The sequence below is a fragment of the Notolabrus celidotus genome, chromosome 19 (genome assembly GCF_009762535.1).
Source record: "Notolabrus celidotus isolate fNotCel1 chromosome 19, fNotCel1.pri, whole genome shotgun sequence".
NCBI classification, from domain to species: Eukaryota; Metazoa; Chordata; class Actinopteri; order Labriformes; family Labridae; genus Notolabrus; species Notolabrus celidotus.
The window spans coordinates 11,112,012-11,256,190 of NC_048290.1; the positions used below are offsets into that span (position 1 = coordinate 11,112,012).

General features: G+C 40.1%; 5 protein-coding genes across 17 annotated transcripts; 2 read left to right on the forward strand and 3 right to left on the reverse strand.

Annotated features, from left to right (window-relative positions):
• Window positions 1–5,880: 5,880 nt before the first annotated feature.
• On the forward strand, window positions 5,881–55,831 carry sema4d (sema domain, immunoglobulin domain (Ig), transmembrane domain (TM) and short cytoplasmic domain, (semaphorin) 4D). 4 transcript variants are annotated; one of them, XM_034709221.1, is made up of 17 exons: window positions 5,882–6,056; window positions 19,151–19,266; window positions 27,858–27,916; window positions 43,207–43,340; window positions 45,464–45,609; window positions 45,703–45,765; window positions 45,884–45,982; window positions 46,079–46,172; window positions 46,302–46,418; window positions 46,556–46,707; window positions 49,072–49,247; window positions 49,334–49,490; window positions 49,639–49,861; window positions 50,987–51,099; window positions 51,780–51,952; window positions 52,173–52,219; window positions 52,879–55,831. In XM_034709221.1, the coding sequence occupies exons 4-17, from the start codon at window positions 43,244–43,246 to the stop codon at window positions 53,886–53,888; spliced, it is 2,667 nt and encodes an 888-aa protein (XP_034565112.1). In that variant the 5' UTR covers window positions 5,882–6,056; window positions 19,151–19,266; window positions 27,858–27,916; window positions 43,207–43,243; the 3' UTR covers window positions 53,889–55,831. The 4 variants fall into 4 exon arrangements, with proteins under 4 accessions (XP_034565110.1, XP_034565112.1, XP_034565111.1 ...); XM_034709222.1 differs by lacking the exon at window positions 5,882–6,056 and adding an exon at window positions 17,433–17,613; XM_034709219.1 differs by lacking the exon at window positions 27,858–27,916 and having other exon boundaries at window positions 5,881–6,056.
• Window positions 55,832–60,958: 5,127 nt separating this feature from the next.
• Window positions 60,959–98,944, forward strand: shc3 (SHC (Src homology 2 domain containing) transforming protein 3). Of its 3 annotated transcripts, none has more exons than XM_034709229.1 (14): window positions 60,959–61,226; window positions 72,307–72,481; window positions 72,678–75,029; window positions 79,668–79,738; window positions 84,075–84,138; window positions 92,958–93,077; window positions 93,419–93,472; window positions 93,696–93,747; window positions 93,836–93,965; window positions 94,077–94,230; window positions 94,338–94,431; window positions 94,532–94,723; window positions 96,523–96,848; window positions 96,942–98,944. In XM_034709229.1, the coding sequence occupies exons 3-14, from the start codon at window positions 74,406–74,408 to the stop codon at window positions 97,068–97,070; spliced, it is 2,010 nt and encodes a 669-aa protein (XP_034565120.1). In that variant the 5' UTR covers window positions 60,959–61,226; window positions 72,307–72,481; window positions 72,678–74,405; the 3' UTR covers window positions 97,071–98,944. The 3 variants fall into 3 exon arrangements, with proteins under 3 accessions (XP_034565120.1, XP_034565121.1, XP_034565122.1); XM_034709230.1 differs by lacking the exon at window positions 60,959–61,226 and adding an exon at window positions 64,045–64,191 and having other exon boundaries at window positions 73,933–75,029; XM_034709231.1 differs by lacking the exon at window positions 60,959–61,226 and adding an exon at window positions 64,045–64,191 and having other exon boundaries at window positions 74,291–75,029.
• On the reverse strand, window positions 85,368–90,833 carry LOC117830889 (transposon Ty3-G Gag-Pol polyprotein). Of its 6 annotated transcripts, none has more exons than XM_034709213.1 (3): window positions 89,827–90,833; window positions 89,470–89,567; window positions 85,368–89,395 (listed from the first exon to the last, which is right to left on the reverse strand). In XM_034709213.1, the coding sequence occupies exons 1-3, from the start codon at window positions 90,251–90,253 to the stop codon at window positions 85,757–85,759; spliced, it is 4,164 nt and encodes a 1,387-aa protein (XP_034565104.1). In that variant the 5' UTR covers window positions 90,254–90,833; the 3' UTR covers window positions 85,368–85,756. The 6 variants fall into 6 exon arrangements, 5 of the variants coding, with proteins under 5 accessions (XP_034565104.1, XP_034565109.1, XP_034565107.1 ...); XM_034709218.1 differs by lacking the exon at window positions 89,827–90,833 and having other exon boundaries at window positions 85,368–88,465; window positions 89,230–89,395; window positions 89,470–89,523; XR_004634859.1 differs by having other exon boundaries at window positions 86,059–86,141; window positions 86,212–86,312; window positions 86,429–90,833.
• An 840-nt stretch (window positions 98,945–99,784) lies between the features above and the next one.
• LOC117830894 (sphingosine 1-phosphate receptor 3) lies at window positions 99,785–103,545 on the reverse strand. Its single transcript, XM_034709232.1, has 2 exons — window positions 103,065–103,545; window positions 99,785–102,343 (listed from the first exon to the last, which is right to left on the reverse strand). Exon 2 carries the CDS (start codon window positions 102,277–102,279, stop codon window positions 101,152–101,154), a length of 1,128 nt encoding a protein of 375 aa, XP_034565123.1. The 5' UTR covers window positions 102,280–102,343; window positions 103,065–103,545; the 3' UTR covers window positions 99,785–101,151.
• Window positions 103,546–122,203: 18,658 nt separating this feature from the next.
• LOC117830892 (zinc finger and BTB domain-containing protein 7C) lies at window positions 122,204–143,478 on the reverse strand. 3 transcript variants are annotated; one of them, XM_034709228.1, is made up of 4 exons: window positions 143,342–143,478; window positions 125,758–126,508; window positions 124,609–125,282; window positions 122,204–124,141 (listed from the first exon to the last, which is right to left on the reverse strand). In XM_034709228.1, exons 2-4 carry the CDS (start codon window positions 126,487–126,489, stop codon window positions 123,520–123,522), a joined length of 2,028 nt encoding a protein of 675 aa, XP_034565119.1. In that variant the 5' UTR covers window positions 126,490–126,508; window positions 143,342–143,478; the 3' UTR covers window positions 122,204–123,519. The 3 variants fall into 3 exon arrangements, with proteins under 3 accessions (XP_034565119.1, XP_034565116.1, XP_034565118.1); XM_034709225.1 differs by lacking the exon at window positions 143,342–143,478 and adding an exon at window positions 132,616–133,037; XM_034709227.1 differs by lacking the exon at window positions 143,342–143,478 and adding an exon at window positions 127,902–128,147.
• Window positions 143,479–144,179: the final 701 nt, after the last annotated feature.

The following is a 144,179-nucleotide window of genomic DNA, read 5'->3' on the forward strand; positions in this document are numbered from 1 at the left end:
TTCACTCAATAAAATATTTTTGCACTAATACATTTCATTTCAACTTCTTCATTTGAGATATATTCACCTTAATTTGAGTTGTATTATAGCGGCACTTCTCTAGATTTAAGACCATCTTTGGTTTGGAACGTACAAATTGTATTTTTCACGAGTCATGTCCTGTTGGTGCACTAATAGCTGAAAAACCTGAAAAGAACACTGAAAAAAAATACAGCTTCAAAAGCAAGAAAACACTTATTTCAAGGTACTTTTACCTTAGGATAAGCCAGCTATGCTCAAAACTAGGTGTTTCATTGTGTGCATGTAGTTTGAGGATGTATATTCTTATTTAATTTAGAAGAAACAGAAAACTGTAACCCACCCTTAAAAACAACTTCTTTCTTTCTTTTTTCTTTCTTTCTTTCTTTCTTTCTTTTATCAATGGAGCTGTTTTCTAATAGATTCTCCAATAAAATGCATTTACTTAAATCAAGTAAAGGGTTTGTCTTAAATCAAGATTATCTGTCTTTTACAAATAAGATCTCAGCTTGAAAAATGTATGAAATGTAAAATAAACCTTGTATCTTTGAAATTACAACTCAAAACAAGATAATTTCAAGATTGTTTGACTAAACAATATATTTAAGATGCATTGTCTTAAACCAAGTCCCTCTATCTTGCTCAAATGTTACTTGTTAAGTAAATTTATCTTAAATCAAGTGGGATAAGACATTTGACTAAAAATGAGACAATATCACTTGGTAAGATTTTGAGTTTTTGCAGTGAAACTAAAGAATAACTTGTGAAAACACTTAATTCTACATACACACAGCAATGTCCATGTTAGCTGCTTCTTTTAACCCAAATGCTATGACAATGGGAACATTGCATCCTGGTTAGCTTTTCAACTACTACAAACTAATTTTCACATAGTGATAGTCTTCCCGAGCTGTTTTGGAGGTTTAGAACTGTGGCTGTGCTGAGTTTCACACCACAAATCAACATCTTTGTTTTTCCATTCATTGGAAAATGGTGCCAAGAAATTTCAACTCTTTACTTTTGGTCCAGTGCGTCACAAGGCTACCATGTGTTGAATTTAATATAATATTCTTTTATAACTGTAAGATCAGATTGTAGCATTAAAGGAGGACAGGATTACACATCATAATCTCTGAGTATTGGATCTTGTGCAGATCAAAATTTGTTTTTGTATATCTTATGTAACTGAATACAGTTTAACCTCCATGTAACCTCTGCAGCCAAATTCCATGGGAATACATGTTGCAATGGTGCAGTTATTTTGCTATAGATGTCCTCAGGTATAGTCAATGTAAGGTCATTTGTTTTAAAATCATCCTGATTCCATTTAAACTGAATGATATCACATGATCGTTGCCTTATGGCGAAGTGAAAACACTGCACAGTGATCTTCATAACTGTACTAAATGTGACTGACCACCAGGGGGCGCACTTAGTTTATCTAGGAGTTAGAAAGTTAGGATCCTGGGTGTAAACGACCCAATTTCCCTTAAAGGACATCTTCAACATATACCAACACTCATTTCTGGTGACAAGAGATTTCGTAAAAGTAGAAACACTGTCTATTAAAAACTGAAGAAGAAACATTGGGAAAAGAGACACAGTTGGAATCTGTGCAAATGCAAGACACAGCCATAGGCCAGCAGAAGGAAAAGGTTGATTTAACAAGAGGATGACATGTTCAATATCTGCCTCTAGATGGTACTGTTTTGTCACAAATTTGATTTCCCAGCAGTCATATAAAGCTGAACAAAGTTTATTCAGCCAACTCAACAATATTGGCTCAGGGAAGTGTATAGTCTAATAGTTAAGCTGTAGGTAAGAAATACGTCATGTTGTCTTTGCTATCAAACAACAAGCAAAGAAGGAGAGGAAACTTAAAAAAGGATGATATAACTGACAAAATGACTGTTGTACCACCTCTGTTAGGTTTGTGAACAAATTTGGTTTGAATGACATAGATGAGTGGCCTCAGTATAACAAAAACTGCTCTTAAGGATTCAAAATGGCTGCTCTAAAACAGCAGTAGCATGTGTTGAGATATAACTAAGCTAACAGAAAGTAAGCACATAGTCCATCTCTCTTAGCTCTTTGTAGCATAAGTGCTTGTTTGATTTTATCGAATTCTTTTTCATTGAATTTTTATTTTATTTTGACCGTTTTACAAAATATATTTTAAAATAATTGTATTCCATTACAGTTCTTTTAGGGGAATTTTATGTCTTTTAAAATATGTTTTATTTATTTATCTTGACTTGTGTGATTTTATAAACTGTCTGTTTTATTTTGCTAACCATGTAAAGCACTTTGTTCCTTGGTTTTTGAAAAGTGCTCTACAAATAAAAATGTTACTATTATTATTGTTTTATTTAACTTCAAGGAAACAGAGAAGACACTTTTGTGAGAATATGATTGTTTGGATATTGCTGACATTTTTGTTGGCATCTCTTAACTTCTTTAGGCCCACTTCTTTATAAATGTCCTTTCAATAGGAGCCGTAACTTTCCAAACTGTAAAGACTTTTATATCTGATGCTACGAACAGGCAATTTTTCTTTTTTAAACTCTGGGGTTAACTTGTTTCATGAGTGGCCCTGACCTCTGACTCTTGTGCTGTAAATCCTGCCCTTGTACCAGCCAACACACTCATGCATACACAATCTCCTCTTGACTGATCTCAGACCAGCGCTGGCCCTTCCAGTGTTGTGAATAATTGTGGTCTGCCTTGTAGCATGGATACACACAGCAAGGGACTCTAAATATATCTGACTGCTGTGTCTGAAGAGCTCAGGCTTGAAGATCACACCTAACTATATTACTTTTTCATCCATTGTGTGTGTGACTCTGTTCCTGTTACATTTACATTTGGCTGTGTATCTGATATTTTTATCTTGAGCAGTATTCAAACAAGCTCCCCTGAGTTTAGTCTTTGTGCCTGTCTGTCTTTCCTCATATTAGGCATTAAAATGTCATGTTCATGCAGATTGTCTTTACGACAAAGAGACCAAATAAGAAAAATGGACACGGATGACAAGAAATGGGTAGAAGGGGACATATATATCATAAAGACATCAGTTCAGTACATTAAATACATCTTCTTAAATGCAGATCTGCCTAAGTGGCTACAAATCATTTGAGCTCCAGTATTACGTTTGGGTTTCAGTGCACATTCCTCAGTCACCTGTTTTCTCTTAGCAGCACATGTCAAAGAGTGAGTGAAGATAAACCCAGCTGCTTTTCGTATTCATTTCAGGCAGCACTTAGCGTCCCCTTTTAACTCCAGCCAGCCTTCAACTCTAAGCTCTCAGATCACCAGAGGCCGAAATGAAAATAAACAATTTGTAGTATAGCCGATGATGCCTGGAAGTATTGGGATATTTAAGAATGCCACATAAATCTTCCCTAACGGAGTAAAGGGAAATTATAGACTTATTACAGCTCAAGTGGGCAGGTAATTTCTCAACAGTTGTTATTCGGGAATCCCACAAAGCAGCCACAGAGGTAAACTGCAGCACTATTCTATTTTCCAGCAGCAGCAATCTGTCTTTCGCTCAAAGATGGTATTGTATTCATCCAGCAGTACCGTGGAAAGCCCCTCTCCCTCCTCCTCTGGCCGGCACAATGAGACAAGGGTCAGCCTGTCTTTTTCTCACTGTGTTTTTGATTCACTTCTGCTTAAGGAAAATGTTGTGTAAACTTTGACCCCCTGCAGTGACCTTTTAAACCCTGTGGCACCATCTACATGACATCTCTCAGCCAGTGTTGGAGGCAAGTTATTCTTCAACAGGACTGTAGCTAGCCACCAGACAGCTCCTTGAGGTGAAACCCTTGGTAGTATGTCTATAAATCAAGGGTTGACAAGTCGATTGAACAAATGCTGCTAAAGGGTTGGAATTGTGGCTGTTATTGCACTTAAAAATGACATTAAATGAGTTGGATTTGAGATTTTAAGCAATAAATGAATGTAAAGTGTGTACTGAAGTCACAATTTAGTACTTGTCCAACATGGTTTCTTTGGTTCAGTGGTGTTTTTTTTCTTGGGTGGAAGAAGTTCCTTTTCTATAAATGTAGCATTGCCACAATGCAAAAATACTTCATAACAACACAAAGAGCAGCATTCAGAATCTAAGATAGTATTCAAGAGCCTAGCATGTGACTCGTCTGTTTCCACACATGTATTCACATTGCTTTAATGATGTAAAGAAGTAGAGATGATTTCAACAACTTTTCTTGTGTTTGAAGATTTCTATTCAATGTATTATGCTTTAAAGGGAGATCACTAGTTTCAGTTTTCATTGTAAATCAGCACCAAAACCATCAACTTAAAATACAGAGATGCAAAAGGCCCTAATTCCGCCAAATATCTTCTAGGTTATTGATTCCATTCCTGCTTTATACTCCTATAGATTTATCCATAGTTATACATCACAAATTCTTTATTTGTATTTGTGTTTGTTTGAGTTACGAACATCTGCATCAAGTAAAAAGTATTTTTAGTTTGTTATATTTAATTCTGAAATGCTGTGGAGTGTAAGGATTATCAAAGCTTGTCTAAATTGATAATCAAGGAATTTTAAAAGTACAGTACTTGGTCACTGTAGGTCATTCTGCACCCATGGCTTTACAGAGCAAATGCATATGATTCACTGCAGTTTGAAGCCGCATTGAGACTTTATGAAATAGATTTTAGTCTCATAAGGGGTGACAAGTAATTACTGTAGTGCTTTAGTTGAGATTAAGTTTGAGGTACCACACCAGTGCTTCAAATTGTCTACTCCATTATCTTTAGGACTTATATAGTTTGCTAACTTTAGAGATAGCTGTTCATTTTTGAAAAACCCATGTCCAAGGGGAAAGAGATTGTTATTAATTATCGGTTGAAGGGATGATGAGACATTCTTAGGGCCGATCAGTTTGGAAATATCGTGCCAAGTTTTAATTGTGTTGAATGCAATTACATTTTTTAAAACATCTGTCAAGAGCGGAACATTACTAGATAAGAGACACTAGTGAATGTGGATGATAGCACCAAGAGTCGATATGAGGTGTTTTGGCTTCCAGGAAGTTTATGTATCCAGCTGTAAATTGTTTAAGCGTGGCAAGCCCAGTTGTAATACAGAAGGTTTGGCATGGCTATTCCCCCCATGTCTATGGGTAGTTGTAATGTTTTAATTTTTACTCAGTTGCCTTCCTCCCATGCCACAATATCACCAATGGTGTTTTTTGTAATTCTGAGAGGGAGCATTTGCATTGGATAAAGAAGCCTTGGTAGTAGTAGTTCATAATTCTACAAATGGAAAAAGAAAGATTTATGGCGTTTATAATTGAGATAACACTTTTATTTTTTTCATACTTTATTGTGTCAATGTTATATATACATGATATACATTTCTTACCTTTTTGACACACTTTTTTCTTTTTTTTTGACATTGTGACCCTCCACCCATACAAAATTGGAAAGTAAATTATATAGAAATGTAAAATAAATAGAAAAGGAAAAGAAAGAAAAAAGATAATAATAATAATCATTAAAAAATAAAAAAAATAATAGAGATAACACTTTAAAAAAATGTTTTAATAACCTCCACCTTTCCTTACGAAATTAAAGAGATTAAATAATCAAATGTATCTTATTCTAAAATGTTCTCTTGTTATTTTGCACAATTGTTAGCTCAACTACTGCCAAAAATAAAATTGTTTGCTAGTGTCATACAATTTGAATATATGGTAAAATTTTAAGTGCATTATTATTTTTCCCATTTTAATATTCGTAGGTAACTTTGAGTGAAGTAAACGCTCTGTAGTCCTTCCACCTCTTGGTCTATCACCACCACCACCACCACCGCCTCCCCCTGCAGGCTGCTCCCTCCCCCTGTCTGTTGATATCACAGCCCGGAGAGGTTTGAATCCAGTCTCTGGCCCCAGCCGCCATGCTGAGTTGAGAGAGAGCCTCTAACTAAACTTTGTCACGCTGCCGCTCCTGCAACAACGCCCGCACATCTCCGTACACACCGGGACGAGGAGGAAAGCGTATCTACGGTGAGTGAAGCACACGAGGAGTTAGATCTGGTGCATGGTTAAGTTGGGACTGGCTTGCTTTTTTGGACGGAGGGACTTTCTTGTGAAGTTGTTTCAGCCTGCGTGTCCCTGCTGGTCGTATTCATGCGTGCTGTCGCGGACTTGAAGCTCAGCTGCACTTGTTGCACTGTTGCCTCAACCCCTACTGTGACACGAAAGGGGGCAAAAACTCCTCAGAATTTTATTGTATGCGCATGGAACATTTCTCGATATTACGCGCGTCTTGGTGGCGCGTGTAACTTATCAAAAACTCGTCGATTCGAACTCCGGAGAAAAAAATAAGATAGGCTATTATGCGAACGACTGTTCCCATGAGAGTCCAGGCAGTCCCTGTCTGTCCTTGAAGCGCTAAATAACTCCTGAATGTAATATTACTCGTCACCAGCCGTGCTCACACCAATCTTTTTAAAGATTAAACTCCCCTTGCACTTTCAAAATGCCATTCTATCACCCAGGGGTCATTCAGGGGTTTCTACCCTTGGCATGCATAAATCAAGGGTGCTCTTTCACTGCAACAACAAAGGCTTTTTATTGACACGTAACCACAGTTTATATGAAGGCTGGTTTGGAGCATCCAGACCTGCAGCCTGCACTGTTATATCTCTCAGGGTGTGTTTTTGCAGTTCTTCAGCCTGGAGAGCAACGTGTACCAAGACAGGATGGCATTGCAGTGCAGCTGGGGCTCATCAGAGGATGCTCATAAACCTTTCACCTGCCTCTGTGTCTAGTCTTAGTTTGTCTTGTGTGGACCAGAGGGAGTAATAAGGAGTTATGGAGCCGCTTTCTGTCTCAACGTTTGCCCTCTGGCCGGGCTAACTGAACTCCTGTCTCTGTGTGTGACTCTCTTGGCTCTGTGAAGTATAATTCAAACCACACTATTGTCACTGAGGTTCTTCGCTTGGTCTTCTTCTGACTTGTGAGAGTCAGGTGTCTTCAGAGAGACATAGTTAGTTTGTGTATTGCTTCAGAATAGATCAGGAGTTTATCATTGATTAGATAGATGATGAGCAGAGTTTGCGGGCTCTTATTTTGATCATCAGTTTAATGCTAAAATGCTGGATGTTAACAACATTGATGTTTTTAAAGTATTTTTTAAACAAAGTGTTAATCATTTGATGTTTGAATGAAACTTTTTACCATTTTCTAATTGTATCAGAAACTATGGTAAAATGACACTTCTGGGAATCCCAATGATTCCAACTTTAAGTAGTCTAATTTTTCTAACCCCAGGACTCAACCCCTAACATTTTTCAGTAGATTTCCACATTGCACCTGTTTAGCACTTTTACATAATAGCAAACGGAGTACTTTCAGTGGTGTGTCAATAAAAACACAGCAGAAAGTAGCTTGATGACATTCCTTAAGAAACATTTTTGTGATTTATCTGAGAATTACAGCTTTCTATTTTCCCACCTGCTCTTGAACATGTCATAGGTTGGTAAACTCATGGATCAATGAAAGAGTAAACACCCTAGTGTTACCTTGGTTTACATTGCATGAGCGCTGTGGAATCTGAACATGCCAACCGTTTGGTTTGTTCATAAACACAGCTGTTGTGTTTTCTAAATCTGTTTTCCACAGTTTCGTTAGCAACATTAACTGCCCCACCTCGGCCCGCCTCTCCCTTCGCTTCACTCAGTGCTCCACTGAAACGCCTGGGCTGGGACATCCCTTCCCTGGCTGCCCCAATAAGTCATTCTTCTGCCTCATCGAGTTTGATTCCACAGGTCCTTGGCTGGGTCACACTAAGTGCGGGGGGGGCGGCCACTCTGGTCATGTCAATATGATGGGCTGGCTGGCTGGAGCTTCAGTGTCACCCGGGCAGGCCAGAATCATGTCAGTCAGACCCTCAGGGGGGCCTGGAGAACTGGCCTGAACAGGATATTGCTGTGTGATCATTCACCAGCTGCAGACAAATCATTAAACCACAGGCTGCGTGCCGCTGAGCCCTTGACTTTCCCTCAGGTTAGAGGTTGTGTTTGCATTGTTAAGTGGTCATTTCTTCTGGTTGGTTCTGGAGTCACTGTTGAAAATATGTTTCAATATTGAAGATGTATTTTCTTTCTTTTTAAATAGATGAATGGGTAACTCCTTCTCCTTTGTAATGCTTGTGAATTATTTTTTCCCCTTGCTCTTTTTTAACTGGAGTGAAACCTGTGAACACATGAAGCTTTTCAGGGGCTTTCCATTTTAGGAAGCCTAATTAATCTATTTTTAGCACGTGTGACTGTATTTGATTTGTTTTCGATGTTATCAGCAGGGAAACTGGACTACCTTTGAGTCATCTTTGTTTTTTCCACAGTCATTGGAAGCACAGGATTCACATGAGGTAAATAAAATTGGACAGACTGTCCTGCTTGTTAAAGATAACCACACTGAAGCACGCAGTCTTGTCTTTAGAGTCCCTTTTTTCCTCATCAATAATCAATTTGAAATTTGAAGGAAATGAGAACCCAGTCTGGAGCTGCTTGTCTGAAAGGGGGCTTTGTGTTCAAGTTGAACTTTGTGCAGAAATGGCACTTGTTCTGGATGTCAGGGGTTATTTACTTGGATGCCTTGTTTGGGTTTCAGAACAAGCCTGGGCTGTTTGTCAAATTTGTCGCTTGTAAAAAGTTAGAGCGTTGAAATTGGTCCTTGCTGGAAGGTAGCCAGTGTTGCATATAGCCTGGGTTTTAAAATCCGAACGCAATTATTCACCCGCCTTAAAGTAGACCCCATTTTAAAGGACTTCACGTCTCTTTACATGCCTACAGTGAGCGACTGTCGGGTAATTGAATGAACTCTTAATTCATTCGAGGGTGACCATTCATGAGCCATCAGTGGCTCTCCTCACATTGCCCCTCTGCTGAGTTTGGTCGTCAGCTTGGTTTGGGGTAAAGACAGCTGAATTACCTGCAAATTGTCGGGGCCGGGGTGCTCCACCTCCCGCTGTGAGGTCACTGTAAAGGGTGCTACTTCTTCCACATGGACACAACGCCTCCTCATTGTTTTCTGCTGCTCATTAGCAAATCGAATCATGGGGAATCTCCTTGCAGTGGAGTCAGCAAATAAGACTTCCTCACTTTAATTTAGAATCAAACCCAACAACAGGGGAAAAAAATCCCTCACTCTGCATTGACTGTGTCTTATGTGAAGGTGCCCCCTGCGTACTTTGGCTAGCCGGCAAAGACAGAAACATGCCTTTAAAGCTGCAGTGTGTAAGGAGGAAGCTGCAACAATGTAACACAGAAATAAGATTTTGTAAGCACACCAACAGAAAAAAAGAACATAGACAACAAAACGCAAAGATAGCAGAAGACAGAATAAGAAGGAGGGACGATGCAAGGCCTTTTTTGAAATCTTTGTTAGGTAATTTAATAGTCTTACCAGAGAACAGGCATATAGAGGTGCATTTCGACCAAGAGTTCCGGGGTCTTTTAGCCCCCAGAACTACTTTCCCTGGAACTAAAAGGTTCCTGTGCCCCAATTGTTGTCTGCGTTTCGACCGCGGGCTGAAGTCCCAGGTAGATTGTGAAAGGGCCAGTGATGTATGGAGAAAAAAATGATATTAAATAATATTTTGAAATCTTAAAAAAAAACTAAATTAGTATGCATTCCCAGGAACTCCCTCTGTGTTTCAACAACTGTGTAAACTCCACAAACACTGTTATGTTCAACTGAAAGTCCTAGGACCTTTTGAAGAGTACTACCCCCCAAGCAGGGGCTTTTCAGGGGGGAGATTATCTACCCCTGAACTAAATTTAGACCCTGGTTCCTCCGGTCGAAACGCACTTAGTTCAGGGATGTAAAGTCCCTAGTTCAGGGGTAAAGTTCCTGTGGTCGAAAAACACCTTAGATGTTAGTCTGCAAGGAGGACTGAAGGCTGATGGTGCTAGCTCTACTTATGTTAGCCACACTCTGCAAACCAATTTCACATAATTCACCTGCAGATTTTGTGATCCAGTGCTAAGTTGTGCTTAATAAATTGTGCTCAATTTTGCCCGTTTACTGGGTGTTTTCTTACCTTCTGACTAGTCTGTTTGTTGGAATTTAAATGTACGTTTAAACAACAAGGTATCAGTCACTTCAGAACATCCCTACTCTAAGCTCCAGGAAATTTCCAGACTTTATGGAAATCCTTGTTGGCGGCAGGTCTGAATGCAAACGATCAAGTATTTCACTTTTGACTTAATCTGGTCTTTATCCTCTAAATTAGAAAATATTGCTGCAGGCAGTCTTGCTAGTGTTGAACAATGCTAATATTCCTGAAAATACATTTTTCCATCCTAAATGACAGCATATCAAATCTAAAACTGTGACTGCTGGTATTAAATATTCTGTTTTGATGTATTGAATAATGCATTTTAATGTTGCTTCTGACATAGATATCAGTCATGCTCTGGATAGCATAGCATGAACCAAGGTGCAGAGAATAGGACAATGAAAAATGCCCAATCATCTGACATGTTAATATCATGTGTTGTTAGCTAGTCACCATTTATTTTGGTCAGTTGTATTGCGCTTGGCAGCATATTGTAACACTGATAATATTGATTTCTACTTTCCTTGAGTGGGTGTTTTTTTTTAAATGATTGATGCGTTCTGTCTCTATGGGATGTCATGGTTTTAGGAAACAAGGTAGGCAAGTGTGACGTATGACTTGCAGCCGCTGCATTGTTTTGGTCCTGCATGAGTCAAAGGGTATAGGTCAGAGGTCTGTCTGTGGTGCTCTGATGTTTAGGTGTGCAGTGCAGGCTATAAGAAACGGACATCTGGGGCCACATCCCCCCACCTCCGTTTCTAACACACAACACAAACCTCCCCCTGCCACACCCCAGGAGTACCCCAACACCCTCAGGCTGGAATAATTTCCTATTGGCAAAGAGAGGAGTAGCATCTGGCCGTGTATAAACCGCAGACAGTGGCATGTGTCGGCACTTTATGCGTTACTGGCCATGCATAATGCATCGCCGCATTCCAGAGATGTCTCAGCAAAACTGTCTCATGATTGAATGGTGGTTTGAAATCGGTACACACTGGATGTTAAGCTTGGTTTCCTGTTTTCTTTGCTTCATGTGTTGTGTAACAATAAAGGTGAAGAAAAGTCCGCGCCCTGTTTGACTTTATTGCTTTTTTTCTCTTTCAAGCTGCGGTAGAAGCATGTGTTTTGTTTTGAAGTGCTGGCAATAATCGCTTTTATGAAAACTGTACAGGAAATCCATCAAGATTCCCAAGATGCTGCACCCGTTTCTATTCTTTGCTGAGAGTGCAGGAAGCTTACTGATGCTCCACTGCAGTGCTGATATTGACAGCTTACTTGATGTTTTGAAAAGGTTCCCAGTGTTGTGCGGCTGAGAGCAGGGAGCTGGAAGGGAATGGAGCGTGGAGTCAGACTACATACAGTACATTCTGTTACTGTGCAGGGATATCACTGTGTGACACAGCTGAACAGAGAAGGTGCTCTCTGTATTTTGTCACTTTTATCTTTAATGGAGTGTGTCAGTGATCACGTGTTACTGTGTGAAAGTTTTGAATAACAGGAACTTCATAAGCCATCAGAAGATTTAATCAGTTTTCTGCCATTTGCTTACTGTTAGATTTGTTTAGTGTTTGCATAGGGAGAAATAAGACCCAACACTGTGATCTATTGCCTGAGGGTGTAAACTGTCGCTGTGTTTAAGTGTCTGTGAATATGTGTTTGTTGCTTGTGTAGAAGGCACAGCTGTATAAATTTAACAAATTGTACTTTCATGAAGGTTTAAATAACAGAAGTTCTGGAGCAACAAATTTCCAAATTAAATCCTGACTAGCCGGCTAGTCTACAGGCAAGAAAGCACCCAGATTCACAAAAGGAATGCCCCCCTTTCTATGCAAATGAGCCTAGGTGCAAAAAACATGACCTAAAATCCGTACACATGGCCTGATAATATATCTACGACGTTGCCGTGGCTCAACCCCCTTACATGCGGTCAGTGCCATTACGCAAGACTGAGTTTTTCAATTTACTTCAATTATTTTGAATCTGCACAAAGTGCCCTTTTGCTAAATCAAGGAAGTATGCTGGATATAAACGACAAAATTTGTATCACATCTGTCACAATGAACCGATAAGGACTTTTCCTCCTTATATAGACTGTTGATAAAATGTAATGCCAATAGAATGATGAGCGCAGTGAGTGGGGAAATGCTAACAGCTCATCTCAGTCCAAAGAAAACACAAAACAAGAGCAAACATAGCTGCAGAACTTTATTGGCTTTTTTGCACTTGAATTTCATAAATGCGATTTGCTTTGTGAATTAGACCTTGAGATGGAGCAGGTAGTGGGAGCAATTGATGCGCAATTCTTGGTGCAATTATCGGCTGCAATCCATTCGTAGTGACACCCCCACCCCACACACCTTCAGGAAACAGTCAATATTTAACAGTTTTTTCAACAAGGCTCATCACAGGGTCCACGGTTAACACTTCCAATGACATTGCTAACATAAACAGAGCCAGCACCTCTAGCCTGCAGTCTTCCTTGCAGGCTAACATTCTCATCATGCCTGTGCTGGTTATGCATTGCTGCAGACAAGTGGTTATATGCAAGTTTAACCACAGCATACACACAACTTCCTATTTTCTAGATTCAAATAATGCTAAGGTGCGAGACGCTTGGTGTCATCTGTTTACATCAGAGTAGTAGAGCATTACAGTGCTATGGCGGTACAATATCATACAGATTAAGTATAATTGAAGCCCCATTGCATTTTCCTTGTTACTTTTTTCCGGAAAGCAACCTACTGGTTATCTTTTTGCAAAATAATTTCTCTTCTTAATCTACATAGAGAAGATCTAGTTTCATTCTTGGTGAATTTGTCAATTTATTGAACACAAGACAGATGGATAAAGTAATATACAACAACCAATGAAAAAGGATAATAATAATATTAAATAAAAGTAAAATAATTATTATTATTTTTCAAATTACATTGAAATCAGAATTACATTGCATTTTGATTGACTTCTTGTACTTGTAAAATATGGGAATTTATTACCATTATTAGTTTGAGTGACATCCAAGGGGGCTTAATTCATTTAGTTAATTCAGCGAGTCAATACATATTTGAAAGTAGACAAAGTGTTTACATGTGTACAATTTTGTGTGTATATTAAGCGTTGAAAAGAGGAGAGAAGCAAGGGTCAAAGATACAAAAATAAATAGAGCAGTTAATAAAATTAAGAACATGTACTACTGCCTACTTACTTCTCAATTATAACCGATGAACCATTTGAAGCATTGCTACTTGTGTATCTCTCCCATTTCTCCCATCTTTTTTTAAAAACAAAGAGCTGATACTGAACATTTTCCTATCTATATCGGTACTGGTCTCAAAGATCTATGTCAGTATGGCTATGATAGTGATTTACAACACCATGAACTACTTACTCTGGAATAACTATATATCTAAACAATGCAAAAAATCAATAAAAAATCATGAAGTCAAGATTTATTGCATTACTTTAATAAAAACAATGTATGCCTCATAAACTTGTGTATACACCACAGAGTGGTAAATACAGTGCTAAGCAGCTGGACCTGCAGCCCTCTATTCATTCTCCTAAAGAGGTTAAAAAACGACCCCTCCACAATAGACACACTCCCACAGACCCACATACACACTACCCCAACCTTAGCCCCCTTCCCCCCCACCTCACCCGTCACCCCAAAATTCCCCCTCCCCCTCTTCAGTAATTGTGTGCATTGACGCTTTCCAGAGGCGCAATCTCTGCGCTGTCGCTCTCCACCAGCTCTCCGGCAAGCGGCATTGACTGCTTTGGCAGAGAGGGAAAGGCAATCTTGTGTCTGTTTTGTTCTAACCTCAGTGAGAGACTGTCATGCATTAAAGTAACCCAGACCTCCAATGCAAGCACTCCCTCTCCAACGTTTGCAGGCTCTCGTGCTCGTATTTTGAGCGTTTATCGAGCAAGAGAGGAGAGAGAGAGAGAGAGAGAGAGAGAGAGAGAGAGAGAGAGAAAGAGACGCAGACAGAGAGAGGAACCAAAGGAGGGAGTGTGTGAGAGAGAGAGAAGGAGCATGACCGGGAGAGCAAAGAGGGAGGAGATGACAGACTAGTCGCGCTGGATGATCAAATTCTATTTTCTTTTTTCATCTGTCATGCAAACCAGTGGTGAGTCTCCCAGTAGCAACAACAGTGACTGAGGCAGATTCTTCTCTCCCAACCTGCAGGATCGTCCCTCTCAGATTATGGTAAGGTTCACGTCGCAGACAGCCTGTGTGTGGACAGTGTGTTGACTGCTGGCATCCCACAATGTCAACACCTTTTTCCCCCTGGCGTAGCGATCAGATGTGTCTTGATGTTTACCCAGTGCAGTAGATACAGTCTCCAGTGTTGTGCATGCTATTTTTACCGAATCTCAACTGGGAGGTGAATAATTCAGTGTTTTCTTGATGCAGTGAGTGGGACTCTGCTGTTCTTTCTTTTGAGTTTAAACCCACACAGTTCACTTGGATACAGTTTAGCTTCGTGGGCTTAGATCTGTTTTGTATAAAGGGCAGTATTTCTATTGTTTTCTGTGTAATCTGCTCTTTTGTTTACAGTGACCTATGCTGATGTGGCTCACATTCAGGCATCTTCCAAACCTGGCAACCTCTGCCAATTTTGAATCTGCTTGATTATTGCCAAATTAATTCCTGTATCGAGAGCCATGATATCTTATCTGTTCCCCCGGTATGTGTTTTCCTAATGACAGATTCTATTTCTAGTATATCAGAAAATGGTTTCCTGTTGTGTTGTTTGTTGATTCAATTTTGCTCAAGACAAAAGATTAATTCCAGCTTGATTTTGCGACTTAGTTTGATAACCCACTCTTTGTTCTTTCTGTTCATATCTGCATCAAGGGACCCTCTCCTTCTCTTATTCTCTTACTATCAACATCAAAGATGCAGCCTGTTTGTTTTGATAAACTTTATCGAAATTCCCACCAGTGGTGCTTGTAACCTAAAGTTCTGGCGTCGCAGGCAGGACAGGTTTAAAATGTGCAGTGTGATTTAACACCACATAGAAGATCTTGAGAGCAGCACAGTGTCTGCTGGGCCTTAGATGTGGAAAGAGTTTGTCCTCCCTTGGCTGGCTGTTGTCAGGAGTTCATAAATCTCTCTTGAGAGGGGAAGGAGTGGCGTTGCCCTCCCTGCTTGGACATTGTCAGATTTTCCTTTAGTATGCCACAAGTTTCCCTCCTTAAAGTGGGATCTGAAATGCTTCTTTGCTGGTTTAAATGCTTTCGAGTGTTGATTTCAGGTTGGTCAAAGCTTGCAGATGTAAAGCTGGGCGATTGATTGAAAATGAACATTCAGAACCTTGAACTGATTTTATCTTACCCGTTTTTTAGGATCTGTTGTTTATTTTTCAAATTCTTTCAATACTTAACCAACTGTGTGTGTTCCTGTACTATCCCTTGAAAAAAACATACTACCACCACGTGTGTAGTCACATTATTCCAACTTGTCCAGTCTGCAACATAGCAGAGATCTCAAACACCAAGCCAACTGAGCTGCTCGACGAGCTTGTACCATGGGAAAATGCAGTGTCTGTTGTTTTGGTACTTAGTATCTCTAGTCAAGATGTCAACAAACCCAAAGTATTACAATGCAAACACTGCATGGGCCACACCTTGCTAAAACCCTTGACAAAAGATACAATGTGCCATCACAAAAATATTTACCCCAGACTGTGGTGCCCAACATGTACGAAACATGTAGGAAGGCAGCTGAAAATCTGTTCAGCACTCAGCAGTAGTTCATCACTGTTGTTCCTATTAGGGAAAACACAAAGAAATCATTCATCACTGAGGTAAAATGTTCAATTAATCCTGATATTGATTTGAGGCCATATCACCCAGCCCTATGCTGATGTTCTTTTCAAGTGCTACTGTTTCACTGTAAAGAGCACTGTTGTTCTGGCTCTGAGTGGGTCTCTATCTGCACTGTGCTCTGGTGGGAAACACTCTGTTACAAGTAGCTTCTCTGCAAGTGCACAGTATTATTGTTTGCTGGAGGCGGCAGGAGTTACTTGATGGCCTCGGGGTGAAAAACTACATGCATCATCCCGACAGGAGACACGTTTTCTCGGTTGATTTCCCTCAAGTTGTCATACTTAGGTGGATTGCCGCATAATCTTACATTCTCAACACAGAAAACCTTGAAGGATTACCCTGCTCCTGCTGTAGCCCATAATGCACTACATACAATTAAAGTTTCTCTGACGTCGCAGTGTTGTTTTTCCTCCTTCGAAATAATTTCCCACAAACACAGAGACTGAGGAACCAGAGGAAATGGAACTAAAATGATTACCGGAGATTACTTGGGTGTATACAGCTAATGCATGTTTCTGTGCTTTAGACAGACGCATGGACAAGCTCAGTTAGCCGCTATTAGGCAGGAAATGAATGAAACAGGTGAGGCTTAGAGCTAGAGCGACAGAAAGAATGATACATCAGGGTTAATGGATGGAAAAGGTGAAGGAAAGAGAGGAAAAGCAGACACATCAGGAGACAGACTGTCGCTCTCTGTGCCTCCCAGGCTGGTGGCTGGCTGTCTGTCTGCGTTTGATGCTGATGGGATCGGGTAGAGTTGATAGCCTTCCCTCACCCCTCTGGTTCCCTTCAGTCGTGGCTGACAGCTATAAAACCATTAAGTCTTCTTTAGTTAATCAGTTCTGGATTATCAACTTCCGTAGACATGATTTAGAGGTAAAACATAGGATTTGAATTGCTTTCCTTCCCTGCTTCAGGTCCATTATGTGGACTTGACATTGCGTGAAATTCCGTCTAACTGTTATCTGCTTTAAGAACCTAAATCCCACTCTTGAAAGTCACATCTGTGTTGCCAGTGTGTTAACACATTAGAGGGTATAATCTAGGAAAGTAATGTGCTGCCATCGTAATCGTTTAAAGGCAGATAATCTGAAGGCTTTTGGAGATTGGTGGTCACCCAGCAGGACGCAGGATGTCTCAGCTCCTCATTAAAATTGAAAAAATCAGGATGCTGACAGTGAACATCTGCTGATTTATGTACATCCCCAAAACATGCACTGTTATCAGGGGAATGCTGATCAATTCCTGTGGATGATTTCTTTTGTTAAATTTGTTATCTTTGCTGCATGATGAGCAGCTGCACCGATCCAAAACTGTCACCACTGCTCCTTAACCACAAACAACACATTCTTAATCTGTGCTTTGGATTCACACTGTCTCCTCACCACCCAGAGGATTTCTTAGTGCACTTCTATTTATGCTAGCTGGCTGGCTGGTTGTGCTGCCTTGGTTACTATGGTAACAGTATCCCCCAGAAAGTTGAAGGAGACCTGGCCCTTGCTTGGCTAATTGTGAGCAAGTGAAGCATGTCAGTAAAAGTTCACTGTGGTCCCAGTCTGGACGAGGGCCTGCACACTGGACCTTTTTTTGGGTTCTCGCTGATGCGCAGCTTGCGTCACAATAGAAGTGATTAGCTCTCATCTTTTGTTTCTCATCAGAACAGTGAGTTGTCTAGTTGTCTGACCTACATACAAGCAAAACAAAAGAATGTGCTTATAATTGTAGTAGTGCTTACACTTGGGATTCAATCTCAAGATCTGTTAAATTATAAAGGGCACATTCAATAGCACATGCATTATCAGTGTTAATCAGTGTTGTTTAAAGCTCCTGTGAGGAGCTTTTAACTGGTAATGAAACAGACTCAAATTGATGCTCATGCCTCTTTATGAATCACAAAAGCAAACCAGACCATCAGTGACTAGACTGGTTATTTTTGTACTTTTTTTAAACACTTCCAGTTGCCACCTTGTAGGTTTCAGACAAAGCAGTGCAGATTAGAGGTGCTATTGTTCAAATATTTTGATTTTAGAGTGTTTGACATAATAATAATCCCAAAAAGAACAATAGATAATATTTGCTGCCTTAGATTATTCAAGTTGGAGTCAACCTTTTGTATGGTCCAAGTCCAGATATAGCACTCTATTTATTGCGCTGAATAGCACTTTAACACGCTTATTTGCACTATTGTGTATATCTGATGCTATTATGATGTATTGTATTTTCATTGTCATACTCTCATGATGTATTGTTTCTATCTGTCGTTATTTATCTCTATCTTTTGTTATAATTATGCCATGACCTGCTGGGGACTACAGATGAAAATTTGCCTTATGGCTAACTCTGGCATACTTACATGGATGCTACACTGAAATGTGTATTAGTATGCAATGTCCCTTTAAACAAATAGATAAGGGATAACATATAGGGAACAGCTGGTTATGTGAAAACAAATCTCCAGAGAATGAGCAAGATCCTGAACAGACCAGCCACTCTCATCCTTAAGGGATTCTAATTTGCATAACCACACATTCACTATAAATCATCTGGCTTTTTACCCAGCTACCAATCAAAGGCATGCACAAGTTCACACAATATGTTGATCTAAAGATGACTTTATTGATTACAAAATGATTTATACTGTGAAAAATGTCAATTGATTACATGGTCAGTGAGCCTTCTGTGGCAATGGGTTCTCGTCAACCAACTTGCTGGATGAGATAACAGTAAGCAGTAAGCTCCACATTTCAGTGTTCTTCTTAGAGATGCTCTGATGTTGTTGCTGGGATTGCAGGACAGGGTGTCGCTCCACTTTTCCCCTATCTGAGATATCTTGGGGCCAGCAGCACCTCAGGCTGCATCTGTACCCTCTGACTGTCATTATTTCCCGACTCACAACACCACTCTGAGATGAGACCAATGTTTTTGCCACAGGGTCAACAGGCGGTGACGAAATGAACCCTAGCGAAATGGACTCCTTTCCATGGTTTGATTTGATATGATGTGTGCGATCAGGTTATATCTTGCACAGCTTTTGCTGTTGTAAATCAATCACTGTTGTTGTAGGGTTTTGACCAATCAGAATCACAGATTTCACACAGCTCGGTAATAGACTACTTTCAAGTTAAAGCAATCTTCCAGGTGAGGTGTGTATCATCTTGTCTAAGACCGAATGATTTACTGTGATTCCTTTTCTTTACAGACTGGTGTTGTGACTCTTACCTTGGGCCACTCCTTCAACCATTTCTATCTGTGTGGCGAAAAGTGAAAAGCAGTTTTAATGAATCAGTATTCGCTAGCCGACGCCATGACAGACAAGTAAGTGATAGATCTTTTTACAATTGTGTGTGTGTGTGTGTTTGAGTGTTAGTGCAAAGAACCCACTGTACTCCAGCCTTTTGTTTAGTGTGAAACAAGAAGATGATGTGATTACACTTCTGTCGCTCCTGGAAGTGTTTGAGTGCAGGATCGGAGGAGCGTTGTTAGGGGTTCTCTGATTGCACAGAGAGAAGTGTGTTGTGTTGGGGGGCGGGCTGGCGGGCGGGGTTGGTATAAAGACAGTCTGTTTTGCCCCCTGAAGACGTATGACATTTGCATCAGGGCTGATTTGCATTCTCGCTCACTGTGCTGGTATGTTGCTGCTGCTGTTAGCTGCTCTTTATTTCCCTGACAAAACACAGTCATGTAAAGGGTTTTCAGCCTCTGCAACACAACCTCTCCCTCTGCTCCTCCTCGGTGTTCTCCCCCCTTTTTTTATTTAGGTTCCCTCTGTATTTTCTTACCCTTCCCCCTTTTCATTTCTCCATGCACCCTATCTCTTTTTGTTTCTTTTGTCAACTCCTCATTGTCTCTTGGTGTTTCTTTTGAGTTGTATCTATAGAGGATGGAGAATTTGGGTGCAGTAGGCAAAATAATCGGCTGTCAGCAGTCATAATAAGCGGAATAAGTGGTGCAAGCCAGTCAGCTGAAAGGGATAGGTGCAAAAGCGGTCAAGTCCAAGCCTTTTATGAGCTTTCAAAAAAAGTTTGGCCCGGAACAAAACAAAAGAAAGTGGTTGTTTTCAGACTTCTGTGCTGAATCATAGGTGATCATGAATGCTCGTGCAGGACTTGGTAATGGTTTCTGCGCGTTTGGTAAAGGCTCTGAGGAAATGAGGTGGATGTGATTCAGTGTTTGAATGCACTTAGTCAACCTCCGTCATCTCCCCTCTTATTGCTAATGCACCTGTCCACCATTGTGAGAGCCAGAGAAAGGGGGGAAAAAAGGACCAGATGAGTCACTCAGACTTTCTATGAATCAGGCCTCAGGGTAGCTCTTCTAGCTAACATTAGCACTCCATAATGTCAGCATAAAATACCGTGCATGTAGTTGGTAAGCAGGGCCGTATAATGCTATATTTGCCCAGAGGGGAATTTCTCTTGCAAATTAGAAGGTTGTACCACTTCAGCCGTTTCCTTAAGCATGCGTTGCAATTCTTGCAGCGCCAGACGTTAAATCTTGGAAGTTTTTTGGATGCAGCTTGAAAGGAAATAAAAAAAAAGAAGTTCTTTAATTTGAGGACAAGATGCAGCAGTATTTTTTAATAAGCCTCTGCTGCACCAAATCAAAGTGAGCTTAAAGAGAAAGTTTCTAAGTAAGTGATGATGTTGTTGACAAGCTGTCCCATTGGATGAAAGGTCTCCCAGCAACCAAAGAGAGGGGCCAAAGGGGGGGAGGGCGGTACTTTATTGTGCCGCTGATGCTAGTCCATGTTGTAGGATGATTGTTCGCTGGGGAAGAATGATAAATGTTACGCCAAAGGGGAAGTGAGGGGAAAAGTTGGAGGACGTGCCCCCCGATGGTGACAGTGAACAAAGCCTCCCTCAACATGGGACTACTTAAGATTCATACAAAGCCAGAAGAAGACAGCCACTTATTTTCTCTCCAACCATACACACACTCACTCACACACAAATGCCCCCCTTATTTTCTCTAGCTTGGTCATGAGCAAACATTTACACATAGCAGGATATCAGTGGACATTCCTGTAGATTCATGCATTCCGATCACTTTTCCCAGAAACTTGCTTGTCTGCAGAAACATCCAGAACAAGAGGATCCCTTTGATTGCCCATTTACTAACAAAATACATGTGACGGCCTGACCAAAAATCCTCACATTTGTTTCTTGAAATAGTTCTGCGCCCGTGTTGTTCATGCAGATGTTGCTTTTGATTCAGGAACTGATAATCCCTCTGTACCAGGATGCTCTGAGGAAAGTTTCTAAAGCCAGATTTGCTCCATCGTGCTTGTAGTTGGGGATTCTTTTTGTTCAAACTCAAGCCTGCATAATCCTTTTGAATACACTTCTTTATGTGTATGTGTGTGTATGTGTGTGTGTAAAGCACGGGGTCCATGCACCCTCCATATAGGATTTAAATGAGCAGGAATTTCACCTAGTTCTGTTTACACCATGCCTGACTGTATTGCATCAGTGGAAATGTAGGACAAAGATACAAGGCTCTGAATGCACACAGACGGTGTTATGGAATGAAAATGTGAGCCCAAGAAATGAAACGAATGCCAAAAACGTTTTTGTGGAAAACATTGAAAAGCCCAAAAGCAAAAAGTGTGGGACCCTGTGCGTCTCAGCACATTGGGGGTAGGCTTCCAAAAACAAAAGCAAAAGCAAAATGCAAAATCTGCTGCTCCATGAGCCCTCAAACCATACATCTATGATTCTGTACGCAGCCATAAGGAGAATCCTCCTCCCACTCCTTCCTCCTCGTTCTTCTTTTGTCCTCTACTCTCTCTTCAAGCACTGTATGAATTTGCACGCTCGAATATCCTCTCTCATAGCAAACCCTCTGTTTTCCTTCGCTTCTTCTGTCCCTCTCATTTTTCCTTCCCTCCCCCACCTGTGGTGGTGCACACTGACAGGCCTGTCAGAGACTTGGGACGTTTGTAGATGGACAGTGAGGGTGGCTGAACGGATGAGAGTGTGTGTGTGTGTGTGTGTGTCTGTGAGTGTGTGTGTGTGTGTGTGATGGGGTTGGGGGGCTTTTACTGGAACGACCACACTGTCATAGAGATGAGCGGCCTCTTCCCAGCCCTCAGTATATCAGTTTGCTTTGTGTGTGTGCATCAGTCAAGGTCCCTCGGGTCTGTGTTCATGTTGGTCTCAGGGGAGCGAGGATTACTAACCATTATAAGAAGCTGGTTAAGAGCTTTTGTATTGTCACTTACAGGAAGCTGCATGTATGACAGAGATGTGCTTAACCCCCAAATGATTTGTCAGACAGTTGACTCTACAGATTGCTTTGTTCGTGATGAGTTTAACAGATTACTTTTCCTTATCCAGTCCAATCTGAGGTGTAATAGGGTGTAAGTAATGACTTGTTCCTGTCCTTACTCTAAACCACTGTTAAATGTATTAATTGGTTTTGATTTTAACTGCATCAACAACCTCCTGTGTTGCAAAGTAATGCCAGTCTGGAAGTGCAGGAAAATGCAGTTCCTTAAGTGTCCACTTGAGGCTTGCTCCAAAAGCATTGGAACCCCCATTAGGATGCATGTTAAAGTGCCTGTTTTAAAATGTTAATAGTCTGGTGCAAAAAAATTGGTTTTGTGTGTACAGCCCATTTCTTAGTTTTGTCACATGGGGTAAAAACAAGGAGGAGGAAGACCAAGTGCAGAAAATAAAGATTAAATTAACAAAATTGCAAAAGGTTCAACAAAAATGTACTGTAAATGTCCAGGACAGTCAATCCAAAATGACCAAAAGAAAACATAAGGGATCCACAGGGAGCAGGAGAAGGTAACTACACAGGGAACAAGAGATAACGTAATGAACCAACACAGAAGGGAGGAAACGCAGAGACTCAACACTGACGGGGGCAATCAGACACAGGTGTGACAACGAGACACAGGTGCAACTAATCATCACGCAATCACAAGGGCGGAAAACTAGACAAAGACCAGACACGCCTGGAGCAAAAACTACAAAACATGGAACGGGGAACTCATCACACACAAGGCATACTGAAACACACTGGTAAAATATGATATTATGGCATGAGAAATAATTACTGAAAAACAACTCAGGGAGGCCAAATAAGGATGCTAATACAAAGAGATAGAAAACAAGACATGAAGCACAGTGCAAAAAAACACAAGGTTAGATTGCCATCTGTGCTTGATTTCATCCAGGTAGAAGATCATTTTTTTTCATAATTTTCTCATTAAAGGGGAAGAGCTCACCGGCACTCATTGTGGCTAGCAGGAGCAATAGTGTAATGTAACTCATACGACCCCACTTCAAAAAAACTGAAACATCCCTTTAACAAACGATTTTAGTGATTGTTGTGCTGACTCGCAAGGGGGATGACATTTATTTTAATCTTAATTGTAACATTTCAGTCTTGTTGACTGAATGTGCCCCTCCCTTATTAGCATGCTACCAAGTTAGATGATGAATTTCTCAACATTAGCATGTTAGCAATGTTATTGTGGAAATGTAGGAACGCCCAGGCAGCAATTTCCCACAAAGACTGCTGTGCCTCAGAGAGCCGCTAATATAGATTTAGAATACTTGGCTTAGGTACTGTGTAGACATGGACCCATGCAGCCGGATATGGATCTGTGTATGCCTTCCTCTTTGTTAAAATTCCACTATAATAAGACAATTCTAGATAGTATGTCTGGTTTAATGTCAGCTTATACTTTATTGAGCTCTCTTCTCTCGACCTTGACATGAAGAGAACAAAGGTTTTATTGATCGGTTTGACTATCCATCATGAAACTTCCTGATGTTTAGGATTTGGTTCCAAAGAGGTGATATAAAGTATAGGGTACTGGTATGAAACATGGAGTTGTAAGATACTGGTGTAAGCTCAAGCTCAGATCTATTCACCAGCTCAGGGTAAAATCAGGTGTCACAGTGGAGTGAGCTCAATAGCCAGCCTGTCGGTATGTTTACCAAAGGCTGCCTTTCTGAAGTAGGTCTATTAATAAATTTGTTCTGGCTTGAAGAGTCTTCAAAAGACCAGATTTGCCCAGTCCACATTCAAGTCCACTCATCAGTTAAAAAAACCCCAGACCCGTGACATCTCCACTTCCTCTCTGTCCCCTTTCCAGACCACGGTGTCAACTGAGGGCGTAGTTTGGGGGCACGGCTGGCCTCGACACCCACTCAGGACGTCCTGAATTGAGACATGTAAAGGCGTGGTGTCACTGGTGTCACTGGGATTCGTGGGTGCATAGTAAAAAGTCTGTATCAGCTGTCAGTGGGTTTTTGTGGGAGCAGAAGGAAGCCAAGTCAAAGTGTTTCCTAAGGATGTCGAGGGGGATGCACCCTTTGACCTCCGTCTCATCAATCTTAGGCGACTGTCATCTTCTCCCAACGGTCCATTGATGCTGTCAGAGGAGGGCAGGAGGCAGAACTTGGGTCGTGTATTTGTGCTTGCTTGCATACATGATTTTTTCGTTCGGTGTCTGAGTGAGGAAGTGTAGCAGGATAGAAAAAGCAATCTCAATATAGATGAAATATATCATGAGACTATGGTCCCATTGGTCCCATTTTAATAAAAGTGACACCACAGCAAAGACAGGAGCGCAGAGTAAATGTTCGTGCCCATCCAAAGCTTTTTGGTCTTAAGATCATCTGTTGTATGTGAACTGCCCGTGTTTCTAGTCTGTCTAGTATCATCTCTGCTTAACATAATCTGATTATTCTTTTATACAGGAGAGCAGGGGGCCTGCATTACAGTAGCTTACCCTACCAAAGCAAATGCTAATGAATCTGGATATTTGGGTTGATTTGGGTGACCTCAATGCGGTGTCTAAAAGATTTTCCTCCTTATCCTGGGACAGTATTTGATGGTTTTTTAAGCATTATGTAGTCCATAATTAGGAGTTTTAGTGACCTTTTAGTTTGTATCCAAGTTTGTTGAAGGATAATAAATGAGCCTTTTGGATGCGTACATAAATAAGTTGATTACCTGCTAAGTTATTGTAGAAACTGACCTTGATTCTGAACTACAGGGAAGGCACAGTAAATATGTAAGCCCAAGTTTTCCACTCAAACAGAGCTGGATTGTGGAGGAATGTGGGAATAGAGCTTGTGTACTTGTGCAGGGAGAATGTATTCAGCCTGGTTGTAAAGGGAGGCAGTCTAAGGGAACAGACTGGAAAGTGTTGTGAATGGAGGCCCAACCATCTGTCACGATGGCAATAAGAAGATTTCTACTTTCCTTTAGACTTACGTTCTCTGGTTTCCATGAACCGAAAAGAAAGCTGAAGACTTTTTTTTCCAGCTGGCTGTTCTGGAGCTGCTGTTGCAGATTATTCCAGAAAGTCTTTGTTCTCGCTTTGATTCATTAGTGATGCATAAGTTGAGTGCTGACACCACAAAAAAATTTAAAGGCCCTGAAACCATGTTTTTGTTTGAAATCTGCACGGTCCTCCACGGTGTTAGGGGTTCTCTGTCTTTTCTGCCCTTAAAATGAAATTGTTAATCAATTGAAATCAAAGCAGCTCTGATAAAAGTCCTCATCTGAGCTTTTTGTTAATAAATAAAACCTTTGGTTGTTTTCCTGTGCTAGTTTTCTGGCTCTTGTGATGTTGATTTCGTTCTATAAGCTGGTTACATTTGGTGATCCTCTGATGTTTCATGTAGCTCTACCAACAGATTAAAGTTCCTGCTTATCCACTGAAACATCCCAACATCTACTACATGGCTTGGCACAACTTTTGGTAAAGACATTAATGGTTCCAAACAAAATAAATCCTAATGATTTTCATCATCCCCTGATTTTTCCTGTAGCATCACCACAAGCTTAATATTTGTGGTTTGGGGTGAGGTGTCAGGCCAGTTAAGTGGTTCAATTGTTACACATGTCCATGTTCCCCTTAGGGCGTGTTGTTGCACCTTTAAAGATATCTTGTGACTACATCAGGCCAAGATTTTAGGAGCAGATAAGGGGGGGGGGGGGGGGGGGGGGGGGAATTAGCTGCAACCGTTGCTGTAATAACTGCAAATGGGCTGCAAATGCAACAATGCAAAATCAAGAAACGAACAAACCCAGAAAAACAATTGCAAAAGGAAGACAACAAGTACATATCCGGTCCCTGGTGCTGAATTTGGATACTTAAGGGGCTTCAAACAACTTCCCCTTCCGATTTGGCTGGTGGTGCTAATGACATTGATCCCACACTTTTACACTTTACCTGTTTTCTTCAGTGAATCATGAATTAGCATTACATGACTGTGCTGTTATTCATCAATCATCATTGAATCGCTGTATTGTGATGTAAACAAGTCCCATTTTAGATAGTGTACTATATCGCAAGTTACCCTGCAATTCCAAACCCGACTTCCAAACATCTGTTGGTTATTGCAAGGGCCAATTTTAGGTGTTTCTTTATCATACATGAAGGCAAACTGAATATAATATGTATATAATAGAATTTCCTCCTTTCCTTCTTCTTGCTTTTGACATTTTGTACAAAACCCCCAAATTCAATGGGTATAGATATAGCAATTGTGAAAATCAGGGCCAACACTGATGTTAAAAATAACAATATTGCATATGGGTGATTCCCATCATGATCATTTTTCCCTTACTTACATCTGTTTTTCAAATGTGCTATGAGATTTGATGTATTCAAATTGTTGCTGGTGGTCCCTCCTTCAAGGCCCTTTTGAAATGTCAATGTAAGATGTTGTAAAAACTTCATGTTGCTTATCTATCTCAGGGTTGGTGTGACTCCTCCCACATTGTAGATATATTCTTTCATGTTTAATCATGATAAGACATTTTTGGTTTCCAACAAATTGATGCAATAGAGATCAAATGTGATAAGATTCAGGTAAACATCATCTCCTGACATTGGTGCATGGTGCATTATTTGCTAATTTGCCAATGTCAGCAAATATTGAGCAAATAGCAGGGCAATATGTATCTACTGATAAAGTGAAGAGAAACAGTAAATGCAGACCTAATGGAAATACTTCACATTCTTTGAGTTTGCAGTCATAATTTCTTTTAGATGACAATTAGTTTCACCCCGATGGAAAATCATGAGTTACACCTGTATGAGAAACATAAAAAAGCTCATTCTGCAAAATCAGACAACTGTTTATATTAAGTAGAATTAAGAAATTGCACATTTTTGGACTATGTTCCTCAGAATCTCTGTGTCAAATTAATCATTTTCTAAACTGTCCAACTTCTTGAAATCAAAGTTGGGCAGATTTAAGGATTGGCTGTGGCCGACCCCTCTGGGGATTAACCCACATAGAGCAGGCGTAATTCAACAGGGCAGAAAGGAGAGTGCTTTCTCTGTATTTACATCTGGTTGATCCTCAGACATAGCGGCTCACGGTATAACATTTGCGTCCTCTTATGTCTCAGACAGGCCGGTAATACAGGCAGACCTCTGTAGTAGCATGCGTGGTGGAAGAGGAAATGAATACAGCGACACAGCCCTCGGGTTTCTCACACAAGATAATGTTTATCATTTGGCTGCTCTCCATTCATGTGTCCTTGGTTCTAAAGGTCAGCGCAGTATCCTGACAGACATCATATGATACCATGGCTTTAGTTGACAGAGGGTAGTCAAGCCACTACATAATTATTTTGTCTTCCCAGAATGCATTTGAACTCATTTGAACTCATTTGAACGTGTGTGGATGGATGGATAAAAGGATGGTACTTATGTTTGTGTGTATTCTTTAACAGCTGATTTATTGTGCAACATATGTTTTCACTGATTCATCATTCTATCTGTATAACCCTGGTCTAGACTACTAACCACACACACACACACACATTACACACACACTGCCTCCTCCCCCTTGCAGGCACACACACACACACACACACATTACTGTCTTGTCTGATCTTTCTGTCTTCTTCCCCCCCCTCCCTAGCTTGAGGATTTTATAATTCTCTCCGGAGGAAGAGCGTCGCATCTTGTAAGGAGCCACAGGTCAGAAACTCTACTCCTCTCCCTCCCTCCCCCTCCTTATTTTTGCTGTGCAGACCGATACTGAGCTGCTCAATGGCGCTGCATGCTTCAACACGAATGCTGCATGCTTCTACAACCCTCCCTGTAACCCCCTCAAGGCTTTGATGCTTTGTTTGACTCCCCCCCTGCATGACCACACCTGGGCAACACAACTTTTTTCGATTCTGCTTGGCTTTGGTGCTTTTGGTGCAAATTTGATTTTTTTTCCCCCCTCCAATGAAACTCTCCTGTTTTTTTTTACCCAATCAACTCATCAAGATTTATTCTTTTCCCCTGTCTCTTCAAGTTTTTTCTTACTTGGAACCAATCTGACGGTCAATAATGTCTTATTTACATTTAAAGATGCAGTACACATGCTCAGCTGCTTACCTCCTGTGGCCTTTCGGACACCCAACTTTGCTTTGTGCCTTTTCTCTGCAGTTGAATGTTTTTTAAATCTCCCTTTATTGTCCAATCGTAGCCAGGCAACTGTAACAAAGTACAACAGCAGCTTGTCCAAATGTCTCCCAGTCTGAAGCAGTGTGATAGCTCTAACCTCAGACGTTTTACAGGTGTTTCTTTGTAAGGCCTACTTATAAAACAAACACACCAGAGTAGAAGTCAAAGTAATGGATTGGATGTGTTTTTTCCCCTATTATTTCAGCTAGTTCACTTTGATTGACTCCTACTGAAATGCAATACAATAGCAATGCATTCCATTAGCTTTGTAATGCATCATAATCTAAATGGACTGACAACTTTTTTCGATAAAGCCAGAGGTTTGAATTTCTGCCAACATGGTACCATTTTCACTGGTAAGCTAGCGTTACTTCCATTGCCAAGAAGTGTACAGGGATGTGATTGTTCGGGATTAATCTGGAATTCCGGATTTTCTAACCTAAAAAGTCGACCAAGGAGACTTTAAATATCAGGGAGGATGTTATTTTTCAGTTCAAACTCAGCCAGCTGAAAAGGAAAGCAGTGAGCCGTCTTGGCTGTTTTGGGTTTATTTACTGTAATCCAAAGTAAAGCGCCAGTTAGATGTGTTGTATTAGTAAAAGTAAGAGAACATACTGTATGGTGGGTTTCGGGTTTTGTGTTGTTTGAGTTGCAAAGGTGGCTACCAGTTGTGATCCGCACTTTGGCTATAATTTCCTTATTAGAAATAGCAGTATATGATGTCACATTTAGGACTTTTTTTTTTAAATTACATTTCTGCACTTGATGATTGGTGTATACACAGTTGGCAGCAAAAGTGCATCTGTCTCTCTGTCCTTGCATACTGCTTGTAGACTAGCAACAGTGGGTGACTATGGTAACCACCAGACATTCTACCACTGTAACTTTATTTTGGCACTCTGAAGCTTTAGTCTAACTTTTCAATTTACTGCTGTAGACTATCATTCAAATAAGTACACAAAGCTATGGGATAGGCTCCAGTTGAACACAAATAAAAGTAATATAATGCTAGATATTGTTGTATTGTTAAAAGCTAGTCAGACTATCTGAATCAAATTGTGCTTAAAAATGTCCCAGTAATTAATTAAAGAATTGAGTTGAATTAACGTCTTGTTGATGTCAAATGGAGCCAAACACACAAATGAAGAGGTGAGCTTTAAAAACAAAATACACACAAAGGACAAAAAGAGTAAATAAACATCAGAAAATGATGCAGAAAATTCCCAAATTGTTGCAAATGGCAGGAAATAGTCTTTAATGGGGATGTTCAGAACTGGCCAATTTGTTTGTCATTGAAATGGAAATTTAAATTTAGAAATAAAGGTATGAAAAAAACTCAGGAAAAACAGCCAGAATTGAGCACAATGTATTGAAAGAGCTAATCACAGAGTCTGCTGGTAAACGATGTAAGACAGTTTGCTCAGTGTGGCTACCACCAGCAGAGCTAGCACCACCAGGCTTTGGTCCTCCCTGCAGGTTAAGGCTGACAAAAAATTTAATACATTTATTTAACCAGTTAATAATTGTAGCGTTGACTAGCAAGAGGGACTATGTTTGGTTGTGTTGTCGACTAAAGCACACATCTCTTGTTTCTTATATTTAGAAGTATATGGGGAAGGTCCTCTTGACTCTTGCTTATGTTCTGATGGCGTACAAATAATAACTTGATCCAATAAACCTTTCTCCATCAGCTTTAAATTAAGAGCCAGCTTCAGTCAAATTTTGGAGTCAGTCATTCATAAATTACTTTGGACTTTAAATGTTTAATCTTCCTCTGTTATTGTAAATTACGTATGTGCCGTGCAAGAATGCTTGGCATGCATAGGAACTGTAACTAAGGAAGAAAGGGCTTAGCAAGTGGTCAGCTGAAGCCAACACCTGTTTCCCAGAGTCCATGAAGCTCTTCATAAGCTCTACCCTATGTCTTCAATAACCACTTTTATAATGGCTCTATTTTCTGAGATATTTTGCTTATTCAGCGTGTTGAGTTTTATCCTATTTTCCCAAACGCCTTTTTTTATCACCACAAGGACGGAAGTGTGCCCTAAATCTGTCGGCCACATCACAAGATATCCATGTGATAACTGTTTAAAGTTTAAGACGAGCCTTTGTGTTGTTTACCCCTCTCTGTGCGCTGAAGGAAACGGTGAAATTAGTGTTTTATGTCCTGGTATGCCAAGTTCAGGAGGACACACTGTTGGTGTTGTGGCAGCCTGTGGGTGATGGGCTGAGTTTTCACACAGCACTCCAAAGGAGGTTTTTGTCTCTGCCGGACCAAAATTACCACCATGAAATCAGTGCCTGCTGAAGACTGTGCTGAGAGAAAAGAAGAAGAGAAAGGAGTCCTTCTTAAAGGCAGAAAGGAGAGAGGAAATATAGCAGTATTTTAGTGATGTTTATGGCCTCTTCAAATGTGCCATGACTGGTGGGAGAGCCTAGTTACTGTTACTTAAAAGACTGTTTTGTTTCTTTTTATTACCCCAGCCCAAAAATCTGTAGAATGTATGAGGGAAATCCTACTTCTGCTCCCTCTTGGTTGATTCAAACCCCAAACTTAAAGATCCACCCCCCTCTGGGAGCTGATTCACCTGTGCTTAGCTGTATTGCTGTTTTTAAAAGCTACTACCAATGGGACTACCATTCACCGACTTGTGACCGCGAGGCCTTCAGCTGGGAACCACAAGACCTTCGGCTGGGCTTTGGCAGCTTCCAAAAATAGTCCCACATTATACGCCCCAAGGCCCCGCTGGCATCGCTGCAGCCCGTAGGAAGCTGCATGAAGTGAAAGGTTTATTACTTTGCTGTGAGTGGTGGTTTTTATTTGACCCAGACCAAGTGATCCACAAATATTCACCCTCAAGATAATTGATAAAAGGAGGGCTTTTAAACGCTTCATTAGAGCAGTGTGCACTATCCTCACAGAGGATCATCTGACGGCTGGCCCCAATGAAAGATTTTTAAACTCTACATAGATGTTGAAATCCTGAGAGACCCCACACATGATGAAAAATATGAAGGTTTAACAGTTTAGTTAGATAGTGTATGGAGTGTAGCAATATGATCAACACAGCACATCACACTCTACCAGACTCCATTCACCAACAACCAGACTCCTGACTGGCAAAACTGGAAATCTCTTGAAATCTCTCAGGATTAAATGCAACTTTAGAGTAAACAAACATGGCAGATGAAAGGGGAGGAAGCTATGATAGCCATGAAACTTAATGTTGCTATCTACTTAGCTACCTGGTACATCCGTTGCAGTAGCTATTCCTGTCTAGCTGCTCTCTTTGTTAGTTAGGTTGTGGCATGTTTCACGTGGTAGAAACACTCATATTGCTGTCACAAATCAACAAGTTTCTCCTTCATTTCTGACGTCCATCTAACTGTATTCTTTGCGTTTACTATTGTTGTCATGGCTGTGTTTGTTGTGCATCCTTCTTCAGTCAGCTTGCATCCCAATTGGCTATCATTCCTTTCCTCGAGACAAGAGTGTGCACGGCTGTCCCCAGGGTTTCCCTCCACACACCAGGAAATCTGATCCTTAATATCGAACATGTTTAAAGATTTAAAACCGCTGAGGCCCTGATTGATTCCACTTGCTCTGATCTATTCAGAAGACGTTCTTTAAAGGTCTCAGACCACAGGAAAATCTGGCAAGATAACCTTTAGAGTCATCAAAGAGCCTGGATTTGCTTACTCTTGTCAGAACAGGGGAATCAGGGCAAAAATCAGCCCTATTATCTTGTAGTGTTCACCTCACTTTGGTTTGGGAAGTTTGAGTTTTCTCCATTTGCAGATTTTTTATTCAAAAAGGAGGAAAAAAAAGAAGAACTGGACAGAAAATGTAAATCAATACATATCATTTCCAGAGTGAGTGTTACCTAACTTCAGAAGAAGACAGATGTTGCTGCCAGCTATTGGTTTTGACTGCTCAAAACATGACAACTCAAATAAAAAACACTCAATGTCACATCCTAACAGCCAAATGTGAAAAATATAAAGTTTTACTTTTCAGAAAGAGTCCACTTTTTCAACTTTTTTTTTTCTGTTCCACACCAAAGATCTCCATCTTCCTACTTTAGAAAATCCCTCACACTGAAGACTCACTCAATTATTCAAATTTTTCCTTCAACTACATGTGCATTATACTTGACAAAGGCCTTCACATACAGGTGTAATGGCTGTTATAGAACAGCAAACTGCTTAAACTGCTGCCTGACAGTTGTACACTTTTAAGGATGACAACAGAGGCGTGTGCATTAGAACCCACTTTCGTTGGAGATCCTCAAAACTTAGGCTCCTGCATTGTTATTTCAGCTTTTGCAGATGTTCACAGTAAAACTCTTCCATTTATTTTCTCCTTTAAATTAAAATAAAAAGCGCCTGGTGATTATGTTTTCATGTTAAACTACAGAGGCATATTTAGCAGGAAGACGGGGGAACACCACACAGCACTCCTTGTTCCTCTAGTTAGCGTACTTCACTGGTCCGTGTGTTTATGGGCAAGTTTTTTCAGATCCTCCAGAGCCATGTGACTCAGGGAAAAGGGCGTGTTGTTTTTAAAAAGCTTGCCATCGACAGACTAAATATACCCTTTACTGGACCTGACCCTTCATTTGCCTTTGCTGTGGCCACTTTAGGTCGACATGCTAGCTCAGCAGGGGCCCTACAACCAATAATTATATAGGAGGGTTTCCATTTAACATCCCGTGTGTAGTGTTGCCTTCACACAAGCTCCTTTCCTCAATTTAGACATTTGGTTTGTCACAGATGGATTACGTACGTTAAATTCTACCTAACTGATTTTCTCCAGCCTGTTAAACATCCAAAATAATCACTCACTGCATGTTATAATTAATCCTTAAATGTCTGTTTTTGAATTAGTGTCCTGAATGTAGCAGATCACACAGTTAATCCGGATCTGGCTTTTATGAAGTTCAACTTTCCCTCCCATCTGTCACCCACGCGAGCTGACCCAGGATAATGTACGCTGACTGCTGCATCATCTGTTGCAGTGATTTTTTTTTTAGACATGATTCTCTGCATATGACCATCAGTCAGCTGTGCGGTGGAGGTCGTGCAGCTGTTCTCTGGATCTCGGTTGTCTTGATGTTAACATGATTTGGCTTTGACACGGTGGCTTTGCACTTCACGGCTGAAGCCTGATGTCTGTTTCCACTAAATTCCACAGGGGATGAGAACACTTCTGGGCTGTTTCATCCGGACAATTTCAGATATGGACTAACTGGTCGTGAAAGTAAGGGGAGCTCACTTTTACTCATTAATACTTGGTGGTAGGTCGTGTGGAAAACAGGGCTGCATATTAGGAGTGGACTCTTTTTGCATGTCAGTGTTTGTTCAATATGTAAATGCTTTTAAATGTAACTAGATGAACGGGAATATTTATGCTGACATTTCTGTCCTCGTTCTGCTCTCCTTCTAGTGTTGACACACCTTTAAACATAGATTGGGCAAATGTCACAACATTTTCAAATTGTTGCATCTTAGAGATGCTTTCACCAGGTCCGCCGCTGTAGCCTGGATTGCAGGACAGGATCTTGCTCAACTTTTCCCTATAAGAGATGTTTGGAGTCGAGTTGCTCCTCCCATCTGTGCCCTGCAACTGTAATTATTTCCCACATCTCAAGACCAGCTTGCGACAGACAGACATTTTTGCCACAGTGTCAACAGGCAGAGGTGAAATGTGTCTTTTTTTCTCAAATTCATTTGCTAAGATGTGTGTGTGATCAGAATGCCCCTATAGTGTTGCTTTTACTATTAAGAATTACCATTTTTATTAAGTTTGACCAATCAGAATTAAGTATTTAACACAACTGGATAATAAGCAGTATCGGTATCCTGCTGTTGTTCTGCCACCATAAAAAATGTGGTAGAAAGTGGCATCTTCCACTATTGATGACATTTGTCGAGCTGCACTACAAGCTACTGAAGCAATGAACATCTGTTAAACAGGAGAAGATGTATCAACAAAGTGGGGTGAAATTTCGGGCCTATCTGCAAAGTGTTGACATGGTAGTATGACTTCAGACTCAAAGTCGGTGCATATTACAAAGGGGTCATAATGATCACTGGCATGTTCATTCAAGCCTGTAATTTGACATCTGCTGTCTTAAACAGCTCTGATGGCCCACATACTACAGGTAGCATAGCATGCTATGTTAGTTAGATACCACCCCAATGAGGGGTGATAAATTTGGGGGGCGTGGCCTGGCTCCAGGAATGTCGTATTCTGTAACAGGAAGTTACCTGTCTCAGTTTGACTTTGTTTTTCGGCTACACGAAGCTTGCATTACATATCCAAATCTCTTACTGAAGAAAAACCTTGCTGGAGTTGCATTATGGGAAATGTTGGCACCAAGTTTTGACAAGGAATAACACATAGAACATAGAAAATACAAAGTCATTGTTTTTGATTTTATTTAAACTGTTCATGGCATGTTGACAGTTCTGAGTGCACAGCCAAAAAGGGGTGGTTCAGTTTTAAGATGTCACCCATAACTGGCACAAAACTGGAGACAGTCTGTAACCCTGATCATGAGATGGAAATGTAATCGTCAGCTACAGTCCCAGCCAATACTGAGAGACAGTAAAGCCTCGGTTGTCCACACTTGAACCGTCAAAAACAGTCGATCAGCCTGTGGGGAAACGCAACCCAAAACTCTGATGCAGCTGACAGTCTTTTAAGTTGAGCTCTCGCTCTCTGTCAATCCTTATAAGAGAGATTTGATGCCCACAGTTGGCATGATCGTGTACACATGTGAGCGTGCTCCAGTCTCTGCCACATCTAACACCAAACTGCATTAATCTGCTAATGACATTGGAGCTGACATCTGTCCCCATCAGTGTGTCATCCTCTGTGGTCTCAGTATTTTGTTTCAAGCAAAAGGCTCTCTCACTCGAGCGACTTCTCAGGCAGGCCTGGCTCCGAATAACACAGAGAAATACCCCAGGAGAATACACGCACAAGGCCTGGTGCTCCTGGAGAAAAAGGCATAAAAAGAGTGTGTTTTAAGCTTTGTTTTTTTAATAATGCATAACAAACCTCATGATGCACTTTTGTAAAAAGTTTTCACATGATTGCTGTCAAACTAGAACATTGAAACACTGATTTATATTTCATGAATACAAATCTGCCTTATGTTTAAAGTTGGAGACCACAAATATGTTGTGTATGCTAGAGTGTCAGCAGATGGTGACATGATAAAACATGTTGTGATATTGGACAGACTTAAACAAAAGCTGATGGACTGAGGAAAAAAAAATCAGACTTAAAGCTCCTGTGTGGAGGCCCATTTCATCTCAACTTTGGCATCCCCTGAAGACAAAGCAGTACAATTTTCTCTTTAATCTTGTCCAGTACAGTTATTATGCTGCTTTCTTATAAAAGTCCAATATGTCCTTTAAATTAATCTTTGTCTTGGAAATAGTAGGAAAACAAAGTCCTTTTCACAGTGGGCTGTCAGTCGCATCTTCTGACACCTACCCCGCAGCAGTGGCTTCAGACAGCAGTGGCTGCTGCAACAAGCAGCCACTAGAGCGGCGCTTAGCAACAGAAAAAGTTTAATATAAGGGGTCCACCTTCATTGTGCTTTAAATTGCCTCATTTGACACCTATGCCATTATAGTAAATCGTTATAAGATAGAAATCATCATTCTTTTTGCTGGCGATCTTGTTTGTTTTTGTAAGCCACAAAGAGGCATCACTGTTAATCTCAGTCTATCATATAACTAGTTAAAACTCCTTACTGGAGCTCTAATTAACTTATTTTCTTAAGTCATTAAGAGAATGCATGTTTTTTAAATACCACATTATATCATGAGTCACATGATTTTTACATCATGACTACCAGTTATGAAGTCATACTGTGATGAAGTTTTGTCAGAAATCCTTGCCCGCAGCACCCTCATTAGTAAACTGTCAGTTCTGTGTAATCGTCACTTCCACAGCTGGGTGGGTGCTGCTCTACAGATGGTGTGCTTGATTAAGGGAGCAATCACACAACCAAGAAAATGGCTCGTATTAACAGAGTTGCCAGTTCACTGAATGGAAAAAAGAATGAAGCCTAATTCTATTTGTTCTACAGTAATGATATTTACTGGAGGAAGTGTTAAAACTTATAATTATTTGGAGGACATAGCTTGCAGTTATGTTGAACTGTATCATATTGCACACCAAAGAAACACCAACCATTAGGAAAAGCTTTGCACCAAGAAAAAGCTGAGCTAATGTTGATGACTGCAGCAGTTTTAGTAAGTTTCATCTAATAAAAAAACAGCAGCATGGTGTATTTTTATGTTGAGAAAAAGTTGATGAACACTTGAAGCAAAGTTAGTTTGCAGCCAGCTTTAAAATGTCATACTGAACTGCTGGAAGAGGCATCCTTTCCACTAAATGAACCACTAAAAGCACATTTCCCATTGCACAGTTTGTTTGTGTGTGGTTAGGCCCATTGGTAAAATAGCAACAGACGGAGGAGGGGGAAAAAAATGAGAAGCAGTCTCTTGGCGTGCCTCTGCAAAAAGAAGAAGAGCATCTCTGTGCATTGATGCTGATGATGAGTGAGTACATGGAAAAAGAGAACCAGCGAGGGGAGAGGAGTGAGGGGTTGGAGCTGTTGGCAGGCACTGAATGTCCAAATCCCTCACATCACCCTTCATCACCCTCTGTATCCTCACCATCCTCGCTGCTCGCAGGATGTGGAGCTTCTTTTTCTGCACTCTCTGCATTTAAAATGAAGTGGCAAGTGCTGAAGCGACTATGGGGTCTTATGTGATAAGTCACCCCACCAATTCATTAGGGAGGGAAATGATCCGAGTCAGGAACTGTTGGTTTAGTTATTTCAGATCAGTCCACTCAGGCTATATTTCATAGTCAGCTACTTTTTGTCTAAATTAAATGTTTTTATGTCCTAGTAAGACCAACAGTAGCTCTATTTTCATTAGAATAAAGCTGAACAAACAGCCCGTTCTGACCAAATACAGTTGTAGCAGTGCAATATTTGTTGTTGTTGAAACTGTAGGAGTGGGACACCTGTTTTATTCTTTACTCAGGCTCTGCTCTGCCAGTACAATCAAGTTATCCAGTGATTTATTATGATGGCTGCCTCAATCAATGTTTATCCATGCCCCTAATGACTTATTAGTGTAGCATAAGCACAAAAAAGCCCTTCCTGGATAAAGCAGATTTCTTCCCCTCTCTGATTTTAACTAACAGGTTCAGAGTACTCATGCAAAGATAGGCCAAGCTCCAGTTTCCCCCCTCTCTGCCCCTTGCCCTCAATGGGCAGCTTGCCAATGTCTGTGCCCTGTTACCAGCACAGTGATGGGAACCCCAAGGCCCCGAGCAGGTGTCAACCACCCTGCTCAGCCAACGGAGCTGAGAGAGGAACACAAAGGTTTCAAAGAGACCTGCCAGCATGGTAACCGTCTTAAATATCCCTGGCCACTATGGCCACTCCTCTAAATCTCTCAGCAGCATAGGGTAGCTGCCAGTCTGCCCTTTCTGCTACTGTAGCACCGAGTCAAAGGGGTTTGAAGCTTTTTTTTTAAGCTTTGTTTGCCCTAAATGGGACGGAGTGGTTATAGTGATAGAGGGCGTCAGGAGTGCAGGGATAGAGGGATAAGTCTAGTTTGAGGGTTTTATTTATGCAGCGTGCCACTAGAGGATTTTTCAGGCAGAATTTTTGTCTGTCTGGGCTTTTCATCCCGGATTTAGTTTTGTTATCTCATCCATTCACACTGCGCCGACGTCACTCCCTTTCTTTCCCTCAGTCTGTGCCTTACAGAAACAATTTCTGCTGCTGTCATCAGACATTTTATTGCCCATATTAGCATGGTGGCTATTTTCCTCTGATGTCATGCTCAAGATGGAAAGCTTAAATGTTGGTTTATTGTCATAATGCTGTGATTCAGGTTGTAAGTCTCATACATTTTCTGTCATTTTCAAAATCAAATGGAAAATCTGGCCATAATGTAATATTAAACAACATATTTTACAATGATGAGCTTACTTTGGAAAATAGCTAAGGTTAGTATTTAGACCAGGGGTTCCCAAAGTGTGGGTTGGGACCCCCTGGGGGAAGTGGGTACAAGTGCAAAGTCCCTTTGATAGAGTAAAATGCTACATATGGCACAAATGCCTTGCTAACTTAATGTTAGCCTGCTTTTAATGTTAGCCTAGCTAACATGTATCATAGGCAGTGGCTACATGCTAGTATTGCAGTGGATTGTGTTACACACCACATTAGAAAAGGCACGCGTGACTTGCTAACTTCCTTGAAAATGTTATGTTAGCAATGATGTGGTTGAATGCAAGCATTAGCTTTTAGCGTATGGTAGCTTATTAAATACAAAATGTGTTGTTTGAACTTGAATACAGCCTGAGCTAACTCCAGGGTTTCACTAACCATTATCTTCAGTTGCAAATTTGTTTAAAATAAGTGAAATAATAACAACATATGTCGAGCTAACAATGCTATCATTTAGTTTAATTTTTATTTTACTACTTTTACTTACTTGAACGTAGCTAATAGGTTATCAAAATCCCTGTTTTAACTTTAAAAATGGCCAAACTGTCTTTTGATTTCAACTGCACATTTGTTTTTTGTTGATAACAAGGAAGCAGTTCAATTGTATTAGTTGTCCATAACCCTATATTCATATGATTTATACAATTGAACACAGAGGCATAACATCATAACAGTGTTTTATCCTTCATCTCGAGCATGAGTTAAAGGGCTACGGTCATGAATAAGGCAAATTGAGCATCCTTACTCAATGCTTCCACATCCAGGTCTCACGAGTTTGTGAGATCTGTGAAAACACTGGCTTAAACTCCGGGTTAAGCTGTCCTGGCATTTAGATTGGCAAGACTGTAAAAGAACTGGATGAGAAGGAGATTCCTTTTTTCCCTCCTATTCCTCTGTCCTCCCTCCTTTCTCCCTTCTTTCTCTCTCTCTGTTCATTGTTGAGCACTCTGCAGTGATGATGTGGATGTGATGGGGGTGGAGTGGAGGCTACCCTCATCTTCAGTAAACAATAGGTCCTTGTGTGTTTGACCCCCTCTTTAGCAGAGTGCAGTCCATGGCTTGGGCTGAAGCCGGGATGGAATTCCATCTTTGCCAGATTTGGTCCGTGGAAACCCTCCCATGAAGGAAAACACAAGCTAGTATTAACACAGGTCATTCCTCTGGGGCAATTTGCTCTGACTTACAACCGCATCAATAATCAATTATCAGTCTCTCCCTTTTTCTCTGGTTGTGGTGGCCCTCATTGATTCTTTGGACATGCTGTGCCACATGATATATCTCCCCCCCGACCGGGTAACTGATTACTAACCTATATTTGAGTGAGCTGAGCCACAATGGTGCTACTAGGTCATTACGAAGTGGTTGAAGATGATTTATTTCTGCCTTTGGGCTGTAATTTAAGTTGTTTGATGTAAAATTAAGACAAATCGCCCAATAATAAAGAAGTTAAATTGTATTATTTTTTCTGAATCTTTAATGCAAATCAAATCCCTGTCATTTCAACATCGTGGGACTGTTTGGTGCTTTCCTGTGCGAGAGAACTACCTAATCTCAATCCTCGTCTTACAAGTCATCCGATAACCTCTCTACCCTCTTCTTTGTGTGACCGACCCACCCCTTTTTAACAGAGGTGTGCTGCGGGTACTTCACCTTCTTTTGAGCCCGTTGAGGAAAAACCAGAAGAACCTGCTTTTGAGCTAGATCACATTACCTCAGAAGTCACCTGACCTGCCCGACCCACGCTGGCATTCGGTGAACACTCGTGCAGCGCTCCATCAGCAACCCAGAGTCGTCTCTAATATTGTAAAAAGCTGACTTCATCTGTGTTCAAGGAGAGGAAAGCCAAGAGTACAAAGCCGGAGTTGTGCTGACACCGACCGCACTGCTCCTCTCACATGATTGGATCAAGAAAAGGAAGCACTTTAGCCTTATTATTGAATTATGTCAGTTAATCACTCTGTGAGTTAATACCATTTCAGTGTTGATAATATTTACGGAGTTATGCTATTTATAGAGTAACAGCAGGTAACCAATCCTCCACCCATGTCTGAATGGATTTGGTGGACAGTCATGAAAATATTTGACCTGAAGATTATTCTGCATGTGCAACGTGTTGCAGTTTATTTGGCAACAAATACTGCATGTATTACACGCGGGATTGAGAACAGATTTAGAGATTTATTCTAATATTTGACTTAAGCTTTAAAGCATGAGCTACTCCCCTACTTTTGTGCTGACCTAAAACAGGCAACTTGGAGTATGCCTTATTACTATAGATTACCATTTTTGACACAAATAAGCATCATCAAAATTGACTTTTATATTTCAGACCTAATCTATGTTAAATAAAACACCCTGAGTTTCACTATAAACCATGTACTAGTCCAAAATTTCTCTTAAGAACCTTTTCATTGTTTCTCTTTGTCACATACAGTTTTCAACTGGAGCTATAATGCAGGATAGGCATGACTTGCACTTTATATCTGAGTGCCAAAAACAAAAAACAGGTAGGGATGAGAATTAGAGGTTTTATTAAATACGACGGCACCAGCCTCCTGAGGCGGGTCTGGATACACGTACACAAACGGCACAGAGCAGCCTAATGGAGGCCTTATCAGGCACACCCTGCACCAGCAGAGAGCTGTGAATACGCTGAAAGATCACCATGCAACACAAATTGGCAGACAGAGAACAGCACCGATATCTGATAAGAACTGATAGATACCAGCAGTGCTGCCGTCATCATCATCATAATCACCGTCATTGTCGTCATCGTGTGAGGCAAACAGATACACACAATACTGTCTTAATAACAATACAGGGTAGAGTAGTAAGTTTCAATTTAAGGAGGATTTACTTAAGCCAGCAGCATTGCATAATGCACATACTGACAGTACGCTGAGGTGTTACACAGCGGTCATAAGACGCAACACACTAACACATTCATTTACATACCTCAAAGTCAGACTTAATGTGCGAGTGTGTGACTTTTGTGCTCATTACAAACAAATTCAGGTTTCTTTTCTTCCACTGTGACTCATTCTCCTTCACAACCTCTTGATGTGCTGCTCCCCTCTCTCCCTTTTTTTTCTTCCACTCTGATGCCTGATTCAGATGGAACCATACATCCATCTGTTTTCCTAATTTGTCGGTGAACCCCACATTTTTGAAATCCAGGTCAATGGTCAATTTACAAGCTGGGGGTCAGATCGTCCCGAGAACGAATGTGTGCCAATCGTCAAATGTCAGAGTTATTTCTGGAAAATATACTGTAGAGAGTTTACTTCCTTTTTTTTGTATGAAACAATATGACCATTGATATCAGAACAAGAAGTAAAAGAGGACATGAGATGCATTAGTTTCCTGGCTTATATGATGCATCTATCTCACTTCTGTGTAAACCTAAACACATACAAATGAGACGCATGAATTCAGAAAACAATATAACATCACAAAGATATGTTCACATTTCATGGTATAAAAATGCTTGCAATATAGACACTGGAGTTTTTATATTAAAGAAAACTTCAGCCAAGTCTACTAAAGCAAGTAACATTTTATGTCTATGTTGCAGATTATGTTCTCCATTCACTGGTTTAATTATTTAGTCTGAATCAGTATGTATGATAGATGACTGTCACAATTTTCCAGTGCAAAATGAGACTTCTTCAAGTTGCCTGATTTATCTTAACAATACCAAAACCCTAAGATATTAAATTAAAGCTCCAGTGAGAAGTTTTTCAACTGGTTGTGAAACTGACTTAAGATAATAGGGATGTCTGTTTATGACCTAAAAAAGCAAACAAGAACATCAGCAACACGATTAATCATTTCTATATGGTATTCTGTAATTCCTTTGAATGCCGCAGGGGGTAGGTGTCGAATGAGAAAATTGCCAGCAACATACTTCTTTTTTTTACATATCCACAGCAATTACCCACAATGTGTCATACATTTAGTTTACATATAGTTGAAGAAAAGCTTGATTTCTTTTTTCCAGAAGTGAATACTTTATTGTCCACAGGGGGCGCCAAATCTGCACAACCCCAAAGTTCCCCACTGTAGCTTTAAGTCTCTTATATTTAACAGGAAAGCTTTAACCAGGAAATGGTTCGCAGTTGTCTTTTAAGAAATTCAGGAAACATAACTACACAATTTTGTCATTCAAAACCTTATTTACACTCTGTCAGGGCTGTTTTTCACTGATTTCATTGATTTTTGTAACACTATATAATACACAGAGTGATGGGTGAGTTGGAGACTGGAAGGGAAAATAGAGACAGATTTATTATGAGCTGTCAGTTTATATTAAATGTTTCTTATAATAAATAAAACATAGGATTAAAAAACAAAGAAACACTTGAGCATTTTACTTATTTCTATGGATTGACCAATCAACTATTGTGTCATGTGGTCAGGCCTTTTTTTATTGCTCAACATGTTTGCACAATAGAAATATCTGCAGTACATCTGTAACAACATAATCTCCACGTTTTTGAAAGAGAGGTGTCTTTCATTGATTTCATTCAAATGCATGTGACGTACGACACTGACCTCCTAAGCGATACTAAAGAGGATGAATCAGCTCTGCCAGCTCTCAGTATGAGGGAAGTGGATTTGATGCCTGTCCCATTTTAGCGTCTGTGCTGCTGCTTGATAAGATCAGCCCGTGAGGAACTCGTTCATCACCACATGCTTGTTAAATAGTTTTTTGCTTCATCGGGTTTGAGTGTTTGTCTCTCCTCTCTCTCCGTCTCGCAGAGGAAACTTCACAGTGCCGAAGTTACCGGAGTCAAACATGGGGTTTGGTGTGCTGGGAGTGTTTCTGGGGCTGCTGCTGGAGGTCTCCACCCACGGACCCCACGCTGTGCCTCGAACATCCTGGAGACACCAAGGTAAGACTTAATATACAAAAAAAAATTTAAAGTCAAACTTTTAAGTGATTAAATATTATTTTGACTTCGTCTGATGGGATTGATTGAATATCTGTTTAAAGTTGTGATAACTTCTTATCATTGCTGTTTATGTTGAATGATGAATGCTGCCCAATTTAATTTAAATATTTAAATGCTAATGAAGTCGCTATTTGTCTTCAAATTCTATACTTCATTTTTACTTGTAGAATTTTTTTCTTTTAAGACTTTTTTTGTTTGTGCTAAATTTAGCTTTTTACGGTGTTTTGGTAAATCCCATCCTGATGAAACTGAACCATTTCTCATAAATGTTCTTTCAAAACCTCTACTGATATAAAGTGAAACTGTGCTGAAGTTAAGAGCAGATGCTCAGTTTGGGAAGTCGTACTTGTTGGTGAAAGTTGATATCCATGAACCGTGACGTAATCATGAAATATGAATGAAAGCTGTTAATGTAAAGTTCATTTGCCGTCCTATCGGTGCATAAAGACCCAAACTGTCTTACTGTTCAGATAAATCTGTATCATATATAATTCAAAGTTCGCAATTGCTCAGTGAAAGCTGTTTCTTTTACTGTATTTCAAAGAACTGCCTCGGTCTGACCACAGGGTCTCAAGTTAGAGCACTTCCTGTCAGGCGGATGTTCTGTTCACATACTGCCGTTTACATAAATAGCTTCAGTAACTGAGAACCAGTACAGCTCACCCTTTAACAAAGTCATGTTTCTCCACTCACTGCGGCACCGTCACCGTTTCAGTCAGTCAGTCAGTCAGTCAGTGAGGGTGTTTGCTTTCATCATTGTGGTGTTAACGTCCAGGCACCTGCAACCCGAACCCCCCTTGCACCTGGCACAGCCGAGGCCAGCCAGGCACTAACTCAGTGCCAGGTTTGCCATCAATCACACGACACATGGTTCAGTTAAATCTTTTTTTTTAATGAGAGAGAAGTAATAAAACATTTGCACTCAGTTTTGAATTAAAAATAAATACATAAATAAGAAATTTAGATAAAAAGAGGGTAACGACCAAAAGGCCCACAACTATCCTCCAGGGATAAGGATGCGTTGAGTTTTTTTGACGTCACTCAAAAAGAGGGTTATCATTGTTGCACACTTATCAGTTATACTTTACATCATCATGCGTCATCATCATGTACTTAAGAACAGAATACCAAGTCTTGCTTAAGTGTCCAAGCCGAATTCTCTCAAAGTGAAAGTTTTGTGATTTCCTCCAGCCATTATTTAACAGAGGAGGGTTCTGCTTGTAATCATGAGATCAGTTGTTTCTGGCATTTATTAAGCTGGGAAAACTGGTCAGGGTTTCCAAACAGCACCAGGTAGAAGTCATGCTTCAAAATTGTTTACAAAATGACTGCGCAAAGTTCAAGGAGAGATTAACTCAACACAAGGGGTGGGACAAAAAATCAAATCCGCAGTACATGGTCCTTCTGAGTGCACTACAATGATTGTATCACAGGCTCGAAATATCCACATTCTAATTCTAAAATAATACAGCGCTGTGAACGGTTTGTCCTTTCAATTTGTCACACTGCTTCACAACTTTATGACTCATTGCATTAGTGCTAATGATATTAATCTTGTGTATAACCTTTTTGGGCACTTTGTATTCTTCACTTAATCAGAAATCATACTGTATGATTTATTTAGCAATGTATTAATTATCCCAGAGTCATTGTGTCATGTTGTTGTTGTTGTGGGCAATGTATAGTGTAATATATCTTGACCCTGCAATCTGTTTCTCCAGCATGTACAGTATGTTTGCATAGCTGTTCAGTCTAGTCAAAGTTGATTTTGAAGATTCTGCCAATATTCTGCTGATATTAGCCAGCTGTTTTTTGGCCTAGCTGGCACATATCTAAATATCAGTATTGGGTTATATTATTTCATACTAACACTGATGGTATACATTATATTTGCAAAATATTTGATACAATAAAAAAACAATAACATAGAATTGTTCAAAATTCAATCTTCTATTATCTCCAATTTGGTCCCCACCAGCTCCTGAGCAGAATGATTCCACCATGTTAACCAAATGTAACCGTTTGCACACTAAATTAACGTAATGCAATCGTTTTGTGTTTAGATTTGGATCTGATGGAGTTTTCTGAACCCGGGATCTTCAACTACTCCACGTTGCTGCTGAGTGAGAAAAAGGATGCGCTGTATGTTGGAGCCAGGGAGGCCATCTTTGAGCTCAGCAAGAAGAATGTGACAGTCAGAAACAACAAGGTACCAAAACAATGACGTTGAGATTTGTTACAGCAGGAGAAATTGTTACAAAATTGTATTGGTTATTATTTTTTGCCTTTTTTTTTTTTAAAGGCTCAGTGGAAGGTTGCAGAAAACCCTATGATGATGTGCACGCTTAAAGGGAAATCAAAAGAGGTTAGTTAAACCATTCAAATGTTGCTCCAATGTTTTCAAAGTCCCTCTTGTTATTTATTTCCAGTGTGCAGTCAAATGTCAGTGTTTTTTAAATGTATAATGGTATTTTCCTCTCCAGCGGGATTGCCTAAACTACATCAGAGTGCTTCAGGTGGTAGACGATGAGCGGCTGTATGTCTGCGGCACTCACGCCTTTCAACCTCAGTGTGACTACTTGGTAGGTTTATGCAACTCATTACACAGATTAACACTCACGTGTGAGACCTATCATCTCAAAATGTCACTGAAATTTAATCTTGAACTCCTGTTTCAGAAACTGGCGGACTTTTCATTGGACGGCCGACCTGAAGACGGCAGGGGAAAGTGCTCTTTTGACCCCTCACAGAGCTTCACTACTGTGATGGTTGGTGAGTTGTGGCCAGTTTTTATTTGAATAGCTTTTTTGGTGGCGAGCCCTGCGGTAAAATGCACAATAATCCCCAATAATCTCTGGTTTTTGGGAGGCAATAAATTGCTTTTTTCTGCTTTTCTGTCAGATGGAGAGCTGTACTCAGGGACAGCTTACAACTTCTTAGGCAGTGAACCGATTATTTCCAGATACTCTCCATCCCAGACCCTGCTTAGGACCGAGTACTCCACGTCATGGCTTAATGGTGGGTTCTGACATTCTATAAAAGTGAACATATTGTTCTAATTTAAAGATTGTCATGACTGAAGGATTTCAGTCTGTAATACAATACAAAAAGGCTTTACAATAGCAGGTCAATCATCTTTCCTCTTTCCCCTGCAGAGCCCAGTTTTGTTTTCGCTGACGTCATCAGAGAAGACAGGAACAGAGTGGACGGCGAGGACGATAAAATCTACTACTTCTTCACTGAGGTGTCGGTCGAGTACGAATTCTTTGGCAAGCTGCTCATCCCCAGGGTGGCGCGCGTCTGTAAGGTCAGTACACGTCATGCACCATCTGCACATCCCAGCACTCTCCCTCTTTAGCCTGAATGCTCCTGTCGTCCCTGTGTGCATGCGTTTTTAAGTGGAGATCCCTCTGTCCATCTTCATGTGTCTCTTTATTGACCTAACCTGAGCTTTGTATCATGGTATCAACAAATAACAGTAACATGGTAGTCATGTGACATGAAGTTACATGTTTCCAACCCACACTGACTTATTACTCAGCAAAATAGAGGGTAGCAGGGACACATTTTTCAGGCAAAGAACTTGTGTGATTTATGTGTTGAGTTCATAGATTAAATATGCCACAAAACTGAATTTTGCATCCAAATTTCCCAGTTAAAGGTCTCAGGGAAGCTTTGGTAGTTTTGTTTAAAAAATGACTGATGTTGGAAGATTCCAATTGCACATTAACGCCTTCACATGTGACATGCATACTCTTAAGGCTGGTTTATACTTCTGCGTCGCCCTTACGCAGCAGTGGTCGACGCGGACATGAGCATCACATGCTTCTGTGTCGAGGCCGTTTAGGGCAGTGTGGTCTCTCTGATAGTCGGTCGCCTGTTTCCGTCCCTGTTACGATCGCTGTTTACTTTTCCACTGCCATTCAGAACGTGTTATGTTAATCTACAGCTGATATATGTTGATGGTTATCATACAGCATTGATTACAGGGAAGAATAGAGGGGAGGAGATAAAACACACAGCCGACGAGCGGGGATCACGGATGTGCTGTAAATGCGGGAAATACAATGCTGCCGAGCGGATCAATCACAGGGCTTGCGGTCCGCATGGATTCAACGCCTAGTTACATTTTGGAGGAGGTGCATGTCAGCTAGGCGCATAGGGCTCTGCTTAAGGGGTAAGGTGGTAAGGGGGCTACGCAGACCTCCGGCGTAGGCTACAGCTTTAGTTCGATGCAGAAGTATAAATCAGGCTTTAGAAGTTTTCAAATTGTTTATGTTTATGTTTATTTATTTGCACAATGAAAAGAAAATACACACAAAAATATAGCAAAGATAAACAATATAATTTGCAGGAAGAGGCAGAAAACTCAGAGAGCTTATTTGAAGCCTCCACCCAAATAGTGATCTTATTTTACGAAATGAATTAAAAACTACTAAATTGACACATAAAGACAATAGTTGATACTAAACATAATATAGCATAAGAATATACAAAAAAATTAACAGTTAAGATAAATACGGTTATACAATTGATATACTATTTTTACTGTCTTATTAGTTACTTGTCTTTATCTACTTTTTTATGCATCTTTTTTGCATTGATAAGGGTCTGCATTTAAATTTCATTGAACAATGACAATACAGATATATTCTTGATATTCTTCTGTTTTTAAAAAAGCCAGAAGCATACTTCTCAACAGGAACCAAGATTTTATTTTGTTTCATAAGCTGACAAAATTTCTCTTAAACTTTGAGAGAAATGATTGAAAAGCTATGCAAGCGCTGTACTGTCAACGCATCAGTCGTACCTGAAATTAATTTTACTCTCTTATCTTTTACATTATAATGTAGAGATGTTTCAAAGCGATCAATTTCCTAGTTGTCTAAATGGGAAAATGTCATTCTAAGAAAATACTCTAAAAATGGAACACAGCATCCCAGAGTCTGCAGGTAAACCATGCCAAATTGGTTTGCTAAGAGTGGTACCAATAGCATAGCTAGCACCAACAGCCTTCATTCCTCCTTGCATTTTAACATCTGCATGCCTGTGTTGGTTACACATCGCTCCGGTTGGTTGGTTACAAGCCAGTTCAACCTGACACAGCATACATACAACTTTAGTTCCATTTGAAGATCAACACATCCCTGGCACATCCAAATTATGCAACTAGCATCTTTGAAAAAGGGTTTCACCTGTGAAAATAAATCTAAAAAAACATTTGAGTGTACATTTATTTTACACTGTATACAGCCTCAGTGACACACATCAATAATAAGGAGGAGCTGGTTGTTTGCATCCTGAGAGGCAAACAGTGAATAAACACAGTCTAGCAGGCAGTGTAGCTCCTCTTGCTGCTTCCTGTTGAGCTTATTGCTTTGGGAGACTGATAATAACTAGAGGCGTCTCAGAGGAGTAAATCAGCTGTTTTTTATTAACAGTCCCCTCCTTTTATTCAAACTTTAATATGTAGACAGTAACCAAACAGTGTTCAGACAGACTATATCAGAGAAATTACCCTGTAATAATAAAACATGATCCGTTCCTCTTCATCCCCAGTGGAAAATCTGCACATGTTCCTACTTTTCAGTTATCTCGTCTGTCTTCATTTCTTCTTCTTCCTGCCTCTCCCTTCATTGCTCAATATGCTGATATATCTAATCTTCCACAGGGTGACCTCGGGGGTCAGCGCACTCTGCAGAAGAAATGGACGTCCTTCCTAAAAGCTAAGCTGGTGTGCTCCATGCCCGAGCTCAACTTCGTCTTCAATGTGGTACATGATGTCTTCATCCTGAAAGGGGCGGACTGGAGGGACACAGTCATTTACGGGGTCTTCACCTCCCAGTGGTCAGTGATGTGATTCAGTCATCAGACAGAAAATTAAGCATTCCTCTTCCTTCTCTCCTGACTCCGTTTTCATCTCTGTCCACCAGGGGTAATGTTGGTTTGTCAGCAGTGTGTGCTTACAACATGACGGCTGTAGAAGAGGTCTTCTCAAAGGGAAAGTACATGCAGAAAGCCACAGTGGAGCAGTCCCACACCAAGTGGGTCCGCTATAACGGCATCACTCCTTCTCCACGTCCTGGAGCTGTAAGTATACTTCTTAAATTTAAAGTGGAGGTTGATTTTGCACATTTTCGTCATTGCTCGCCTCCATGTTTGTAAATACCAGGAAACTATGACATCACATTTTGAATTAATTATCCAACATCTGCTGTCTGCCTCTTCTCTCCCTCAGTGTATGAACAACCAGATGCGACAGCAGAACATCAGCACCTCGCTCCACCTGCCAGACAAAACCCTCCAGTTTGTGAGGGACCACCCACTGCTGGAGGATCCCGTCCTGCCCATCGGCAACGGGCCTCGCCTCATCACCAAAGACGTCAACTACACTCAGATCGTGGTGGAGAGGGTGCGTGCGCTGGATAAGAACATTTATGATGTCATCTTCACTGGAACAGGTAAAAACAGACCGGAGGGGATGTCCTTAGGTAGTTAACCTGTCTCTGATGCTAACATTCGTCTCTGAATTTTAAGTAGGGGTCTTGTATTTATTTTATCAAGTATAAAGCAACACATACAATTAATAAATAGCTCTGTATTAAATTATTAGATTTGTATACTGATCCATCAGTTACAGAGATGTAACAGTACATTTCAAGACCATTGAAAATCAGTACACATTAAGAGTGATTTAAATCAGTGAGGTGAAAAATAATGCTTCTTCAGGGGATGCTAATCATAGACAGTATAAATAATGGATGGTATCTGTGACATCACTCGTCTGTTTCTGAAACACTGTTTTTAAGCCAATTGTTGGCGAGAACCATATTGGAAATGCTGAACCCAACCTAACTTCTGTTAGGTAGTGTGAGGTATGAGGCAAGCTTTGGGCCTCCTAGCCAACAGCTACAGTGTTGACGCCTGTCAATCTAATCAGCTGTGCCTCTCATAACGGAAAAACTAGTGATCTTTATATCTTTGAAATTGCCTTGTTGTGAAAAAATTCACCCCCGTACAGTGTGTGCCAATCGAGAAATGAGCTATCCAGACTACACTCGTTTTTTTTTACCAGGCTGTAAACATTCTTAGTTCTGCTGTAAAGATCAGCTTATTTGAATTTGTGTGTATGTGGTTTCCGGTACTCCCGGAGGCAGCCTTAATGGGACACTCATGAAACTGCAGTTTTTAACACTTCTGCATTGGCCTCAATTCTTGCGGCTGTAGTTTGCTGCTTGGTGCTTATGCATCATTTTCTACTGCTGATCATTCCATCAGCGTTTTTTTTTTTGTAGCATCTGTATCTTTATTAACAGAAAAGGCGAAGACAAAGCATCTATTGAAAATAATCTCTTGTTTGTTATCAAAACAAGAAATAAAGTAATCTCTCTCTAGTCATTTCTTCTCTTAAGCTTGAAAACAAACTGGTTTACTAACACCATCAAATGCTTGTGTAAAACTTGTACCATGAACCCAACATCATGAATTAAATCATACAATGATTCAGAACATTAACAGTTTGAGTCTTTTGTTTTGAAAAGGCTGATTTCAATGTTTGGTGGCCATGTTTCTGTTCTCATCTTCAGATAAGGGAGTCCTACATAAGTCCGTGGTGTTTGAAGGAGAAGTGCACATGGTGGAGGAGACTCAGCTCCTGAAGAACTCAGAGTCCATAAAGAACCTGCTGCTCTCCTCTGAGGTCAGTGTAACGCTTGGTGAAAGAGACTACTGTGGCACAAGAAGTCAACAAAAACATGCGACACTTAGACTGACACCTTGACTATGTGTTGGTTTCCTACACTGAGCTGCCAGTAAACACAGCAACATAAACAGCATTTCCTTCATGACATTTTTATTATTAATTTTCATAGAAACGGTGCTGCTGTTGCAACTGCATTACACAGGCTAGTGTTTCCATTGTTAAGCCATTCTTCACTTATGTAAATGGAGATAAGAAAGTATTTTGTCAGCATGATGTGCATTAATCTGCATTTGTTGAAGTTAAGTATGTCTAAACTCACAAGTGTGTGCTCTTTTGCACGTTTCTCTGATGTGCTTACTTCGCTGTGGAAAGTTTCTTAAAAGGAAGTCTGCAAAAAGATGGCATGACAGTTAAAAGCAAACCAGCAGTTTTCAAATGAGATGAGACTGCAAGTTTAACTTTCCTAAGGTGTGTGTGTGTGTGTGTGTGTGTGTGGGTGGTTGTCTGGAGATAGAAATGTTGCTGATTTTATCTTTTATTTTGTCTAGCGCTAAAGGGTTTGTCTCTGAACTTGTTAAATTCCAAACTGATCGATCAGTCATCCATCCAAATAGTTTCACATGAGTGTCTGTGCTCTGTCTGTCTGACATTTACATGAACAACCTTGCCCTCCACAGACACGCTCTCTGTACGCTGGATCAGACTCCGGTGTGGTGCAGTCCCCCACAGCTTCCTGCAGCAGGTATCTCTCCTGTGACGACTGTATCCTGGCTCGAGACCCCTACTGTGCCTGGGACCCTCACAGCACCGCCTGCGTCAACATCTTTGAGGTTCCAAGCCAACGGCATCAGTAAGTCGCTGCAAAGCTAGAGTGACAGCGCATGCCCTCTCTATCACCTCTCTATCTCTTTTTTCCTTAATACCAGCACTCTGCTCATGCATTATTCAACAGAAAAGCACCATGGAAAGACTTCTTAACTTAACTCCATCCAGTTTGACCTGCTTTACTGTCTCGGAAAAGTTTCCATCCAGTAGGAAACTCACAATGTCTTGTTTTTGTTTCTTGTCAGGAGGTTGGTCCAGAGCCTGAACGGTGATGCAGACAAGTGTCCTGCAGGTAAGCAGCTGCATGCTCATATGTAGCTTGAACAAGAGGCCATAAAACATGGACAACAATGAAAACATACTTAATTATATACACTTTTTCCAACATTACACTGGGATGTCTCATACAACTGGAGCCTGGCTGATATGGGATAGTTACAACTGATTCTGATATGGAGGACCATGCTGAAAATTTCTGTAAATATGCTACAGGCTACAGTAGCTACAAATATTGCTAGGAGTATTGTCAATAGAGAGGACTCTGCTGGACAAACTACAAGATGACACTATTTCTAAATCCCCCCCAAAAATTCCTCCTGGAATTATGTGTAATGTAAAAATTACAACACAAAATAATACAGAAGTTTTGTGATTTCACCATTTCTTATTGGCTGACAGTTTTTACAGTCAGTGTCTTTATTTGCTGCAAAAGTTAAAGTGTGAATTAAGCTGGGTGATATTAGTTTGAATGATACACTCTGATAGATATCACCCTGGATTTTGGAGGTTGCTGTGTTTTCATCCTCAAGGCTACGTCTGATCTCGTGTCTTTGCCAATTTGTTTGATTTTCTTTTACTTGACATCTGTTTGAGGCAGGATACACTTCACCTCTAACAAGTCCAGACTTTAACTGCCTTTAGTAATTACTGTCTCTCTATTTTGCCTCCTAGTGCTGGGCCGCTCTCTTAAGGGATCCAAGAGTGTAACAGTGAAACCAGGGAGCTCTGCTGAGCTGCCCTGCCTGGTTCACTCCAACCTGGCTCAGGTGATGTGGAAATCCAACGGTTCAATTCTCACCGAGGCCTCCCGCTTCCACTTCATCGGTGAGAACGGCCTCCTTATCTACAGCGTGGCTCCAGAGGATCAAGGCAACTACGAGTGCTGGTCCGTGGAATGGGCCCCTGCTGCTGGAAAGAACTTCACCCGCCTTCTGGCTGCATACGTCCTGTCTCTGGATCTCCCCCCCAGACCCCCTCACCAGGCGGGTCATGTGACCACCACCCTTGGCAACCAGGAGTCATCTAGCACACACACAGCTGAAGGTAATGGTAAGACTGACAGAGCCCCACTAACTTCAGCCCTCGTCCCCCCCAGCTTCACATCCACAGTCCAACTCACCTCCCCTCCCCAGACTGACTCATCACTAACCCCGCCCCCCAGCAGCACAATCAAGCTCCAGCCAAAGCAGCATCTCCCTCACAGCTCCAACGCCCCCCGGCCTGACAGTCTGGACCCATCGGCTGAATATTTAGAGCACAACAACAGCACTGCTCTCCTCTTTCTCTTCCTACTGTTTTTCCTCCTCTTCCTGGCCGCACTTGCATACAACTGCTACATGCAGTACCTTCCGGCGCCCTGCCTGCGCATGCGAGCCGCCCTGCTGGGCAGCCACAAGAGCGCTCATCAGCCGGAGTATCTCTCCTGTGAGGCGGGGCTCATGGAAGCATCTGCAACCGACAAAATAAACATGACTGAGCAACCCACGCAGAACGGCAGCCAGACCTCACAGAATCTGCGTGCGCTCCGAGACACAGGCTACGAAACGGAGCCAGAGTGCGGCAACGGTCAGATCCCGTCACACAGTTTTGGAGGTGACAGCCCGTCTCAGGAGAAACCCTTTGATGTGGACTGTGAATCTCAGCCCATTCAGTTTGCGGACGCAGATGAACCTTACTGCTAGCCTGGAGCTTCTTATCCTCTTTGCACAGATACTGTTTGATGGAGGGTCAGGCTTCTGCTTCACCTTCACACAAAGTATAAATCAAGGTTTCCTTTAAGCTAAGCATGTTTGGTGTCACATGAAGTAAAGTCAGGTGTTGTGTTCCTGCTGTCTGCTTTAGTGCTTACTATCATGAGGCGGAAACTGTTCTGACAGAAGCTGCACCCTCTCAGCTGAGTCCAGCAAGAAAAGCTATGTCTTAAAATTCCAAATTGGAAACATTATTTACCAAATTGGTAAGTTACCTTGATGTTTTCCAAATTGGATTTCTGTTTTTGTACAGCATAGATGAAAAACGATAAGCTTTGTTTCTACCTTTTTTTTTTTTTTTTTTTTCAAAGCAGTGTGTGAGCTTTTGGACTCGAGTAAATGCTTCAACGTAACTAATTTCTCAGGGAAGATTTGCTCACTTTAACCTGGCTTTGTTGTGCAGTGTTGCCGTCTGCAGCACCTGATATGTAGGCCTTAATCTCACCCTGTGAGGTGATGAAGCAGGTCTGAAGTAGAGAAGAAGAGGACGACTTTGCGTAAAAGAAAAAAGCTGGAATAACTCAACCACTGTCTTGTATAGAGATGTCTTTGAAACCCTGTGTTTTATTCTCCCTCTGTGTGAAGTCGACTACATGATGCTGATGCTCCTGTGTATTAACCCTGTACCAGTCCTCCTGCCTTCTGTGGTCTGTTTATGACGTGAATATGTTCAGAATGACGTGATGCTCGGTCATATCGATGATCTTTTATTCTTTTTCTAAAACAGCCCTGGAAACAATCTGAACTTGTTTTATTAATGTTATTAAACTTTCATTTTTAGAAGCTATTATTTAAAGATGACTCACATCTGTGGTAATATTTTTATTCTGTAAGTAGATGCTCAGTCGTTTTATTGTTTTGTATTTATTGCAGCAGGTTTGTTTTTTATATCCTAGGCTTCATTCTTTCGTCTGCATTGCATGTCATCTCTTGCCTAGAGTCCCTTTTTCCTTCAACCACTCTCTTTTTCCATCACTCCCTCCCTCACAGCCTCCTCTCCTGTCGACACTTCACCTTCCCTGTCCTCCACTGGAAGTAGCACCCCCTCTGCACTTCCTTCTTCCACTTCCTCTTCTTCCTCCTCCTCCTCCTCTTCTTCCTCCACTAAGCCCCACAATGTGGAGGCTCGTGAGGCAGAGGTGAGACTGTTACCCCCTCTGCTGAAGGACCAGGCCTGGGGGGTTCACGCCCAGGAGGCCTTCCTGCTCTTCTGCCTGGCCTTGGGTGAGTGGTACCTGTGACACCGAGTCCTGAACGTGACCTTTCCCTCATGCTTGGTTTGGAAACCTTCTCCTCTCACTTTCTTTTAACTCTCTCCTTTCTCTCTGCCATGATTCTCACTCATCCCTCCTGTTTCTACACCTTGCATGTTACCATTTCTTTAAAAACTAACCAGGGTTGTGTTTGTGTTCTTGATTGTTTTTTTAAAACCAACCTGCTCGGGCTTGTGGAGAACAGTCAATCTTAAATTCTGGTGTGTCGTAAGATGCCTGCATAATGGGTGAATGTTTTAAAAAACAAACCTGGGATTAAACTTTCAACCTCTCAGTCTAAAAATTTTCAATCCTCTGTTATGAAAGGTCCAGTTTCTGTGTATAATACTGTATAACAGCACCCTGACTTGAAAATATAAATATTAAAGTGGATCCTTTTTATCCACTGTGTTAAAAAATCTCTCCTCAGAACAAATTATTCTACACTCAGATGTCTTACACTTCAATACTTTATCTGGTTAATTTTTCTGTGCCTGTAAACAAGTGTAGATATATCTGTATATATGGAAAAGGTGGAAGTTGTATATAATGCTAAGGAACAATTTGGGACTGTTGCTATTGGTAGGGAGGCTAAATAAATCTTGTGAAATGTTTTCAATACTGGCTTGTTTTCTTCAGTTTTTTCATGTCTTGTAGGCTCCTTCATAATATGTGAAAAACTGTTTAAAACTATCAGCAATCAGCCTTAAAATGAGACAAATCCTATGTAAACTGTGCATCTTAACAGACCTAATGAAATATTCCCGGTCTGCCAGAGTGTTAGGGGCGTGCCAGTGTCTGGACCACAACAGGTCAAATACGAGGTCCAATTCTGTCCCTCAGGTCCCAGTGATGTCCACATTCACTGGCTAATAAACGGCCACACTTTGGACACCCCTATCATGGAGTACCGCCGCCCGCTGGGTCAGAGGGAGGTGCTGGTGAGCAGCTGGCTCCGAGAGGGGCCTCTGATCAAGGACGCCCGATACCACTGTGTCGCCGAGGCCAGCACAGGAAATGACATGTCTGAGGTGGACCTCCGCCTCACTATTGGAGGTATCTGCAGCGGGCAGTGTGTGGATAAAAATATTGAAGTTGTGTTCACAGCAATGTATGTCGAGGTGGATCAGAGGAGAGCTGGTCCATTTATTAATACAGAGATCGGCATTTGTGTATGGAGGCATAGAAGTGCCAAAAATAAAAAAAGATGTAGAAATATGAAAATAAATGTCAAAATAATTTTAAAAATGTTTTAAAAATTGTAGTATAATTGTATTACAGCAACTGGCTTCTTCTCTTGGCCCTGCTGGGACTCAGTACATGTCGTAGTTCATATCCATAAAAGATGTTGTTGTTTGACAGATGAGGAGAGCATTCCATCCAGGGATTTGAACCAGTGGAGAGGTGCGCTCACAGAGCATGAACAGCTGCTAAAGAGATGGGAAAAGGCCTGGGTAGGTCGATGCTCTTGCATGTGCATTTTGTCCTGCTGCTGTAAAAGTTGCTGTGCAGTGTTTTGCCCGGTCGACTTGCTCTGCATGTTTGAACTCTTAGTAGTTTGTTTTTCTCAGGAGCACAAGGTAATGACTAAATCAGGTGATTGCAACTAGCTTAATGATTCACAGTTGAGTGTTATAACATAAAAAAAAACTCTTACTGTTACGCAAAAAAAATCTTTATTTTAGGATGTTTTCCACAGTCTGAAGTGCGCTTACCATATTTAACTTTAATCACCACCCTCCCCCTGCAATTTTTAACCACTTTTAGCTGTAACACCTAACTGCATTTCATTTAACTACATTTCTGTTCCACATGATCCACTAACCAGATTCAGCTAAGTATTTTTCACATAACAAAACACCTATGTCCTGTTAAAAGGATTACTGAAGGATACCTAAAATACATGCACGTATTTCTCATTGGGACAAAGCCAAGCTCCTGTTTGTGTTTTTGTTCAAAGTCCACCAATATACATCTCTACCTCCAGCTTTACACATTTGGAAAATAGGAATATCAAGATTCAGATATTTTCTCCTATTTGAATTCACCATTTTGTTCCTTCATCATACAGAGTTACTGGTAAATTAAAAGCTTGGGAGGCAGTTTAGCGGTCCAGAGAACAAGGAGTGTTTGACCTCATGTCTTTTGTTACCATCCTCCCGTACTTGTACAGCACAGCTCTGTTTTTCCCTCCACAGGAAAGCTGTGATGGCCACTGAGCTCTGTGACGGTATCATGAGCTTCTCCTTGTGTTGGATGGATCTGGTTGTGAACATGGTCCTCACCCCAGGTTGACCTCATCCTTTGACACTGAAAACTATCACAAACAGCTGGAATATGATGTCAGTGTCACTTCTTACACAAGAGTTTGATGGACCGCGCAGCAACACTTGTCTGCAGGGGCTCACCTAGTCGTGATGATGATGTTGGGACTCCTCATTAAACTGGACGAGGAGATGAAGCTCGTCATGTGGGCTGCCTTTCTTCTGAATGTGCTTCTGTTTCTATTTTCACTGATGAATATGCACATCCTGAAAGCAGTGCTTGTATGGAACAATAAATTGTACTGTATTTATGAAGCACTGATTTGAGTTTATAAGGGATGCATCGTCTGTGAAACCTCAGTTTTATTTGCTAGATGACTTCCAAGACTTACCCCTCTGGTTCTTCAAAGATACCTTGCTGTTTGGCATTTTCACTTGAGATTATAGAGCGTCTTTGATATTTGTTTTTTCCTCACAGAGTCAAAGACCAACTACCCCATGTGATTTTGATTGCAAAATTAATACTGTTGGAGGCAGGAGTCTTTTCAACCACAGTAACCCTTTTATGTTTGACATTTAGCATGATTCTATCAACAAAAGTAAGTTTGAAAAAAAAGACATGCATCCAAAATGCAAACACATTGCACAAGTTGAATAAAAAGAGTAATATACGTGTTATGATTTTCTTCACAATGAAACTGAGACTACCTATCTGCCATTGAGTGGAATTAAATTTACTTGTTCTTTACTTAACAGAGTGTAACCGGTGGCTTCTGTTTTGTGTTGTGATTGGAAATAGCGGTGCTGTGACACCAAAATGATGTTCTGTTTCTTTCTGCATCTTTGTTTATTCTGGCATTGACACAGACAGACGAAAACCTTCACGTAAGCTCCTCTGAACAAAAAGGTACAGAAATATTAAACTTGTAATAAAAACTAAAAATACAGTAAACTTAATTGGCACAGACTGAGACAGAACCTCCATTGAAATATTACAGGTTACTCCAGCTCTTTTACATTTACGCTAATGTAAGATAGCTTCATTTACCGTGCACACAAATTAGCTTAACTGATCATACACATTAAGCTAGCTCTGTTAAAACGGCTATATTTACATGATAGTTTAATCAAATGATTAAAATACCACTTAGTGAAAGATAAATAAACATTGTGGGATATATAAATGCACATAAAATTATAAATTAAAAAACCTAAGTTAGCTTAATTTACTGTGCACGCGAATTAGCTTAATTGATCATGCACATTAAGCTAGCTCTGACTGTTAAAATGACTATATTTACATGACAGTTTAATCAAATAATTATAATAACACTTAGTGAAAGATAATTAAACATTGTGGGATATATAGATGCACATAAAATTATAAATTAAAAAACCTAAGTTAGCTTAATTTACCGTGCACGCAAATTAGCTTAATTGATCGTGCACATTAAGCTAGCTCTGACTGTTAAAATGACTATATTTACATGACAGTTTAATCAAATAATTATAATAACACTTAGTGAAAGATACTAATTATTCGTGGGATACATAAACACACAGAAAATAATACATTAAATAAGAGGATGGATAAAGACAACAGGCTAACCAATAGATAGCCACCTCTCACATAGGTTAACAGCTGAAAGGTAGAGAGGGAGAGGGCAAGAAAGAAAGAAACACCCACAAAGGAAGAGTTCCTACTAGTACAGATAGATAAATGCCAGGTGCATTTTGTGTAATTATATTAAAAAAGAACTATGAATTATACAAGTAAGTGCACATTTGACCCTATTACATAATGTCATCTTTTTTCCATGGAAAGCTTTGGGTCTTTTTTATCAGATGATGAATTATTAACAGACCTAGACTGTTTTACACATTAATAAACAGGTTATTACTCCTGCAGCATCACACCACAGTGGCACAGTGACAAGTCAGCCTTTTTCACAGGAACACTTTCTACCATCTGAATTATTAACCAGCTTCTACTGTGCATTTCTCCTTGAAACCTTTTAAGACACTTTCAGATGGGACGGTCATACCACTGATAAACTAGACTAGACCAAATGCAGATACAGTTACGCCTCATACATGTACAAATAAAAGGTCAGATGATGTCAAAATAACCTAAAAAATCATGAAGGTTGGGTCTCGGAAAGACATTTGTTTAAGGATTTAAATGTATGACAAAACCTCAAGGAGAATTCTGTTTGTTAATGTGAAAGAATTTCTATTGCTCAGAAAGACTGAAAAGGTCTCCTGCGTTTCATGGTACCAACTTGCACAACTAGAGCCACAGTGCCCTCTTGTGACCAAAAGAAGAAGTACAGGCAAAAAAAGGATAGTTTTTCAAATAGGTCATGACTCTCCAGTCAGATCACATTTAATTGAAACACATACCTATTGAGATTGATATTTTTGAAATACACAAGAGCATCTATCCTAGTTGAAACTGTACTCACACTGGTAACAATTGTAATGAAGATATTCAAAACTATTTAAAAATGAATTAAAGATATATGAAAATGTATTTATCTTGTCAAAATATAGTCTAGTCAAGATATATTTAATGTATAAGGGGCTAATTGTACATTTATTAGCATTATTGGTTAACAATTAAAGAAATCTGTAATGAAATGTTGGCATTTCAGATGTCAGCAACGTCATTCTTACTACAAGTAATTGTGTCACCTTTGCCACACATGTTGTATTGGGCTTTCAATTGTGGATATCTAAAATGTCATTCATTTATCCAGAACAAACATTTACGATATCCTCAAAGAATCCTTCCTAGGAGAAACTCCTATTGTAGATATTTATTGTCCAATTATTACTAGTCATAATTTCATTTTAGATGTCTAAAATGAAGAACAATGTTGGATATCCACAATGAAATAGTGGATATCTAAAAGTAAACTCTACCTAGTCATAATGCTTATATTGGATATTTTGGTTATCCAAAATTTTGGAGAGGCCTATCCCCAAAATACATTATTACTAGTCACAACTGGGTATCTACTGCGTGGAAGAGGATTACGGCCATGAGAGAAATACAAAAAAATTAAGGTCAACATTTTTTTTAATTATTATAATTCTGAGAAAAAAAAAATCAGAATTATGAGATTAAAGTCAGAATTATGAGATTTTCTGAGATTTTTTAACTTTCCTTTTTTTTTCCTGAGAAAATAGTCGGAATAAAAATAATAATAAAAAACAATTGACCTTAATGTTTTAACTCTGGATAGCAATAATTCTGTTAACATTTCTAAAATTGAAAGTCTAATGTACACAAATGAAAACCTGGCGTCATCAATATTAGCAAGTATGCAGAAATTACAATTATAGAAAGGAAGACTGGGGATTTAAAATTAATAGTTTTGCCATAGCAGATAAGATATCGTTGGTAACTTTCATAACTTGGATGGGGCTTTACTGCTACCTGATTGGTCACATAAACTTTGAATTTATTGGCTGAGCTGGTAACACTTAGGGGAGGGTCTTACTATTTCGCGCGTAAAACTCGGCACGTCGTGTTTTACTGACCAGTCTCAGAACCGGAATAACACAACGTCCTCGTGTTGCTCAACAGAGCAGACACAATAAATATCGGCATGTAAAGTGTTTTCAGAGCCGCAGTTTTCCTGTATAACGTGACACATTGTAACTGTCGGCCTTATGTGGCCTACAAAGCACACCAAACTACTGAAGCCTGGCCCTTGTGTCAGTGCTGTCGTTGCCAGCAGGTACAGGTGAGTCAGTAGCTGTAGAAAAATAACATAAATGGGTTCAGCTGTAGATTTTGTGTACTCCCAAAGGGCCACCTATAATTATCCACTCTATAGCAGGGGTTTTCAAACGTGTTTGGCTTGTGTGCCCCTTTTCAAAAACAATTTCAGCCAAGTACCCCATTGTATGGCCGAGATAAAAATTTCAGGATATGGGAAATTAACATGAATACATATATGCATGTGGTTTTACAGTGTCATAATAACATTGAAATGAAAGATGACACAAATTCTATGCTTTTGTAGTGCAATATTTTTCAGAAATGATTAAAGATGGAGGCAGCTAGTACCTTTGATGGCCAAAGGAGCACACCAATTTATTTCTGTTAAACAAGAAGCATTTCAACTACCTGTCCATTGTTATCCTCCTGGACGCACATTTATTAGCATGCAAATGTACATGATCGCTCGCTGTATAATTGACGTCAACAGACGGAGGTTGTCTGGTCCATGCGGTTTTGCAAAAAATATATTTTATGAATGAATATACTCAATTTGGAAATAGTGCCCTATTTGATGTTGCATTTAAATACAAAGTAAATGCTGTTGATGAAGTTGTTTTAAATCAGATTTTTTTTGAATTTGTTGTGGTACAACTTTTTTTTTTCTTCACATTTTTCACATACCCCTTGCAGTACTCCCACGTTGCCCCTAGGTTTACGCATACCCCCATTTGAGAATCACTACTCTATGTTAACAGCTTTCCAACAGCTTGAGTGCTCCCACAGTATCAATATGGCAGGTGGTTGTGACATTTAAAAGCTAGCCTTGGTGTTCATTAGTGTTACTTAATACATATTTCCTAGTTAAAGTCAGTATTATAGATATCCACAATGGCTAACCAATTACTTTTGCCAGTCATGTGTTGTGGGCTTTCAATTTCAGATACCCACAACTTAATTGTTCTACCCAGAGAGAATATAACAGATAACAATATAATATTTATTTTCTTCTGTTCAGTAAATCCTGCAGCTAAATTATATCTTGAATCCAGTTGTCACTAGTGGTAATTTCAAATTTGGATATGCAAGACAAAAAATCTTTAGTATTGTAGTTTTGAAGTTACCTGGTTTTTGTCCTTCAGATGCTGCTAGCTCTCCCTTTTGACATGTGCGACTAAGCTGTGAGTGTGTCCAACAGAAAATATCACATCTCCCAGCTTGTTCTATCAGCATGCGAGTGTTACATATCGCATCATTGGGTAGCAGCGAGCATCAAAAATCAAGTGCTGTTTCGTCACATTGATGAAGCACACTGCTTTCGGCTTTGCGCTTGAGACCGATCAGGAAACATCTGAGAGGGGTGAGTATGTTCCGTGTTACGTTTGCTCTACACAAACAGTACAGGCCATGTTTTCTATCCTGGCATATTCAGTATGTTTTTTTTTTACTGTATACAATACAAGAAAAAGTCAACAGCAAGTAGTAGTAACTCACCTTACTAAAGCTAGCTTGCTACTGCAGTTAGTTAAACCAAGCTGTGACTCTGGACAGTGTGGCTTCAGGCATTACAATTCTCCCAATCAGACAACCTTATCTTTTTGTTAGTAGTTTTGATACTACTTTCTAAAAATAGCAAAACATGTTTCATATCGTAGCATCTGGTTCATTTATGTGTCATTTATGTTTGTTTATATAAGTGATGAGACACATCCAACAGCAAGTGGAGGTCATTTACGTTTATACACATTGTTAGCTACTGCAGTTAGCTAAACCAATCAGTATTGATTCCTTTTCTTTTGGCCAGTGACACTTTGAACATTGAAATTAACTCAAATAGAAGCTTTTCTTTCAAACCGAACCCTTTATGAGATGACAGCTGTTTAAAAAAGTAACATAGCTTCTATTTTAATCCTCCAGCAGAGATGCTCCAGGAGAACAAAGCAATTGGTCCATCCTCTCGACCAGGCCTGAGAGCAGCAGTGGAGGTATTATAACCTTGTACAGGAGCTGACACTGGACGGTAATGTATCTTATTACTTTGATTTGTTTTTTACTAGGTCCACAATTACTTGTATCAACATCCAGCAGGTCTATATAGCTGGAGGTCATAAAACCATGAAACTAATCAGACAAATCTTTTTTTGGTTTGAAACTCAGGAACACAGGGACATCTAGTGGTTTGCTGTAGTCCCAGCAATCCATTAACTCTGAGATGAAGTATTAGGAAATTCTAAAAACTTTGTAAGTTTAGCCAAACTTGTTGTGTTGTTCGAATAATGTGCAATCTTGTTGATTCTCAGTGGGTTACACATTACTTTTTACTTTAAACAAAGATGCAAGATGATATTAATATTTTGACATTATCACTGATCCTGTCTCATGTTGAACCAAAAGTGAACACTGACTTGTTCAATTATTGTCATTATTTTTACTCATATAAATGTTAATCAATTATGAAAATGTTACTGAATATTCAAAATGTTAATACAGGTTATGCTGCTCAGCTGCATATACAGTAATTTAGCTAAAATTAGGTAATTCACTGTGATATTGATTCTTTTACTTCAGTAAAACATCTCAATACTTGCATTCCTACACACAACATTGAGCCCACCATCTTTCTCTGAGGTCTGACAGCACATGCATTTCACATGCCTCCATTCTTTTTTGTGCCTTCTGACCCCTCTGACCCAGTGGGTGGCACAACTGTTCTCAGTCTATTCAAAGTGTCAAAGACCTGTTACTAAAACTCATCCTCTCTTTTGTAGATCCGTGGCATCAGGGGACTGTGCATTTGATGGGTGACCAAACACTATCAGACTGTATCCTGGACCCCCCCCCCCCCCCCCCCCCCCCCCCAAAGGCCATCAAGAAGCCTATGATGATTCCCTTCCTTGCTCAATCAACAGAGAAGAACTGGGTCATGGTGGCCAAGGAGTTCCGGGAGAAGTGGCAATTCCCACCTGCATTGGAGCACTTTATGGAAGGTATATTGCTTTAACAAATCCACCCAGGAGTGGAAGTACTTTATTAATTACGAGGGACCTTTTCAATTTTACTTTTGGCCTTTGTGGACGCAAACTAAAAGTTCCTGGCAACACAGATTGGACATTTTGGCAGTACCAGTGGTGGTGGTGTACTTAGGAACTCAGATAAATTCTCCACTCACTTACACCAACACCAGATCCCGAACTCCTGGATGATGTGCCACATTATAGTGACAGATTCCACTTGCCTGTCAAGGCCGTATCTCCTTAAACCCTTTGGAGGACGAAACCTCTTGCGATACAAAGCCACATATAAGCTGTCAAGAGCTTGCATGACAGTGGAGAAAGCCTTAGGGATGCTGGCGGCAAGATGGAGGATTGTGCACTGAGCTGTTTGCATGTAAGTGGAAAAGGTGGACACACTGGTTACTGCAGCCTGTATTCTACACAACTGTCTCACAAAGCCTACCAATGCTAGCTGCAGATTGGCAGGACAAAATCTTGAGCCAATGACCGACCATCAAATTCATAGTTGTCAGGAGACATTTGCTGTGAGTGATAAGTTTGAAACAGAGTGCCAGGGTGATAATGGCACAGCATGTTGCTTCACACTATGTAGTTAGGACGGTGCTGTAATCTGGCTGATTATGATGCAGAGGCTTGCGCACATCACATACTGTCGGCACAAGGACTCATGTTAGCGACTAAAAAAAAAGGAAGCTAATTTTCTTAAAGCATAGAAAATAATTTATTATTAGCCAGCTAATGAATAAGTCAGGTAAGCTTGCAAGGCTTTGATAACTTAGCATGACCAACCCCTATCTCAGCAGCTTCATTCTTTTGTCCTAATGTGGTCACTGGCAGCCCCAATAAAACCCAGCATGGCAAACCCACAATGACAAACTTGAGGCTTCACTAAAGAAGTCCCCAGACCAAGAAAGGGGATCATCATCAGTACTGTACTATATTCACCAAAAACACAGCTGCAAATACTACCTTGCTATTGTGGTAAATTTATACATATTTTTAATGTCATTTACTGAACAGCAATTGGAAAAAGTAGCTTTTGGTAAACTTGTTGTTTGTAGTAAGGTCCGGGAACATTGCTCACCAGTAATCATAATGGCCAATATTTACCTATTTGTAATTAATAATGATTCATCTGATACATTCTGAAGTGAATTTCTGGCTATGTAGAAAACTTTTAAAATAAGTTACTGTTGCCAAGTGACATCTCATGTCTGCCGTGGCATTAGATTTGACAAAAACTGTGATTGGATGAAAGGTCATGGGGGCAGCAGTTGCTTAGTCCATAGGGACTTGGCTTGGGAACCGAAGGGTCCCCGGTTTGAGTCCCAGTGTGGACGAAGTTTGGCAAGTGGACTGGTGGCTGGAGAGATGCTGGTTCACTTGCCTGGGCACTGTCGAGGTGCCCTTGAGCAAGGCACCGAACCCCCAACTGCTTGGGGTGGGCTGGTTGATGGCAGCATCCTCACTCTGACATCTCTCCCTAAGCATGTTTACTGCATGTGTATGCATGATTGTATGTATCTACCAAAAACTGTGTGTAGCATGTCCAAAAAAAAAAAATAGCACAAGTGAAAAAATTTAATTTCTCTCCTGAGGATTAATAAAGTACCTTTCTTTCTTTCATATGACCAGAAACTTGCTTGAAATCAAATTACAAGTGCGTATTAATGTAACCAAGGTCCTATTTGTATCATAGACTGTAAAAAAAATGAACGTCCGATCGTTCGGCTGGAAGTGAGGCTTCCACAAAAGCTTCTCCCCCTGGTGGCTGGCTGCAGTATAGGTCAAAAACTCTGTCTCCTCCATTCATTTGAATGGGGCTGAGGTCAAACTTTAAAAAATAAATACACGTCGCACAAATGTTTCTCACATCCGTATGCTGTGGTGATATGTAGTTATTATTTGACTGTTTTGTGTTCAAGGCCTCTTTTTTCTGAAAAGTTTCTTTTTCGTTAGTTATTAAAGGTTAAAAAACAGGGTTTTACTTCTGGATTCACTTTAATTGACAGCTGCCATAGAGAGAAACTCGGTAAGATTGCGGGACGGTGCGCTGTACGGCGGAGCTCATTACCGTGGTAACACAGAAATTCTCTACTACACAGACTCTGGCTGTGAAATGGCTGCGCATTCGAACAAGGTTTTTTGGCTTCAAAACCGTACAACGGGAAAAGGCGGAGCCACACTGCCCTATTTTTTATATTAGTTTTTTTTTTGCAGCTAGCCATAAAGTAAAAAAATGTTTAAAGATTTTATTTTACAATTCCTTTACATAAAAATATATCGAAATGAAAGTTAAATAAAAATATGTATTTGGAGGGTGTTTAACTTTTAAGGGCAGATAAAAAAAAACAAAAAAAAACATCCCTACAATAATCTTCAAACTACAAAACCCACAAATATTAGAACTGAAAGGATCAGATTTGTTGAAACTTTTGGTTACAATCTTATTTATCATCCATTTAGAATATATTTAGTGTTAAATAACACAAACTGCATTCTTCCTATGCACAAAACACTTTATTCATCCTAAGAGACCCAAAAAACGAATAAAACCATAGTTCCACTACATTATTCATTTTCTTATATATCGGAAAAGATATTCAAATTATGAAAGTTTGGGCTGTTCAAACACAGCCCATAATAACTCAAACATTATCAATAGAAAAAGACTATCTCTGTCACATTTGAAATACAGAATCAGGTCACTGTGGCTACAGAGTTACAGAAACACATACAATCACTCATTCATGGTCCTCACTTCCGCTGCTTCTGCTGCCTTTTTAATGAACCATTCACTGAAGGCTCAAATGATGCCCCAGACATGATTATGAAAATGAGCTCTCAAGGCTGTGGATGTTATTGTCCACACAGGAAATTCTTACATCACTCTGCTCTCTTTAAGTACGCTATCAACATTGTTTCCCTTTGCCATTCATTTTATTGTGTTTCACTGAGCTTTTTCAAGAGACACACACACACACACACACACACACACACACACACACACACACACACACACACACACACACACACACACACACACACACACACACACACACACAAACATTGTATAACAGCAGGCAACAATGCTATTGAAATGTGGTGGCTCATTAGGTCAAAATGTAGGGCAAGACAAGAAAATATCATCCTACCTATTGTATTCAATGTAACTTAATGTGTAAGTTGTGTAAATTTTGTTTATTTCTAAAATCATAAACACAAGTGTGACATAGATTGAAGTAGTTTTGGATGTGAACACCCATTACAAAAAAATTTAATGATAATCTCATTTAGGTTTATCTTCTTTTTATCTCCTGAGCAAGATAAATAATCACCCCCTTCTCAGCTTCTCTGGAATCCATAACAAATAAATTGCAGGCTGACTTTGCATTAGACCAGACTCTCAAACATTATTATATGTGAAGTAGAATACAATACATTAAATACAAAACGATATGTTGGATGCATTACAATACAATACAATACAATACAATACAATACAATACAATACAATACAATACAATACAATACAATACAATACGATACTTTAGATACATTACAACAAGTTGAATATGATATGCCGCATAAGATTCAATTCAATGTGCAGAATACATGAAGACAAAATGACAAATGTGACGATACAAAACATTGAATACAATAATGCACATTAGATAAGATTCAATAAATATTGTAAATATAATACAATGTGATACAGTGCCATGTGTTAGGTATGATGCTATGCATTGAACTGGCATGCTGCAAACACTTGCTGCCTCCATAGTAGTAGTTCTTTTAAATAATGAAATGGTACAAATAAGCAAATAAAGTATATTAGATATGACATAATATGATTATATGATTTCATTCCACCCATTTAAATACAAGATGATACGATTCAATACAACGCAATGCAGTCTGATACGATGAGTCAATACAACACAATACGATGCAATACAATATAATACGTTAAGTTTGATACCATCTTTTAGATACAATACGACTGTATATAATTCAATACAATATATTCCTATATATATTCTTGTTAAATTCTTGTACTGTACACCTTCTTGTTGCTGCTGTAACTCCATGAATTTCCCCGTTGTGGGACGAATAAAGGAGTATCTTATCTTATCTTAAAAAAATAAGATACGATTTAATACCATCCAATATACTATTATCCCTGTAGAGAAACAGAGAATACTGTTTTCCCTCGACAGCAGCAACAGGAAATAAACAATAAGATCAACAACAGTCAATATGTAAACGGAGAATCACATACAAATCACAATCACAGAGAACATACTTCACATTGTGTATATATTCCACACTACAGGTAAACAGCACTGGTGTACATATGCAGGTGTGAAAGAATAGCTTCAATCAGTGTAACCACAGTTTGTGCGTTTGTGTGTTCAAACTGCAGATGGCTTTAATTGTGTGAGTATCTTAAACCAAATATCAGTGACCAGCTTTGTATTTGTCAAATCAGCCTTATTAACCGCTGCAAGACAACAGTACATATTTTACAAATAACACAGTTTCACAATTTACCATCTTTCCTATGTCTTCTCTTTCTGTAACATTGGTTATGTTGCTTGTAGCTACTCTGAAAATAACTCTTGCTTTTTTGAATGTTTTTGGTAACCTGGCAACAGTAGTCATGTGGAGAAGAGTCTGCTGCTTTCCTTGCCACAGGATGCTCATTTTCACTGTCTCTCCTTTCTCATTCATTCTTAATGTATGTTGGAGAAATGGGATAGACGATGACTGGAGTCACATGTTTAATTATCACTTTAGATGTTTTTAAGTTGCTATTCTTACATCTATTACTTGCTGTACACTTTGAGTGGTTATGGTTTATGGCATTTATGTATGATCTCAGTCAATATCCATGCTTTATGAAATTAACAGAAGGCACATTCATGTTGCAGCTGTCAGTGCATTGGTAATTGAGAGCTCAACCTATCGCATTCCTGTGGGTTGTCGAGATGTAGCAGCAGATATTGAAAATATTCCTACCTTTTCTTTTGAACTCAGTCCCCTAGTGTTTGTCTCCACAGTTACAGGGAAATGGTGGGTGGGTCCTCAGTGTCTTGAGTTCTTGTGGCATGCCTGTTGAAGTGATATTTCACAATTCTTAGATAAACACACACACACACACACACACACACACTGATTTGTTGGCATAATGGAATTGATGTCTCTGTGTTTCTATCTTTTCAGTTTTAGAAATAGAATAGACACAAACCCTTGATCCCAGTTAGGGAGTTGTGAGGGTGCTTTTACAGGTCCCTCAGCAAAATACTTATCTTCAGAATGTGGTGCTTTTATTTTAAAATATAGGAAAACATAGCCTGTAGGACTTTAAGTATAACAGGAAAAAACAAAGATGACTGGATAATGGAGTAGGTTTGTGGTGTTACCTGTGTTAGCTGGCATCTGTAAGCTTAGCTGTAAATAGCCAGAATATCTCAACCATGGGGGTTGAGTGGCCTTTCTTGTCTACCCTGCTTTGAGCTAGTAGGTATTGTGTATGCTTCGGTGTTGCTGTCGCTCATTTCGGCTGCGTTTCTATTCCATAATTAGCTGCACCTGTATGCTTAGTTCACAGGTGTTAGCTCAAACTTGAAGTACTTCAGTCATATTTTAATTGTGTTGACACAAATTGCATATAACTTTTGACTTTGAGTGGTGGTGTAACGATGGTGTGCATTATGATTTAAAACAATTAACAGATTAAATACGAACTTAAATGACTTTAGGTCCAGCTCTAGTATGCAGATTAAGTATGTGATTAGTTAAGGCAGAATAAGTCAACAAATACTTATCTGCACACATACTTCATGCATCCCTCCTGCTTAAGTCAGTGCCTCAGTTTGGTCACCTCATTCAAAAAAGATTGGACGGACCCTATTTTGTATACAGTAAAATAGTCCAAAGTATTAGCTCCTTTGTCTTTACCTGACCACTATTTCTTGGCCTTACTTTATTTTTTCTTTATTTTAAGTCTTGTCAGTCCTTCTTTTATAATTAATTTTAGACAAAACACATCACATTGAGAATAGTTTCCCATTAATGTTAGTATAACTGTATGAAAATAATGATTTAATGAGTTTAAGAAAGGCATAAAAAGCTCCCACTGTAGATTAAAGGTGTTTGATATGTCGCTCTAAATGCTGCTACATAAGAATTTGTGGGGTTCCTTTCCTCATGTATCATGTTTCCTCTGCTAAAGGACTTTTAAAAAAAAAGGATAATTAAAATTCCTGTTGTTGGCATGTAAAGAATTTGACCTTCCCTTTAATATCTACTACTTAAATACTTCCAGGTCATTTCACCAAGTTAGGAATCTTTGAAGCAAAAGGCCCTGTTGTGCCCCAAGTATTCTGCAATGCTATGAATGGGCTGTTGTTGTTTGGGGGAGGATTAAAAAGCAGGTCATATAATTTGATGTCTTACCCTTTGGTTTTTGTAGGTGACTTTAAAACATCTACCCAACGTTTTCTCTAAACAAACTACCTAGTGCCATTTCCGTTTAATTTGTATTACCAATTGTCAAAATGTATCTTTTCAAATTCTGATTTCAAAGTTCTAAATGTTGGGTGCATTTCTTTAGTTAACTAATTTGGAATAACGAGAGGTTTTAAAAATACAAAACTTGCTCTGTTTTTCTGAATTAACGAGATACTGTTCCACTTCATGGGTATGCAGTATTTTCAGGAATTGTCCCTTATGTCAGCCCAAATGCATTTTATAGCATCACTTTGTCCATCAGGCGTTCCGTGTTGGCTAAACTAATCCTGGAGAAACACTGCAACGTCAGGTAGATCAGAATGGGCTGAAAAAACAGCAAAGCTCTTACTTGTCTGTGCAAAATCGACAAACTAATAATTACAACTGACAATAACAAACAATCACAAAACTGTGTAAAACTTAAAGAAGAGAAGTATCTCCCGATGTCTCAAAGCCAAACAAAATAACACTGGACGAAACTTAAAGATATCTTTTTTGTTCTCATTGAAATTTTCAAAGAGAATTATCTTGTTAATTCAGAAAAATACAAACTGCTCTTTTCTCAAGTGAATGGAATTCGCCTCCGTACAAGTGTAGTTTCATAGCATTAGCCAGATTGCACAAGTTATGGAGGGTAAACTGAAAATTATTGGTTTTGTAGGTCTAATGTTATTTCAAGCAGATGCTATATATATATATTTATTTATTTATTTATTTTTCAAAATCAATTTAGTTAGGATTGCACCAATGCATTGGTTGCATGTTGGTATGAGCTAATGTCAGCCTTATTGACAAACTTGAGTCATCAGAAGATAATGTGTCATGAACTGATGTCAGTAGCTTATATGTATCTGTTGCATCACTCTAATGCAAGCAAGCTAATTCATCTTAATGCTTCAGAAAATAGTTTTTGTAGGGGGGCAGAAGTTTATGATACAATCTTGCATAAAGTGAAAACAATAACCTGAAGACAAGACCATAAAACAGACAGTTGGTGGTATTTTTCAGTCGCTATTGTCAGCCTCTCTTTGTTAAGGTGAAGTTTTTCATCGGGTGCTCACATTAGGCAAGACTAACAGAGAATCAGCTCAGTGACAAATTCTCATTGTTGATCAGTGGTGTTTTCAGATTAGCATAAATAATCCTTCCTTCACAGGATCATAAAGCTGCAGTGTTATCAAATATGACATTTTTAAGAATAAATAATTCACAGGCAAAAAAAACCATTTGTGCATGCAGAATTTCATCATTATAAGTATGATTATATTCATAAGGTTGTCTTAATATATTTCTCTATCCGTCAACTGAAAACAAATGTGTTGTTCTTGTGCAAATGTCCTTTTTGTTCTCGTATGTATAAACAGTAAATTAAATGTGTAGGTGGTTACTGTTCACATGAATGTAGAGGGGGTAAATCTAATAATGGAGACAATCAAAATCATGGGGGTGGCTTTTCTGTCTTTAGCTTCTTTATTAAACACAGATTATGTTCTCTTTTTTCCTAAAGAGGAAATTGTGATGTTAAATTATGCAGACATGTCACATTTGATGATGTGTGTCCTGTTTTGTAAGGGCGGTGGAGAGAAAAACAAAATGTACACCTGCTTCTGGAATGGTCTCTTCCACTATTCTGCAAGCCTCCCCTGAATGAGTCATCCAGCCGGCTCCTCATTGGATAAGACCATGCCATCCCAAGGGATTGCCTTGCAGAGGCAGAAAGGCCTTGCTTCCATTCACAGAAACATTGGTATGCCTGCCTGCTATTTCATTCACATAAAAGACTAAATATTGCATGCTTTTTTGTCCTCCGTTCCTCTCCTCCTTTGTGATTTTGTCTCCTCGTTTGGTTAGCTGAGCTTGCCTTTTCTTCCCTGCTATTGTGTTTGCCTTTTTTTTTTTTTCAGAAGGCAGACGTGCTGTTTTTTTTTTTCTATATTTGCCAGGCAGGAAAGAGAGAGATGTTGGGAGGGACTGCAGTGCGAAATCTGCGGCAGAGTGAGAGCGGAAGCTGCTTATGAATGAGTGTCAGTCTTTGAGCTTTCGCTAGACGCTCCTGAGGACATTTTTTACATGAATGGTGTCCGGCTGTTTGCTTTCCGCTACCGTGGAGACAAAGATGCTTCATTGCTGCTGGTTTTAAGAGACTCGTGGGCTTTTTTTTTTTCTCCCTGTCATCCCTCCGGTTGTTTGGTTGACTCATCCGCCTGAGAAGCATGTCATTCATGTTGCGTTTGTTTGAGTTGTATCGTCTGTGCAGTTCAAACTGGACAAATAGCTTGATATTATAGACAAGCTTTCAGATTTGGTACAAATGATTTAACACCATTTTGTATTCTTTATTACAGAATACTGTTTGACTCATAGTGCTTCTGTTGACAATTCATCTTTAGGGAAAAAATTGCTTTATTCAATGTTTACATTGATTCCTGATTATGAAGATTTGTGCAGAAACATCCCTGGATTAACCAGTCATAGTTTTTTAAAGGTAAATGACAGCGAGCACGGGTTCTGCAGTTATTTTAAATGAACATGGACAATATATTTGTTATGTCACATACGGCTAAAATGCTATGGTATTGTTGCTTTCAGTGATCAAGAGATTTCTTTTGCATCCTTAAAGAAAAATGACGTCTTTTGAAACCTTTAATTCTTGAATCAAAGAGAAGATTTCTGCAGGCGCTTGTATTGTAGCTTTTAAATGGATTCTTGTTATCATTAGGTTTTAATTTATTTTCATCTTTGTGGTTAGTTTATCACGTGCGTCATCCATTTAGCACAACTTTTCATCACCTCATCCACTTTCTGACATGACTTCCAAGAATAATTATGAATGATTTTGTTACCACGTTAAATTATCAAGCTTCCTCTCATCCTTCATTTCCTTTTCTCGAAAAAACAAATGAGACTTAGGAGAATCACAGAGAATAAATATCAGACTGGGGAGTTTAAAAAATTGATTGGTCCTGTTGTGCTGTAAGTGGGAGTTTTTTTTTTCTCTCCCTCCGACAGGAAGTGATTTGCAGTGTTCGGCAAGCCTTTTGTTGAGAAGGTTTTCTCAGATCAGTGAGTCATGCTTTAGCTCGGAGCCGGCAGGCAGGCAGGCAGGCAGTCAGCAGAGAGTGTTTGCTCTTCCCTCGCAGTATCATCGACAACATAGACCTTTTTGTCTTCTTTCACTTTTTGGATTTTTGAATCTAGAAATCAGCAGCAGCATCATCCCCACCGCTGGAAACCAAACAAGCTGCACCACCACACTGGCAGCCTTTTAGAGACCTTTTTCTCTCCATCACCCTCCTCCTTCTCCTCCTCTGCCTCTCTGCTGTGCTGTTTTTCCATGGATTGTGTCTGTATATTTCCCTCTGACGGATTGGATTGCAGCTCTGGATTTCATTGACAGCACATTGGACTTTGGCGACAGCAGCAGCAGCAGCAGCAGCAGCAGCAGCAGCAGCTCAACACAACCAGCACTGTAACCTCAATAGAGAAAATTACAGTCAGGTGGCCTGTGATTTGCTGAAAGGCGTTTGCTGCCTGTGCCGCCGCTGCTATGTTACAGGAGAGGGTAATCAGCACGGCTCAGCCACGTCTGCCAGCACGCTTGTGAACGAGGCAGGCTGTGCGTGTCGCTTGGCGGAGAGAGGGGTCGGGAGAGCAAAAGAGAGGAGAAGGGTATGCTTCACCGTACCAAATACAACCGCTTCAGGAATGAGTCAGTGACATCTGTCGATGAGCTTCTCCACGGCCTGTCCATGAACCCCAAGGTCTCGGCCAACCCCCAGTCTACAGCCGAGACGTCCTACACACCCCCGACTGAGGTCCAGCCCTCCTCCGCTAGCACCACTGCTTCTTCCAGCTCTGCCAGCGACCACCTGGAAGATGGAGGCACCACCCTCTGCACCCTCATCAACAAGGTGTCCAACCTGAAATTCAGCAACTCAGGCAGCCTGCTGGGCATTAAAGGTCTGCCCTCGGCCGTCAAGGACCTGGCTGTGTCTAAGCTGCAGGTGGGTGGGGGATCGGGCTCAGGCGGCTCCAGTGGCTCGAGCCCCAGTGCAGCAGCTACAGCAGCCTCTGGTGTGGGCGGCTCTCTGTGCAGCTCCCATTCAACCCCCTGCTCGCAGCTAGAGCCGGCCGTCAGCATGAGCAAGAAGAGCAGGCTGGATGAGCACCAGCTGGGCAGAGAGGACTGGAACCCGGGTGGTGGAGGAGGAGGAGGACTGGTGAGCAAACCCTCCAGAGGTTGGCTACACTCAAGTGAGAAGATCTCTGGACCAGGAGTGACATACGTTGTAAAGGTTGGTGCGCTCTCCTTGTCTCATTTTTGTTCATGATTTTCTCATTCTCTCTTTTCTGTCAATGACTCAAGCTTAGCTCCCTGCATGGAGGGAGATAATGTAGTTTCATTGGTACATCACAACATGCCCTTGAGTGGGTGGATGTAGGTTGGAAGGCTGAGCGAAGGAGCAGCAACCAGAAAACAGACATTGAATAATTCAGGAAATCGAGAAGGTCAACATTAGAGGGAAAAAAACAGTGATGTGGAAACAAACAGCATCTCTATGTGTCATTTTGCACATGCTGTAAACATTTTAATATCCACGTCTGTGTTGTGTATGTGGAGCCGCAGCGTTTTGCTTTTGTAACCATGGTGATATGTTATTTCTGTACATTATGCATTTCTATGAGCTCACATAGTGAAATGGTGGAATAGGAAGGGGGAAAAAAGACATACAGTGCAGCAGTGTCCGCCTCATCGCATCTCACGTTCATGTTGCTCAGCCATCATACATCATTTAAAGGAGCACAAGTTGGCGCACAACTACGAGAGCTGTGAATGTCATCATGCCGGCAATGAGTCACTCACATGAGGGGTGATGATGCTGAGCTCTGGCTCTGCAAGGTGCAAAGTGAATGAACAAAAATTGAAGGAACCATTCTCAACTGAGGTATTTAGCAAATCCTTTCACAATTTCAGCATCCTTGTATTTATTCAGCAGAACAAAAAGATTTGAATGTGAGCTGTGAAGTGTTATACTCCAAATGAAGTTACACAGTTTGATTGCCATCATATGACACCTACTACAAACTCTTCTAAACAAAGACCACAGTGTCTGTGACCAGCGTGACTTTCCATTAACTGCATTAAGGGCGGGAGCACTTATTTGTCCAGTCGATGCCACTGAAAGCATCCACACTGTGTGTGTGTATGTGGGGAGGTGGGGGTAGGGGGTTATGTCCAGTTCACACACACCCACCCCACCCTCTGCTTTTCCTGTGGTTTGAGTCCCTGTGTATATTGAGTTCATCGTGGTGTTATGCTCACAGCGCTTTTAATTAGCGTCATGTGGTCACTCCCCGCACATCACGCACCATTACTCTGGAGGGACATTGATTGACAGTGACAGTGTTTACACCCGCACTTTCAGCTAATGCTAGCTGTGTGTTCACAGCACATTCTGTCCTATAACAAAGAACTGAAATCTGCTAAAATACACAACAATAAAGCTAAAAAAAACAAAGGGGACAACAGGTATGTAGAATACAGTACTTGTTGGTGTGTTTATCACTGAGAGCGTCCCTTTTTACAGATAAGCAGTCATATGATCTGTTGAATATTTGAGTATCATAATCACTGTCCTTGTGTAATCAATTTGTATATCTCTATTTTAATTGTGCATAATATCAATCATACCTGTTCATCATTCTCTAATAACGTTTTTAATGTTATTAAACAATGAGAAATTCTAATATCGTCAACCTGACATTTATCTACAGTTAAATTTTTTTTTTTTTTTTCCAAACTGAATATTTAATTGTCTTTTACCAGAGTGGAACTAAATAGCAATACAAAACTTGTTTCTACAGCATTCTTAATGGGCTGAATGGGACGCTTTAACAACCTCAGTCTGGCTCAGTCGCCATTTTAATCTACCACAAGGAACTTTTTGTTTTGTTGATTTTGGCGCCCCCTTTGGACAAAGTGATACATTGTTCCTCCTTGCTGGTTTTGTCGTCTTAACAACAAACTCATCTTATTTTCTTTTACAAGTCAAAAAGACCACACATTTCAAAAAATCTTTCTGTGTCTTGTTATTTACCTCATCCGAAACCCACCGCATGTGAGTGGTCTCGAGCATTGACAATAAGTCATTACAAACAGAAAAATCTTGTCGCTGATGGTCTCCTTTATTTTTCTAACTTGTGGAGAGGCATACATTTTAACATCAACAACAACAACAACGTATGTTTTATAACACGCTACAAACAGAAGCTGAGGAGCTTTTAAGTATATGGAAAAACATATGAATAAAGTATTGAAAAGTAGTGCAGGCCACTGGCTGCCCCTCTGATATCCCCTTATACTGTATGTTATTTCACATATAGATAAATCACAGTCTGTATTAATCTCGTTTTTTTTCATAAAATTGCAACTATACACTATTACTACAATCCTGCAAATGTACAACTTAATTCACACCAATTTACAACTTTTTATCTTGCAAGTCTGCGACTTTAATCTTGCAAATGCATAAGTCTATTTTTATGAATTTACAACTTTTATCTCTGATTAGTTCTTTTCTGTAAAACTGTTTTTTCTCATAATGTTACGACTTTATTCACAAATGTCACTTTTTTATCCTTAATGTGGCTCTGACCCTCTGTTGAAGTTTGGCACTTAAATCTTATATTGTAAAAATGTTTGATCCAGGCAGTTATATTAGATTAGATTTAGGAGTCAAATTGAATTAAAAAAGATGTTATCACATGAGACATTGTGTTTATGAAAACAAAATCTTCTACTTACATTAAAAGCTATATTGTTAACACTTTCAGTGCTTTACTGCACAGTTAAGGCTTTAAAACGGTGAACTGTTGGCCTTTTACTTTTAACAAGTCTGAATAAGTCTGAACAAGAAGTTGTGTTCTTTACTAAAATTACTCTTTAGATCTTCAGAAATGGTCTCTCATTGATTTTCATAATGAATTTGAAGTTCAGTTTAACAGTGTGAGTTGCGTTCTTGTTTGTTGTTCACGATGAGAGAGAAATGTCCTCACGTTGTGCTCAGAATAGCTCCCCACCAATATTTAGAACCGTTTGAAATATTTTTGTCCCCTGCTGAATCGTGCACTCTCAACTCACTGTTCTAAAAGTAGAAACATTAACAGTGTGCAAACGTCAGGTTGACAAGGTAGTATCTGTTTATTAGTACTTGTGAAATGCTCGTGAAGCGGCCTTGTATTGTTCTGATAACTTATTTTTACTCTGAAGTGGACTGGAAATAGAAACACAGTGTGTCTGCATGGATGTTTTGTTTTCAGCCAGTTTATGAATGTGATTCTGTTAATGAAAGGAACTCGTCAGCACAAAATGTTCTCAGTCTGTACAATATTAATCAGAAGAGGTGTTGTAATGTGAGTAGGTGGCTGGTGCTGAGCCGTTTTTTTACAGGATAGGAGGACTACATTCACTTTATGTTATATAGTAACACACTGCTGCAGCTTCCCACTCAAAAGGGACATATCCTATGCTTAATCACGACTTAATACCATTGATTGAATGTAAATAACCACGCCCTTACATGATTTATCATTATCATGGCATTGTTGGATCGGCACTTTGTAGCTGTTTGCCAGGAGGCTTGAGGCCGGCCTAAACTTCACCTCTCCTGTCTGTGTTGACCAAAACTTGAGTTGAGTCAGCATGTCCAATATGGCAACCACCATCTTTGTGCTTCAGAACGCCTCTTCAGACACCAATGGGTTATGTGAAAGAGACTACGTCCATGTTTTGTACATTCTATGGTGCAAATACAAAAATTACTCATACCTGCTACTGGATGAGTTTAATTGCACCTTTTCTTTCTCCAGGAAAGGATTAACCCTGAAGTATCATCACGAATATCTGCTAAAACATGTTTTTTTTAAGTTGGAACTGAGAGGGATACATTAGTTACTATTAGACCTAATTTGTGATAAAAAATATAAATTTTTAGTTTGTATGAGCTTTAAAAAAATCAAACCAAGGGTGTTTTTTGTTAAAATCATGTGTAAAGCTGATCATTTGTTAAGAGATGATACACCTGAAACTGAAACCTGTAGCTCACCACTACATTACCCATCGAAAGTTGATTACTGAGTTTGCCTCACAGAGTTTATAATTATTTCCTAAAGCCAAAGATCCAGATCTTGAACCCAAATTAGTACGACTTTAAATCTAACAATTCAGAATCAGAATCAGAATCAGCTTTATACACCAGGTATGCTTGAACACACAAGGAATTTGTCTTGGTAAACCGTGCTCTCTTTGTACAAAGACATAAGAATAAGGCATACAAATAAAAATATAATAATAATAATAACAATAACATCAACTATAAACACAAAAGAATAACAAATAGGCATGACTAATATGTACAGGCTAAAAATAATATATGATAATAGTGCAGTGGTGAGTAGTGCAAAGATGCTGACGTGAACATGAGGTATTTTCACATTAAAAAAGTATATGTAGGTGATAGTTAAATAATAATAAGTAAAAATATGTGAATTCTGCTTGGAGAATTGTCTACATGTTCATTTACAGAGAGTATTTAAACAATGTAACAATTCTCCAAGCAGAATTCACATATTTTTATCTATTATTCAAAATATGTGAATTCTGCTTGGAGAATTGTTCGATTGTTGTTGTCAATTCCTCACACAAAGTATCCTGTTGCTTTTAAGAGTCATGATGGCATCTTGATCTGAACACAAATGAACACTGCAGTGATTTGGTTTACACTAAAGAGCTGCAGTTATGTTGATTTAGTGAGTTTGGTTTTCAGATTTCTCACGTATGTTTTTTCCCTGTCCAATATTAATGTTATAGTAATGAAGATCTGAATGTTACTGCTAACACTATTTTACACAGTTTTTCTGTTTTTACTTCACAGTATCTGGGCTGTATAGAAGTCCTACGGTCGATGAGATCCTTGGATTTCACCACGAGATCACAAATCACAAGGTATGTTCACACAAATCAGTTGTTATGCCATCTTCATTTAGATTGCAATACTGTGTTGTCTTTTTTCACAGTTACTCAGTATGCAGTTATATACAGTGCAAACTATTCTTTGTTTTGCAGTGTTTTTAATATTGACTTTAAAACAATAAACATTAAAAAAATCTGGAAAATTCTGCTAAAAAGCTATTAATACTTTATCATACTGGTACATTTAAAGTTATATGAATGCCTCTTAAAATGCAAATACCGGGGCGCTGGTGGCCAGAGGCTACAGTCCTTGTCCCAGGGGTCGCCGGTTTGATTCCCGGCTGGTCGACCATTTCCTGCATGTTTTCCCCCGCTCTCTACTTCCCAAATTTCCTGTCTATCTTCAGCTCTCCTATCCAATAAAGGCAAAAAGGCCAAAAATATAACTTAAAAAAAAATGCAAATACCATTGTTATGGCCTATGTCTGTGTATCTGATGTCGTCACATTTCTATATAATTTACTGCACCAAAGTGGCTGCCCTTCAAACTTAAGTTCTTAATAATTATTAATTATCTGCTGAGCACTTGCTTTGCACATGTAGTGGAACAATTCAATTTTTAACATGTATTTTTCTTGAAAAAAAAGGAGATAAAACCCACCCAGGATAAAGGTTTGGCTGGACCCAGCTTCAGCTCTGTTCTCGAATATTAGTTTTGGTGATCTCATGACTCTTTAGTCTCCATAGTCTCTACAAAGAATAACAACATACGACATACTGCATCTAACACTATATTATGCTTGAGAGGGAAATTTTATCCATCTCACCCAACATTGTTCTGCTTAACACCTATACTACTTACCGATGAAGCAATACAAAACGGCACAAATTCAAGTTAGATACATTTCAATTCAAAAAGTCCAGCACTGATATGATTTTTGAAGATAATAACAAACTTCATCTTATGGACTAAATTCTGAACGTTATTGTTAGCTAGCATGCTAGTTAAGCTTCCTAAGCTAACTAACATGATGTACAGAAAGCCTCATTGTAATAATTTTTAACACTAAGTTACTGTGATAAAAATTCCATCCACAGATATATATTAATTCTTGTTGGCTATGTGCTAAACATCTTGAGTTCTTCTAATGCCAACTCTAAATTTCTTTCAACTTTGGATTTTGTCTGTTTAAAACGTGTGTAGTTCACATGAACATAAAACGAACCAACCAAAAAAAAAAGTGAGAGACAGAGGAGAAGAAAAAAAAGAAGAGCAAGAAACATAAAAAGTAAAAAAAGAAGAGCATTAACAGAAGATTTTTAGGATTTCCTTGAACCTTTAAATGTATTTCTTATTAACTTTTGTTCTAGTTTGTTGTCTATTATATTACTAGTTACTTACAGTTGCTTTAATTCAATTATTTTAAGTAATTTGTGTTTCTAATTTTACATTACAACACTATTTTAAGAAAATCACTGTAATCAGAAAAAAGGTTGTGCACCGAAAGTGATCATGCTGTTTATGTGCAGTCCTCCTCTTCTGAAAACCCCTTTTGGGAAACGTGATAAATTTGAACTACATTAGTTCCCCTGACTTATAGGGTGCCTATTATCAGAATTTGTTTTCATGGAACTTTCTGTGACTCCTAGCGTATCTTTGAATTTATTGACCAATGTGCAGTGAGCCAAAGGCCGACAGTAAATCGCTTTGTGTCATGTCCACTTTTATGCTTGACTTCCTGAAGTCAGTCCAGACTAACGTGAGCTTCCACACGTGCCAGACACTCATGCATGTGTGTGTCTGTGTACTTTTTTGTTTCATTCTAATAAAGAGAGAACGGCAAACAGAGAGAAAGCGATGTCTCATACTTTTGCTATTATTAGGATTCTACTTTTGCTATTATTAGGATTCTCTCCTGTGTGAGATTCATCCAGGTGTACAGAATGAATACAATCTGCTTTACTCCTGGATTGAAATATGAATCTCTTATGGATTAAAGCAGCTCTGTGTTTAGAAACTTTTAATCCACATAGTTTTTTTTTTTACATGAAAATGACAACACTGTGATGGCTGCTGATATAATTTCACTTCACATATTAAAGACAGATTTAGACCGCCCTCTGTGATTTTAATCACATAGTTAATCAGACACAGTTGTGGTGCATAGGATTTGATTTCATTTGAAGTGTAACAACCTGTGGAGTTCATTTTCTCACATTTATTGAATATGTCACGATTTCTAACCATGCTAATAAAGACAAAAGAGTGACTGATATCAGCTCATGTACCCTAAAATGAGATTTGCCTGACAACATTAAATAAATTCTTCAAAACTTAATTATTATAAATATCAGAAACAGGGGAATGCATAAATCTTGTAAATACAGTTTAGTTTTACTTATGAAGTGTAGTTTTTAGTCTTGACAAGTTTGAAAATTACCTGATTTTTTTTAGCAGCTTCTGTATTTGATGGATTTGAAGAATTTGGCTTGGCTGTTCGTGGTCCCAAGAAGATACGCCTTGCTGGCTTTGTTGATCCCCTGGCAAGTCTGCTTCTGGCCACAATAAAATAAAGAGTGGTGTTTCAGGCTAAATGTTAAAAAGAAACATTCATATTCCCTGCAGTATGATATGAACTGTAATCAGTTTCTTGATAGCCTCCATCAGGTCAAAATATCAATTTATCAAATACATTTTGGATTATGACTGAAAGACTTTCAAAACCTACTTCCACATAAAACTACTTTGTGTTCTGAGCTAATGTCATATTCATTTAGAACAAGTGGAGGTAGCCACCATGGTAGCATTTACTGGCTAGCTTTTTGAAACCTCAGACGGTATTTCTGGCATCTTGTTGTAAAAGCAAGGAATGACAACACTTGGACAAGGGATATGTGTGTTCAGTCAACTAAGCGATTGGACATCGTCATCCTTGCAATTTGACACCAGAATGACTAGTGGGTTAAATATTAAATGCGATTTTTAATGACAACTTCCTAAAATGCGGGGCATATATTGTGTCTTAAACTCCACTGGCTCGGGCTTTAGCTCTAGTTAATGACTTGTGCTGTAATGCTACAATACTCTGCTACCTGGAGATCAAGATGTATGTAGGCTGTGTTAGGTTAAACTGGAATATAACCATTCGCCTGGAGCAATGGGTAACCAGCACGAGCATGTTGGTGTCAATGTGGGAGGACCTAAGGCAAGTGGTGCTAGCTTGCGTTGAGTGTTTTCTTACTTTTAGAGTCAAACCTTAAATTTCAATTTAAGCAACAAGGAAATGAATCATTATGAGATATCCCTTATGTGGACAACAGGGCGGGTATGCCCTGTTCTGTCTTTATTGGTTAACAGGTTGTCATGGTAGCATTCTCACTCCTAAAGCAAACCCTACTTAACACTCTTTTTTCACAATAATATTACACTACCCTGATAGATAACATGTGCATCATGTACATAGACTGTATAAATAATGGAAGTAGGAACCGTGACATCACCCATCTGTTCCTGAGCTCTGTTTTGAAGCCAATCGACGACGGCAGCCATATTGGAAATGTGGAACTCAACCAGGCATAGTGTGACGTAAAGGGGCGGAGTTTGAGCCTTCTAGGCAACAGCTATGTGTTCCCATCTGGGAGTCAAGTCAGTCATGTCCTTATTTGGGCAAAAACTCGTAATCTTAATATCTTCTGAACCGTCGTGTTAGAAAAAAATTCACCCCCCCGCACAGAGAATGCCGATAGAGAAATTAGCTACGTGGAGCCAAGCCGTTTTTGGAACCAGTCTGTAAACATGTTTATTAATACTGCAAAGATCGTCTTTCTAGAATTGGTGTCTATGTGGCTTCCGGTGTTTCTGGAAGCCTCGAGCGGATTCTCGATGAATTGCAGTTTATAACACTTCTGCATGGGCTTCATAGTTTGAGATCGGAGGATGTCGCTTGATCGTGTACCCCAAACAGGGCTTCTTTTTGCATCTACCAGACTGGCCCCCTGCTGGCCATTTAAAAAATTGCAGCCTCAAGATGTTTACAAATGAGCTGCGATTTGAACCATAAGCTTCATCCATTTCTAACACCAAGTCTATGATTATCAGGCTGAACATGGTCTACATTTCCATGTGAACAATTTGGCGAAATGATGTTAGCATCTAGTTAATAGTTTTACCGTGCTACACAAAGCCAGTAGCAGTGCTTTGGACTTGCAATTTTGTTCCATGCAAAATAACTACGTTTTTTGTTCGTCAAAGTATGCAATCAAGAAAGGAAACTGTCAGTGCAGTCTAACTCAATGCCAAAATAACTATGATTCTGTTCCTGTCTGTGGTCATCATCCTGGCCTCTTCCTCCTCTCATCCTCCCTCCAGGGAAGCCATCAGCCTGGTGTGTGAAGCTGTTCCAGGGACCAAAGGAGCACTGCGGAAGAGAAAGGTACATGGATGGACAGTGAGGGAGGGAGATGGTGTGATCACGTGAGAAGTGATGTCCACAGATAGAAGGCTGGGAAAAAAAACATGTTAGTTAACAAGAAAGAGGAGAGGAAGAGAAGAAACAGCTTTAGATTTTCATTTACCATCCCATGTTCTAATAATAGCATTGCATCTGTAAGTTCATTTTCTGTCATCCTTCCTTCATGTGAAAAGAAAACAGAAATACATAGAGGAAGAAATGTTGAGAAAGAGAGATTGCAGGTATAAAAGAGAGCGGCAGAGGAGAGAGAGAAGAGAGATGAAGAGGTATGGGACTGCATGTGCGTGGGCGTAGCTACAGCCCACAATGCATTGCACACCGAACACAGGGCTTAGTGACTCATGTAGTGCACAATATCTGTGATCAGGAGGCTGAGATAGTGTGTGTGTGTGTGTGTGTGTGTGTGTGTGTGTGTGTGTGTGTGTGTGTGTGTGTGTGTGTGTGTGTGTGTGTGTGTGTGTGTGTTTTCTGCATGTTTTTGTGAGGGTCTGTTCTTTGAGTGTGTGTGCTTGTACATGATGTGTGTGAGGAAACTGTTTCTGAATGTTGGGTGTGAAATGAGGCATTACTCTGCTCCCCAGAGCTCGTTCAAATGTCAGGGAAGAGTATATAACACAAAATCAGCCCTGACTGTTTCTCTCATAATAGAGATGAGATATAAGATATATGCAATGATGTTATATTTAGCTGTAAAATATGTGCAAAGGTATCATTCACTTCATTCTGACATTTTTGAATGCAGTTTGCTAGTTTAGTCTGGCCTCTTTGCCTCTTCTCTTAATCAATATTACAACTCACAAATTCCCCAGTGATTAAATGAAGGTTTTGTTTTCTACACTGTAATTAATTCAAGTACAATACAAGTGGTGACACTTTAATTCATTGATGGATTTAGGTTTCATTTAACTTTTTCTCTATTTCCAGTCAGAGGCGGATCCAGACTTTTTTGACAGGGGTGGCCCAGTTGGGGCACTGACTTAGGCAAGGGGTGGCATGAAGTTTACATGCACACACATGAAAATGAGAAGCATTTATTTATTTGTTTGTTTGTTTTTTAAATTTAAAGTGTAACACTGCATAAATCTTCTAAGCGTAATTCTTAAAGGACCCAAAACAATATCAAATTTAAGTATTAACAAAAGAAATGTGCCTTTGTTAGGGACCAAGCAGTAAGGCACAAGACACAGGTGTAAGTTTCAAAGAGAAGTGGGTTTTTTATTTTACCCAAAATTAGGCCAACAAACTTATAAGAACTAGGCCTATAAAAGAGGTCAACTTAACATAACTCAATTTAACACAACAAAAGGTGACGTGTGAGCTAAACAAACAGACCTGACACAATGAGACATCAAGGAACTTATATAGTGGTTGAGCCAAACCAAGTTTAACTCAAGGGGTAAACAAAATGGATGCTTAATCAAACTGAATTCAAAATAATACTAACTAAGCCCAAACCCCCCCGTGACATCAGAGCCGATGGTTTGCTCCACTCAGTTGGCTTCAGCATAAAAGTCCCTTTCACCCTTGGCCACGCCTTTTGTTCATTCCAGGAAGTGCCATGCTCCCACAGCCAGGTAACTCACTGTGTGGCTCCAGCCATCACACACTCCCCCCCTTCAGGACTCTCGCTGGAACTGCGAGAGAGATAGTCTGCTGTGAGGTTTGCCCTCCCAGGGATGTGCTGGATGCTGAATCGGAATGGTTGCAGGGCCAGGTACCATCGGGTGATTCTCCCATTGGTGTCCCTCATCCTTTGCATCCACTGAAGTGCCCTGTGATCTGTCTCCAGGGTGAATTCCCTGCCAAGGAGGTAATATCGAAAGGAATCCAGTGCCCACTTGATAGCCAGCGCCTCCTTCTCCACCGTCGAATAGCGAACCTCCCTTGGAAACAGCTTCCGGCTGATGTAGGCAACTGGATGCTGATCATTTGGTGGTCCCTGAATTAGCACAGCTCCCAGACCCCTGTCAGAAGCATCGGTTTGCAGAATGAAATGTTCATCAAAATTTGGACTGTATAACACAGGCTGCTTACTTAATGACTTCTGGAGGTCCTGGAAGGCTGCCACAGCCTCCTCTGTCCACTGGATCTGGTTGGGACTCCGGGATCCAGTCAGATCAGTTAGTAGGGCTGCCCTGGTGGAGAATTGGGGAATGAAGCGATGGTAGAAGCCTGCCATGCCCAAAAAGGATCTGAGTTGCTTCCTTGTTTGTGGCAATGGACATGACTCCATGGCCTGGATCTTGCTGACCTGAGGACGGATTACTCCATTCCCAATGATGTGGCCCAGGTACTCTGTCTCCGCAGCAGCAAAGACACACTTTGATGGGTTCACAGTCAGCCCAGCAGAATGAATGCGATCCATGACAGCCTGCAGATGCTCCAGGTGCTCCTCCCAGGTGTTACTGTAAATGACAATGTCATCTAGATATGCTGCAGCAAAACCAGAAAAATCTGAGAGTACCTGGTCCATGAGTCTCTGGAAAGTTGCTGGGGCACCGTGCAACCCAAATGGCAGTACTGTGAATTGGAAGAGCCCCCACGGTGTCCTGAAAGCTGTCAGCTTCCTTGACTGCTCAGTGAGGGGAACCTGCCAATAACCCTTGCAGAGATCTAATGTGGTCAAGTATTTGGCTTTCCCAAGTCTTTCTAACAGATCGTCAATTCTTGGAGTTGGATATGAATCAAACAGAGAAATGGAATTCAGGTACCTGAAATCAATACAGAACCTTATACTTCCATCCTTCTTGGGTACAAGGACTACTGGGTTGCACCATTCGCTCTTTGAAGCCTCGATGATCCCCAGGGAAAGCATCAGGTCCACCTCCTTTTTTAGCGCGACCAGCAGGCGTTCAGGGATCCTGTAACTCAACCTTCTCACAGAAGCATCTTCCTTCACAACAATAGTATGTTCAACAAGGTTTGTCCTTCCAGGAGTCTCCTGAAATACTTCTGATTTACAGATAGATCTCACCTGAAGCTGTTCGTCTTCTGAGAGGTGGCTGAGGTCGTGGTCAACTGGGTCACTTGAAGGAGGCAAGTATTGTTCATTCACTTCCTCCTCCTCCAGCACACTTCTTATGAGCATCACTTCTGCTGTCTTTTCAGGCCGCTGCACCCACTCCTTTAAAAGATTTATGTGCAGAACCTTGCTGGAGCGTGGCTGCCTTGGGGTTGATACCTGGTACGTAGTTGGCCCAAGTTTTCTTAGAACTTCAACCGGTCCCTGCCACTTTGCCAGCAACTTGTTGTCATTGCTGGGGAGTAGCACGAGCACTTTCTGACCTGGGTCGAAAGATCTCTGTCTAGCCGACTTGTCATACCAGGTTTTCTGCTGATGCTGGGCCTCTTCCATGTGTGACTGGGCAAGCTCACCCATTTTCTCCAGCCGCTCCCTCATCTGGACAACATAGGAAACAACATTAACAGACCCAACACTCCCCTTGTCTCCCTCCCAAATCTCTCTCAGCAGTGCTAGGGGCCCCCGGACTTCATGCCCATACAACAGTTCGAAAGGAGAGAAACCTGTTGAGGCCTGGGGTACTTCTCTGTATGCAAAAAGGAGGTACGGCAGCCATTGATCCCAGTCTGTTCCGCTGTTGTTCACAAACTTCCGGAGCATTTGTTTCAATGTCTGGTTAAAGCGTTCGGTCAATCCATCAGTTTGAGGATGATATGGTGTAGTCCTCAGGCTCCTGATACCAAGTAACTGGTACACCTGTTTCAGCAGAGTTGACATGAAGTTAGTTCCCTGATCAGTTAGTATTTCACAGGGGAAACCTACTCTGGAGAAAAACTGTACCAGACAGAATGCAACCGATTTTGCTTTGATAGACTTTAGTGGAAAAACTTCTGGGTACTTGGTAGCATAGTCCGTTATAACCAGCATGTAACGGTTTCCAGCCTTGCTTCTTTCTACAGGACCAACAATATCCATTCCAAGGCGTTCAAACGGGGTGCCAATGATGGGTAGCGGCTGCAGGGGAGCTCTGGAAGGTATCTTAGCAGATGTTATTTGGCACTGAGGGCAACTTTTACAGAATTGGGCAACATCCCTGCGAAGGCCAGGCCAGTGGAAATGATGTTTGATTCGGGCTGTAGTTTTGTGCTTACCTAGGTGGCCAGCCCAGGGAACAGAGTGCCCCAAGCCAAGTATGGTGTCTCTAGCTGCTTGGGGAACCACTAGCTGCAACAATGACTCCTGCTGACGGTAGAGAATGCCATTCCGCAGGATATATTCATCTCTGTCAGAGTCCTTCTCAGCTCCTTGCTCCTTTTCTTTTGCTTTCTGGAAAAAAGACACTAGAGATGGATCAGTTTTCTGCATATCAGTGATATTGGTCAGGACTTGAAACTCCAGAGGCAATTCTAGCTCAGTATTACCCGGGGATGTTACCACTGTTTGTTGGAACTTCTCCTGCCTTCTCAGACTTCTAGTTTTGCGAGACTTCCCAGGTGTGGCTTCCAACTCTTCCCCGAAAAAGGGCAGGGCACTGAGACTCTCAGAGGTTTCGTCACATTTTTTTGCCTGCAATCTAGTGACAGCAGCACTACAGCACCGGCTCTGCTCCGGCTCCAACAAATCAAAAAGAACTGGGAGATCTCGTCCTAGCACAGCATCAAAGGGTAAGTTATCAGCAACTCCAATATTCAGGAGGTAAGTTTGTCCCGATACCTTTATGTACATATCAGCTGTTACATAACTCTTCTCATCTCCATGAACACAACAGATAGGAATGGTTTCCATGGTGCTGATAATGTTGGGTGGTACAAACTTCCTGTGCACTAGAGTCTGATCACTCCCAGAGTCAAGCAGGGCCCTTAAAGTTATTCCATTAACTTCAATGTTTGTCATTTTAATAGACTGGTCATGCTTAAACTCAGGTTCAGCATGAGGCCGTGGTACAAAGCACATCTGGGTCATTTTAACTGAGTTTTTAGGGCACATGGGTTTGGTATGGCCCTCAAGCCCACAGAGATAACAAACTGGTCTTTTACTAGGGTACTTTGACAACCTGCCAGGTGGCTGGTTCTCTGCCATGGGAGGCTTACCCAAACTGGTTGCCTCCTGCTGGCTGTGTTGGACTGGTTTACGGTTGTCCCTCGTTTCCCATGTGTTGTAGCTCCATGGTTGCCCCTTTTTCCGGGCCGCCACAAAGACATCAGCTAGCTTAGCAGCCTCCAATGCCGAAACAGGGTTATGCTCCCTGATCCAGACCTGAAGCTCAGGGGACAGCATTCTCAAATATTGCTCCAAAATGATAATTTCACCGATTTCTTGAATAGTTTTACCTTTAGGCTGGATCCACTTGCCGTAAAGCTCCTTGAGCCTTGCATACAATTCCTTTGGGCTTTCCTCCAGGTCCACCTCAAGGGAGCGAAACTTTTGTCTGTAGGTCTCAGGGTTAATGTCATATTTAGCAAAAACGGCAGACTTAACCAGGTCATAATCAAGAGAGTCATCAATATCCATGTGCACATATGCCCCTCTAGCCTTGCCAGTAAGAAGTGGTATCAAGTGAAAAATCCAGTCAGATTTCTGCCAACGGCATGCCACAGCAATACGTTCAAATGTTATCAAAAAATGTTCAATGTCATCATCGTCTGATAATTTTTCCAATCTGGGCACATGTTGAGAATGAAACTGACCTGCAGTGACTGTTGGATGGAGTGTCATGGTACTGGACCCAGTTTGGGACTGAGGATATTGTACATTTAGGGTCGGGGCCTCCACATTTAGTTGGTCAAAGTCTGAAAACTGAGGCTCTGGTGTTGGAGTTGTCCTGGCCTGAATCTCTAACTGCAAAAGCTGAAACTGGTGTTGAAGTGCTTTAAGATGTTGATCTTGTTTTGCAGTTACCTCATTCTGCCTGGCTTCCCGGGCCTCTTGCTGGCCCCTGTTGGCTCGTAGAATTGACATCAGGTCCGACAGAGATGGTTCTTTACCTTCACCCTCAGTGCTTTCCACTACTCCACAAGCTCCACTCTCCTCTTCATCACTGACTTGTTTCTCCTGAACAAACAGTGGGGTTGCAGATCCTCCTCTACTCCTTCCACTTCTTCCTCCTGGACGCATTTTTCCTTTTTTTTTTTTTTTAGTTTCCAATGGGGGAAGATGAGGCGCGAAAAAACAAAAAACAAAAAACCAAAGAAAAAAAACCCCCCAAAAAAACCTGTGTCCTCCACTGAATGATCCCACCACTGCCACCAATTGTTAGGGACCAAGCAGTAAGGCACAAGACACAGGTGTAAGTTTCAAAGAGAAGTGGGTTTTTTATTTTACCCAAAATTAGGCCAACAAACTTATAAGAACTAGGCCTATAAAAGAGGTCAACTTAACATAACTCAATTTAACACAACAAAAGGTGACGTGTGAGCTAAACAAACAGACCTGACACAATGAGACATCAAGGAACTTATATAGTGGTTGAGCCAAACCAAGTTTAACTCAAGGGGTAAACAAAATGGATGCTTAATCAAACTGAATTCAAAATAATACTAACTAAGCCCAAACCCCCCCGTGACATCAGAGCCGATGGTTTGCTCCACTCAGTTGGCTTCAGCATAAAAGTCCCTTTCACCCTTGGCCACGCCTTTTGTTCATTCCAGGAAGTGCCATGCTCCCACAGCCAGGTAACTCACTGTGTGGCTCCAGCCATCACAGCCTTGTTGAAATACAAAGAATTCTAACAGCAGCCTGTTGCTGCAAAACATAGCCAATCATAGTTTAGGATTCTGGGATAGCACTTGGGGTGGCCAAGATCCAGATTTCAAGGCAGTGCTTTGACATCCTCTGTTGTTAGTTGTTATGCAAACCTAAAATAAGCTAACTGATTTTATCTGCTAGCTAGCACAGTGTGATTTTAGCAAGTAAAACATGTTTTTAGACAGATATCCTTCATTGCCATTTTAAACCAATTTTGCAACAAGCTCATCTCAATTCATTCTTAACATAGGTTAGAATAATAGAAAGAAATAAAAGATTCAAGTTGTTCGCGTTTAGTCTAGGTCATGCACTCTGGTGGTGTAGCTATGTCAGCTATACAGACTTTATCAAACATGGACATAGTGTAGTGATGTCACCCATTGGTTTGTGGAGCAGAGTTTTGAAGCTTATCTACAGCAGTCCCCATGTTGGAAATGCTGGCTCAACCTAACTTTCAGTTGACCTAGCAAGAAGCAAAGAGGTGGAGTTGGGGCGGGCCTTAAGCCTTTGCTAGAAGCTACAGTGATCCCGTCTGTAAGTCAAGTCAGCAGAACCTTTAATCTTATTATCAGCAAAACTAATAAGTTATTAAAAAAAACATGTTTATTTTTGATGGACTCTTTTTTTTTATGGGTATATATGTGACTTCTGGTGTTTTTGCAACCATCCTCAAGTGGATTTGCAAGGAACTGCAGTTTTGAGCACTCCCGATTAGCTTAATTTCTTGAGACCAGAGGTTGGTGCAGGTTTAGCTCGTTCAGCTTACCCTTTATGCTAGCAAATACTATTCAAGTAATCTAAGTTTACTGGTAGCATTACCTACATGGTTAGCAAGCTAACTCACTTACACTATTTCAGCTATTTTAGCTATTTAGATATTGGGAGTAACTATTGATTCAAGATATGCAGTTAAGGATTAGAATTGGTTTTACTGAGGACTTTCTTAAAGCACCTGCCAGAAACTTTCAGTTTAGGTCAATTTTGTGACCACTATGGTCACAGGGGTCGACCTTTAATAAAAAAATCTAATCCTGCTTTCTTTTAATGGTCAAACATCCCTTGTCAAGAATCTTTGGCATAGAAAATTTTAAGAAACAGGCTAATTTTGCAGCAAGCTGAGCTGCTCACCACCTCATCTGACAACTACCCTGTGGCAAAAGTGTCAGGCATTAAAAACATTTATGTAGAAAAAATACTACTCACTGGAGCTTTAAAGCTAGGGTTGGTAGTTACGTAAAACTAGCATGAATTTGAATGTAGCATTTCCTCGGGACTCCGTCTAACCCCACCCCCCACCCCCTCGGAGCTCCTCCAATACGACGCCCCCACTCACATGCACGACCATATGATCGTGACATATTCCAAACCGGTCCTCAGCACATCGTTTGTGTTTTGCACTACGTCAACTCATGTCTCACTCAGCAGTAAGAAAACACCAAAACATTATCATAGTGAAAGTTAAAAACACAAAGAAACATGAAATGTTCGCGCAGGAGGCGGATAGAACGGCAGGACGGTATTTGATTGGTTTCATAATTTGGCTCCTGATGGCAGGGATTGGTTGGTGTTTTCCCAGGTTTACTCCAGCTGTAGATGGCAGCTTTTTTCACTCTTTTTTTAAGAACACATTATGTATTGATTACCATCGGGACATAAAGATCATTTTAACCAGTATAACAAAAAGTGTGTAAATCTGACTACCAACGACAGCCTTAAGTAGCAATAACTTGAATTTGGGTGAGTTAGGGTAGGGGTTACCAACTGTGATTATCTAAGCATAGAGGAATGTCAAAGAAGTGCAGGAGCAGCACAGTGATGACACCATAGGGCTGTGATTGCTTGATTGCACTGTTTGTCCATGATCTCCAAGAACAGCTTTGCAAAATTGCAACATCCTTTTCTGCTGACCAGCTGCTAAAATTAGAATTTCAATTAAAGACAATTCTCTTTTATTAGATTATTCCAAATAATGCTGAACTGTCATGTTATCGTATACAGTACAACTGCTAAAAATATATTTCCGTAAAAGTAATTAATTTCATCTTTGTCTGTTTGTGTTCTTTGATCCTCTCAGCCACCGTCCAAAGCTCTGTCCAGTATCCTGGGGAAGAGTAACCTGCAGTTCGCTGGCATGTCCATTAACCTGAATATCTCCACCAGTAGCCTCAACCTGATGACTCCTGATGGCAAACAGGTCAGTGTGCAACTTTTGTATATGTGTAATCAAATGAAATGAAACTTAGAGGGAGCAACTAAAACAGGAAGGGCACATGATGTCTCCAGATGTTGGAGGAACAGCTTGACTTTCTGATCACACATGTCTACTGTATATTTAGTCATCTAGTTATTAAAGTTGTCCTCTTTGTGGTAGAAGCGGTCAGTAATTGAGAAGCACAGTGCTGTCTGCCAAAGTGCCCTTCTTGATAATGCCAGCAGATGGTGACAGAGTGAAAGAATCATTCACAGGGTCATAGTTTATTTGCATTTGTATGTGTTTTTCGAACTAATATGTTCTTTAATCTTTGCTCTTGACAGATCATAGCCAACCATCACATGCAGTCCATCTCCTTTGCATCAGGTGGAGACCCTGTAAGTAACTCAGTGGTCTGTGTTCATTTTTACTACTTTTTTTTGTTGTAACCCTAAACCATACAATAAGATAACATTTTAATCTAATGGCGACAGTCTTTGTTTGTTCTTATTACTATAATACTTAATTAAAATTGTTTTCTCTATTAAAACAACATTTGGTCTTCAAGAAGTCATCTTAAAATAGTAGTTGTAACTGCTTTCTTTGTCTCTTTTTTTTAAGGAAACCACAGATTATGTTGCTTATGTAGCAAAGGATCCTGTAAACAGAAGAGGTATTTGCTCATTTACTTAATGCTCTACACAGTCTCTTGTATCTTATATGTGCAGTACATTAAAATGAGTGTCTTTGGTTCTCATCAGCGTGCCACATTCTGGAGTGCGCTGACGGCCTGGCCCAGGATGTCATCAGCACCATCGGCCAGGCCTTTGACCTCCGCTTCCAGCAGTACTTGCAGTGTCCCTCAAGCAAATTGTCCTCCACACATGACAGGTGAGTTGTTCAGGTGAAGCACTCATGAAAGGAAATATGATTACTGGAAGATAAAAGAAAAAAAAACACACAGCCAGTATTGAGTCTAATATTGACTGTGACTTTCCTCAGGGTATTAAACATGGAGGAGTTACCATGGACAGAGGAAGAGGAGGAGTCAGCTGAGCATCCTTACTATAACAACATCCCTGGAAAGATGCCACCGCCAGGAGGCTTTATTGATGCACGGCTGACCAATCAGAATGCAGCTCCAGATGGATGCCAGGTACAGGAACTTAAACAGCTTATTTTTTATTTTACTGTATAACCATCAGCTTGTGATCTTCACTTCTTATTTGAATAACAAATCTCCATGTGTTCATATGTGATCAGATGGGCCCTGGTTCAGTAGATCAGACGTATTACCAGGGGCGGCACTGTGGAGAAAGCTGGGGAGATGAAAGAAAGGCCATTTTCATACAACAGGGTAAGGAAACTATGCCTCTTAATACTTTCGGAGATTTCTTGTTTTACAAAAGCAACACTGTGACTGTGATTATCTCTCCTACATACATTGTCTGCTGTAGGATCATTCGATATAAGCTGTCTGCCTGAGAGTAAAGGCCAGACCCCCAAAACAGGAGAGATGCCTGCGTACGTGAACACTCAGCAGATCGACGCCCAGGTGCTCGCTGCGCTCCAGGCAGAGGCTGAGAATGTGACTAAGGGGATGGCAGCTGCAGCCAAAGAGAGCCCACAGAAGGACCTATTTGACATGAGTAAGTCTTAATTAGTGTCCTTCATCATCTGATTGAATAAAATCCACCTGTTCAAGCATTAAAAAGTATCTGAACAGGAAGGGAACATGCAAGTTCTTAATTATAGAGGTTTGCTAGCTCGTCTTCCTCGATGACCCGAGTGTGGCATTATAATAGCACCATATCAGAATTAATACAATGGGAGGACTGCGTTAATATCAGTGTACAGAGTATGTTATTTCCTCCTTTCAGGTTCAGGCTTAGCCGTGTAATTATTACACATGAAAGATCAATTACAGCAGGATGAGTGTAGCTATGTATGTAGAATTCAGCACACAAATTACATGGATGTAAAGAACTGAAAAGTGAACTGTTGCTTTTTTTAAACTAAATTCAGGTATCATTTTCCACCCACCTCAGTCTTCAAACTCAAATTATTTTTAAGTACTGGTATGTATTTTTTTTCTGGTACATGCATTTGGGAAAACCAGAGCATTTGTTGACCCTGCAAGAGAGAAACAAAGTAATTGTAATTGATAGATACAAGGTTTAAGGTTGTCAAAATTTCCAATACTCTGCTACTTTTTAATACTGTGTGCTTTGAAAGATACAACCTCCATTCTTTTAGTATTAATGGATTTTTTTATAACACCCTTTCAGTTTTAAAAAGTTTTAAAAGTGCTGGAAATATAAAAACATTTGCATAAAATCAGTAAAGAACAACAACAAAAGTTAATTCATATTTGAAAAAAGGAGACACGCATAGGTGAAGGTATGTTCTAGAAGGCTCGATCCCCCACTGTATGGAGCTTACTGAATATGGCTTGTGTTACCATATCAGAGGTTTCTTGTGATGGTTTGGGGAGTTCTTTGAGGTAGACTAGTGAGGAAGGAGATTTTTGTATGGGAAGCCAGTGTAGTGAGTGAAGGATGGTTGTAATGTGTACATATTTCAGCACTTATCAGGATCCTGACATTGGAGCTTTTGGAGGCCAGGGATCCCAATGAGTAGTGCATTGAATTAACCCAGCCTGGAGGAGACAAAGGCATGGACAATTGTTTAACATTAGATATTTTCCAATAGTTTTGAAGCCACTGAAAAATAGATATACAGTCATAGTTTCAAACAAAAGCTGCTGGGAGATAAAAAGGGAGAGAGAGAGACAGAGAGAGAGAGAGAGAAGTGGTGGTAATGTTACTTAGAGAAACAGTGAACAGAGAAACCGTCGCTCAGAAAAACAAAGCAGTGAATCAGAAAAATAGGACGTTATTTTACGATTGTTTAAGAACTTATAAATACATCCACAACTGTGGACATCCAGCTGCTGCACATTTATAGCTACACAAAAAATGTGCAACAGCTGGTTTCAAACCCAGGTACTGTGTAAAAATAGAAACAAAGCCTCAGAAAATATAAGTTAAAGTTAATCTAATATCGCTTCAATACATATTTATGGCATGTCAATTATCATGGCATTATTGCAAAATGCTGATTTTCTTCATACTGCACAGGCTCCATAAACATACTGCTCCATGGCAGTGTACTAGTGGTCAGAACTTCATGGTGTACCTTTATGGTGCCCACATCTGTCTCCTCAGTAACAGAAGTAGAGTGGAAAATAATAATATAGTTACAGTGTTTTTATAATCACAAAGATTTCAGGACACTGATATTTAGCTCAAGTAGTGTTGACATTTAAAGACCAATAGCAGTTATAATAACTGTATCAAGAACAGGCATAGTTTACAAGACATTAAGAGATATGCCAGAAATGTCTTTTCTGAATTCATCATTTTGTCCCTGCCCTCACCCGTACCAGAACCCTTTGAGGATGCCATTCAGTCGCAGTCCCACCCACCTTGCCAGGGACAAGTCCAGTCCCAGGTTTCTGGTCTCCAAAAGGCAGCATCTGTGGACAACTCCAGCCCTCTTCTCGTGCGCTCACTGGCCTTACGAGCACAGGAGGAGCTGGAGGGACAGACGTGGTACCACGGCAAAATGAGCCGCCGGGACGCTGAAAAACTGCTGAAAGAGGACGGGGACTTCCTGGTTCGTAAAAGTACGACCAACCCAGGGTCTTACGTACTGACGGGCATGCACAATGGACTCGCCAAACACCTGCTGCTGGTGGACCCTGAGGGCACGGTAAGAAGGGGTTTAAAAGGCGGGATTAAAATGACTGACTCGTCGTGCTAACCTTCACCAAATGTAACTTTTTCTATCTTCTTTTTTTCAAAGGTACGGACAAAAGATCATATATTTGACAGCATTAGCCATCTAATTGGCCACCACCGTGACAACAATCTGCCCATTGTGTCTGCGGGGAGTGAACTGTGTCTCCTACAGCCCGTTGGAAGGAAACAGTGATTCTCGCAAAGCCTGGGGGGAAACAGGAAGCTCTGGACAGTCATTCCTACCATCCTGAAACTTGAAGATGAAACACAGAGAATCGATGCTAAAAGGCTCGTTGCACTGACGGTGTTTTGGGGAAAAATTGGCCCGTGGTTACTTTACTGGAGGCACTGGAAGATGCAAGATGTGTTTAAGATAAAAAAATATTTATAGAACTGTTATTATTTTGTTGTGATGACTGAAATGCTATATTTTTGAGAAGACATAGGTGTATTTGGACATAATATCTTGATTTGGTGTTTTAAAAGATTAAAAGAGACAATTGTTCTTGTAGTTTAGATGAAGTGCAAATCAAACCTCAAAGAGGTGTTAACAAGAGTATTTTAGAATAAAACCTGAAATTTTAGTTTTGTCTGTCAAGCACAACCACATTTCTACAGGAAGAGTTGGCTAAGAGATTGAGGAAACAAAAACAAAAGCTGTTTATAAGGAATTACTTTCAGAAAATGTCCTTTAATCTCACCAATAGCGTGACAGCTCACTCAATTAGTCTCTATATGAAACCTGCTTTTATTGGGGGTTAGATCTGAATGTGTTTTGCTTTGCAGTAGTCACAAAGTGTCAGGGTGCGAGCTGACATCCTCCATAGTGCTGTCAATGGCTTTAAAGATTTTTTATGAAGTATTTTCTCGTGTCACTGCAGTCGCATGACTTAAAATCAACTGTTCTTGTGGACATTGTTCGTAGACCTTGATACCCCTTTATTTGAAAGAGGTGCTTGTGTATGCTGACACTGTAAAATATTTATGCTTTCAACCAGTGATTATTTCTGAATTGGTTTGATCTGGATTCTTCTTTTCAATGTGCAGTCGATGGTTAGTTTTGGGGGCTTGAGTCATGCAATGGATATTTATCAGCCGTTTTTTTGGTTGACTTTAAAACTTTTATCATTTGAATCATCACGAATGAGCACAATCAGAAAATTCGAACATGTGTGTCACTTGAACAAAGATGAATTTAAAATGTGTTGAAGTGGTTGCTTACAGTAAAATTGGACGACTGAGTTTATCAACACAGAATATCTATTTGACCACCTTCACTTATAGATGTTGAACAAAAAGATTTAATTTCTTACAGTGTGAATATTATGACAGTACCACTGTTTTGCCACTAGATGTCCTCATAGAAATGCATGGAACCCCCCTCAGTCGTACTCACTTTAATTCTCTTGTGTTCGGAGTAGAGAGGGATGCCGGCTGTGTGTTGCTTTACAGTACAGAAGAAAATACAAACTGTCAAAAAGCGATTTTCCAACCGTTTATAAAGTTAATTCACATTCCACTGCACCAATCAGAACACTTTGCTGTATTTAGGTTATGCTCACCACTTTTTGTAGAGTAGGAATCAAACATTTAAAACAGCTTCTAAAAATAGAACTTAAAAAAAAAAATGCTCTCATCTTTACTATTGTCAGTACTCTGATGGATACCAAATGAATAGGGCATTGTATTTGATATGCACTGGACCACTTCAATTGAACCAAAATCAGCATGTGTTCAATGAGTTTGATGAGACAGATGCAATGTAATATAACGTGCCTGTATTTTGCTGCAAGAGGGAGTGTACATACATCTCACAGTTTCTACATATTTTTAGCAAAAACCAGTGTTGACATTGTTTTGAACATACCCCTTGTTATGGTTTCTTTATTTCTTGTGTCCCTTTCAGCAGAGTGCATAAAGAGAAAGTGCCAAAACGATTGGCACAAAGGATCACTGAGAGGGCGCCCACCTGCCATTGATTTTGACTGTATCTAATTCTTTATGACATCATTTCATCAAATGTAATATCCTTGAAGAGGGAATAAAGACTTAAATCTTTAACAAGCACCATGCTAACGTGAAGAAGTCTTTTAAAATATGTTTTTTTTATTTCTGAAGAGCAAAATTTGAAGTCAGTAAATTTGCAAATCATACAGAGAAAGAACAACTCCATACTTGAATCTGTCAAAACATTACGATGAGAAATTCGACAACCAAACATGCTTGGAGACAAAAAGAACATGGCTTTGTTTTCAGATTTCTGTTGATGAAAATGTGCCTTTTTTTTGTACAAATGTTTTTTTTGTTCTCTCCGTCTATCTCTCTCTCTCTCTCTCTCTTGTCTCTCTCTTCAAAGTGCAATAGCTGATCTTCAATGGGGCATGCCTGTTCACTAGAGGTTGTGTTTAGCCCTGCTGCGTGTTGCTGCTTGAGACTACTGTTTTCTCTCCCTCTCTTCTCTCTCTGTCTCCTTCTCTCCCCACCTCCCTCCCTCCCTTCCTATTATATATTATAAATGTATCATTTCCAGATTCTTAATATAGATCTTTGTTGGAGGGGATCTCACAGAAACTCACTATTTTGGAACAGGTATAGTTAAAGAAAAAAGGAAATAAAAACTAAGAAAGTCCAAATGATGTTTACAGATTTAATCTTTTGGTTGTATGAGTTCATCATTATTCTGTATGACTGTTGGCAATAAAACCGTGAATGTGTAGAATCTCTTTTCTTATCTCTGCTGTATAATAATAATAATATATCTGTCTTTGGCAGACACAGTTTGGTCAGAGCTTTCTCTAAAATTTCACGTGTTGACTTGATAATGCTAAAAATTGACATGCAAATTGTTTAGTCAAACAGTTTGAACTACAAAAGTAGTTTTAAAGAAGTTTCTGGAAAGAGATGATGCCAACTTTAAAAGTTTAATGCATAAACAGAAGGAAAGAGATATCACCTTCATTATGTTTGGGTTTCAAAAGTCTCTTAATGTGGACAGACAGAATAAAAACCACAAGTATGGCTGGACTAAAACTGATAAATAATTACAAAACAACTCGTACGTTTATTAGCAGTTTAGGTGAATTAACATTGAACTTATTTTCTCAAAGATGTGAGGAAGAACTGTCAACAAGCAGAATGGCGCCCTCTACTGGAAACATGAGGTGATACAGGTGAGTCATCTTTATACATAATACGTTTCTTCTCACTTTTGTTTGTTGATCCTGTAAATAGAAGCACTCTTTCTCATGCTCTGTCCACATGACCCTTCCTTCATTTTCTCAAGTATCACGCTTTTAAAGTTGCATCAAAACTTGTTGCACTTTAGGAACTTGGTGAGACTTGCATGTGTTTTAACTATGGTACTAAAATAGGGATTAAAGAGATTTTGTCCTCAACAAGTCAGTTATGAGGATACTAACTTCCACTATCAGCCAGTAGATGGAGCCCTCGTAACATTAAAGCTACTGTATTCAATGAACTGCATCAGATATGCTAATCTTTGAAATTCACTTTAAAGACAATGCTACTTTTCTCTCATTTAATTGATCTCTTCTCACTCACATCACAAACACAATTTTTGGTGCAGTTTTTTTCTTACAGTAACTGCACAGAATACTGAAGTATAACTGAGTAAATACACACTTACAAATTACATAGCATAGAATAATAAATAATGTATATTGTATGTCATTACAATACTGGATGGCTACAATCATTCTTCATAACATTTTTTTTGGTATGAATATAATTGCACTTCAGTTATAGGGGATTTTGTTTACACCCTTTTTACTTGTCTGCAGACACAGGTACATGTTATGTCAGAGCATCTTTCAGTTGCAACATTTATTTTGCAAAAGCTATTTCCTATAAAAATGCACTATGTTTAACTTTTTTTAACATGCATTTTTTTTAAACTTGATAAGTTTGTGCTTTTCAACAGCTATGAAACGGCCCTATTTGGATTTTTGTGTTGATATGTGAGCTGTGCTTGGTAAAGAGCCAACATTTGTTGTTTTGTTTAGCATTTTTGCATCATACATCAAAAAGTCAAACACCAAAGGTGGGTTCAATACAATGGGATAATGGATGATGTGGAAAAATCAGTATCAAGCATAAAGGAGAAACCACTGACCTGCAGCCTATATTTAATTCAAGCAGTCCTTAATTACTGATCAGTCACAACTCTGATGCCTGTGCCCACTGCACAGTCCCTTGAGCTTACACACTATGACAGCTCTCACCTTTCTTCTATAGATCCCCCTCCCTCCCTTCCTTCATTCCCTTCTGTCACTCTCAAGTGCAGCCTGAGCAGCACCTCCTGCCACCACCGAGACCTCTCCACGGGCCGTGTCATTCTCCGCCTGCCTTGAGCTCTGCTGGCCCTGGTTTGGGTTGTTCTGGCTACTCCACGACTTGCTCCGGCTGCGGCTTGGCTCCAAAGACTGCCTGTTCCCGCTGCCGTTCCCGGAATCCTTCACCTTGTAGCAAACCCCACACACCAGACCCAAGAAGGCCCGTCTCATCTCACGACTGGCCAGGGTGTAAATCACCGGGTTCATAGCTGAGTTGAGGACAGCAACTCCAATGAACCAGTCTGCTTTGTAGAGGATGGGGCAGCGCTGCTGACACGCCACATCCACCAGAAGGAGCACGAAGATGGGCGTCCAGCAAGCGATGAAGACCCCTACTACGATGATGACAGTGCGCAGCAGGGACATGGCATGCTCAGAGTTTTTGTTTTTGTTAACCTTTTGGCTGCTGGATTTAACCAGGATGTAGATTCGGGCATAAAGGACTGACATGGCCAATAGCAGGAGCATAAAAACTATGATACAGAAGGCTACATATTTCTTGGTGTAGAGAGGAAGGATTGTGGAGCAGTCAGGGAGGTTATCCAGGCAGTTCCAGCCCAGAATAGGTAAAGCTCCAAGAGTTATTGCAATCAACCAGCAAGTCCCTATGAGGAGAAACACTCTGTAGTTCTTGTTGGCATCATAAGGCCTCATTTTAATCATAGTCAGGTGTCTCTCTATAGCAATAGCCAGGAGGCTGAAAACAGAAGCACCAAGCGCTACAAACATGCTCCCCTCTCTGACAAACCAGAGTGCTGGTGAGAGCTGTAGGGTCTTCTCTCCAGACAGGAGCAGGTTAACTAGGTAGGCGACTCCAGCCAGCATGTCACACAGAGCCAGGTTACCGATGAAGAAGTACATGCGGTTGTGAAACCGTTGGTTCCTCCATATGGCAACCAGCACAGTGAGGTTTTCCAAGACGATAAAGCTGCATATGATGAGGAACACAATGGTTTTGGTGTCCACAGTGCCGGTGCTGGTGCCAATGCTAGCCCGGTGGTCCAGCTTGCCTGTGTAGTTGTAGTGGCGGTATATGTGAGGGTTGATCATGGCTGCTGACACTGGATGTCAGGAGTGAGCAGAGAGTCCAGTGTCAGCAATCCACCGTGTTCAGCTGCAGGGGAAGGAGTGGGAGTTAATACAGATTGCTGCCAATAAATAGTTCTATATATTGTTATTATACAGCAAAACATCAATCAATAATTTTGTCTGATGCATTTCACTATACATTCCTGTTTTCCCAGTGAAGCAAGAGGTTAAGTCTGGCAAAACTGCCAGAAAACATAAAAACTTAGGATGAATTAAGTCTTCACATTCAGAAAACACAATGACCTTTATTTGTTTGTTTACATAGTAAGTCTGGATCGTTGAGAGCTGCCAAGAGCTCTATTTAAAATGTAATTCACATGTTTTTGACTTTTTTATTTGCCACTGCCTTCCTATCTTAGCTTATTTTAACTCACTTTAAATTAAAATTTTAATCTAATTTTTAATATATTTCAAATTTTCCTTTTATTTTCTGTTTTATTATATTTGTCATTTTAATGGTGTTCTTTTATGCCTGACTGAATGTTTCCAATGCTTTTAATGTTTTAATGTAAAGCACATTGAGTTGCCCTCGTGTATGAGATGCGCAATACAAACAAAGCTGCCTTGCCTTGCCATGTAAATTTGGCTTTTTAGTTATGAAATTTGCTTAATATTGAATCACAATCACACACGTTAGACATGGCTAATCGGTGATGGTAATGGTGAATCAAAGAAGGCGTAATTAATCAATTAGTGCGTCTTTCTGCAGACTAGTTCTGACAAATGAGAGCAGTAACAGAACTTACCTCGGGGTGCACGCAGACCGGCTTTAGCTGAAAGTTGAACCCACACTGACAGACAAACATTTCAATGCTCATCTGTCGTTTTTCTTAATTTCCAACATTAGAACTTCAAATTCTTCGTCCTCGCTCGATAGGAGAGGGCTGCTCCTCATCTTTCACTGATGCCTCCAAACTCCGGAGCTGTCGACGGTTGGGCTTTCGTCACTCCCCCACCTTCCCCCCTCCTCCTACCCGGGCAGAGAGAGCAGAGGGGCTGGGAAGGCTCTCTGGCTAGTTCAATTAAACAAGCATATCAAAACCAAGAGGTATGTGGAAACTATAAACTAATAACGTGTTTAAAATGAGTTAGAAAATGTTGCAGACGTGTTGAGAAGTTTCTCGAGAATATGTTTCAGCGTGGGAGTCTTGCTGTAGCCTACAACATAAAACAATTCAGCAGGACTCTATTCAAAAACAAGAAGATAGAATATATATTTTATTTGTTTACTCAGTTAATTTTTTATGTAGTATACTGTATATTTTGTAGGTTTTGTAGTGATTAGACACATCTTTACCCTTAAACATGATGGGTTCATCAGTATTTTGTAATGTCGCTTTAAATGCATCAATTGCGTCAAAGCAGTATGATTAACAAGGCATCACCAGTAAGCTTCAGTTAATGTTAAGTTATTTCAATAGTTAGCTTTTATGAATTTATGGCTTTAACTCCATAAAATGTCCAAAATTATTCTAGTAAACTCAAACTGTCTACATAATTTGAGCTTGCCACTGAACTTGACATACTTTAACCAGTTTTTGTGAATATTAAAATATGCTGTGTTCTATATGGTTCTAGTTCAGACCAACTGTGTCACAACAGCAGTCCAACTTTGAAAGCCTTTTCATATGACGCTAACAAGTTATTCAAGGTATTCATTTTACACTGATGAAACTACCTTTTAGCGGCTGAGAAATACATTCATAAGTTAAAGCTGCTGTTGGTAGGAATAGTGTAAAAACATTGCTTTTTTTCTGCTCAGGTCATAATGCCCACCGGTACCCATTGGCAAGTGAAGTAATTTGAGACTACTACGAAATCTCTGCATTTTCCAATGAATAAGGTAATGTTATTATTCCTCTTCTTCCCATTATGGCGGACCAATCATAGCTAGATCTCCAATCCTCTGTCCTGATTGGTTAAGGGGCGGCCCCTACTACTTCCTCCGATTGGTTTTGAGACTGCACACGCCGATCTGTGTTGAGGGGCTAAGAGGAAATCTGGTTTGGAGGGATAGTGTTGACATTCAAAGTCCCTCTCTCTGAACAGATGTTTACTCTATGACTACCAACAGCAGCTTAAACAGGCAACAGAAGGGGTGCTTCTGATCTAATAGTAAGGGTGGGATGGTGAGCAAAGTGGATAGACTATGTAGACCAGTCTGTATTATTTCAGTTTCGTTTAAGTGATATGTAACTTGTGGTATCAGCTCAAGCCCAAGCGGTAACCTCCGGTCTCAAAATATGAAGCCCATGCGGAAGTGTTATAAGCTGCAGTTGATAACACCATTCAGACACCAATTTAAAAAAGGCCGAGCTTTACAGCAGAAATACAGCCAGGTCCAAAAAAACGAGTGTAGTCTGGGTAGCTTATTTCTTGATCGGCACACACTGTATGGGGGTAAAGCAGCAATTTCGAAAATATAAAAATGACTAGTTTTCCATTAGAAGCGGCACAGCTAACTTGTTTGAGAGGCAGGAACACTGTAGCTGTTGGCTAGGAGGCTCAAAACCCCCCTCTTTACCTCACACTAGCTCGACAGCAATTAGGATGACTTCAGCATATCCAATATGGTTCCCGTCGAAGATTGGCTTCAAAACAGTGCTTCAGAAACAGACGGGTGGCATCACAGATACTACGTCCATTATTTATACAGTCTATGTTCGACTCCCAGCCATGACCATTTGCTGCATGTCCTCCTCGTCTTTAGATGTCCTATCAATAAAGGCAAAATGACCCAACAACTTACTTTAAAAAACAATATGGCAAACAGGGTATTTAAAATAAAGCCACAATCATCCCACTGCAAAAAAACAATACGAAATAGAAATAAATTCTGGGAGACTAAAATAAAACAAATTGTGGATGAGCCTAAACTAGGACTGTACTCTCTACCAACTTAGTAATAATGTCTACAAGTTGCAGTGTAATTTCAGACTGATAAAGTGCAACAAAAGCTTTGTCTCTGCAGATTTACTCACACAAAAAATACAGTGAGGCTACTACCATGACAAAAGCTCTATATCTGTACGAGCTGATTTCATCTTCTATTTTAATGCTGCTGATACAAAAAAAAAGTGTGACAGTTCATACAATATGCAGTAAGAGCTCAGGTTGAGATGACTGCAGCCTATCCTTTGTTCTGGTCTTTCTTTCGTGACCTCATGTCCAGGAAGGATGGGCAGGGCTGGCAGCTAGCAAAAGGAGAGTCTGTGAGGTAGGAAGACAGATGATGAGTCTGTGAAATAGATGTGGTGAAGTGGAGTTCTAAATTGCTGAGATTTTAAAACTTTCCTCACTAGAAGTAAACAGAAAACGACCCAAATGTGACTGAAACAATAAACTTTATCTTCAAACACATTCCTGAAATGGCACCAAGAAAAATTGAGTCATGAACATAGTGCCCTAGATTGGTGCACTTTGTGAACATGAGTCAAAAGGTAAGAATTTTAATGTTTTACTTTACACAGTGCCACACATGTAGCTGTTTGCAATTTTCCTCAAACGAAGCACATTATACATCACAGACCGAGCCATTAAATAGCAGATCTCTTCCAGTGTCTGTGGTTATTAACCCAGAGGAATGTTTTTTGTGGTTGAATAAACAGCCGTGGTTTGGCATTGGTCCATTAGCATTGTTACAGTCACAATTCTCAGTCATTTCCTGCAGGTTGCATTGTGCCAGCAGCAAAGGGAAAATCTCAGGGAAAAAGCCAAATAGTTAGTCTGAACCCACAGCAAATCTGGGACCAATCACAGTGCGGGTCCACGTTCATGCAGCTGGATTAACTGACTGAGAACATGGTTGGAAAAACCTTGGGTTTTTCAGCAAACTACAGTGATGTGGGGCTCACATCTGCATTTACATAAACTTTGATCCAAATATGAAACCATCAGCAAGTACAAACCCATAATATACGGTTAGAGTGAGTCTGTGTGTATTCATAGACTACTGAAGAAGAGCATGGGTGGAGGGTTTTCACTTTTGTTGGACCACCCTCACTAGACTCGAAGCAACCACTGTGGCTGAATTTTCCTTTTTCCTTTTTGTCTGTGTGACGATAATTAAAGCTTTCTGTTCTTCCAGTTTCCAGCATCAGGAGCTAAACGTCTCCCCTTAATTATCAACACACTATATGTGTGATTTCCTGCTTCTATAATGCAATATTATTTGAGCATAAACCTTCAAGCTGCAACCCCATCATTTTAAAGTAATCGGCAGTGTAGCCCTCCTTCCCTCTGGGTAGCTGGCCTCACAGCTGGTAAAAACATTCCTTGGGGAAAGTTTCCACTGCTTGACGACAGCCTGCCCTGGACCTTAGACTGTATACAGTTCATGTGCGACGCTTTCAGTGGTTGGAAGAAGTTTTCACATCATTTATTTAAGAAAAAAGTAGTCATACCATGCTGTAGAAGCACTGCAGTATAAGTTCAAATTGACTGTTATCACCAAATAACAAATGCTTACAATGCAGCAGAATATGCCCTTCTGCTGCATTAGAATAAACATTACATTAGCAAATTAAAGTAACTGCCACTGTCGGACTGATTTTCATGGGTGTAGAGGGCGCTATGGAGCAAAATTATGAGAAACGCATGATAAAATATGAGAATTTCTCTCAAGGCTGAATTTTGGGCAAAGTTTCGTGAGTTTTGGGCCACATTCAGGCATGCAGATTGTACAAGACGCAGAAGAAACAAACAAACAAAGGATAATAATCCTTAGGTTTCAATAGGGCCTCGTCGCCCTAAATATACTTGCAATCTGATCCTGGGAGGTAAGATGATATTGATAGCTGTCAGGTAAACTAAGGCTGAAGTAACTAGTCAATATTTTTCACTTAAATGATTGAGTAGAACTATGAAGTGGCATACAATTTGAATACATGAAGTTCAGGATGTTGCTTCAAAAAACTTGAAAGTACGATAGCTTTTAAAAGTTGGACATCTTTTTTATTACTTTTTTTTGTTTAGTCAGGATCTGCTTGGATGTGTAGGTATACTGTAGATATAAAGCATTTAACTAACCTCTTTTGACTCAGAGCTTCAACATATCAGGATATTCATTATTCATCATATTGCATTATAAAAGCTGTGCACACTCACGAATGCCTACACATATAAAGTATCCTAAGAACATCCATAATTGATTATAATGCAGTTGATTTGACTGGTAACATGATATCCTCTCATATAAAGCGGTGAACTAATGGTTAAGTGAGAATGGCCGGATAGAATAAAGATAAAGATAAAGCCCTTGTACTTTGTAAGCACATTACAAAATCTGTTTGGCCGGCACCACACCAACCATTACTTTGCTGGGGTTTGCACTGTTCAGGCTCTCAACCCTTCATTAGAGCGCAGTAGCTGGGGTCAGAGCCGTGGGCAGTGGGCAAGTCCATGTGCAATTACATGACAACCCTGCCTTTAATTTCACCCATGCCATTTTAAGGCAAAAACACACCCCGTGAGTCTTGGCGGACAGTCCCCTCCTGCCCTGTGGCTTTGTGGCCACTGTATTTCAAGGCACGGCGGTCTCTTGCATGCAATATAACAGAACAAGGCCTCTGAGGCGTAATTTCAACTGTGGCACAGTTTAGTCTGCCAACTTTAGGCCACACAAACAGAAATAGGTCTTACTAAGTCACTTCCCTTGGCTGCAGAGAAATATAGCACTCTTACCTTTTAGTTCTTCTAACTTGAAGTGCTTTTGATTTTTCATTTCATTTGCTTCCAGCTGAGAGTTTAATCGGATGGTTTTATTTAGTCTCTGCCAATGGACTTCAATAATACTTCACTGGCTCCTTCACTGTCTATCCAGTATCGGCCTGGCTGACATTGCCGTACCAGCCGAAATGTAATGGACTCAAATCACTTAACACTGAACATGGAAAAAAAAAACAGAAGCCAGAGTTTTCTGTTGTAGACTCATTTTGAGGGCTTCTAGTAATTGCATGGTTCCCAGCCAAGGTCACTGCCTGCTCTGCTGCATTTAAGGGCACATTATATTTTTCTCACCTACTTATGCAGACGGCAACAATGTGTAGATGTTCTGTAGGGATGGCCAACTACTTTGTGAAACAAATTCCCAGTATCAAAAAATCATCTGACCAGCAAACCTTACTGAAATGCCACTTGTAGCTTAATACAGTCCTGCTCACCATTATTGGCACCCATGAAGTTTAAGTACATAATGTGGAATATCTTCTGAAAAAAATGAATCAAGTGAAACATTTTTTTCTATAGAGAACTTGTGTTTGATACAAAAGAGCAAATGATAAACAACAGTTTAAAACAATAAACAATGGGAGGAAAAAAAAGAAAAACTTAAAGCTTGCTGTGTCACTGGTATTGGCACACTTTGCTGTAATTCAATATGGAAACATTGTGACTCACCTGTGGTAAATCAAAAATGAGAATCACCTGGGATAAGTTGCCTGTGCCCATGTGACATGAATTAGACAATGAATGATGACTTCCATGTTTTAAAAAAGCCATCTGTTGTCCCCTGTTCCTTTATCACAATGGTGAAGACAAAGGAGCTGTCTGAGGACATCAGAAGTGCGATAATTAGCAAACACAAGACCTCCAAAGGGTATAAGGCCATATTCAAAGACCTTGGTATCCCTGTTTCAACCGTGGGTAATGTTATTAAGAAGTTTGCCAAGCATGGAACTGTCAAGAACCTCCCTGGACGTGGGTGGAAGAGAAAAATTAATGAGAGAAGTTTTCAAAGGTTGGTGTGAATGGTAGAAAAAAACCCATGTCAAACATCCAAAGACCTGAAGGCCAACCTGGAACAGTCTGGGGTCATGGTTTCAACAAGTACCATACGCCACACACTAAACCAAACAGGGCTTCATGGGCGAAAGCCAAGGAAGACACCATTGCTGAGGAAAAGACATAAAAAGGAACGACTAATCTTTGCCAATGAGTACCTGGACAAACCACAATCCTTCTGTGAAAATGATCTGTGGACAGATGAAACAAAAATAGAGCTTTTTGGCAATGCACACCAACAGTTTGTTTACAGACGGCGCATTGAAGCCTACAAGGAAAAGAACACCCTACCAACAGTTAAGCATGGTGGAGGATCCATAATGCTGTGGGGCTGCTTTGCTGCATTTGGTACTGGAAGAATTATCAAAACATTTTAGAGCAAAATGTCCTACCCAGTGTAAGAAAACTTGGTTTGAGGTTTGGTTCACTGTACTGTGGGAAATAATATCACTCCCCCGTAACCCTTAGTAATCTTAAAAGAGCACTATTCAAAACAATACACTACTAAACTGATACACTGTACACAATTGGATACATCTTTTATTTAAATAAAAACCTGCAAATTATCTCAAGTTGAGAAAAGTAAGAATCTACAAACTAAAACAAAACAACAATCTCATCTTACACAAAGACCTGCTTCCTGTTAGCTCCGTCAAAAAATGATGGATTCAAGTTTATCAGTGAATAAAATCCCAGATACAACCGGGGAACTGAAAAACCGTCTGGATTCTTCAACTTTCACTCAGGGGCAAAAATCTGCCTTTAAATTTAAATGAAATAATGTTTTCAGATGTATTGTGAAAATTATCGGAATCAACTGATGAAGAATTGTATCGTGATAACATCTTTTTTAATATCACCCAGCTCTACATATAACTAATCAATAGTTTTCCTTACTAAAAATAATCATTGAAGCATGAGTAAAGAACTCCCTAACATACCCTTGTTTCAACATATTATCTTGTAGATTTTATTAGCAGCTCCATGTGTTCAGGTGTTTAACTCAAAACGGTCCGTACATTACATTACGACTCTATTTTGGCATTCTACAGAATGTCAATCAAGCGTCTGTACTGCATAACTGCATTAGGGAGTGAGCTGTTTTCTTGAGTACAATTGAACTGGCCTTCCAGACAGTTAATGTGAGTGTTCAGCAGTGGCCATTCATCACAAGGTCGGGCAATGCTTTTCTCTCCCAGGCCCATTAGGTCTTCAGTGCTTATAGCTTGTTGCATTGATGTGCAGTTGTCATTGGTCATTTGCATGAGTTACTGCTCAGTGGTTGGCTGTTACATTGTCTTTAACCGTGGTGTAGTCTGGAGTCTGTGAGGAAAAAAAGGAAACAATCATAAAAGCTCAAATGTCACAAACTGTATTTGCTCCACTTAAACTACCAGCAGTTGGTGTATTAAACACGGATGCAGGAAAAGATGGAAAATATGTTTTATCTTTATTTATATTTTTAAACACATTTTAGCACCCCAAATTTAATCCCACATTAAAAACTTTAAGAAAATGCTATATAACACACATTAAGACAGCCTTCCTGTACCAAGATGGTTAATAAATAGAAAACAAATTGATAGTACAAAAATATTTTAATTTTAATAAGCTTATATATTTAGATAATCATACTTTTACATGTCTCCGTCCAATGGCTATGTTCAATGCAGTGGAATGTGGGAATTCAGTTTAGGTGATCTGACATGACATCTGCAGCTCAGGTCAAATTGTCAGGCTGTGGGTTAGCTGTAGCATGAGCTGGTGCTCATTATAGCACCAGAAATAGTTACCCTATATAAGGGCACAGGGACCAGTTTACACATATTTTTCTCATGTTTTCAGGAAGGAAAGGGGATGTTGATGGAACTGTTATGTTGCATTGGAGAAGACCGCCAGTATGGGAAAAAACATGGTGTCCTCATGGGGCCACCGACTCATGGTATGATGTGGTAAGTAATATTAATGTACATTTTTTTGTGGCCTTGCGTTTGTTAAATGTCAAACCAATCATGTAGCAAGTCAGACCTTTCCTTAAACTCCCCTGCAGCCTCTGTAGGTGCAATTAAAAAAAAAAGTATATCTTCATTTACTGAAAACGTAATTTTATCTAGGTCATCATCAAACCTTAACCACAGGACAAACTAAACATGTATTTGTGACTCACATAAATGTTTTCTAATCTTTTTTTTGTATTAAAGAAGTTTTAGAACTTTATGACTCAAGCCGAAACCAATATCTCAAGAGTTTAGATCTCACATTTAAAATGTACTAATAACAGAGAGCCATATATTGTTTACTCAGCCTTAAAATGCATCAAAAATCAATGTTTTTTTCATCATTGCAGTTGATTTTTCAATCTTTTCTCAGTGCTATAACCATAAGACCCTATTTAAAACCAGTTATATCTATAATATGCTTACAGAAGCCTCAGTAAGCATGCCAAATTGCTTATTTGCACAAGTCAGACAACATTAGTTTTCTCTAATAATATTATCTAAAGTAGATGTTCTGTTGGATCAATGTCTTGTTTCTCCATTTACATCGACTTGCCCCTAAAGTGTTATGATAGCATAGTAGATGATGCTGCAAAATTTAATGCAACATTTTTCATCATTTTCCCCCCATATGGTGTTATGTATTTTGAATGTGAGCTCAAGTATATTAGCAGTATGATTTAAACTGGCTCTTCTAAGGAGATAAAGACCCTGATTTTAACCTGTTTGCTTCCTGCTTCCAAAATCAATAAACTGCTCTCCAGCAAAGAGATTACTACAATGCATAGTAAGTCTTCAGGAAGCCATTAAAGCTTGCTTATTAAATGTAGGTGTACATTAGGCTTTACTCCAAACTCCTGCCATTCATCCATGTAATGGGCAAATGTCAGTTCATATATTTCATGTATCAACAGCTTTTAAAGCTGTTAAATTGAGCTTTGCGTTGGCTCTGTATCACTACTGACAAACAAAAATCCCATACAGAAAACTACTAAAAGTTCCACAGTGTCCCCGCAGATACAGGGGCGGAAAATTGAGACCAAAACGAATGAGTGCCAAAAACTGCACTTCCCTATTTGGCCACTTGAGTCTGGCTTCTAAAAGGAGTTAGTCCCAATGAGGCCCAGTGTTCAACAATAATCTCTTTAATTAAGAACTTCAAATTTTCACACAAGATTCAGATCTTTATTTACCCATTCATGACACACGTAGAGTGAATTTAAAAAAATATCCTCTTTTGATACATGAAGGCCTGAAGTTAGTCATAATTTTGGGTTGAGGTACGAAGCTGTCCCACTTTGCGAGTACCATTCACTGGAATGCAATAAATTCAGTGTAAAGAAAGAACTTCTTCTTTTCACAAATATTTTTCTCATGTTGCTATTTTGGGTCATGAAAAGGCATCGGTATAAGAATGAAACTATTTCATAAGCAATAACTTCCTCACAGGCTGTTTTTGAAACCGCCCACTATATTAGCAGTCGGTACTGATTTAAAAAAAAAAAATTGAAGTTATACTTTTGGGCTTTTTCGCCTTTATTGGATAGGACAGCTAAAGAGAGACAGGAAATGCTGGAAGTAGAGTGGGGAAGGACATGCAGTGAATGGCTGACCGGCCGGGGGTCGAACCGGTGACCTCTGCGATGAGGACTATAGCCTCTATACATGGGACGCTGAGACTGCTAGGCAACCAGCGCCCCAGTACGTACTGATTTGACCAAATGCAGTAAGTATTATGTGAACAAGAGTAAAATCTGCAGTATGCCAAAACTACCCAGATGCCGTACTGATTTGGTAAAATTTCTCAGTATGCATCAGACCAGTGTACCTCACGTACTGTTCCCCACAATGCACAGCACTCGTTCTGCTTTTTCTTTTTTCTTCTTTTTTGACTGGGGCCACCAGTTTTTAAGTGCTGTGAAAATTATTAAATTCCATATAAACCACTTCCTAACTTTTTAAATTCTAAGGGGATGCTAAAGAAGCAGTTTTACTATCAGCTGGGCTCTTGTTTACTTCTGCTTCCGAAACAGGAAATAAAGCAACACCTGGCCCAGATCCAACTGAACAGTCTTACTACATACTACCTTCAAATGCAGTACGTAGTATGCTGTACGTACTGCATACTACGTTTCTAGGTAGTATATAGCAGGTGGTTTCGAAAACAGCCACAGTGCTTATAAAGTATGCAAACATTGTGGGCAATGGAATGATTGTCAAGCCAAATGTTATCTACCTAACTCGTCCAGTGTGGCAGCAATTTCAACTCCCCTCCTTGTCAGTTCCACTGTGGTATGCCTTACAGTACACTTTGTATTGACACCTGTGTGGTTCCCATATATCGACAAGTTGGTCCTCCAATTCTGACGTTAATCTAACTTTACTACGTTTACTACGTTGGTTTTGCTTCCTTCTTCAGTCAGCTTGCTTCCTGATTTGCTATCGTTAGTTCCACATGACAATCCACAGAGTACGTGCTTCTTCTCACACAACAGGACATCTGATTGTAAAAACTGAACATTTTGAATATTTACGCTTTCAAATCCATGCAGCCACAATCTTCTCCAGAGCAGATCGAGATCTTTAAGCATCAAAAATCTGGACTTCGCTGACTTTAGTTTGAAGGGGAAACTTGGCCCACAGTCGGTACAGATTATTTTGTAGTACGTACCCCGCACTAATTAGCAGGTAAAGGTGTCGTGGTAGCTTGTTTGTTAGCTCATACAGTGCTCCTTTAAATCAGTCCAGCTTGAATGTGCATGCTATTTAGATCACCATATACTCTTCTATGTGACATCAAGGTGTTTCTCTGTGGCTGATTGGAGTTGTTTATGAGTATTTTTCAGGAAAAGGTGGATCATGAAGGAGCAACTTTATTCTTCTGAAAAAACAAAAGTAGTTATGCCATAAAATAAGCCCTGGAAAATATCTCACTCAGTATCATCAGTTATTGTGGCTCCTTCACTTCATTGTTAAATTACTATACGATCAAACCAGTCCTGAAGGAGACATTCAAATAATAGTCCTCCTATTGTTTTTTACCCCTTGAGAGATTTGTATTAAGTTGTCCATGTTTAATGAGGATATGACCTTACAACTGAAATGCTTTTGGCAGTAAAACCTACCAGCTGAGCATCCCTTTCCCAAACTGTATACATATTTTATAAGAGGATTATGACTGGTGCCTTCCTGACCATAGCCAACACAAAGTACACACACAAATACACTTACACACACACTTGAGTTCAGTCTGGAATTGATGGCTGTAGAAGGATTGTCTTGGAGTCAGAGTAATAGCCTGGTGCCGATGAGTGTAAGACAGAGAGGGAAACTGAAAAGCTGTCTGCAGCTGATAAAGATTTAGTACCAGCAGACGGTCAAGAGAATTTACCGGTTTCAAGAAGGGAAAGGTTGTACAGTACATAGACATTCTACATCTGTCATGTTTATGATTAAAAAAAAAACAGAAGAGAAAGGAAGTTTAGATATAATGTAGTTCCCCATTAGAAACTTCTTCTTTCTGCTGAAAATTGATATCACACCTTCAAAACAAGCTCCTATGTTGCTTGAAAGTTCTCTCTTCACACTATGAAATACCCTAGCAGTAAAAATGTTAGAAAAGTGGCCATTGCTTCCAATCATTTTAATACATTTTCAATGACAGGAAACCTTGAACATCGCGTGTCAATATCTTTCACAGACACACCCATACAGAGGTAGACAAGGACTTAACTGGAATTGATGATGCAACAGTTTACAAAAATAACTCTTCTTACTTTGACTTGTGGTGGAAATAAGGACAGATCTCCCTACTGATCTTAACACCTTAGGAAATCTGCAGAAGACCAATGATTGGCTGAAGACCGCTTGCAGCAGCACAAATCTGTATTTTTATTTTGACAATTCAATCATATGGCCATGTGCAGCAAGTGGAAGACCTCTTGTTGTGAGTAATTTAGAAATAATTACCACCTAGCTTGAGGGTTGTTTAATCAGTCTTTCACCAAACTGTTTTGATTCAACAGCCCACAGTTTCATTAATATGAGTCTTCTTTAATGACAAAATTAGTGACTTACAACTAAACAAGTTGAAGCATCCAGCCGTACGTTTAGTTGAGGGCGATTAAGGCCAGAATTTGACATGTTCATTTAGTTATAATCTTGTGCTTTTTCGTCCCTTTTTGCGCACCATAGTTGATTTGCTGCAATGTCTTCCTGCTTCCCGCTGCTGCCGTGATAAAAAATAACACAACCGCTATTTTGAATGGCACATTTCACTTTAAAAAACAATCCAGACAGCTTAGTTTACATGTCAAAAGTAGTATAGACTTTGTGTCAAACAGAATTAGAATAACAAGGTACTTCATGTCTGAGCTTTCACCTATGAGCTAAGAATACAGTTGCAACTAACCAGATTAATGCCAGAAGAAACAGCATCATAGAAGCCAGCAGAGCACTATTTTGGAGTGTGAGAATCACTACATACCCCGCCCCTCCCCTCGGAGCTCCACCAAAACGACGCCCCCACTCACATGCACGAGCGTTGCTGATTTGCGACCATATGATCGTGACTGATTCAAAACCGGTCCTCACCAAAACATTACCATAGTGAAAGTTAAAAACACAAACAAACACGGTGGCTTTTAGTACTCACAACTGTCATGCTAGCATTATCCAGTTGAACCTGTGACACGATATCAGGAGAAAAGCTATAATACATAAAATACATATACATTTTTTGTAGAACTTACTAAATGTCATTAATTTTTTTGCTTGTCAGAGCCCCCGTGGTGAGAGCTTTTTAGACTCCGATCCGGACTACAGTCCTGAGCAAAGTACCTCATCGAGTCAGAGGGGACAGGCCGAGGTCGAGTGAGAAGGGCAGTAAATAGAGGCAGGGGAAACAGAGGCAGGGGACGGGGAGTGCACCCCGGGGAAATGTACACGCAGGAGGCGGGCAGAACGGCAGGACAGGATTTGATCGGTTTCATAAATTGGACCCTAAAGGCGGGGATTGGTTGTTTTTTCCCGTTTTTTTCCCAGGTTTACTCCGGCTGTAGATAGCTGCCATTTTTTTCGCTCTTTTTTAAGAACACATTATGTATTGATTGCCATCGGGACATAAAGATCATTTTAACCAGTATAACAAAAAGTGTCTCTAAATCTGACTACCAACCCCAGCTTTAAGATGAAAGAAGATCAAGTCCTGTCAGTAAGAGGGGACTGGATCTTATCCTGTCTTGATGTTGGGTCTTTGTTAATAATTTAACATAGAGTACGGTCTAGACCTGCTATGTTTGGACAAACGTCTTGAGATAACGTCTGTTGTGATTTGGCGCTATACCAACAAAGATCAACTGATTGATTGATTGATAGTTTACAGCTACGTGCTGTAAGTGTGGCTAATGATGAAGCTTGTCATCATTGTGATGACTCAGTCGAAGGCACATATTTTGGATGTCATGTTTTATTTTACAACGTTTTTAATATAAACTTAAAAACAGTTTGAAATACACAATAATGGATTAAAAATAGCAGTTAACTATTACAATTAGTGATGATCGGGATTTTTAAAAACTGTATAGTTAGGCAGCTCTAAAATACATGAAACTCATAATCAGTAAATAATAATTCTGGTATATGTTACGTGAGGGATAATGCTTGGTGAACGGGTGGTTATGTAAATTAAAATCCTGATAGGGTAGAACTAGACCCTGATGTAGAGTGAAGGGGTCTAGTGTTATAATGCTGTTCAGGCTGCTTATTCTGTTTGGTTACTCATTTTTTGTACAGCCAGACTTTTCTGAAGATAATTTATGTATTTATTTGCTGGTTTCAGGAAGTATGTAAAGTAGTCTCACAGGCATTACTCAATTCTTAAAACGATAACTATTATTCACTCCAACATTTGAAAAATGGATAGTAAAAATGTGATAAAGACCACCGCAGACTGGGATGTCAGTTAACTACTTTCTAATTGTGCTATACACATTGTTCCTTGTGTATGAGAACAAACTGTTGCTTTTTCAAGGCCCCTTTGTTTTGAAGGTGTTTCCTCATCAGCCCCCCAGAAACCCCACAGAGAACATCAGACCGTGTTACCTCCAGCAGTCCCTGTGGTCAGACTCGTAGCTGAATTAGGTAGCTGCATTGTCACACAACTTCCTCAGAGGATGTTCATTAGAAAGGCTTTGTGTGTGCAGGCAGAACACATGCACACACATGCAAACAACCATATGCACTGAGGAAGGCTGTGTGTACAACTGCGTGTCTTAAAGGATGATCTGGGTGGTGTCTGCGTAAGAACAGAAAGAGGAACATAGAGAGGACCACAGGTTAATGGGTCAGGAAGTCACATCTCAGGAGGGCTGGGGTTCAGGATGTCATGTACGCGCAGACACACACATACACATTTCACACTGTCTTGTGGGTGTTAAGATTCAGAGAGCCACTGCTAGCTTGTTTATGCTGAAGTTTGTCTCATAGAAACACATTTTTATAACAGGAAAGTGTTACTTAAAAAATTACACAAAGAAAAACAGACATAGACACCAGACTTTTCCCCAGCTGTTATCATCTTAATGTATTCTGGGGTTTGATTATAATTTTTAATATATGTGATCAAGCAATATGGAGGAGAGGGAAATGTGCAAAGGCTTTTTTCATAGCAGAAATGTTGACCTCAAGCTGCAGAAGTTGTTAGCTGCTTGCCACACAGTGCAAATCTCATTTTATCTTCAATATAATCTTTGATTTAATGAAAGGGTCAAGTATCTTTTCAAGTGCTGGAGCTGTGAAGTATTTTGTGAATTGAAGGAGAAATAGTGGGAGAGGTATCCAGATCTGACTTTGAGCTCTGATCTCATCCTGAGGTTTAAAGGAGCTGCTTAACAGAGCTAACCCTCGCACTAAATGATAGTGCAGAAATAAAAAACGTCTTCCATCAAGCCCATGAAATGAATAGGTTATGTTGAATACCAGAAGTGAGACTAAGACTACATTTAAAGAACCATGTTTATTCAAAATCTAAACTGAGCTCTGCCCGTAAATCCAATATTATTTTTTGTCTTACTTTGAATTTACTGGGTTTTTTGTGTGTGTGTGTGTGTGTGTGAACAGGGCAGCAACTCACCTCCTGTGAACCTGTGACGGAAAAGAGATTACTGGAATCAATTGACAAATCAGATATGTTGACACTGAGAGATTCTGAGAATACATGACCGGAACATTTTTCTGAAACATCATGTATCAAGATCAGGCTGTAAGCGATGACTCCTTTCCCTTATTTATACAGTCTATGCTCTTTTCGTGCATTTTTTTCATTTCTGAAAGAGTTATTAATTTATTACTGGTTTAGATATACTTCATAGATTGGTTCACATTGTTTTTGTTCTGCTTCAATATCTTACGACTAGGACTGCCAGTGATAACATGTTAATCCCAATATGTTTAAAGTCCAAATTTAACGTGTTAGTGTTTTTTTAACAGCACACCATAGTTAAGCCTCTGGAACGTCTTCCTGCTACTGCATTGATCGGAAAAAAAGGCCATCACTGCACTTTTGAATGACACATTTCACGTAAAAAAAACCCCAGAGAGCTCGGTTGACACATCAAAAGTAGTATGCACTTTGTGTCAAACAGAACTGAAATATCAAAAATAGATTTTTGAGTTTGATCTGCAAGTTTGAGCTAACGCTTACAGGAGCAGCTAATCAGACAGATGTCAGCATGCAACTGCATCACAAAACCTAGCTGAGAACTGTTTTGTGGTGTATGATGGCCACAGACCTGTGTATGACACTTAAAATCGAAAAAGACAGAGAAGACAAGTGGAAGTGGAACTCCTGAAAAAGTGCAAATGCTGTCTCATTAGGGAATACCTGGACATCACTGAGTAATCAAAATGATCGCAGAACGACTGTACACCATATTGATACTGATTGTTACAATGTTATCCTTTATAACAATGATAAAAATGAAAATTGTATTTCACAGAATAAGCACAGAAGTTCTAGCCCTAAGTCATGGTGTAGCAGTGCAGCATTTATTTGAGTAACATGTTAAAACCAAGATCATGAAGTATGTTTCATTGTATTAATTTTATTCCCAAATCAAGTCACTATTAAGAATGTCTTTAAATTGTTAATAAGGACTTTAAAACTGTTTTGAAAAGCATAATATTAATAATATAATTTAAAAATGCAATTATAAATGTAACAAATTGTGATTTACTATTAAAAATCTGCATGTTATTGCAATCAAAAAAATATCTATTATTTTTCCAGCCTAACTTTAGACCAAATTTTTCCTCTGTGTACAAAATGTGATGGATTTAATTTGAAACACTAATGCACCCATGCAAAGCATCATACTAAAAGCAGTTCCTTCATGCACCGGGTGCTGAGAAAAGGGATGCAACCTTTCCTTGAAAACCACCCTTTTCTTTGCAGTATCGCCTGACCACAGCAGATCAAAAGTGACCATTTAACCTAAGCTTAAAAAAGATTCTGTTAGTTTGAATTGGCCAAAAAGAAAAACTAAATCAGCAACTTCCCCCTGAACTATTGTCATTTAATGAGTCACTGCCTCTTACTTCATTATTTCAGTTGCAGAGTTTATCACTTGTTATAAACTCTGAGAAAAGAAATAAGTGAACCCATCAGGAAGCAGCTGCTGCAGACCGACTTGACCCCACATGACAGGATGCGGGTTTTGCTATAAATGAAAAAAAAAAAAAGACTACCACAGACTCTTATATTTCATGTTTTCTTTTTTTTATTTTTGCCTCTACACGTATATACCAGAAAGGAAGAAAGAATAAAACTTCTCTTGCAATTTATATATTTTTTTGATGCTGCTCATAAGTGAGTAGAGGTTATCTTCCCTTAAAAAGACCCTCAGGATCACTGTAATTGAGTCACATTTATTTTTTGACTTGCCTTTCTATTGGAATCAAACTTAAGTCTTTAGTGCCCTCTAGAGGAACACAAGCCAACCAGGATGGAAGGGGTGTTTTAACAACCAATCAGATTTAGTCTCTTCAAAGAGCCACTTGGTGGGCTGATCATTTAAAAAATGGTTAAAACTCAGGGACGGTAGTTTCTTTAGTCTTTTACACATTACATATTCAGATGTGTACTTGAGTCACTTCAGATTAATTCAAAGACATCCAGTCTGTGTTTGTTTGTTTTTTAATGAAACAGTGTATTTAGTTTAACAACAGCTTGGACATTCTTTCAGTATAATACAGTCTAAACAGGGTCAGGTACACTACCGCTTACTTTCCACTAGAGGTCAGGGCAAAGAAACAGACGAGTGCTGCTCTGCACTGTTGGAGAAACAGCCAATGAAATTAGCACTTCAAGTCATAAAAAGCCGTCCTACAAGTTGAATGTTAGAAAAAAATATAAATCTCTTTGAACTTTCTTTGCTGCAACTTCATTCTAAATAAGATAAACTCAGTTAATGACAGTCCTGCATTGTGTATGAGCTGTCAGATTTTAATCGTCCATGTATGTAAAACTAAAGCGAGAGGGTCCAGATGATCAGAGAGGAAAGAATGTTCTTTTTTTTTAAAAACACATAAGTGCATGACTGAAACTTTTTGCTTGTGATAAGTGGATAGAAAAACAACACACAGCTAACCTGCTCTTCAGAGCTGAAGAGTTGATGATTCTACAATTTATCTTTAGTCATTTCCCCCTAAAAGCCTCACGCTGACCTTTTTACAACATCTTCCCTTCAGTTTGTCACTCATCCTCTGACATTTAGCCCCACTCTCTCTGTTCTATTATTAATAATAGTGATTACATGCTATTTATACATTTATTACATAAAACAGAGACCAACCAGCGTGAATTTTGTACCCTTAATTTCCTATCCATGATACAAACATCTCAATAGCATTTAAGCTGAGAAACTTGCTTCATCTGAGTAATTATTTTTATACAACAATACACAGGATAGAGTTAAGTCATAAAAAAGTCACAAAGTTCCTGTTCGCGCCAGCAGCTTCACGCACTGAATTTACTGTATGAAGCACATTTCACTCTCCCTTTTATGGTAACACACTTTTAGGTCTTCTTAGTTACAAGCTTCATCTACAGTAAAAGAGACCAAACTCTTAGGGTGTAATGTAAAATAAAACAAAGGAAGCCAGGTTGAGCCGACTAATGTCATAATCATAAGGGAGTAAATATTACGATTTTATTAAATGTGGTAATATTAAAATCATCCCTTAATGCCCATTACTCATTTGCTAACATGCTCATTTTGGGGTTTTTGGTTTCTATTGGAAACCATAACATGCTCATCCATAAGTCCTCTTCTTGATCCGCGTCTCACCCACAAATCAAAATGGAACTACTTTTAAAACTTTAACTTTAGAAGATCAGATATAGTAATAACTCTGATGTCTGTTATTCATTTAACTGTTTTAAAGGCCTGTTCAGTTTTAAAAACTGTGTAAAGTAACACTAGTCTATGATAGGACTACAAGTTAAATATAATTCAGACAAAATAAGTCTGGGGAGAAAAATCAAGTACTTTTACCTGTGATTTAATTGTTCATTCTGAAATCTCAGTTTCCTTCCGTCTTTGTTTTTCTTTTAGCAAAAAAACACAAAAGAGAAAGCACACGCAAAAAGATCTGGGTCAGAATGGCCTCGTTTCAGGTCAGTATAGCGCGGCTTTCTAACTGATGAATTGAAAATACTGTGATCAAATATTTACAGGAAAATTTGTTCCTTTTACCAAGTGTTAGTGATGGGTTTTTTCAGCCCAACTTATCTTAGAGTTCTGCATACATTGCATCTTCAGATTTTATAAATCCCCTGCTCTGAGACCTAACCATTAAAAAGACAGACCTCAACCTCAACCTTTCCTAAACTGAAGCCTTAAAATAATTAATTACCTTAAAAAGTGCTTTACCTAAGTGAAATACCTTAATTTCCTAAGTGTACTCACAGTCAAAGTCCTGATCTCACACTGGTCCTCACAATGATAGTAGGATAGGAATATACGCATTTATTCATGTGCACGCACATACAACCAGAACACACACAAAACATAATCACACTGAAATAATACTCCCAAACAAGAGCAAAGTTCAACATTTAGTGTCTTTATAAAACAGATTTGCAAAATATAGCCAAGGCTCATTCATTTAAATACGCATAAATAGCAAGAAAATACTTTCCCATTTCAATTTAAATCATTTTTGAACTTCTTTATACACAAATCAGGCGATGAACATTATATGAAAAAAACTGGGCTTCAGCCCACTTGATTCAATGCAGCAGAAAAAACACAAGCATACTGAGTAGCTAAAGCGGCAGTTCGTTAGCCAGAAATACACATCCTGTGAAGACACAAATTCATAAAACATTAAAACAAAGTCTTATTCAAGTCTGAGAAATATCAAAGTACATGTCTTTGGATGGATGCCTCAAAGTCTCTTAAGAGCAATATATACGTATATTCATATAACTTTGTTTTACATCATCAGCATTGCAACCATAATTAACACCACCATGGCCAAAAAAGTTTATGTACAATAGTGCAGACAAGAGCTTAAATCAGAACAAGGCGCTAGAGGAAAATAACACATTATCAAAAATCCTGATTTATTAGACTTCAAGTGGGTTACATTTCTTTTGTAATATAATTTAAATAACCATGTTAGAATGAAACGTATATGCAGGACATGTGCCAGACTATGTCCTGCTGTTAGAATCCTTAATGTTTTTCAAGAGGATCTTTTTTTACACGTAAACACTAAATTAGAATATTGGCTAAATTATTTATTCAACTTTTAATTATTTTATATGTCTACTGAACTACCCTTCTTTTTTCGTAACTGAAATGTTAAAAAAATCAACAACTTATCAATCACATTTTGATGGTTCGTGTACACGTACAGATTTTGTTTACATTCATAATAGTCACTAATTCTTCATTGTTACAATTCAAACAGGTACTGCCCTGGGTGTTGAGTTCTATGGTCTTGCATATGTATAATTTGAAATATTAAAGCCTCATTTTATCTTGCATCAGACAACATTGTAGGGTTTTCAACTTTCTGAATTAAAAGACAAAAGTGTAGATAAATAAAGCAGTTCATACATAACATTGTTCTGACATCCTCACTAGCAGTGTTGAACTGTTCGCTTCTTCTTAAATGCTATAAAAGATTGTAAACATCCACAGGCCTGAAACTATTCAACATGACACCTGTGAATTATTTAATTTGACTGTGTTTAACAAAAATACAAATAAAAAAACGGCCTTAATTCTGCCACATCAGCAGGCGGTAAAAGGTTCATTGATCTCTTTCACTTTTTAACAAGGTGCTTTAGCGTCCCAGAGCAGAGCAGACTAAACTTGCTCTCTTTCCAGTCCTTTTTTCTTCTACGAACCGTGGTTCATTTGGCCGGCTCAGGGATAGGTGGAGCACGCTCCAGTCTCATGGTCCAGGGGTCTGAGGTTGGAGTGTAAAATGGAGAACGGGTAAGCACTTCTTCTCCAGCCAGGGCGAAGGCAAACACTCCCCTCTGCCTCCCTGATCCTGCCGTCTCCTCCTCTGCGATGTGCTTCCCCTCTGCTCGTCGTTCCTCCCTGCTCTCCCTGCTTGCACCGTCCCCACTCTTAAAACCCAGGCCCCTGTTCGAAAGACCGAGCATCTCCCCAAGTCCGTGGCTCTTTACCCCCTGGTACGCCGAGCTTAACCCGTTCTCTTCAAACCGGTTGTTGGCAGCAGCAGGGGGGCACAGGAAGTTGCTAGTAGGTGTGGTTCGCCAAGCGGCTGGCTTTCGTCCCCTTCTAGGGCGGGAGATGCGGCAGCTCTGCCTCTTGATGTGTCGATGTAGGTGGTCGGACCGTGTGAAACTTTTGTAGCAGTGCTCACATTGGTATGGACGGACCCCTGTGTGGATTCGCAGGTGGTTCTTCAGGTCGTAGTTGTGGACAAACTTGGAGTTGCAGTGGAGGCAGATATACGGGCGCTCACCTGTGTGCTTTCTCATGTGGATCTTCAGTTTGTCTTGTCTGAGAAGATGAGAAGAAAACAAAACCACATTTTCACACAGGCTGTTGTGGGTGGAAAGATTATCACAAAAAATACAAAACTGCATTTCTCTTATCTTTTAAATATCAAATTTAACATGAAGGAGCAAACAAGATGATGAACAGTAACCCTGATCTTAAACACAGGTGGAAAATATGCTGATGCAGGAGGAAGTAGGTGAGCAGGATATAGCTAATGCAAAGAAACCAACAGAGGGGGCTTTCCACTTTCAGCTCTTTGATATTCAAATCTGGTAAAAACAGATTCACCTCAATCAAAAGAGCAAGGGGTAATTTTCCAAGAACCCTGTTCTTGCTTGTAACAGGGTTGGTGTCAATAAAAAAACCAGCTACTTTCGATATCTGAAGTTGATCTATGTGTTTCTTTCAATCCTTATAATAAAGAAACAATAAGGTAAGAGGTAAGAGGTGCTGACGCATACACATACCTGGTGAACCGCACTTCACAGATAGTGCACATGTAAGGTTTCTCGCCCGTATGAGTCCTCATGTGTCGAGGCAGCTTCCCTGCCCCTTGGATGACCTTGTTACAGATCGGACACTGCTGCGATGCTTTGGGCTTCATCTTCCTCTCCTCCTCCATCTGCCAGGGGGGGAACAGCGACCCAAGTTGGGATGCGGAGCTCAGGAAACTCAGATACGACCGAAAGTCGGCTTCATCTTTAATTGGAGCCAGAGCGTGGCCTTCCGACGGCGCTGACCCAGCACTTATGGGGCTTCCCAGACCTGAGTTGGCAAACTCCTTCAGGAAATTTCCGTGTAACAGACTGAGAGGGACTTCCTCTTTCATCTCTTCTTTTATGACCTCTCTTTTCACAGCTAGATCCAGAGGCCTTGAGGCCTCATGTGGAGCAGAGGTGGGGAAGGTGTTGGGGAGTCTGGATTGCAGTGATGATCCTGCATGAGGATGCTGGTGCTGACTTGGGTCTAGGAGTTGCTTGGGGAAGGCCGGGAACTCTGCGGTCCATATGGAGGGGTAGAAGCCTGGGAGGAGAGGAGAGAAGTTGGCCCTCCTGTCCAGTGTTGACATACGAGGGTACAGTCCCTCTTGGAGAAGGGACTCAATGGAGAAATCCTTAAGCACCCTACTCTCCATACTCTCCTGTAACAGAAGACAGAATTATCACCCTTTTGGAACAATGGAATAGTCACTGCAAGTCCTTTTTTGCCTTGAAAATACAAGACCATCAGATAAGGGACTGTGCCTGATGAGATGTTTATAATCAGGTTTTTATTGACGACACCAAGTAGTCCATAACCTCCTTATCGTGGGCATCTGAAAGGTAATCATCCGGTATTTACGATGGTCACTTGCTAGTGGTAAAAATAAGGGTATCAGATTGTCTTTTCACGTGTTTTATAGCTTTAACAAGCTGTTACAAAGTTTCTGTGGTACAGCCCAAGAGTTGGACTGGCACTTGTATTGAATCTCAGATTGGACAAGAAATTTTGATTTAAAACTAGGTTTACAAGACAAGCTAGCTAACAAGCCATATCATTGTCCTGAAAACAAAATCAAAAAGCATTTACTTGGAGGGTGTCCAATTGACATGAACAAACAAACAAACCAATGTTACCTGTTTTCCTCCCATGGTGTCTGGAGACTGCATCTGGGATGACTCTCTGTGGAGATCAAACTGCTGCTGGAACTGGGAGGTTCCCGGAGGAGACGAGTCCCCCGTCCCATGAGGTGTCCGTGCCCCCCTGCTCTCCGACGACTGCAGCGACCTTTCGCTGACATTGTCCTCCTCCTCCTGCTCATCCTTCCTTGACCCACCATCCTCCTCTTCATCCTCCTCCTCTTCTTCCTCTTCCTCATCATCCTCCGCGTCTTCCTCCTCCTCTTCATCTTCTTCCCCCTCCTCCATCGTCCCTCCTCCGCCTCCTTCACCACCTCCACCCCCGCTGTCCATGATCTCCAGGCAGACGTTGATGATACAAGGGATCTCCAGCATCTGCGCTGCGTTCAGGATCTCTTTAACGTTGGACGCCGTCACTGTCAGGGTGGAAGTGTAGGCAAACTCCAGGATGGCAGTGAGACACTCTGGAGCAACAAAGTCGATTTCGTACACAGCTGCTGTGTGATGGTGGTCTCCACTGTCAGTGGTGGCCACTGTGAAGAGCTTCTTGAAGTACTGGCTGCAGGCTGCCAGCACTGAGCGGTGAGTGCGGTACTCCTGGTCACGAACGATGAGGATGACATCGCAGAGCAGCCCGTCACGACGCTGCTCGTTGAGGCTGCAGAGGACATCACTGCTGTGGTTTGGGAAGGGGATCCCGATCAGGTCCTCTTCTCTGTGATGCACCATTCTCTTCTCTTTTGGTTATCTAGATGGAGAGCAAAAACAATTTACCACTTCATTAAGGTTGAAAATGGACAAACTGAAAAGACTGAAACACACATTTTCTCTCAAAATCTCCATCAATCCTCATCTGTATATCAGGTTTTATGTTTAGATCAGGATTGGGATTAAGGTTAGAGCATTTTATTTCAATATCTGGAAGAATTTGGAGGGTATGTATAGAGCCCGTCATGACTCTTATGTCAGTCGGGGTGAGCACAACTCAAATCTGTTACACATTGGAAAAGTTTTACCAGGAGTCTCTCTCCAAATAATAGAAAGAGGACCATATCACCTTATTGGCTTTGCCCAATATTCAAAAATAAGGCTGTGCTACTATGTGAAAGAACAATATATAAGAAAATGACATACTTGATAACCAGACTTATAACATTTTCTCAGGTCTGTGTCTTAAAAAGTTAGGTCTTTAGGAGACTCCCTGAAGAAATAACTTGCATATTAACAAGAAGATATCACAAGGGTGCTGTCTACATTTAGATAACACATTTGAGCCACAACTTTGGAAGAGGAATATCATCCATGATATTCTTTAATTTGGGGATTTGATGATTGGTAAAAAAAAAACAAAAAAACTTGTCACTAAGTGGGGATTAATCTACAGAACTTCTTACTCTATCAACAAACGAAGAGTCTGTATACTGATATAGTTATCACAGAGACTAAGCAGGAAGTGCCAACAACAGGACAATGAGGAGAGCAAATAGAAGGTAATCTAATACATTGGTTCAAACTTGCAAACAACCTGCACCTCGGTATTCGAAGCACTGCAGGCTCCAAACTAAAACTAATATTGCTACTTCAAAGAGTGACAGTGGAGCTTTATGAAAATATACTGTAGGCATGCTTGTTTGTGTGCCATCTGTGCAGCACAGGCAACAAGTGGTAAATACAGCATGTCTCATTTTCAGCATCACATTGGGTAATATTTATCCTTGAATTTGCAATCACGATTTCTTGTAGGAATGTGTTGCAACTGTGTAAGTTTAGGAAGCTAGTCATCTTGATAAGATGATACTGAGATGTCTTTTTTTTCTTGTTAAACAAGCACTGAGGTTCTGTGAAAAGTGTGCTATAGTTTCTGACCATCTCTTTTGTCTGTCCCTACAGATACAAGCATGAGGCAAGCCAATACCCTGGTTTGAATAAAAGAGTGAGTGACTGGGATGTGGTGAGCATTGAAGAGAACGACAAAGCAGGTCAGATTGCACTCTAGATACTGTATCCTGTGTAAATGCTTACTTTGCAGCCACACTCATTCGATTTACATGCAGCAACTCCGGGTTCAAAACTACAAATATACCTCTTTTCTATGAAAATCTCTTTTTCTTTTCTCAAAGTCTCCTCCCCTGAGTTCCTACCTGTTGATTCACTGGGCTCTTGTTTATGGTTACAGTGATAAAACTTCCTCTGGCAGCCTGCTCATTCATTCACATCTATGAATAGAGCTTAAACTTAGACGTCCACACTTGGTGGTCACTGAAGGCATGTGTAGATAAATACTTTGAAGCGGGACCGCTCACCGCAGCTGCATTGTTGACTGGCCCTAAATTGGTGAAAACCACGCAGACTCACACTTACACACACACACACACACACACATACACACACACACACACACACACACACATGCACATGCACAGGCACAAACCATGTGTCTCACTTTTCTTAGTGCCAAAGTGGATCACACCAGCGGAAGAAGAAAAACTATATCAGAAAATCCCATGCAGGTATGCAACTTGGAAATCCAACTTACATGTAGTTTATTCATGTCGATCTTGTTGCTAGGTTACCGTTGCTATGTTCATGCCATTGATACAGTGTGGACATAATTAAGATGTCTATAGACGGGGGATGGTATAAGATTATATAGGCCCGCAGACATGCTGCACTGAAGAACGTCAAACTACCTTGAAGGAAAAAGTGAAAGAGCGACAGAGAAAGGTGCAGACCTGCTTATGAAACCCTAACCCTAACGGTTTTCAAAAAGAAATTCAATCATTTTGAAATAAAAAGGATTCCCTCATTATTAAATTTCATAAAAATCTGACAGAGCAGTGCTGACGCCACGCTTAAAACTCAGGTGACTATGCATAAAAGCATATTTCACTGATTCTGTTATGTTCTCTGCATAAATTTCACTTCTAAAGACAGATTTAAAGACTTTTATTTTAATTTTGATAACATGTGCATCATCCATAAAAGCAAAGGCCTGGGTAAAAGGTGACAGATTCTCCAGTGGAAAGCAAGGGAGATCAGATGGCCCTAAAAGTTCCCTAACAGGTTGCACAAACACCAGCGGAGGGGCCCCTCCCTGTAGCAGCCTGCCAAGGCAAACAATAGTGCAGAGCTTGGAACAACACAGAGTGGATAAGAGGGGAGAGAGAAAGAGTCAGACTGGGAGGGCTTGGCCAACCCGCTGTCATTCGTTTGCTCTCGATCCATCCCACCCACTCCTGGAACTATAGGACACGTGCTGCTGTTGCTGTTTGTTCGCCTGGTGCCCCAGTGAGCACCACTCCCCTCCGTTCCCACTGTTTGCCCGCCACCAGCTAACGCTAGCTCTTAGCGGCCGGCCCCTAATTACAATGTGGAGAGGATCTGAGGAGGATGTGCCACATAGACAGGGAGGGGAGGAGGGCACAGCTTTCCCACCACAAGGTCCTGGAACGACATTTCAGCAGCCAAACAGCCTTAACCCTTTACACACACATATATATACCCCCCCCCCCCCTCCACCCATCGGAGCAGCCAGGGTGGGGACAGCTTGTGAAAGGCCTCTGATAATTACTGTGAAAGTCATTCGGCTCTTTATCCTTCTGACTCTTTTAGGCGAGTCATGGTAGGACAACCAGACTTTATATTTGTCTAACTCAATTAACTGTCCAACCTGAAGTTTCTCCTTAAGGTAACACCTTTTTTAAATGAATAAATAGTCAAGAACATATTTTTTAGTCACTACAATATGGCAGATGTCGGTCCACCAATGCGTATGGCCCTGCTCAAGGTTTCTGCGTGTGAAAAGGAAGTTTTTCCTTAATGTTTTTGCCATAGTGGATTAATGTTGGTGTTTGTAAATAATATAACAAAGAGTGCATTCTAGACCGGCTCTTTTTAAAAGTGTCCTGAAATAAGTGAAGTCGTGATTTGGCGCCAAATAAACACTGATTGTTTGATGGAAATGTATATGTGGTAGCACCTTTCTCTGTTTTATCACACATGTGTATCACTTAATCAGTTTTCTTAACAGTTAATGATTTAATATCTGACAATATTAATAAGAAGCTGAACTCAATGATCAAACTTATAAACTGTCGTGTCTTTCTGCCTGTTTCGGCCACATCTCCTCTCATGCCTCACTTAGTCACCAACACTTTCAACTCAGCACTCCCACCCCAAATTATGTGTCACCTCCATTCACTGTCCTCTTTTTCCCAAGAACTTCATCTGCTTCCCAGCCTCTGACCACCACCACCATCACCACCACCCCCACCTCTTCCTAATCATTTTCTCCTCCTCCCCTTTCCTTCTTCTCTGCCCCTGTAGCAGCAGTCTCATCATTACGCTCCAGGTACAGTGGCTAGCGTGTCCCCAGCCCTGACCGCTCGGGCCACAAATCAGTAGCTAATGTCCATCTCAACCCTCGTCACGGGCAGACACTCATTTGGCCTCTGAGCTACGACAGCCAAAGCCCAGTTTATCCCTGTCAGGCCAGTGCATCCACCTGACCCGCCTGCTAAATCAGCAGCAGCCCAAAGTTTACTCCTGTCACCAACTGCCCATAGCAAACACCTGCTAAACAAGTGTCACAGACGGACAATTGCACGGCCAATAAGTGATAGCATTGACAGCCAAAATTCTCCTCCCTTATTAGTGGAGGACATTCATTTGACCTGATGTGTAAGGTAGTCCATTATCACCTATAAAACACCAGTGCACCTGTTCCTCGCTCTGAGTTTTAAATGACAATTTCCAGCCTACAGACCACATTTGGGGGAAAGTTTGTACATCTGATTTTAATGGCTGTCAATTTGAGCTGTGAACAGTGTATAGAATGCCAATTATAAAACATGGGCTGTTCATTTATCTTTAAAATAGTGATGAAATTTGACGGCCAGATTAGGGAGTTTTGCTTAAAATTATTGCTTAAAAAAACTGTATCAAATTTACAAAGTTAAGGCACTTTTATTCCACATTGACTCTGTTACAGATTTAATTGCGTTTAGGAAATGTATGTGCTGCCTTACTAATTATGAATTCAGATTTTCTTTTGGCTGAAAATTATCTCAAAAGTTCAACAAATTAACTTAAATACAGCTGCATCAACCTTAATTTAAATCAGATCCTTGTTAAAAAATTTACAGCAGACATTCTGTTGAATTCCTTATAAGATTTCATTATCAACTTCAATTAGTTCAGCTCTTTTTAAACAATTCATGCCTTTGGTTAATACTTCATTTGTGTTCATTAGAAGTAATAATAATTTGAAATAAACACTGGACCTGAGAGATCTCATGGTCGATTAGACTCACTGTGCTCCTTAAAGAGCCTGTTTGCACCAAGTGTCTCCTCTGGAGCCTTGAGGGGGGCCCACAGCTACTCCCCATTATCTCTCTCCCCCTAAGAGTAAACAGAAGTTTACGGTTGGCTGCTGAAAATCTGTTAAGAAAGTTATTCAGACTAATTAAGAGAGTTACTTTAGGGGATCTGACCATGAAACCAAGGGAAGATTAATTTTAGTTTCTCTTTATCTTTGTTTGGTTTAAGACTTTAGATTGAACCAAATGAACTCTGCGCTACAAGCAATAATAGTGTGATATAGTAAAGTGAAAAGAGACTTTTTGGGGGGCTGGCAGGGATATTATCTAAGCTTTATAATTAAGCCTTTGTTAAATACACATATTTCTTTATTCATAGTCTTTGATATTCAGAAAAAAAGTGAAAAAAAGAAAGAAAGAAAAAAGGTAATTCTATATGAAGACAACTATAAGACGCATGAAACAAACATTTGAAGTCTTCAGTATGCACTGACAGGTGCCGGTAAAGAACTGCCTGGAGCTAATGAGATGTAATCAAACCCACAATAGATCATGTCATCAGTTTGACATTGATTGCTGTAAATTTCCTGTCACAGTTTGTGTTGAGTAGGTGTTACATTAAATCTACTGTTAAACTACAGATTACACGTTTAAACTGACTTATTGAACCTCAGAATATTCTACACCATCAACACCATCACACATAAAGGAAACCTTTATTTCAAATGACTTTTTCACTATCTACAACTTTGTTTTTCAGTTTCTTTCAGTTCTTAATCTTGATTTGAATTTCCAACATCTTAACAGGTGAATGAACAACAACAGCTGGTAAACACTTTTCATGGTAACACCGGTCATAACAGTTTGTAAGTACATGAGGTAAGAGGTCTATAAGCTGGCTGACAACATGCTTGTTGAAAACAGTAATTTACAGCTCAGCCTCAAATCCATAACATGTTTTTATTTTGTCCACACTCACAAACATCCCCTTTAACTTCTTACTTTTCACCTGCGTATTTATTTTGGATTTAAAGGGGAATGTCGTGTAGATATGGAATACCTAAAACTGAAATGTGTAATTACCGTTGGAGACAAAACACATACTTAAGTCCACTAAAACTACTACGTTTGACATTTCCAGGACGTGCTGTGACGCTATAAATGCACCTGCTATTTAAAGAATTTTATAGCACAATATTTACACTACAGTCTAAATAATTATACAAGTCTCTAAGTGACTTTATTGACCTGTTTGCACCTTGTCAGGCCTTTATGAGTAAGCAACAACACTCATATAAACACTCTGTAAATAGGGACATGTGTGCAAGTGATGCATGTGTGCACCATGTAACACAAGTGCAAGCTTGTTCACACTCGCATATACACTCTGTAACAATGTGACAAAAAATAAAGAACTTATTCACACAGACACACACCCATGTGCTCGCTCTAAAACTCTGGCACCCACATGAAACCACACATGTCTTGATACGTTCCCCGGCATTCCTCAGCTTTCAGCCAGCATCACCTACCGTACCTTGAGCTTCTCGAATCGCCTCACGTGTCTTTTGTATTTCCAGGCTACTAAGAGGCTCCGCTGCTCCTCGCTTGACCTCTCTGCATTGCCCTTTTTAACTCAAACACCTCTCTCTTTGCCAGCCTGTCAATCAGTCAGTCAGTCAGCCGGGGCAGTCAGTCCATTCACAAGCTCCGCACACCGGCTACTGATGCCCATTCACAAAAAAATCAAAAATATATAAATAAAAAGAAACACCCAGGGAGAAATATCCAATGGAGGGAAGCTTGAGAAGCACACCAGAGGAGAGCAGAGTGTGATTCTTGGGTCTGTCTGTGCAGCCGAGTGTGGAGTTAAAGAGTCAGGCTCACTGTTGTGTGTGGCTCATGTAGGACGAGTGAGAGAGAGCGAGAGGAGGAAGGGAGGGAGGGCAGCAGCACTGCGCTGTGGAGATGTCGCACCACTAGTTTTTATAGCAGGGTGGGTAGCTGGAAGATAATAATACCCCATCCTCCTCCACAACACAAGTTTAAGCGCACTGTGTAATAAGCCCATGGCGCAGACACCCTCTGATTTAGGTCAGACAAAATGAATTTTTAGTTGTGTTTGAGTGGATTTTTGGTATAAAGGGACCGGGGGAAAGAGACTCGAAGGGGTTGTTTGGGGAGACAGAGGGAGGGTTAAAAAAAGAAGGGAGAACGAGAGAGAGAGGGAAAAGTTGAGAAACTATTTTGCGCACCTCTTTCGGTTAGTCTCAAGCTGAGATAAAGAGATGTACAAGACTAAAACTGAACACAACTGCAACTTAAAGGCAGTTAGTTTCAGTTTTACACCTGCTCAAACTGGAGTCCTGCCATTCTCTGGATACCATTTCACCCCAAGGTCAACACGGAAGCAAACTAAAATCTAAATGTGTGTTTGTTCGTGTGCTAAGACATTATCTGCAAATGAATCCGTTGCAACAGACTACTTACTGAAAAATATTTGCCCACGGTTTCAGTCAATGGGGTTAATTCAAACGGAAATGTTACTTAAAAGCTGACTGCATGTGAGACAGAATTAAACCACAAACCCCCTCAAAGAGGCATCCACAAGCGACCGGTTGCAGAATGTTTTTTTTCTCTTTGTTGAAACGCTTTTTTTTTTTTTCAAACCAAGGTTTCGAAAACCAGGTTGAGGAGAGCAGAAGGCCAACGTCAGACTCCTCTTTTGAGTCAGAAAAGCGCCAAAGCAGGGCAACTGTTGTCGAGCGAGACACCACCTCAGTCTGTAGGGAGGAGGAGGAGGAGGAGGAGGAAAAGGTGTAGAAATGAGCCTTCATCTTCAGTACAGAAGAGGAAGTCTGTTTAGCAGGAGTTGAGGGAGAAATGTATTTTAAAGAGAAAGTGGCGAGAGTGAGACAACAACAAGAAAGAATTCTTCACGAGCTTATTTCACACATGGACAAACCAAATGTTATGACATGGCACATTCACAGGATCTGAAACAGCTATTGGGCTTTCCTGTATGACATAATTAAACCACGCCCTTTGTCACGCTTGTATTTTTTTAAAATTAAGTTAGCAGGACGACTTTAACGCCTGAGTGATCTATTTCGGGACTTTTCTCAGAATACCCAGGGCTAAAAACAACACATTTTTTGTTTCGGATAACAAAAAACAAAATTAATCATCAAACATACAATTAAGATCAAATCTGAAGCCTTTCTTAAAGGTAGAGTGTGCAGTCAGCCGTGTTATGCCAGTGGTTCTGGGCCTTTTAATCCACTACAACATGTCAAACCGTCTATAAGTCAAATCTGACAGCCATACAGCGAAAGCAGTCAAACTGTGTCGAGTTAACCTCCACAAACGCGTCGGCTTCAGAGTATACATCAGACTGCATTGCCCACTTCCCCCTGGGGGAAAACATGGACCAAAGCAAGCCACAGCCCATGCCCTGTGGGTTTACACTGTTTTGTACAGGGTGAGAGCTGAGGCCAGCTCACATTGGCATCTCATATATATAAACAGGGTTAGCCACTAACTGCAAGCAGGCCAGCCAGACGGCCAGAAAAACAACATTTGCCATCCTTTAGGATCGCCTATCTATTCTAAACGTGCGGCTGCCATCACAGCAACACGCAGTAAGTGGCACCTGTGTGAGCTGCTTTGTTTTGTAGTCTGCAAGATTGCAGGAGGTTTCACTTCAAATCGGCCTTTATTGACATAAAAAAGTCATCCACTGGTGCAGAAATGCAATATTTCAAATATATTGATTGGCAAAGCAACTCCGTTTAAGTGTGTAACTTCTTAACTGCAATGTGCAGACAGTTAAGTGTGACTAAGAGGTAGATTTACATTGTGATTATGCTTGAAATGATTTAAAGTAATGCGATGAAGGCATGAGATTAAAATTTTGTTGATTTATTATTTTTTGTCCTTTGAAAAAGGACAAGAAGTAATCGTGGTGCTTTAGCGTTGATTGAAATTGTTTAAAGCATAACAACCCTTATTTTTAGAGATATTCTTGGGCTTTTCCATGTCATTATTGGGAGGATAGAACAGTAGTTAGTGTAGGAAACAAGGAAGAGAGGGTAGGAAAAGAAATGCAGCAAAGGGCCACCGGTCGGATTTGAACCTGGGTGTCCTGATTTGAGGAAAACTGTAAAATGGGAACAAGATTTAACCACTAAGCTAAACTAGCAACACACAACCCTTATTTATTGAAAACTAAGTAATGAAGCACTTTTAAAAAAGTAGCAAAATAAAGTAGAAAAGTTATTAAATTATCAGGTTTAAAAAATATATATCAACACAGTATAGGCCAAGTGTTGATATCTTATTCCCTCAGTCCAAAGCATATGTAAGGCTACATCAAGAAGTAAAAGAAGAGTCTGGTCAGTCAGACTGCAGTCACAAAGCTTGAGGATTCAGGGGGCTCAGTAAGAGTCATCAGTTGTGTCTGTCTGTCTGTCTGGTGTCTCAGCGTACCTGTTTACTGCCACCTGCTGTGCTCAGTGAGATACACGAACCCAGGCACCAGATTGGCACTTTGGAGGGGGGCAGGGGTGTGAAGCATCATTACATAAAGTTCATATCATGGAGACTTTGAAGATTGACTCAACTGGGCTTGCAGCATAGTGAGCAGCCATGGAAGAGAAAAATATCTTCAGTTCAAACCATTTATTTTGTTCCGTATCTCTAATAAAACTAATAACTCATAATTATATCTGAACAGAAACAGCAGCACAAACTGACATACTCTCAAGAGGCTTTTTATTATAACGTGTTTAATTCGCTGAAGGTTTAACGATATAACTGTTCATTTAATACTGCTAATGTTCTTGTTAACAAATATTGTTAATTAGAAAATATTTGTCCTTCACAATTTAGTTCCAGACAGTTTAATTATTATACAGGTACATACATTATGAGCTATATCGCATATCTTCAACAAAGAGTCGTACTATGTGTAAAAAAAGAACCTGTTCTTGTGATATCTGAACACTTCTGAAGACTGAGTTGTTGGAGGATTAAACTGTCCTCCTGAAAAAACAACCACATCAGATGTCCCAGAAAGAGTCCCAATAATGTTTCTCTTTTTAGCGTTGTATTAAGTTTTTTATCTGTCGAGAGCTAAGGAGGAAGTCAGAAGCCAGCAAGTGTGCATTGGTGGAGGGTCTAGATGGATGGGTGGGTGAGTAAGAGTCTGGACTTAAGACGGAAGACAGCTGTTTGTTGCTTTCAGTGTTTTTCAGCCTGACCACAATAGCATTCTTCTTACCATGATGACTAAGATCTCTTACCCGTTACATAGTTACAAGTTACTGATCTTAACCCAAACCATGATCTTCCCCTAACCTAACCGAGTTGTTATTTGGCTGAAACCTAACCAAACCTTGAACTTACCACCTATCTTTATGGACTGGATTTATTTTCTTCACAGTTAAGTTGATGGAGGAACAACAAAAAACACCTTTTTAACTTGGCAGACTCTTAAGGATAACGCATCACATGATTGCACATCCGAGTAGACGTATCAAGCATCAAACAGAGAATTAAGGAGACAAGGTCAAACTTTATGTCTTGCTCTATGTACCTGGACTATCACTGTGCGAGGTTGGTGCGTATGATAGAAATGATCACATACAGGCTCAAACCTTTCCCAGTCCCAGAACTCATCAGCTATCATCTGACATAATGCGCCTCAAGAGCCAACTTCCCTGTTTTTCTGGTGTAGCAGGCTATCAGCACAAAAAAATGTATTTCAGCCAAGACTTCCTTATCCATGTGCTGAATTGTTTACAATCCAATTAGGAACTTGACAAACTGCTGTGTTCAGATCAAAAGTGAAGGGAATTTGCCGTTCTAGTTTAATATTTGTTTAGATATATATGATATTTTGATATGAATAAACACTATCATATCTTGGTCCATTACACCCCTCTTCTTCTATTTTTGGTGAGTCTCAGTTTTACTGTAAATAGTAAGTGACAGAAAGTCTTCAAAGTTCCCAAGTTTGCTGGAATAACAACGTCTTGATTTGTTGTTTATTTCCAGAGATAAATAAATCGCTATCAAATAACCACAGATTGAAAATAGTGGGTCATTTGTGCGTATTGTGGTCCGCCAACTTGTGCTCTCCGTACATATTTTTTTGGCCTCCATTCAATGACGCCTGCTCATATGTTACTGCTTAATACTGAACAAAATACAAATGTACTCCAAATGGAAACCAGTACACTTCCCATGCTGAAAATCCAGACCCCAAGTACGGATTCCACATTTGTATGTAGAATCTGTTAATAGAAATAATTTTCAAGACCTTTGGAATGAGGTTTTACTACTAAGGTGTTCAACCATAGCAGCTTGAATCCAAGGTTGTTTCCAACACCAAAGCTCACTAAAAAACAAAGCACAAAAAGTTATAAATAAAGCAGCAATCCACACAAACTAAAACCTGAAAAATAAGGAAAAAAAGAGATTGGAGGTGTATTCAGTGGACCCTCCCTCGATTATTGACTACAGAGACAGTTTATCTATCTACAACCAGCTTAACTTCTGCCCTTTACCCTGCTGCCTCACATGCCAGGTGTGGCCTGCTGTGGGAGCGGAGCAGGAAAGGGAGTCAATCATCCCTCCATAGGCCAGAGATAGAGTGCCGAAGCAGCCTCCCAGGTCTACACCCCCCTGTCTCCACAAGCCCAAGGACGCTGAAACGCACACACACACACACTCACACACAAATACACACATGCACGGATGCAATGTTGCTTATACAGAAAGGGAGGCAGGCATGTGTATAACCATACTGTACAGTCGCTCCATCACAGAGACACACACCTATCTGTCATTGCTCTCAGGTCGTTAGGACTCACCTTGGAGCATGCCATTCGGGTGAGTGAGGTGAGGGCGTTCACTTTCTGCTGAGCTGTCTGTTTGTGCTTTTACTTTTTCCTGTTGTGTCTTCTTTTCAAACATCTCTAATCAGTTTTGGAAGCTCTGCCAGAAGGGAGGTGCTGCATATTTAGAGGGAGTTACAGTGTTTCACAGGTGGCTGTAACATGTATGAACTCAGAATAAGTTGACTGTCTGTGTCAATGTTTGCTGAAGACAAATACAGTCATTTGGCAAAGTAATAAAAGTCCTATTTTACTTTGCTGTCCCCACGTATCTATGGAATTTTGTACCTCAAAAACAATAATTTACAGGTGTTAAACTATGCAGGCTGTTCCTGCATAGTTTAACAGCATTGTGTTGCGTTCACTTCATTTCTCAGTGTGATTATTTGTCTGCATGTCGGGAGGGTCGTGGGGTGAATGAGGACAACTCCTTATGGTGATAACGAGACGGAGGCCAGCCTTGGCGGGCGGGACAGCCTCTGTCTGCCCTGAGGTACTGTGTGTGTGTGTGTGTGTGTGTGTGTGTGTGTGTGTGTGTGTGTGTGTGTGTGTGTGTGTGTGTGTGTGTGTGTGTGTGTGTGTTTGTGTGTGTGTATCTGTGTGTGTGAGTATGTGTGCATGTTTTTTTAGTGTGTGTGCGTGCATGTGTATGTGTGTGTGTCAGCAGGAGAGCCCTCGGGCGCTCTGGCACCTCCTAATTAAAACCAGTCAGGCTGCAGGGCAGGGGAGACAGATGCCTGTCATGGCACACACACACATACACACACACATGGGCACAGGGTGGTGGACCACATTCAACCTTACACACACTCTGAAGTACACAAGTGTGAGGTGTAGGTCAGCTATTTATGGAGCCAATCTCAGCCCACCCACCCAGGTATCACACAGGTAACTGACCTTAAAGAAAGGCGGGGAGACCAACACAAAAGTTACACAAGTCCAGTTAATAAGGCTGCGAATAATACTAAAACATAACATTTTAGCATACATGAGTGTTTTTGTTTCCTCAAGAGTGTATGTGCTGGTTTTATGAATGAATCAACCTCTTAGTTTGACTGGCTTGGCTCAGGTTTAAAACAAATTAGCTTCATTTTGTTTTTCAATGAACTCCTATTAGTATTTTTTTCTACTTAAACCTTGATTATAACGCTCCTATTCACACATACACTCTTCAGTGTACCCACCACTCACACACACTCTCTCACATGCAATCCTGACCCGTAGCAGCTCCCAGATTGACACATCTCTCCTTCTCCACGGCACACAACCAGACATAATTGTGCTGAATGTCTGCTACCTGCAGACTCTGTCACATTTCATCTCGTGCCTGTACGGCCCCGAGCTGCAGGCGACCGCATGTAGCAGCACTTAGCAGGCTAACTGCTGTTTGTCTGGGGTAGGTGGGTGGATCAAGGCATGCTGCTCTCCTTTCTCTCCCTGTGATTAGATAGCATAAGCAGGCCAGCTAGCCTAACCCACACACTCATGTCTCTAAAACTGCCATCCAGCCCTGCTTTCTCTCTCTCGCTGCCTCTCACACACAGGTGGGTGGACCCACTTATTCAACCCAGATCTTTCTTTTAGACATTATGAAATCGTGCTTTTTTTTCTCTCTTTCTTCTTTCCGTCACCTCCGTTACACTCCCTGATGCTGAATGACACCTATTCTCTATGTTTCCTTCTAAATCTACACTGCTCTCCTCAATAGACTATTCATTTTCTTACTTATTAAGTCATAATTTTGTTTGTTTGCTAGGTTGAGAATCATATCTCTTTACACTTGTCACTAAGCTGATGTTAGGTGGGCTGCCAGTGGTTACTGAGGCCCTAGTTCTTTCATCTGGGTAACAGCATTCAGGAAACACCCACAATTTGTGCATTAAGTGGCTCATTTCACAACCATTACAAGTTGTGGCTTCCACTCACATTTCAGGGGTTGAAATGAAAAAGAAATATTTCTCTTATGACTTTAACCCTGCTGGAGGATATAAAAACAACTCCAAAATACATGAACAACTGAATTAAGTAAAATACATCTGATAAAATGCTTAAGTATTGTAGAGTTCATCAAATAAAAGGCTGAATAAAATGTAAAAGTAGCTTACAATGTGAGAAGTTTCCATCTGATGGTGTGTTACAATAAGTTAAGACTTTAAATACAGTAACGTATATTTCAAACATTATACAGATGCACACATTTTGCAGGGATTCTATGCACATTAAAATGCAGATTCACTGTAAAGTCAATTCGTGTTTTAGGGAATGTGGGGGCTAAACAGCTAAAGATGAGCTTCTCTATGACCTAGCTGTCAAAGTATGTTAGCATTATCAATCTCTTTATTTAAAGAAAAAGAAAAGGAAAAACTGAGACGTGATGACAAGCAACAGCCGGGACAGAGGGAGGGAAAAAAACAGAGGAGGAACGGGTGGATTTGTACAAATTGCGAACGGAAAGAAAGAATATATCTTGAAAAGCAGAGAGGGTGCGATCGAGCCGACCTCTGGGAGTGTGAACGCCTGCCTCCCATGGCTGCTTTGTCGTTGGAGCCAGGCGCTCGCTTGCTCGCTCGCTGTGTTTCGTGAGGAACGCAAAAAAAGTACACAAATCCCACAGAAGGAGCTTTTTTGGCAGGGCTCGGGCCTCCCACCCACGGCAGCCTCTTCAAGCCTCCTCCCATCCTCTATTCATCTGTGAGGGGCGGCTTACTCACCCAGCCCAACTCCACACACACCACACACACCACACACACCACACACACACCAAACACACAAAACTGGACTTCAGTCCTACTGAGGAGGGCGGACGCACACTTGTGTACACACAAACAGCTACACAACCATAATGGACATGCAAACACGCATTATAACCAGCTTTAAAATGGGGGTTTTAGGGGTAGCTAATTTGACGATTGTCTTTAATAAAATTGAGACTTGAGACCCAAGACGACTGTGACAGGATGATGTGTGCAATAGGAGGTTAAAATCATGTTGTGTACCCCTGTGTGGATGCTGATACACGGGCATGCCCACACACTGTCAGGTGGGGAGAAGGCGTGAGGATTCATTCACTCTGTCAGTCTCATAATGAACACAATGCATCATTTCATCATTATGAAGCTAAATCATCATTCACTTCAAACCTCCATCCACAACTCTGGCTCATTTAAGGACATCTTACGCAGTCAGTGGGCTACATTTTAGCACAAACTGTTGTTGAATACCCTGACAGAGCAACCTGAATACTCAATTATCCTATAAAGTATGCTATAGGTGAGATTGCGCAAACATGAATGAAATCAGCCTCAGGTAATGTTTGAAAAACATTCAGACTGGTGTGTAACAATGGAGCTGCACAGATCAGGTTCAGTTCAGATAATCCTGGTGAGAGATGAGGCAGACGGATAGAGGCCTGTAGTCAGGGTGTGGGAGCAGTGAAGGTGTGGTAGTGTCAACTTCACTTTATACTTTATCCCCATCTAACCCCCAATGAGAAAACAAGACAAATCCATAGGTATGTTTGTTTGTTTTGGGTTTTTTTACATTATTATCAAAGGCTGATTGATTGGTTGTTATTCAATGGGCAGCTTTAAAGAACTCAAATTTTCTTTATTTTTCTTCCTTTTTTTTAGGTTACATTTTCTCACATATTCACTTTCTTTGAAGCAAATTTTCTTGGCTGGATAAAAGATGACACCTGATTTTACAAATATATTTTCGTAATTAGTCATAATTGAGATATATAAAAAGGGTCAGTGATTGGATTAAAATTGTGGATCAGGGCCACATTGTAGAAGAAAAAAATTACAATAATTAAAGAAATACAAATGAATTACAACCTGATCTAAAACATTTGCAACTTTACTTTCAAAATTGTTAGACTTTATTTTCTTAAATTTTAAACTTTTATCTTGTAAACTCACAATTTTTTCTTGTAAATTTGCAGATTTTATGTAAGATTAGAACTTTTTTTTAATATATCAATATTTTCATCGATAAGGTGGTAAATAAAGTAATTATTTTGAAAATAAAATCTTATTGTATTATAATTATTATATTTTTATTTATTTATTTATATTATTTATATTTCATTAACATTCACTTTTCATCACATCATAAGGACTAATCTTATTATCTCACCTGTATTTAAGACATTTCTTATGATTATAACTTTTCACACAAAGTTTTTGCTTTCTAATTTTATAACTCAGACTTTATTATCCCATAACTAGGACTTACCTTTTGGATATTTATACTACACAGTCTTTTTAAAGTTTTCATTGTTTGTTGTGGTCTTTTCTTTACGTTTGATGACAGAACTAGGCTACCTCAGTTTGGAGTAGGTGATGTAGCTCCTCCTTTTCTAGTCATCCATCATGTATTTAATAATGGTATCACACAGTGTGCTTGTAAGAACAAGTCACTAATGTGGTTTCTACACCACAACTGCAAGAGGAAGTGATCTGTGAATAACTGCAATTAGTTAATATATTTCTTTGAAATGAACCACTGAAGCCCCAAAGCAATGTCATCCTCTCTAAAGGAACCTGTCTTACACATCATTATCATACAAGCTATTGGAAGAAAGTCTAAGCTGATCTGGTGTTTTTTTAATAAGACTATTAAAGGTTACCAGTTTATGAGAGGTCACTGACAGAAAGAGTGAAATAATTATAAATGTCACACCTCTTCACCTTCATGTGCTCCTCAGAGAAACTCAAACTGAGGTCAAAATCGATCACTGATGATTAATTTCTCAAAATGTACAGGTATTCCAACATCACAATGTGTCAGAAACCTTATTATAGACACGTCAATTTAGAGATTTGATACTATAAGACTTCAACCACTCAAGGACAAGGAGAATAAATAAATGGAGATGTAAATTATGCTCAATAAATCATCATGTAGCTACAGAGGCTGCTGCTATATTTACCAGGATAAGTAAGATTTATTGGTCTGTCACTCTGCTCCAGCTTTGTCATGCTTTCACTTGTTTCCTCCTCACTCTGTGGCTGCTGAGGGGGAGGCCTTTATTCTGTGCACTAGACACACAGGAAAGTTTCCCAGAGCACTAAAAAAATGACCGGACAACCTGTCTGTTTCAACTGCCTGCTCATAAAAAAAGTTGGTGATGTTGAGCGATTTGCAACCTGAATTGGGAACACATTGGGAAGCTGATTCTACAAAAGGTCAGTCATCCTTTAGTGTGACTCTGACAGCCCTTGCACACTTTGAGATTTTTACCACAACATATAAAGTATGAACCTGTCATTACGACTTTTTATTTTAGGAGACGTGACGAAGAAGAAGAAAAAAAAATAGAGAGCATTTCGAGAGTGAAAGAGACAGTTAGATGTTACTGACCTTTTAAGAAGAGAAGTTTTAATTTCAGTTCCTCTCTGTCAGGAAACTCAACACTGTCTCCACACCGACAGACTTGTGAAAGTGAGAGCAGGGCGAGATAGAGAGGCAAATTTGCTCTAAAGGTGTGTCTGTGATTTGGAGGAGTGAAAAGGTACCGCTCTACGAAACGGTTATCTAAGAAACACAACAACACAAAAAATAGAAGAAAAAAAACCTGCTACACCCACCAACCTCAGCCAACACCCCTCCCTCCCTCTAAACCAAAAGTATTTTGGCAGCGTTCCCTACAAGTCCACCTGTGCTTAGGGGAGGGGAGTGACACACACACACATGCTCACACTAACTCGGCCAAGCCTAAAAACCTGCTCGCTAGTTCGGTTAAGGCAGGGTTAGTGCTGAAAGACGGGGGGGGAGGCCTGACCAAGGCCTGAAGAAGTAGACTTAAAGTCATGGAAAACTTTAGCACTTAGACTGGAAGCTGCTAATAAAACAGCCAAAATGAGGCAGATGTGCAGCAGGATGACTACTTAAAGATTTTAAACAGGATAGAAAGCATAAAAAGTTGGAGAAACTGTAATATGTAGTCAAAAGAGTCAGTGGTTCTTTACCAGTGCAAAACAGGGGCATGAAGGTTTATTAGGTGTCAAACAAAAGACTTATCATGAAAGAAAAAGAGTTGTTACAGAGTGAGTGACAGTATCTGAATGTGTTTGGGTGTGTGCTCCAGTGTACCAGCTTGTACCTGGTTAGACGTAAGAACCATTGTGCTGCTGAAGCCGATAATGGGAATATAATAAGAGGGTGTAATCAGCTATGTAAACCCAGCTAAGAGTTGTTG

Excerpts from the sequence above, each read along its gene's own strand:
- sema4d (XM_034709219.1), top strand. The coding sequence starts at position 19,229 with ATGAATCAGTATTCGCTAGCCGACGCCATGACAGACAA. Across the intron at positions 46,173-46,301 it reads CTTCACTACTGTGATGGTTG|ATGGAGAGCTGTACTCAGGG; the intron begins GTGAGTTGTGGC and ends CTTTTCTGTCAG. Across the intron at positions 52,220-52,878 it reads TGCAGACAAGTGTCCTGCAG|TGCTGGGCCGCTCTCTTAAG; the intron begins GTAAGCAGCTGC and ends TTTGCCTCCTAG.
- shc3 (XM_034709229.1), top strand. The coding sequence starts at position 74,406 with ATGCTTCACCGTACCAAATACAACCGCTTCAGGAATGAGTCAGTGACA. Across the intron at positions 93,078-93,418 it reads TGACTCCTGATGGCAAACAG|ATCATAGCCAACCATCACAT; the intron begins GTCAGTGTGCAA and ends TGCTCTTGACAG. Across the intron at positions 94,231-94,337 it reads CAGCTCCAGATGGATGCCAG|ATGGGCCCTGGTTCAGTAGA; the intron begins GTACAGGAACTT and ends ATATGTGATCAG.
- LOC117830889 (XM_034709213.1), bottom strand. The coding sequence starts at position 90,253 with ATGCGTCCAGGAGGAAGAAGTGGAAGGAGTAGAGGAGGATCTGCAACC. Across the intron at positions 89,568-89,826 it reads CCATCCAACAGTCACTGCAG|ACAAAAGTTTCGCTCCCTTG; the intron begins GTCAGTTTCATT and ends TGAGACCTACAG. Across the intron at positions 89,396-89,469 it reads CAAGTGGATCCAGCCTAAAG|GTCTGGATCAGGGAGCATAA; the intron begins GTAAAACTATTC and ends CCTGAGCTTCAG.
- LOC117830894 (XM_034709232.1), bottom strand. The coding sequence starts at position 102,279 with ATGATCAACCCTCACATATACCGCCACTACAACTACACAGGCAAGCTG.
- LOC117830892 (XM_034709228.1), bottom strand. The coding sequence starts at position 126,489 with ATGGTGCATCACAGAGAAGAGGACCTGATCGGGATCCCCTTCCCAAAC. Across the intron at positions 125,283-125,757 it reads ACACCATGGGAGGAAAACAG|GAGAGTATGGAGAGTAGGGT; the intron begins GTAACATTGGTT and ends CTTCTGTTACAG. Across the intron at positions 124,142-124,608 it reads TGTGAAGTGCGGTTCACCAG|ACAAGACAAACTGAAGATCC; the intron begins GTATGTGTATGC and ends TCATCTTCTCAG.